The sequence below is a fragment of the Macaca mulatta genome, chromosome 9 (assembly GCF_049350105.2).
Source record: "Macaca mulatta isolate MMU2019108-1 chromosome 9, T2T-MMU8v2.0, whole genome shotgun sequence".
Lineage (NCBI taxonomy): Eukaryota > Metazoa > Chordata > Mammalia > Primates > Cercopithecidae > Macaca > Macaca mulatta.
The window spans coordinates 32,553,818-32,677,932 of NC_133414.1; the positions used below are offsets into that span (position 1 = coordinate 32,553,818).

General features: G+C 40.0%; 2 long non-coding RNA genes and 1 pseudogene across 3 annotated transcripts; 1 reads left to right on the forward strand and 2 right to left on the reverse strand.

The window, feature by feature from the left end:
• Positions 1-23,471: 23,471 nt before the first annotated feature.
• On the forward strand, positions 23,472-98,727 carry LOC114669911 (uncharacterized). Its single transcript, XR_003719212.2, has 3 exons — positions 23,472-23,931; positions 97,163-97,217; positions 98,169-98,727. It is a non-coding gene; the product is annotated as an uncharacterized LOC114669911 (long non-coding RNA).
• LOC144331097 (uncharacterized) lies at positions 40,908-46,696 on the reverse strand. The gene is made up of 2 exons (XR_013397983.1): positions 44,107-46,696; positions 40,908-41,045 (listed from the first exon to the last, which is right to left on the reverse strand). It is a non-coding gene; the product is annotated as an uncharacterized LOC144331097 (long non-coding RNA).
• A 5,211-nt stretch (positions 98,728-103,938) lies between the features above and the next one.
• On the reverse strand, positions 103,939-105,334 carry LOC107000092 (heterogeneous nuclear ribonucleoprotein A1-like; annotated as a pseudogene). Its single transcript, XR_001447040.3, has one exon. The product of XR_001447040.3 is annotated as a heterogeneous nuclear ribonucleoprotein A1-like (transcript).
• Between the last annotated feature and the right edge of the window lie 18,781 nt (positions 105,335-124,115).

Here is a 124,115-nt window from a genome sequence, read left to right on the forward strand (position 1 = left end):
AGCTTCTTTAAACCAATTATTTTGAATTCTTTGTCTGGCGATACATAGATCTCTCTTTCTTTGGGATTGGTTACTGGAAAGTTATTGTATTATTTTGGTGGTGTCATGTTTCCCTGTTTGTGTGTGTGTGTGTGTGTGTGTGTTTCTTATAGCTTTTATGTTGTTGTCTTTGCATTTAAAGAGGCAGTCACCCATTCCAAACTTGAGGGACTGGCCTAGGTAAAGAAAGAGCTCCTTCTATGGGAAGGCACAGGGGCACCAACTGGGTAAGATGTGCAGTGGTGGCCAGGCACGGTGGCTCACGCCTGTAATCCCAGCACTTTGGGAGGCTGAGACGGGCGGATCACAAGGTCAGGAGATCAAGACCATCCTGGCTAACATGGTGAAACTCCATCTCTACTAAAAATACAAAAAATAGCTGGGCGTGGTAGCGGGTGCCTGTAGTCCCAACTACTCAGGAGGCTGAGGCAGGAGAACAGTGTGAACCCAGGAGGCAGAGCTTGCAGTGAGCAGAGATCATGCCACTGAACTCCAGCCTGGGCAACAGAGCGAGACTCTGTCTCAAAAAAAAAAAAAAAAAAAGATGTGCAGTGGCTTCTGATCTGGGTCTGCTGGTTCCAGGAGTGCAGCCAGGGCTTGAGTCTGTTGGACATATGGGCATACACTCAGATACCTGGTCCATTAGATGTGGTGTGCATGCACTGTGGCAACAGTGAGCATGCAGGAGCCCAGGCTAATGGGCAGTGGGTACAGTTTCAGGGGCACCTGGTCCCATGGCTGTGAGTGTGCAGCTGAAGTAGTTACCTGTTCCCATGTACACATGGATGCATATTCAGTGGCACCGGCAGGCACTGGGATTGCTGTGCAGGCCTGTGCTATGCAGCTGCTGCCTGGTTCCCAGGTCTAGGCACACATGGACTTACCAGGGTTAGGGTTGGGGATGAGTGGCAGCTCTCCCTCTGTCAAGGGAGGGTCAGCACATGGTGGCTTCAGCTCTAGAAGATACAGTGGCTCTGGCTCCAGGCAGTGCCAGCAGCTGGAATCTGCATCAAAAACGATCACTGGAGTCATTTGTAGCTAGGGCTGTTGGGATCCTCAGTGGCAAAATTGTTGAGGTTCCCTACTCTCACTCTCTTCCCATAAGGGGAGTTCATGGACAAAAGGATTCTTTCTGGCCCTGTGCCAGCCTGGAGGATGGAGCGATGCAGGCAGAATATTTTCTACCCCTTTCAATGCATCCTTCCATGGTCTCTGAACTCCTCTGCGTCACTTTAGGATTCTAGGATTCATACCCTAAATATACTGTGGGATTCTCCCCAAGCTATCCTCATCCATGCAAAGTTGACTTTATTCTTGTTTTTGTGTGCAGGTGAGGTCTGGGATCTTCTATTCTGCCATCTTACAGACATTACTCCCCAAATTTATATGTTGAGTCCCTAGTGTCCAGTGTGATGGTATTAGAAAGTGGGGCCATTGGGAGGTAATTAGGTCATGAGGGTGGTGCCCTTAGGAGTGGGATTTGTGCCCTTTTAAGATGGCCCCTGAAAAAGCGTTCTGACTCTCTATCATGTGAAGATAAAATGAGATGTCAGCAGTTTGCAACCTGGAAGAGGACCTTCACTAGAACCTGGCCATGCTAGCACCCTGATGTCAGACTTCCAGCCTCTATAAATTTCTCTTGTTTAAAAGCCCCCGCTCCCCAGCTCCCTGCAGTATGTGATACTTTGTTATAGCAACCTGAACTGACTAAGACAGTAGTATTCACTAGTTCCAGGGATTGGGACCTAGATATCTTTGGGGGCCATTTAGCCTCCCGCAGGAGCTATACAAGAAAAACAAGCAGCAGTAACTCACATGGGAATGGAATGCTGCTGTGAGGGGAAGAGGCTATGGAAGCAGGAGACACTGTGGCTGGTTAAATGTGGAGCGAAGGGATGAGGGAGGAAGAAAATTATTGAAAGGTTCCATGGTACAGGGCAATGTTCTTAGAATAAGGACTCTGAATGCCAGAGAAGCACAGAAAAAAAATGTGGGTTTGCATGAATGTGACTCATTGGTGACAAAACATGATGTAGGCAGGCAGATCCAGACTTTGTAAGGACTGTAGCTTAGATTACCTTGAGAACGTCGTTAAGAACAATAGTCCAAAGTTAATATACAAAATTGAGTAGGAATGTGAATTTTTTAAAGAATGCGAACAGAAAAATCACAATAAATCAAAAATTGTGCAGCCTGGGCAACATGGGGAGATGTTGTCTCTACAAAAACACATATAAATACAAAAAAAATTGACTGGGCATGGTGGTACAGCCTGTAGTTGCAGCTACTCAGGAGGCTGAGGTAGGAGGATTGCTTGATCCAGGAAGGCAGAGGTTGCAGTGAGCCAATATTGTACCACTGCACTCCAGCCTGGGCGACAGAGTGAGATCCCATCTCAAAAAAAAAAAAAAAAAAAAAAGAAATCATAAATTGTGTAAAGCTGACAAATACCACAAACATATATGCTCTAAAAAATAACATTCTTTTATTAACTGATGCCACTTTATGATGCTGTCATTCTAATTTCATGTCTGTATACTTTTTGAACACCGTTTTGTAAAACAATTTTATAGTATTTTCTACAGCAGGAAGAGATGGCTAATTCAGTCATGTCCTCTAGCATGATGGATCAAAATGTGGTTTCGTAATTGATAGTTTAGAGAGGTTTCTTTCATCTGTGCAACTACTATTGGCAATACCATAATACCACATACATTTTTAGGATAGTTGTCAAATTTGAAAAAAATCCTCTTTCAAGTCTCTTTCATGTATGGACTATTAAAACTGTATTTTCTCCCTACTTACAGCACCATGATACTAAAACTAAAACTAGCCCTGAAACTACAGGAATTTTGGTCATTTCATTTTGTGCAATTCTCTTTTTTTTTTTTTTTTTTTTTTTTTTTTTTTTTTTTGAGACGGAGTCTCACGCTGTTGCCCAGGCTGGAGTGCAGTGGCGCGATCTCGGCTCACTGCAAGCTCCGCCTCCCGGGTTCCCGCCATTCTCCTGCCCTAGCCTCCTGAGTAGCTGGGACTACAGGCGCCCGCCACCGCGCCCGGCTAATTTTTTTGTATTTTTAGTAGAGACGGGGTTTCACTGTGGTCTCGATCTCCTGACCTTGTGATCCGCCCGCCTCGGCCTCCCAAAGTGCTGGGATTACAGGCTTGAGCCACCGCGCCCGGCCATATTTTGTGCAATTCTCATTTAAAAAGAACAAAATGCATAATGCACTTATCACTGTATATGCTTCATTATCAAGTATAAATCCTGACAGGAGAGACTTTCCGTTTGGGTTCAGCAATTAGGAAAAGAAAATTTTTTGCTGACAGTTTTATATATCTGATGTTTGAAATAATTTACCTGTCTATGGCTCTGTACATTTCAAACCTTGTTTATCCTGCTAGATAGTGTAGGACTCATTTATATCTCCTTCATGTCATGATGCTGGTGATGGTAGGAGTATTCCCTGCGGTATTCTCATACTGGGATGACTAGTAGTAACTTAGCTGTACTCAGAAGAAACCACCATCTACATATATAAGCCCCTAAACCAAAATGAAATATATCCCCAGTTGAACTTCCCCTTAACCAGATGCCCAAAATGTCCATGAGCTCTTTAAAGCCATCCAAAACAAGGGGAACTGTGATAGTAGAAAGAGGCAGTTGCCTTGACAGACTTTAGTTAAAATATCTTACTTTTGAAGAAAAAAAAAAAAAAATGACCACATTGTGCGGGTCCTTCTCAGGGCCTTGGAAGGAGCCAGGGTAAGTGAGGAGGAGCCAGGGTAAATGAAGAGGAGCCAGGGTAAGCTCAAGGTTCATTAGCTTCTTGGTCAATTGACCCGTGTATCTAGGAGTCACTCAGATGTGAACCCTTTAATGAGACTGCTCAGGAGAGACAGCTGAGGGAATAGAGAGACATGCTCTGGGCTAATGAGGTTTCCAGATCCAGAGGGTACTCTTATCACTCAGTCTTTGCTATTGCATAGCAAATGCCCTCTTCTACATTTTTAATTTCACCTGTTTTTTAAAAAAAATCTTGCAGGTTTGGCCAGGTGCCGTGGCTCACACCTGTAATCCCAGCACTTTGGGAGGCCAAGGTGGGCGGATCACCTGAGGTCGGGAGTTCGAGACCAGCCTGGCCAACATGGTGAAACCCCGTCTCTACTAAAAAAATACAAAAAATTAGCCGGGCATGGTGGCGGATGCCTCTAGTCCCAGCTACTAGGGAGGCTGAGGCAGGAGAATCGCTTGAACTCGGGAGGTGGAGGTTGAAGTGAGCCAAGATCATGCCACTGCACTCCAGCCTGGGCAACAAGAGCAAAACTCTGTCTCAAAAATAAATAAATAAAAATAAAAAAAATAAAGGAAGAAACAAAGAAAAAAAAATCCTGCAGGTTTGCAATCGGAAACAGTTTGGTAGTTTCTCGAAAAGCTAAACAGAGAATTACTGTATGGTCTGGCAATTTCACTCTTACGTATGTATACCCAAAGGAATTCAGAGCAGAGACTCAAACAGATACTTGTAAGTCAATATTCATAGCTGTGTTATTCAGCATAGCCATGTGTCCATCAACAGATGAGCAGATGAATAAACTCTGGTATATGCATGCCAAGGAATATTATTCAGTCATAAACAGAAAAGAGTTCTAAAACATGATACAATATGGGTGAACATTAAAAATATTACACTAAGTAAAATAAGCCACATAGAAGAGGACAAATAGTTTATTATTCTACTCACATGAAATATCCAGAATATGCAAATTTATAGAGATAAAAGGTAGATTAGAGGTTACCAGGAGCTAGGGAAAGGGAGGGGGGGTGAGGAACTATTATATCCAAGTTTCTATCTGAGATGATGAAAGAGCTTTGGACATAAATACTGGCAATGGTTGTAGAGCATTGTGAATATAATTCATGCCACTGAATTGTACACTTAAAAATTATTAAAATGGTAAGTTCATATTCTGTATATTTTACCACACTCAAATAAAAGAAAAAAAGAGCAAGGTAAGATTTGAGCATCAGAAATGAATTTGTCCAGATCAGGTTATTCATGCATAAAAAATATTTACCTAAAATGATCATAACAGCTGAGGGGTAGTTGCACGTGCCTGCAATCTCAGCTACTCAGGAGACTGAGATGGGAGGATTGCCTGAGTCCAGGATTTCAAGATCAGCCTGGGTAACACAGTGAGAACCCATCTGTAAATTTAAAAACAGATATAAAGTGATCACAATCTCTTGAATAAGAATTCTATAGATCTTACTTCACACCAACCACATGTATATCCAAAAAAATCTCGCAGATTACTGAGCCAATGAAAATGAGTATTAGGCCGGGCACAGTGGCTCATGCCTGTAATTCCAGCACTTTGGGAGGCCAAGGCGGGCTAATCACCTGAGGTCAGGAGTTCGAGACCAGTCTGATCAACATGGAGAAACCCCATCTCTACTTAAAAAAAATACAAAATTAGCTGGGCTTGGTGGTGCATGCCCTTCGGAGACTTGAACCTGGGAGGCAGAGGTTGCGGTGAGCCAAGATCGTGCCTTTGTACTCCAGCCTGGGCAACAAGAGCGAAAACACTGTCTCAAAAAAAAAAAAAAGAAAGAAAGAAAGAAAGAAAGAAAATGAGTATTCATCTGGCATACATTCGCCAAACCTCCCTACACTTGTCAGCAATCTATTATGGGTGGATTACACGGCAGTGAACATGTAGTTTGGAGAGATGGTGTGGGTTGTATTTACCACTGTTTGCCTTCTAAAAAAGAACAAACTTACTTGATGGTGATTCAGCTGGCCTAATTTCCTTCAGACCCTGAAGTGCCTAAGGTCTGCTTAATGTGCCTCAATGTCTATCTGTTTAGACACCGACAACCAGCTGGAAAAGCAGGGAGGCTCCAGCCCCTCATACCGAGGCCCAGGCAAGCTTGCAGTTTCACCCTGAGCACGAAAGCGTTGATAAGGAGAATCCTTAAGTGGATGGAAGATACGTGTGCTACCAGGACATTTTGAGTCATCTCTCTAAATGTATAATCATTTGTAATTCCTGCCTCCCATTCCTCCTTTCCCCCAGATTCTCCTTTCTCCCAGTTACCTCTCAGTTCCTTTATCTAAGACTCAGCAGTGTCCAAGGGGGAGAATAGAGTCATGGGTTCTGTATTAGTCTATTTTCACACTGCTATAAAGACATACCCAAGAGTGGGTAATTTATAAAGAAAAGAGATTTAATTGACTCACAGTTCCACATGGCTCGGGGTGGGGGGCCTCAGGAAACTTACAGTCATGGCAGAAGGGGGAACAAAGACCTTCTTCACATGGTGGCAGGAAAGAGAGAGCTAGCAGGAGCAGGGAAAATTGCCTTATAACACCAGCAGATCTCATGAGAATGCACTCACTGTCACAAGAACAGCATGGGGGAAACCATCCCCTTACTCCAATGCTTCCCACCAGGTCACTCCCTAAACACCTGCAGATTACAATTCAAGATGAGATTTGGGTGGGGACACAAAGCCTAACCATATCAGGTTCTTAATTTCTGTTTCTGGTTGGGTCAGTAAAGCCCCTTCCTCATCCCTCTTTTCCACTCATCACTAGAGACAGAAACAAAACCGTGGATTCAGGCTGCTAAAAGCCTAAAACAAAACAGAACAGAACAATAACAACAAAATAAGGTGAGTTGGACAAGCTTGGTAGAGACTATATTGGGTAAGGTGAATTAAATACTGTTTGATTCTGAAACAAATTCCAGAATGGCTTAGCACAATAAAAGTCTTATTTTCATTCAAGCAAAATCTGATATGCTTGTTCCTATTGGGCAGCTGGCTTTCCATGTAGTCATTCAGGCATCTGCACTCCTTCCATCTTGTGGCTCCACCATCTTATAGGGCTTCCAGGTTTTCTGCTAGATTCTGTGTATGTGACCAGTAAGCAGGAGAGACAGGTGGTGGAAAACAGCTGAGGTTGTTTCTGGGAGCCAGGCCTGGAAGGGATGCACAACACTTTTGCTTACATCTCATTGGCTGGGACCCAGTCCCATGACCCCCACTTAGCTGCAAAGGAGTCTTGGAAATAGGTTCTGGTGAGTGTATAACAGTGTCTCTGCACAGGGACTTTAAAAGTCATGTGACCAAATGCCTTTTCCCACCTTCTGTGCTATTTTATCCTCACTCCACCATCATAAAACAGGAATAGTCTTGCCTTACAAGAGGAGGAAATGGAATCACAGAAACCTCGAATGCAGGACTGAAGCCTGGATAAGGAAGCCTGGGATGTCTTGACTCTGTGTGCCCCTCCACCTTCCTGGCTGGGTGCCTGTGGTGTCTTCTTTCGTGACCTGCTCTGAGTTTCAGGGCAGGCTAGGACAACCTCCTCCCAGAGGGAGATCAGCTTGGAACATCTGGGATCCATATGCTGCTGGTTTCCTTAATAGCTCTGAGTGCAATGCAAGGTATTGGTCTTAAGCCCTGAAATCCTGCCTGGTCTGCTTTTCGTCTCTCTGAGAGATCTCCTCTCCGCTATTGCACTATTTGAAGGTGGATTTCAATGGACACCGCCTTCTATAACAGCTGACAGGGAATTCTCAGTGGAGGCCAGTTGATTTTGGAGCAATTCCTGCTGTCAGTCCTGCAAAGTCCAAGTTTCCTGACCTATGGGGCATGATGACAAACCCATCTGCTTTTGCAGTTAGTCATTTGAGGGGCTTAATTGTAAAACGTTTGTCTAACATGAAGCTGAGATGGTGCACAGAAAAGGATACATTTATTTGACCGGTCATCCCACTCCCTGCCCTCTTGCAAGTCTGCTCCAGGACCAAGCAATGCAGGTTGTCAGGATATCCAGGACACGTTCAGCAAGAAAAGCCTTTTGCCCTCTCTCTGTGTAGATCTCCATCCAGACATCTGTCTTGGCATTTTATTTTTCATGAAAGTGATCTTAGAGATGAAGTTGGCCTCCACCATGTGATCATAATTCATAAAGTGAAGAGCCATATTAAGAATTGGGGAGATTAATAAATCGTCAATTCATAATGGATTTCTATGGGAAACCAAAGTGTATGGTGTGCAACTTTAACTTTCTGAGGTTGCAACCAAGAACTGCATGACTATGAATGTTCTTCCCAAGGCATCCTTTAGTCGCACATAGTCCTGACCTAGATGGACTGTGTGCTGACTCCCAGAAAGATTCTTTATGTTTTCACATAGTTCTATTGCTAAAGTTGCCTTACAAATAACTGTGAGAAAGTAAATGTTACATCAACACAGCATACAAAAGCAACAAGGCTGAAAAATACAATTGCTTTAAAGTTAGGGAATGTAGCTTTCAAATGTTCAATGAAAGGGATAAGATCTGTATTCCTGTTTTCTCTTTCACTATTTCTGAACATATGTGCATTCAGATTTGCTTTCTCTGTACCACAATGAAGAAGGAAGGGAGGTGCTTTTAGGGGGATGCTTTCAAATGTGCACATCTGACCAAAAGTGGGGTTTATCTCCTTACATAGCCAGACATCCTGGAGGTAGGGTGGTGCCAAGGTTGGTTGATTCAGTGGTGCAAAGACATGATTTTTTTACTCTGCAGTCCTCAGGCATTCCCCCCTCATAGCCACAAGATAGCTGCTGCAGCTCCAGACATCACATCCTCACACAACTATTGCTAAAAGCTGCAATGTGTTTTCTCCTCTTATGAGAGAGAAAGATCTTTGTTAGAATCTCCTAGTAGACTTCCACTTGTATCTCACTGGCCTGAACAAGGTCAATTCTTATCCCTCATACAATCATTGACCAAGGGGAATGAAATTATCATAACTGGTTTAGACGAGTGGTTTTCAAACTTCAGCACAAATTGGAATCTACTTCTGGGGTAGATTGCTAAAATACAGATTGCAATGCTCCACCACCAGGGTTTCTGATTCAGTAGATTCTAGTAAGTTGTCCGGTATTCTGCTGTGGCTAGTCTGGGAATTATACTTTGGGAACCACTGGTTTAGATTGATTTGATTCATTTTCTAGTGCTGGGGAAAAGTCACCTTTATTGAAATCTGCTCTGAAAGCAGAGTCAAGGTTGGGGGAACTAGGAAAAAGCATTAGAATAAATGAGTTAGTGAGAGAAAGCTTATTAGGTAGGCACCCAGATTCATCTACAATATATATTTTTAAATTTTTTCCTCCAAATTTTTTGCCTTCTTTTCAAGACCACTGCAGATTTGATGGTTTTCATGAAATATTTTCATTAATTTGATTCCTACAGCAAGTCCTTTTCCTTCGGGACTAACATAAATCCTAAATCCATCACTGTGTACTGCACACACTAAATTATGTAGAGCTTAAATTATTTCTCTCTGTATCTATTACCTTTTGCCCTTCTCTGTAAAATGTTATCAGTCTTAGTGTTTGTTCAGTCAGCCAGCTTTATTAGATCCATTTTAGGTTTCTCACCATCCTCCTTAGCTCTTCCCAACCTAAACACTTCTGTGTCATCAGCAAATTTTTCCACATGGCCATTCACTGCATCCTCTAAGTCATTAGCAAGTATATTGCGCTAAATCACTGGAACTGCTAACTTGAACTTCGTGTATTAGCAGCATCTGAAACAAGTATACCAAGACTGGCAGTACACTTAGATCAGAGATTCAGTTTCTTGGTTGAAAAATAAAATATGTATAACTCATATTTGATTCCATTCTTTCCTGTGCAGAGTTTGCAGTAGATTCATTGTGCTTGTGTTATTGTGACTGTAGTGTTATATGTAAGAAATCTTTGCTTAACCCAAGGCCAGAACAATTTTCTCCTATGTATTCTCCTAGAAATTTTCTAGTTTTTGTTTTTATGTTTAGATCTCTGATCCATTTTGGTTTAATTTTTGTATACGGTGCAAGAATTGAACCAGAATTAATTCTTTTGCCTATGGATATCTTATTTTTCTATCTCCACTAGGTCAAAACATTATACTTTCTTCCTTGAATGGTCTTCATACTTGCATGGGTCTATTTCTGGATTCTCTCCTTTTTCCTCTGTTGATCTTGTTGTCAAGACTGTCTTGACACCAGTATTGTACTTATTTTAATTACTCTGTTCTTAATTACTCTACTCTGTTCCGCTAATCTATTTATCTCTCTTGATGCAATACTATAGTATCTTAATTACTGTAATTTTATAATAAATATTAAAGTAAGATAATGTAAAATATTTCTTCCCTTTTTTTTTCCAAGTTGTTTTGGTTTTCCTGGTTCGTTTACATTTTCAAATGAATTTTAGAATCAGCTTGTCAGCTTCAACAAAAAATTTCCACAAAATGGATTTTTTATTGTGAATTTATGTTTCTATAGATTAATTTGGGGGAAATTTGACATGTCAGCTAGACTGGGCATCTGACACATCAAACTGGTAAATCTATTTATTTAGATGTTTCAATTCTCTCAGCATTGTTTTGTATTTTTAAGTGTAAAGGTCTTCTACATATTTTATCAGATTTATCTCTATTTCATATTTTTATGCTATTGTAAATGAAATGTTTAAAAATTTAATTGGTAGTATACAGAAATAACTGATTTTTGTATAATAATTTTATATCCGGTGATATGTCTAAAGCTGTTCATTAGTTTGAGTAACTTTTTATAGCTTCCATAAGAGGTTTTACATAGTGTCATCAGGAAATAAAGACAGATTTACTTCTTTTTCTATCTGAATGCCCTTATTTCTTTTTCTTGCTTCATTTATCTAGTTAGAACCTCCAATAAAATACTGAAGAGAAGTAGTGAGAGTGAACATCCTTGTCTTGTTCCTGATCTTCAAGGGAAAGTATTTGTTCCTTCACTATAAATGTTAGCTATAGGCTTTTCATCGATAACCTTTTTCAGTTGAAGGCATTCTCTCTGATTCCCAGTTTGCTGGGACTAGGAACTCCAGTTATACATATATTAGGCCACTAAAGATGCACTACAACTCATGGATGCTGGTGGGGGGTGGTATTTTGGTTTTTGTTTGTTTGTTTTTTAGTGTTTTCCCTCTCTATTTGCTTTTGCTTTGTTCCTATTGCTGTGTCTTTGCTAATCTTTTCCTGCATAATGTCTCATCTGTTTTAATTCCATTCAGTGCATTAAAAAAAACTCAGATATTGTAATCCTCATAGAATTTCACTTTTTTGTGTTCTATGTTCCATGTCTGTACTTATCACACATGATCTTTCCTCCAATTTCTTGAACATAGCGAAACAGATGATGGTTTAAATGCCTTTGTCTACTAATTCTGTTACCAATGTCACTTGTGGATCAGTTTCACTTGGTTGATTTCTTCTTCTGACTGTGGGTTGTATTTTCCTCTTTCTCTGCATGCCTAGTGATATTGATTGCATGCCAGACATGGTAAATTCTACCTTTTCGGGTGCTATATATTTTTGTATGACTGGAACTACTCTGAAACTTTATTCTGGAGCACAGTGACATTACCTGGAAATAGTCTGAGCGTTTCAGGTTTGCTTCTAAGGTTTGTTAGGCAGAAACAGAGCAATGTAGTCTGGGTCTAATTCTGCCATACCACTGAGGCAAAATACTTCTGAGTGTTCTACCTAGCACTTCATGAATTATGACATGTTTTGTTCTGGCTGGTGGGAACAGAAACTGTTTCTGGCCCTGTGTGATCTCTGGAAAGTGTTCATTTTAATCCTTTCGGGTAGTTCTTTCACTGAACTTGGACATTTCCTCACATCCATGTGCTGATCAGTTGTCAGCTAAAGCCTCATGGGAGACCCTCCGCATGTTTCTGGAATTCTCTCTCCATATAGATCCCTTCTTTTCTGCCAAGTTAATCACCTTGGCCTCCCTAAACTCTCATCTCTGGCTCTTCAACTTGGAGAGAATATGAGGATCTGCCTGGGTACCTCGATTATAATGCTCAGTTGTTTGGTCAAACACTAGTCTAGATGTTGCTACAAAGGTATTTCATACTTTCATATTCATATTCATATTCAAGTATGAATAACATTTACAATCTGTTGACCTGAAAGAGATTACATTTGGCATTATAGGTGGGTCTCATCCAATCAGTTGAGGCCTTTACAGCAAAAACAGGTTTCTCAGAGAAGGAATTCTGCCTCAAGACTGTAACTTGGAAATTCTGTCTGAGTTTCCATCCTGACAGCTAGTCCTGTGAATTGTGGACTTGCCAACCCCCATAATCAGTTGAATCAATTCCTGAAATGTATCTCCATGTGGATAAATCTAGATCTATCTTATAGATAAAGAATTCTTACAAGTATGTTTGCAGTTCATCCTATTATAAACTTGTAAGTTCCCCAAGGAAAAAGACCATGCCCATTCTATTCACTCCTCTAACTCCAGCATCTAAGCAGAGCTGGATGCGTAGTAGGGGCTCAATAAATAATTTTACAATATTTATGGTGGGTGAATGAGGGCCCTCAGGCTCTAATTATCTCCTAATTAATGGAGATAATTAGGAGTGAATGACAGCCTGAGGTCCCTCATTCACTCACCATAAATATTTTCACAGAGGCCTTCTGGGGACAATATCTCAAACCAGGCGTGGACAAGTTAAATGTGTGACAGCAGATTCCCTGCACTAAGCAGGACAATTGCTATTAACAGTTCTTTTGTTCTCTCTCGGTTACTTTCCTGTACTTACTACCATGTATTTACTTTACAAATAAGTGTTGCAAACTATGTACGTGTGTATGATTTCATTTAATGGCTTCCAGAAGGTTATCATTCATAAGCTGCAATGTACAAGTCAATCTTTTAAAATGAAACACATCTTCTCCTAAAGTATGTCAGTGTTTATATTAAACAAATACGTGCATGCAGCTTCAACAGTGGAGGCCATATGGGTAAGTGACAGATATTATTTTCTCACCCACTTCAAGTCTGCATACTTCCTTTCTAAATAGGACTGCCCCTAAACCTTCTTCCCCTCCACCTTCTCCCTTCCCTGAAGCAGTCATTGGGCCTAGTGAAAAATTTGGGGGTCTGGGCCAGGAAAGTGAAGTTGAGAGACGAAAGCAGGGGCGGCGTGAGGTTGGACTGATAATGAAGGAAAAATAAAGCCCCAATTACTGTTGGGGGGTTTTTGCTGGGTCTTTTTAGAGATGAGGTCTCACTTTGTCACCCAGGCTAGAATGCAGTCATGTGATCATAGTTTACTGCAGCCTCAATCTCCTGGGCTCAAGCTAGCCTCCTGCCTCAGCCTCTCCTGAGTACCTGGGACCACAAGCGTGTGCCACCATTCCTGGCTAATCTTTTTTTTTGAATGTTTTGTAGAGATGGGTTCTCACTGTATTGTTCAGGCTGGTCTCAAACTCCTGGCCTCAAGCAGTTCTCCTGGCTCATCCTCAAAAAGAGCTGAGATTACAGCATGAGCCACTGCACTCAGTCCCGAATTTTTTAGACTGAAAATCCAGGGCAGTCTATACCCACCAGCCTGACTTACACTTTGCAAAGCAGGATTTAAAAGCTATGCCTTTTCACTCCAGGGCCTAGAAAATTAAGAGAGTAAGCAAGGAATCTTTTCAACAAGGAGAATATCCTTCTGCTAAAAAAGAATTTGAGTTTTTCTTTTTCTTACAGTACTGTTTACACTACCACCATTAAGAAACCCTGGTATTTGTGGCAATGTGTTTTCACTGTTAAGCATCTAAACAGAGATTATGAAGTGAGACTTTAAGCAGAAAATCTGTGTTCACCTTCATTCTATCAACCTATTTGCTTGGGTAGATGTATGTATTAATTCAGTTATAGAAATAGTAACTTAAATAATGGATGAGCTCTTATCACTTTCTGTAGACAAAGAGATTTAAGCAACAGGAGAAAAGGCAATTGTATTCATGCAAGTAAACATGTATAATTTATAGTAAAGAGAAAGAAATTGAGAATAACAATGGGAAAATATTAGATATTTTAATGTATCCACTCTTCTTTTTCTTTTCACAGTGGATTTAGGAAATTGAAATGTGTAAGCCACAGCAGCTGAAATTTTAAGTCCTCGGGTATTCTGACATGTGATTACTTCAGTCACATAGAAATTTAAATTTCTTGCTTCGGAAAGAGGCAAGATAATGGGAATAAGAAAAAAAGATACTCTGATAATCCAAGGATGAATTTTAATATGGTGCTTGATTTACTCACCTAACCATCATGATTTGATTCATGCTATGAAACTGGCACAAATAAACACTAAATGAGGCATTTTAGAATAAATTTAAGATGGAAAAGAGAGGGAACTATATTGTACATCATTTGGTAAATCTCATTTCCCTGAAACTTTTTACTTTCTTTACAGTTTTATTGGCTTTTTCTTGCCAGTTTTTATTCTTCATAGTTCAATCATTATGACTGTTAAAAAGAAAGCCAAAATTCATGAAAAACATATAAAAGAAGACTAGATTAATTTTGAAATTATGGACACTCCAGGAAGCAGTCAAGTTAGCACACCTGGTATACAACATACTTGGACTGTTTCCATATTTAATGAAAAATATATTCCACTGAGTATTAACACTAAACAACAGTACCTAGAAATCCATTAATAGTTTTCTAGCTTATTGGAAGATTGAGGTTTTACTATTCCCAGTATTCGGAGCATTATGTAAAAATGCCTTTAAATTTCAACAACTAACCCTGAAGTCATGCCAAATTACTTCCTGCCCCCAATTAGTGGAGTGTACCATTAAATGAAAATATGAGAATTGCAAGAATATCCACAGAGACACTACAAATTACATAGATATTCAATCATCTAATATGAGATGGATCTATGACCAGAACAGGAAGATTCTCTAAAGAAAGTGAAATATTTATTTAAAGGGCCAGTGGATCATGGGACACATGATGGGTTTGTAATGTTCAGTGAAATGTTATGTTCTCACTTCAGGGAGTGTGAACGGTCCAATTTCCTCTAAACAGAATTTTCGTTGTTCGACAAAACCAACTATTACGCTATACCAAGAAATAACAACCTAATAAATAGCGATACAGATGGATTTTCCCTCCTCCCTGTGAAACTTCGCTGGAATTTCCTGCTTCTCTTTTATGTAAGGGATTTCTTTTTTCCATCGTTCCTCTTCTTCTTCTGATTGGTTTGTATCATTTTCGAACATGCATTTTTTAAAGAAATATCAGATTAAAAAATTCTCAGCCTTACATTGTCTCATAAAGATTGCACTGTGATGAAAACCAGACCCAGATTGTAGGTCTGCTTTCATTTTTTTTTTCCTGAAACACAAACAAGAACAATTTCAATAAAAACATTCCACTTCCCACCAGAGACACTGACGATGGTAATTCAGGTATTACCCTATCTGCAAATATGCATCTAACACAAGGGGACTGCATGGAAGTATTTTAAAAGCTTAACCTAAGATTTTCATATTAAGAATGGAATGCTGTATCTTTTGATTCCGTAAAACCCTAATTTTGAAGAAAGGCACGTTTTAAAATGGTCTGGGTAATGACCTGGGACTGCTAACAGGTATCCTGTTGAATAATAAGCTCGCTTGTTCCCTGTTTAGCAGTAGGGAGATGGCACTCAAAGATAAATGGAAAAGGCTGCTTGCGGCAGCATTGTTTATAATAGCCACTAACTGCATGCAGCTTGACTGTCCATTGGGGGAAGCGGATGAAATAAGTTGCAGGATGAAGGGGATGCTGGTGGAGGGTTTAAGAGCAGAGAGGGTAGAAACCAGCTGCCTCATCATGGATCCTGGTCCCACCACTTATGAGTCACACCTTAGGCAAGTTACTTGAACATCAGTTTTCTCATCTGTAAAATAGGGACAACAATAGTGGCAAACTTGGCCAGGTGCAGTGGCTCACGCCTGTAATCCCAGCACTTTGGGAGGCCGAGGTGGGTGGATCATGAGGTCAGGAGTTCAAGACTAGCCTGACCAATATGGTGACACACTGTCTCTACTAAAAATACAAAAATTAGCTGGGCGTGGTGGCATGCACCTGTAGTTGCAGCTACTCGGGAGGCTGAGGTAGGAGAATCACTTGAACCCAGGAGGCAGAGGTTGTAGTGAGCCAAGATCACGCCACTGCACTCCAGCCTGGGTAACAGAGTGAGACTCTGTCTCAAAAACAACAACAACAACAACAACAACAACAACAAAAACAAAAACAAACAAACAAAAAAAGAATAGTGGCAAAGTCTTAACGTTGAAGTGAAGTGTGAGATACAGTTTCTAGTGTTGTTGGTGTTCAGAACAGTGCCTGGCACATAATAGATACACAATATGTGGAACAAGTGCAGTGGCTCACGCCTGTAATCCCAGCACTTTGGGAGGCCGAGGTGGGCAGATCAGAAGGTCAAGAGATCGAGACCATCCTGGCCAACATGGTGAAACCCCGTCTCTACTAAAAATATAAAAATTAGCTGGCCATGGTGGCATGCACCTGCAGTTCCAACTACTCAGGAGACAGGCAGGAGAATCATTTGAACCCAGGACCCGGAGGTTGCAGTGAGCAGAGATCGCACCACTGCACTCCAGCCTGGGCGACAGAATGAGACTGTCTCAAAAAAAAGAAAAAAAAAAAAGATATGTGTTGAATAAATATAAAGAGCTGGCCAGAGTGTCCAGACAATAGGTGTCATGCAGATGGTAGCTATTATTATGGTACATCCATGCAAAATGGAATATTAGACAGTAATTGTAAAACTTTATGTATCACTATGTCAAAATAGGTTAAAATGAAAAATAAGATAGAAAAAAGCATGTATAAGGTGCTACAAACTTTATAAGAAAATGGCCAAAATGGGTATAAAATGTACAAGTATTCTAATATACATGTATACACACACGCACGCACACACACGCACACACGCAGCCTGGAAGCATCCATCGGTGCTGGTATGCCTATTTTCCTTTGCACACTCTTTTTACTGTTTGAATTTTGACCACTTGCGTATGTGGGAGGATCCTCTTCTAGGAAGCAGACTCCGAATTGAGACTAGTGTGTCAGAAAATTATTAGCTCTTGGAATCAAAACTTGTAGAGGGGAAGAAAAGGAAGCAGGACTGGGCAGATGGAGAAGTTGATCTACCGTGGATTCCCAACCAAGGCCTCAGTCAACCACTCAGGGAGCTCTGAAGCCGGGATAGCCCCTCGGAGTTGCCCCAAGATGGGACAAGGGGCCAAGCCCTCCTACCTCTGACGACCAACTGATCAGTCACTGGCTGCAAGCTGTCCCTGGAAGGGGGCAAATCCTGAGAGAGATTTTCTTCAGCTAAGGCAATGCCCAAAGAGGGTTGACCATTCAGAGCCTGTTCCAGCAAAACCCCCAGCAACTGACAGGTAAACTCTTCCTTCCTAAAGGGAGACCATGTGGTACATTACAGAACCTGCTACATCATTCATTCTTTCAATAAATGAACAACGTAGATGTCCATTTTTATTTTATTTTATTTTCTGACCGGAGTCTCGCTGTGTCGCCAGGCTGGAATGCAGTGGTGTGATCTCGGCTCACTGCAACAACCTCTGGTTCAAGTGATTCTCGTGCCTCAGCCTGCTGTGTAGCTGGGATTACAGGCATTTGCCACAACACCCAGCTAATTTTTGTATTTTTAGCAGAGACAGGATTTCACCATGTTGGCCAGGCTGGGTCTCGAACTCCTGACCTCAGGTGATCCACCTGCCTCAACTTCCCAAAGTGCTAGGATTACAGTATGAGACTCCACTCCTGGCATTATCAAATATTTAATTTTCAGTGTCAATGGTGAAAACACAGAGCTAGCCCAATTATGGGGAGCAGGTAGCCTCTGTGATGTGATTTAAGGGGTGCCATAGGGCTATCTGCCCTTCTCCCAAGTTTTTTCCGCGCTACCCTGCCAAAAGTACATGAAGTTTTAACAGTTTGTTAAGGGATGGCTTAAGGCAGCGCTTCCTGGAGAAATTTATTTGTGTTCATTAACTGCCTTAATAAGTTACTCAATAATTGTTTCTTATCTATCAATAATTCAGAAAAACATGGACTTGGCCAGTCGAGAACAAAACATTGACATTGTCCAGTTTTTCTAGCTTAGACTTTCTACTATTAGTAGGAGTTTAGGGTCGATTCTCTGAACAACCAAAGGAGCATGAATAGAATACAGAGAAATGTTCTACAAAATGGGTTGTGTGCACTTGACAGGGTGCAAAAGACATCGGCTGGCCCTTTCTTGGAAGCATAGACGTTTGCTATGGAAAAGAAATGTGAGACCCTCTACACATCATATTTTTGCCTTTAAAAAAAGAAAAGCAAGGAAGAAGTGGATTTTCTAGTATCATATTTAATAAACATTTGGAGGCCCCCTTATTTGGTCTGTAAGCCAGATAGTCTCATTTCAAGGACAGTACCGGAGAGCTGCAGTGAAAAGCCCTAATACCACAACAGAGATGGAGGGGACAAAGACGGCTTCACTTTTAGCTTCTTGTAGTATTTTGCCCATCACTCATTCTTGGAGAACCACATTGCCAAAATTATTTAGTTTTTTAGATTTTTTTTTTTTTTTGAGACAGAGTCTTGCTCTGTTGCCCAGGCTGGAGTACAGTGGTGCCATCTCAGTTCACTGCAACCTCCACCTCCCGGGTTCAAGTGATCCTCATGACTCAGTCACTGTAGTAGCTAAGATTACAGGTGCATGCCACCACGCCCAGCCAGGTTTTGTATTTTTAGTAGAGACGGGGTTTCACCATGTTGGCCAGGCTGCTCTCAAACTCCTGACTTCAGGTGATCTGCCTGTCTTAGCCTCCCAAAGTGCTGGGATTACAGGTGTGAGCTGCTGTGCCTACCCAAAAATTATTATTATTATTATTATTTTTTTTTTTTTTTGAGATGAAGTCTCACTCTGCCACCAGGCTGGAGTGCAGTGGCACAATTTCAGCTCACTGCAGCCTCCGCCTCCTAGGTTCATGTGATTCTCCTGCCTCGGCCTCCCAGGTAGCTGGGACTACAAGTTTAGTCCCACCACGCCCGGCTAGTTTTTTGTATTTTTAGTAGAGACGGGATTTCTCCATGTTAGCCAGGATGGTCTCAAACTCCTGACCTCAGGTCATCTGCCCGCCTTAGCCTTCCAAAGTGCTAGGATTACCGGCGTGAGCCACTGCGCCTGGCCTATTTAGTTTTAGCTAAACAAAATTATTATGTGGCATTGATCATTTGGTGACATGGTACCTTGGATTGGATCCTGGAACAGAAAAAATATATTGATGGAAGAACTGGAGAGATACAAATTAAATCTGTGGTTTAGTTAATAGTGCTGTACTGGTGTCAATTTCTTAGGTTTGATAAGTATATTATGGTTATGTAAGATGTTAGTATTCGAGGAAGCTGGGTGAAGGGTGTATGGGAATTCTCTGTTCTATCTTTGCAATCCTCTGGTAAACCTAAAATTCTTTTGAATTAAAATTTCTTTTAAAAATATATTTGAAATATAGCTTTTTAACATGCATTATTGTTACCAACAAACATTGAGCCATGGATAGTGTTGCTTTGCAACGTTAGAAACTAATTTGAAATTAAGAACCCACAATATTAAAATGAGCCTCTGGTTTTGTTTCAACTGTAAAGTTGTGTGAGTCTCAAACCAGTATTTTAAAACTTCTTATTAAATATTTATACATACTTAGCAACCTCTTATGAGATTTCTTATCTAATAGCAAAGCTACTGTTGAAGAAACTGCTGCAGTATAAACCAGTGAAATCATTTACATAAAAGCATAGTAAAAATTCAAAGTGCCCTCTTTAGTTAGAAAAATCTTTTGGAAGACACAAAGCACAAAATGTTAGTGAAAATGATAAACCACAGGGTGATTGCTGAATGGGCTGTTGCTGAATGAATAAAAGTTGAGATGCTTCCAACATGATTCCATAATTGAGCTGCTAGATTCTGTTTGAATAATGAAATACATGAAGAAATGCTTTTATGTGGCTTGCCAAAGAAAAGATGTACCAGAAAAAGATATATTCTCAATAGTAAATGACTTCTTTAATTTAAAAAATGGGGAAAGGGGGAATGGGGGTTTACCCATATGAGTCTAACCACTCAGGGAGTAGCTGCTTTGATGGAATTATAAAAGTAGAGACATCAGCCGGGTGCAGTGGCTCAAACCTGTAATCCCAGCACTTTGGGAGGCCGAGGCAGGCAGATCACGAGGTCAGGAGATCGAGACCATCCTGGCTAACACGGTGAAACTCCATCTCTACTAAAAATACAAAAAATTAGCCGGGCGTGGTGGTGGGCACCTGTAGTCCCAGCTACTGGGGAGGCTGAGGCAGGAGAATGGAATGAACCCGGGAGGTGTAACTGGCAGTGAGCCAAGATCTCGTCACTGCACTCCAGTCTGGGTGGCAGAGCAAGATTCTGTCTCAAAGAAAAAAAAAAAAAAGAAGAGACATCAAGGGGAAATCCACAGGCATGGCCCCTCCTGAAACATCCGTTCGCTGCATCATCAGCCATATGAATATTATTGCTACAAAAAGTTGAACCAGAAATCCACAAAATGTTACAGGTGTCATCGGTGTGGTTACTTGATTGAAAAATAGAAGCAGAATCTTAATGAGATGGGGAATAATGGTGAAAATCTTTTGTGCCCTTGGAGGGTTAAAAGTTATTTCATGACAAAGCACTTAAAAGTATTGTTAAACTTGAGATAGATAATGTGTTATTCTTTTATAAATACAAAGGTTCAAATCTGGCTTTTTCTGAGGCCAATACACTATTCATCAGATATTTCCAAAACTATGTTTGATCTGTCCATTTGAGATAAAGGCGAGGAGAAAATAGTGTTACAATGAGGGAGAAAGTAATAATTCTTGAAAGAAATTCATGCTATGGAAAGAGCTCTTTGGAAATGCATGCTTGGAAATATTCTCAAATACACGTGGGTTTTGTTGCCAAAAACAATACAAAAACTCATATCTGTACACATTAAAAACCCTGGAAATATAATTTTCTAACCTGCCCCAGTTTTTTTCTAAGTGAAGAATTTTATCATGTTTTGAAAATATTTGTTGGAAATACTAAAAATGTCAAATCTTCCAATTAGTTTGCAACAACCACTATTTGATAACCAGAAAAGCAGAGATTTATCAGCTCATAAGACACTTTGGCATAATTAGTGGATGGAATTTAAAAATCAGTATTATAGGTTATTAAGGATAGTTTTCTAAAAAGATACTTCTTGTATGTGAATCTACATACAGTATTTTTGTGAAGCATATTTGAATCTATTATAACAATTAAAATATACCAAACTTGGCCAGGTGCCTCATGCCTGAAATCCCAGGACTTTGGGAGGCCGAGGTGGGCAGATCACTTGAGCCCAGGAATTTGAGATCAGCCTGGGCAACATGGTGAGATTCAGTCTCTACAAAAAATACAAAAGTTAGCCAGGCGCCAGGGCGTGCGCTTGTGGTCCCAGCTACTCGGCAAGTGGAGACAGGAGGAGGCAGAGGTTGCAGTGAGCCAAGATCCTGCCACTGTACTCCAGCTTGGGCGACAGAGTGAGACACTGTCTCGAAAAAAAAAGAAAAAGAAAAAGAAAAAAAAAACCATATATATAGAGAGAACTCGAAATCAGTATCACAAATTGTGTTTGATATTGCTATGCCACAAAATGTTAAACCAAGACTTTCACTAATCAAAAATTTTTAATCTTATTTCAACTTTTTTCTTTAAAAATTATTTAATTTTTATATTTTATAATGTTCATAATGTTAATATTTAATATTTAACATAAAATAGTAGCTATTAAAGCCTGGTGACATATAAATAAATATAGATGTTAGATATGAAATATTTTAAAAGTAAATATATTAGAAACACATGCTCAAAAGTTTTTTCTGACGGGGCACGTGATATGTGGTCTTTTACAGAGAATAGCCAGTGAGACACAGCAAATAAAATGGGTTCGTTTAGTTCTTTATAAAATCTATCAGAGAAAATGTTCCCTACAATATACATGACATACCAATCCTAAAGTATGCATTGATCCTCTATTGCCAGGCAAGCCAAATTGGGAAACTAATTACATAAACGTTTTTAGAACTGTTCAAAAAAGTCGTCCATTTACCTCTGGTTAAAAGTCAAGTTCTTGGAGCACAGCCCTAGAGATGCTGATTCAGCAAGATGAGTATAGACCCAAGAATGTAGATTTTTCAAAGCACTGAAGCAACTCCTAATTTTGAAGATGAGGAGAGGCAGATCTAGAGAGTTAACATGACTTGGTCAATGGTATATGGGGAGTTCACCAATCAGAGCCAGGGCTAGAGCCTCCCCAGCCCCGTTATTTCCCTGTGCAGCGCCCCCCTTTGGCACATCCTGCTCCTCAAATGAAACTCTGGTGCCTGCCTACTTAGATATTAGCAGATTGGAGGAAAGCAATCAAGGGGCTCCAATTTCAATGCTTCAGCTAGAAACCACTCGTCACTTGCAAAATATCCTTTGAATTTTCTGGTGAGACTAATGGCCACAGCACTTTATAGAGCTAAAAACAAAAGGCTATTGTTGAGTTTGTTATTGTTGCCATGTTGCTAGGAGAGCCTCTGCGATGGAATGTGCCATTCAATACAAGCTTTGCTTCTCTGGTACAACCCTACCATGTGCAAGGGACATGGCCCAGGTGCAAGGGGAGTGAGACCATACATTGCAAGGCCAAGGCCAGAACAGCAAGAGAAACGGGAGATTTCCTCTTGGGCTTTGTGGGAGAAGAATCAAAGACTAGCACACAAGTCCTGAAATCACAACAGAGTTCTTCAAATTTAAGAAATAAGCATACATGAAAATTCCAAATGTTAAGCTGTTTTTGCTTTTGTGGTCCCTAAACTTGCCCATTGCTCATTTGGTTATAGCAAACAGCAGTAAAATGGTCCTGAAATGTACATGACCGTACTTTGTTGGAAATAGGCCATGCCCTGGCCCCAAGTTTGATTTGCTGCTCTTGGAAATACTCCAAGCATGGTGGTGGTATGAGAGTAGGATATTTGCCCAAACACCTAGTTGATCAGATCAGCAAATACAGGCAAAGAAGGTGGTAGATGAACAGAACTGGATACACGTGTGTAAGACAAGTGACAATGTCCTCAATTATATGCTGGAATGAAAAGCACGTGTCCACCACTTTAAGCACCTGAATTCCAAATGACATCACTTTCCTTTGTTATTTGCATCCTGGAAAATACACCTCCAAGGATAATGTGTGCATATATATACATATATTTCCAGGGTGAGGGAAAGTATGAAGAATAAAGGGAGAATTGACGTACCATTTAACATTTTTGAGATGTTTGAAAACTGCCATTGGGAAAATCGTATACTTTTTGCTTAAAAAAATGACACTTTTTATTTAAAAATATTCCTGCATTTTTTATTTCAGGAGAAGGGGAGGTAAGGGCTGTTGTTTAATAAAACCTCCCAAGGCTGAGCACGGCTGTCATTTCTGGAGTCTTTCTGCTGAGTCCATTTCTCCTGTGACCGTGGGCTAAAGGGCACAGCCGCGTGCCCCCACATCTGCTTCTGAATTCTGAACACAGGCCAGAGGAGGGGAAGGGCAGGGTGTTTGCAGAAGCAGAGCCGACCCTTGGGTAAAAATGGGAAAACAAAGAGTGGTCAGGATAGATTCCAGAGTGGTTGGAGTTACAGGGAAATCTTCACTTCCAGTGCCCTCTAGATCCTCAGCGCTACGCCCTGGCCAGCCCTGAGGTCGTGGAGCCCCCTCTCCTGCCCTGGACTGGCCACCCCTCTCACTGGATGAGTGATGTGCTCTGGCTCAAAGGCCGAGGAGGCAGGTGGAGGATGCCTGCTGTGGAACGTGGGTGCTCCCTCCATCAGCATCTACTCACTGGGGAGAGGATCTGCAGCCATCACCTCCAGCCCTGGTCCTGGTAGAGCTGTTGAAGAAAATGGTAATGTCTGCATGGTCACTGGGACCACAACTCAAGGGTGGAGGGGACTGTAATGGGAAGTGGTGAGGAGGAGGCTCCAGGTTCCACTCAGCTGCCCAAAGGCTGGAGGGATAATCTACGACCCTATCCCTAAGGGAGGGATGAAAGCCTTTGCCCTCCATGAAAGGATTCGAGGGGCCTGAGGACCTTCTTAGTGGCCCTGAGGTCATGACGCTAGTTTGTGCTGTGTTGTGTAGGCCACCACTGTATTTTGCTATTGTGGGAAAACAGAGGCAGCGCAATGACTGAGGAAGAAGAAGAATGCAATTCTGTTGGGGGCTTGGAAATCTCCAGCAGGGGCCATCCACGGAAGAGGATACCCCTGGGCCAGGGGAGAGGAAAACAGAGTGCCCAAGGCCTCAGCTTCTCCACTAAGCACCTGTCTCCTCTGCAAGGGGAGAGGGCCACCAGCCGAACCAGTGTCACCTTGCCCAGGTCCCAGAACTTGGGCTCCACAAGCAGCAGTCAGAAGCTTCTGGAGCAGCTCATAGATCCGACCCAGGCCCCCTGTACTCTCTGGTGGTCCTGTAGCAGCCTCCCGCTGGAACTGTCCTCTCACTGCTTCTGTAGAATTATGCCACAAGGGAGAAGCAGCTGGCAATACATGTGACTGGATTTTTCTTTTGTTTTGTTATAATGAGAAAGTGAAGGAATACTCGTGGGCCAATTTGTAGAGAGACAGAGAGAGAGAACATATTAAATATGCTATAAGGAAGGTGGTCTCTCATTTCCCTGCACATTGTTTGGCAAAGATGATGTCATTTCATTCACATGTCAAAAGTAATTGGTCCCTTACCAACCACCTATGAAATTAAGAGCATTTCACATAGATAGATGGAAGATTCAGGGAGCACGGCTTTCATTCATGATTATTTTAGTAATTTCAAAGTGAAACATTTGCCAGACTAAACAACAAAGTTCTTTGCTTGTTTCAAGAGTCCTCTGAGTGTGAATCATGCCTTGATAGACTATTTTTTTTTTTTCATTTGTAGTCTTCACTGAATCTCCAAATGATGGTACACCTAATTCGTCATCACCAGCAGGTTATTGCTGGAGGTAGACAACGCATATCCAAAGACTTCTTGCAAGGTTTTACTGATGGAGTTCCTCAGACACTCTTTATTTTTCCAGTTCAGCTCACAGTCTTGGGCATCAAATGCTTTTTCTCACTCTCTAACTTTGTCCCCATCATTTCTAAGAAAAACACAATTACATTTTGCTTTCAATTCAAGATTTCAGGACTAGTAAGATGATACCAGGGTTGGGTATCCACTGAACAGGAATGGCCAGAAAGATCCAGGAACTGAAATTGGGTTAGCAGATTACAGCTTCGGTGACCCTGAGAAGTTGAGCCCCCAAACCATGGCTCTACCCTAGGAGAGGCAGAGCCAAAGGGTTTGGCATCAGGCAGATATTGCAAACCCGAGAAGGCAATACCCACAATCCAGAAACTCAAAAATCAGAGATGCAGCTAGGTAGCAAACACAGGGTGTGGGAGCCAGGAATAAGCCGGGAAGAGACTGGGGAAAGGCGCCATGGCTGTCACATGCCTCCCACCAGGGCCAACTAGAATCCCAACTGCAGAGGCTGGGCCCATTGGCGACCCCAAGCAGCACCCACAGTCTGGAGTGTAAAAGTGGGTGGAAGCGCAGCCACCTGACAGCGATTGCAAGGGAGCAACTATTCCATGTTTCTTGATACATGCAGCAGTTCCGAGGTGATGCCCGTAAGCATTCTCAGTCTCAATGGGTTCTTCTGTACATCGACTGTAGTGACGCCTGCATTTCACAAAACATGTGAAACTCAAGGTGGCCGCGTACAAACATGAAGAAGAAGGGATGCAATATTCAGCTTATGTAGATGAAGATGAAGTATCATTTCATGTGGTGACAGGGTAGCTGGCAGTGGTAAAGAGTGGTGAACTTTCAGGGAGGCATGAAAAAAATTATTGTACATGGAGCAGAAAGTCAGAAAGCAAAAATGTGAAGGTCCCAGGAGCTATTTTAGAGCAATGCTTCCCAGCCTTTTTCTAACCCATGGCATTCAGAGAAATTATCATTTTTCTTTTCTTCTTTGACATTTATTTTAAATTCTGGGGTACATGGGCAGGATGTGCAGGTTTGTTATACAGGTAAATGTGTGCCAAGGTGGTTTGCTGCACAGATCATCCCATCACCTAGGTATTAAGCCCAGCAGCCATTAGCTGTTCTTCCTGATGCTCTCCCTCCTCTCGCCCCCCACTCGCAGGCCCCATTGTGTGTTGTTCCCCACCATGTGTCAGTGTGTTCTCATCGTTCAGCTCCTCCTTATAAGTGAGAACATGCCATGTTTGGTCTTCTGTTCCTGGGTTAGTTTGCTGAGGACAAAATGTGGCATGAGAATAACATGTAATAGGAGCACAACATGAGGCTTCTCGCTCCATCCATGTCTCTGCAAAGGACATGATCTTATTCCTTTTTACGGCTGCATAGTATTCCATGGTGTATGTGTACCACATTTTGTTTATCCAGTCTATCATTGATAAACTTGGCATTTGGGTTGATTCCATGGAGAAATGATCATTTTTCTAAGGCACTCTTGGATAAAGGTTTGCTTGCCACTGAAGGCAAGAGGTTCTGGGTTTCAGCCCTTGGGCACTTGCCTGGATGCCCTAAGTGTTAAACTGGGGGCTAAGGGTAGTCACTCTCTCCTCACACTTGGAACTCATTCAAGGTTCTAAGTTGAGGAGCTCAATTTTAGAAGACTGGGAAGGAATAAACAGAAATGAAGCATGTCACAATGGACTTTGGATCAGTGTACAAAAACCCATACCTGCTGTGGGCCAAACTCCACTTACACTAGGTGTAAATTCCTGCTCTCAGGGAGCTCCCAGAAGACGGAAAGAATGGAGAAAGAAAAGCACTTGTTATGACGAACTAACTGTGACCCACGGGGTGCGATGAGAAGGTGAGTTTATTCTATCGCCACCTCCTTTTAGAGGATTTGCTAAGGCCCACCCTTTCACAGCCTGGGGAAAACTCAGGGGCCCATAGCTTTCCTCATCACCTTTAGACATTAAAAGTGTCCCAGTTGCTTAAATCTCAAAACATCAGCTCTTTCCAGTAATTAATATGTTGAATCAAGTGTAATAATCAAAAGTATCATGCTTCATTTAAGCATAAAACTTCTCCTGGCTCCCCACCCCCATTGCATTGAGGATGGAGTGCAGTGGTAGTCATGGCTCACTGAAACCTCAAAGTCCCAGGCTCAAGAGATTCTCCTGCCTCAGCCTCCTCAGTGCTAATGGCTGCTGCAGCCAGGTGTTCACTCCAGCTGGTTTCCGAGTTCCCCAGGATCAGATCAGGGAGGAGAGAAGGAAGCTGAGCAAAGGCCTGGAGGCCAGGGTCGCAGCAGTTGGAGGCCAGGGTTGCAGCAGCTCTTCTCTTGTGCGGTGCCTTCACAGGTTCTTCTGAGACCCTCCAACTCTCCATTCCCTGCTGGGCCACAATCCTGGGGCTGTGTCCCCTGGAGCCCCTTGGGGCCCTGAATGCATCTCTTCTGGCTGCTTGCTTATGGCTCTTCCTCAGCCCCAGGGAATCTGAAGTCACTTCCTATTGGGGCTGCCTCACTCTCTATTTGGCTCCTCTTACTCCCTCCTTTCCCCGAACGGCCCTCACCATTCACGGGAAACACGACGAGTCCTTTGTACCCAACTCTGAGTGTAAGCTGACCCCAACACCACAGAGCAATCAACCAGCCAGGGTCCCCACTTCTCAGCCAGACACCAGCCCACTGCATCCCCCAAGCATCAGGAGGCACCCCTACACCTTGGCTTGAGGTAGGGCAAGTGACCTCATTCTTTCTTCCAGGTGAAGCCCACAGCAGAGCTTTCCTCCAAAAATTCCCTACTGTAAATTTCAATGCTTTTCTTGGCTTCTCTCTCATCTTTTATATAGTCTGGAGGTGGGTGGTTGGCTGAGAGTACAAAACTGGTTTCCATAAGCACTTTTTGCAAATCTTGCATCTCACTTTGGAACGTTCTATCTATTGCTTTGGGGCCTCACTTGAAACTGAGACTAAAATAATTCCAATTTAACACCTAGTATAGCAAAGAGCATCCCCCCTTTTTGTTTCAGGGCATAGCACATACAGAAAATGATGATATTTGTGTGGTGCTCTTGGGTAAATGGATGTGCTTTCCATGGTGAGAGCTAACTGGCCAAGAGCTCCAGCTGCTCCAGTTGCCCAATGTGGTCAACTCAAGGCCTAGGGGTGCAAGCACAACCTATTTGCAACATGCCAAGTGCAGGGTCTTCACAGATTCTTTCGAGACCTTTCTATTCCCCCTTCACAGCTGGGCTATAATCCGGACCCACGCCTGTGTTATTTGATGTTGTTTGGGAAGCTGTGTGCTAGGCTGTGGACGACGCTGGGAGTGATGCAGAAGAATAAACTATTCATTCGAGCTGTAAGATCAGGCTGCCTGGAGGTGGTGATGCCTGAGCTGGGTCTGGATTTTGAAGGATGAATAGGAGTTCTCTAGACAACTGCCTTAGTCTGTTTTCTGTTACTTAAAACAGAATACCTGAAGCTGGGTAATTTATAAAGAGAAATTCCTTCCTTCCTTCCTTCCTTCCTTCCTTCCTTCCTTCCTTCCTTCCTTCCTTCCTTCCTTCCTTCCTTCCTTCCTTCCTTCCTTCCCTTTCTCTCTCTCCCTTTCTTTCTTTCCTTTCTTTCCTTTTCTTCCTTTCCTTCCTTCCTTCTCAGGGTCTCACCGCGTTGCTCAGGCTGGAGTGCAGTGGTGCAATCTTAGCTCACTGCAACCTCAAACTTGCAGGCTCAGGCAAACCTCCTGCCTCAGCCTCACAAGTAGCTAGGACTACAGGTGGGTGCCACCATGCCAAGCTAATTTTTAATTTTTTGGCAGAGATGGGGTCTCCCTCTATTACCCAGGCTAGCCTTGAACTCCAAGCCTCAAGCGATCCTCCTGTCATGGCTTCCCAAAGTGCTGGGATTACAAGTGTGAGCCACCATACCCGGGCAGAAATGTATTCCTTATAGTTTTGGAAGCTGAGAAGTCCAAGGTCAAGGGGCTGCCCCTGGTGAGAGCCTTTTTGATGCTAGGGTCTCCACAGAGTCCTGAGGTGGCATGGGACATCACAGCATGCTAGCTCAGGTCTCTCTTCCTTAGGGATCAAGATCCCATATGAGTTTCGGAGGGCACAAACATTCAAACCATAGCAGTAGCCACCAGAGCAAGGACATTCTGGGGAACACAGTGTTTGGTGCAAGGGGTGCACTCAAGCATGTGACGGGCAGGAGGGAAGTGGCTGGGTGGGAGGCTGGAGGCTCCATCCTGGGCAGCCCTTGCTTTCAAGACCTCCTCACGGCTGTGCCCTGCAGCAATTTCACCTCAGCCTCATTCACAATTCCTTCTTCTCCTTCTCACATCTAATTAATTATCAAGTTCTTGTTTTCATCTTTTAATTATTTTCCCATCATCCCATTCCTTCCAGTCCCACACTCACTGCTATGGTCTTCATTGTCTTACTACTGTGAAGGCAAACATCACACGCATGATCATCCTTGCCCCTGTTCCCCTCTGCCAATCCAATTTCTATGCTGCAGCAGCTGTGATGTTAAAATATCAGGCCAGGATTAACTTCCCCCTCCAATCATTTTATTTCTCACTCCGTGAACTCTCAATCCTTCCCGTAACCTGTCCAGGCCCAGGTGCTTTCCCCAATGACTTCATCGGATCTCCACTCAAATAGCACTCTATCAGAGACCCTCCTATAAACGGCAGCACCCTACCTCCAAGACTCCATTTCCTTACCTGGCAGCATTGATTGTCACTTGACATGTTGCATGTTTATCTCATCGTTTTCTGCCCCAGCAGAAGGTGAGCTCCAGCAGGCAGGGATTTGATCTTGTCTCTTGATGCCCTTCCCATGCCTGGCTGGTAGGAGGCCCTCAGTGATAGTTGTTAAATAAATGGGTGAGTAATCCCAGCGGTGAGGCTGAGGCAGGAGGATTGCTTGAGGCCAGAAGTTCAAAACCTCCCTGGGCAACATAGCAAGACTCCCGGCTCAACAAATAATTTTTAAGTTAGCCAGGCATGATGGCTCACACCTGTAGTTTCAAGTACTCGGGAGGCTGAGGCAGGAGAATCACTCGAGCCCAGGATATTGAGGCTGCAGTGAACCATGATCACGCCACTGCACTCTAGCCTGGGTGACAGAGTGAGACCCTGAGTCTATAAACATATAAATAAGTGAATAGAGTGAGGTGTGAGGAGACAAGCAAACTCTGACTCACTTTATACTTACAGTTTCTTTGTGGCATGTAAAGCCATCCTTTTTAACAGCAACCATTCGATATTTATTGAAGATTTACTCTATGAGCAGTGCAATGCTAGCTATTTTATGTGTATTATCTCAGTCTCCACAATAACCTATGAAATAGGTACTATTTCTAGCTCCCCTTTTCATGTAAAGGCCCCTCGACTTTGGACTTCTCAGCTTCCAAAACTGTAAGGAATACATTTCTGGCCGGGTATGGTGGCTCACACTTGTAATCCCAGCACTTTGGGAGCCCATGACAGGAGGATCGCTTGAGGCTTGGAGTTCAAGGCTAGCCTAGGTAACAGAGGGAGACCCCATCTTTGCCAAAAAATTGTTGTTTTTCATTGACTTATAGTAAATAAAAATATGTAATAATACATTAAAACATCAGTAATGTACACTTCACATTGCACAAACTCTGGCAACTTATTTTTTCAGATCTTTTGCCATGTACACATACACACACATATAGTTGACCTGGAGTTTGTGTATGTGTTTATTTGCTTCTTTCTTGTTTTTGCTATTTTACAAAAATGAGATCTCATGATATATATTGTTCCACAAGGTGATGTGTTTCAGATTTTTTTTTTTTTCATGAAAGTTACTAAGATGGACCTCATTGTTTTTTTTCGACTTGCATATGTAGGATATACCGTGATGCATTCAATCTCTTCCTACTGATTGACATTCACATTGGTTTTTTGGTTTTGTTTTGGCTGTACTGTGTTACAAACAATTTTGCAATCAATCTATCTTTCTATATTGTTGATCGGGGCCCAGGTATGTAAGGACATCAGGAGGGAGATTCCTAAATGTGAAATTGCTAGGTCAGCAAACACGCACGTTCTATTTATTTACTATAATATGACACTAGGGTTGTGGTTTCTGTAGCACACATGCCTTGTGGCCGACCCACATCCCCTCCCAGCTCCCATCTCCTGCGTCTGTCCCAGCTCTTTGCTTGAGGCTTTCTCTGGCCGCAGAACTTGTTCTGTCTGTGTCTGAGCCATGGAGTTAAGCCCCCTCACCCCGCCCCGCCCCAGCAGCCTTCAGTCAATGACCCACAGGAATTGATGGTTAAATACCTCCTTGGCTGGGTGGGTTAATTCAGGTACATGTTTTATGCTGGATCACAGTTTCCAGTTGCCCACAGTGGTAACTTGATTGACAGCACGCTCTTCATTCACTCCCTCGCCTGCCCAGCCTCCCTTCCTTAATCCCCCGCTGATATTTCTTAGGGTGACCCCCCAAACAAATGCTTGCACTCAAATCTTGTCTCAAGGTCTGTTTCTGGGGAACCAAAACTAAGAAACTCTCATTTATTTATGAAAAAAAGTGAAGTTTGTTCTTTAAATAAAAGTGATGCATATACTTTGTTTTTTTAAGTATAAAAAGATAGAAAATTAAAAGTAAACATCATCTTCTAACCCAAAGGTAGTAACAGTTAATAGTGTCCTTCATTTCTTCCAAGAAAGAGACATGATTAAACAAATATATATACACACATCCTTTTATATTTACATAAATGGAATAACACTAAACACAATGCAGCCAGGCGTGGTGGCTCACACCTGTAATCCCAGCACTTTGGGAGGCTGAGGGGGGCAGATTATGAGGTCAAAAGATTGAGACCATCCTAGCCAACATGGTGAAACCCCTGTCTCTACTAAAAATACAAAAATTAGCTGGGCGTGGTGGCACTTCCTGTAATCTCAGCTACTTGGGAGGCTGAGGCAGAAGAATCACTTGAACCCGGGAGGCGGAGGTTGCAGTGAGCTGAGATCCAGCTACTGCACTGCAGCCTGGCAACAGAGCGAGACTCCGTCTCAACAACAACAACAAACAAGACGTTTGGCACTTTTACCCACTTAATGATACATCTTGGAGAGCATCGACACTTACCATATACAGAGCTTTTAGTGGCCTTGCATTTTAGGGCCACACCACACGGTTTTTAATCAGTCCCCTATTAGAGAACATTCAGTTGTTTCTAACATGTAGTTACCATCATGCTGTGACAAATATTTTTGTACATATATTTTAGGTCATTTAAAAAATTTTAAATCATAACAGAATCGCTGGGTCAAGGTGTAGCTGCATTTTGTTTTTGTCTTTTAGACATTACTGTTTCTTCCTCTTCAAATAGGCTGCACTGATTTCTACTTCTACCAACAGTGTCTGAATGCCTGTTTCCCCACACCTCCTCAACACTGGATTTATCAAACATCTTAATATTTACTAATCTGTTAGGTGAAATAAGTATTTAATTATTTTATTGTGTGTTTCTTTGAGCATCTATTCATATATTTATTGTCATTTATGGTTCATCCATGAATTATCTGTTTCTATCCCGGACGTATTTTTCTATGGGATTTTTTGGTCTTCTTCCTTTTGGTTTCCAAGAGCCTTTATATAGGGTATGGCTATTAACCTGTTAGATATGGTACTTATATGTCCTCCCATTCTGTGACTTTTCTTTAACTTTGTTTAATAATGATGAAATATTCTCTTATACAAGAGTTTTACATTATTAAATCAAGTCTATTCATTTATTTTCTTGGTTTCTGGATTTTATGTGATGCTTGAGAAGTCTATTCTCCAATTTTAGAAAAATATCCATCTGTATTTCTCTTAGTTCTTTCATTTTTACATTTGCATCATTCATTCATTTGGAGTTTATTTGGTGTTTGTTGTGTTTGAAGAAACTACAAAGAAACGAGAGTGAAGCAAAGAATACAAGCCTGGCTTAAAAGTGCTGAACACCAGTCAGTGGCTTATGCCTGTAATCCCAGTGTTTTGGGAGGCCAAGGCAGGAGGATCATTTGAGGCCAGGAATTCAAGACCAGCCTGGCCAATAAAACATTACAAAATTAGCTGGGTGTGGCCGAGGCGAGAGGATCCCTTAAGCCCAGGAGATTGAGGCTGCAGTGAGCTGGGATTGTGCTACTGGACTCCAGCCTGGATAATACAGAGAGACCCTGCCTCTTAAAACAAACAAACAAAAAAATGTGCTGAACGCTTGGGTGGTGATATTGGGGAGCTGCCATTGATCAGGACCTGCTAAGGGGTTTTCTTTCATGGGGAAGGTGGTCCAGGGTCATTTTCCAGGGTTATTATCAGCATATGCCAGAGCTAGCAGGTACTGGCTCATGAGTGCCAATTTATTATGTGTTATATGTTATACAGCCATTCTTATAAGTTAAGTCCTATTACATTATAATTAAACAAATACTTTTTTCAGAAAGGTAAAAACATTTAAAATCTACCACTTCCAAATCATTTTACCATGTTGTCTTCTTACATATGCCTCTGAGGTTATTTACTGTCATCGTATCTATGTGGTGGAAATAGTACATAGTGTTGATATCACATTGGTTGCTTGAATTGGCCATGGTGGGAGTGAGTATTCACACCTCGGATCTTGGCAAATGCTACCAGTCAGGTTCCTTTTTTTTTTTCCTTTGGAGATTAGCTGATAAGCATTTACCAGCACAACCCTGACTTTGCCTGTCTCCAGATATGCTTATTCAGGGAAGAGGCAGGTGTGCTGGAGAGGAAATCCCAGCATCCATTAGGGAATCAGACTTGAGAACAGTTAGGTTCTGCCCAGTCCTACCACTCTATGATTCCGGGATACTCGTGATTATTCTGCATGGCTACATTGCCAAGGGGAATTTAGTAGCTCAGAAAAACCTGCTTTAGGGGATTTCTCCAGAGTCTTCACATTCCTAACCTGGATCTCATTTTGGTGTAATTCGGCCCTCTGATGAGGCGTGCACAGGATTTCCCTGCAATGTCTCAGATTTAGATTCCAACATGGCAATTCAGACCTATAGACAGAATTATTTATCATCATTCATCTGTTTTCCATTTAATATTAAGTGTTCTTAAAACATTTGACTCTCTGTAAATGCTGTCCAAGTAGCCACAGTGTATTGACATTTTTACTTACTCTCTTCCACATGGCAGCTCATATTTTGTAGAGAGCAAAAGAAGGTTGGGGAAAACAGGGTTTGGGATCTCACACCCACTCTTGAAATAAGGGAAGCATTATTTATCCCAGTTATAAAGAAGAGCCTTTGTTTTATCTTTGTAAGTCAGTTTTTTTAAAGAGCTAAAAACATGTAAAATACATAAAAATCACAGGAAAAAATATATGGTTCAAGTAGTTGTTACATAATTGTATGAGAACCTTCTCACTGAGAATATGAGAAAGTGACTTTGTCTGCTTCAGTATTGTATTTTAAAGATAGAGAGACTTGCAAGTGTTAGCACAAATTTAGAAATTCCTACTAAATCAATTATAACAATAATTTTATGCCTTCACGTCCTGAAACAGACCCATGTACCATATTAATAATGTTTTGAGGGATACATTTCACCAGGAGCTTTAATTATTTTTTACAAATATACCTTGGAAGTCATTTTTGCCCACATTTCACAGATGGTTAGATTGGTCTATTCACTGGCTCTGAAACATTCCAACCTAATTTCCAGTTTCTCTCCATCGTCCTACCTTAAATGCCATCCCTCCTCTTTTCCATGGAATCATCTCAAGTCTTCAAGATTCTACAGTTTTTCCATAATTATTCCCAAGATGAGTGATGCATTGCTTTTCTGGACTTATAACAATTTTCCATATCACCCATTTGGTACCTGATTATACTTTCTCTTGTAACTTACATTGTCAGGCAATTTCTACTCTCTTTACAGTTGACCCTTGAACAACATGGGTTTGAACTGCATGGGTCCTATTATATGGAGATTTTCTTACATCTCTGGCACCCCTGAGACAGCAAGACCAACCCTTCCTCTTCCTCCTCCTTCTCAACCTGTTCAATGTGAAGACCAAGAAGATACAGACCTTTATGATGATCCACTTCCACTTCATGAATAGTAAACGTATTATCTTCTCCTTATGATTTTCTTAATAACAATTTATTTTTTCTGGCTTCTATTATTGTAAGAATATAGTATAGAATACATAGAACCTATAAAATATGTGTTAATTGACGGTTTATGTTATCAGTAAGCCTTCCGGTCAATAGTAGGCTATTAGTAATTAAGTTTTTGAAGAGTCAAAAGTTATGCATGGATTTTTTATTGCAGCGGGACTCAGTGCCCCTAACCCCTGTGTTATTCAAGGGTCAACTGTAGTTTTACCTCAACATTCAGACAAGAGGTTCTGATTCTGAGATGTGTAGACTCCCTGGGAACTTTAGGGAAACTGGTGATATAAAATTATACGTAAAATTTTGTGTACGTGCCAATGTGCCTTTTTAGGGGCAAAATTCCTTATTGTTACCAGATTCTCAAAGGGATTTTTGACCCAAGAGTCTAGTCTCCTGGAGGAATGTAATTATATGATATGCTTTATTATATTCTTCACAATGTCTTCAGCAACTCAGCTGAGTGATTAAATGGGCACAGGACAGATCTAATGTTTTCACTTATTTGCCATCGATTAACATCTTATTTTCTAAACCATGGAAGAGGGACAATAACTTCTATTTCCATCTCACAGATGTAATGAACATATATGAAGATAATAGATGTGTCAAAGTTTTGAAAAGTTAAAAACAATACCTTATGGTTCTGATAGCCCATGTTGAGAGATACGATAAGGAAATTCTGCACTTCCAGAATTCTCCATCATTTTTATTACCTTTTCTGAATCTTCTTGTAGAGCAGCAGAGCTTGGAAAATGTCTTGTCCCTTGACTCCGACTTCAGCAGCATTGATTTCCAATACCACCTCTCACCCAATAGCTTGTTAATAAAAATTGCTTTATCCCCTGTTCATTACTCTCCATTCTTTGACAATCTTAAGTCCTGATTAATTACCTTGTCCCCAGTACTCTTCCTTTTATAATTCTTGGCGGCTGCAATATTCTTGCAGATGCTGCTTCTAATATCCTGACTCCTTATTCCTGGACCTTCACTTTTCCAGTGATCTTGTCCTCCACTCCACTTTAGTCACCACCTCCCATGGTCAAACCTAGACCTTGTCTTTATCAATAACTACAATCCTTCTCTTGTAGGCAGAATAACAGACCCTCACAAAGATGTCTACTTTCTAATCCCCAGAATCTATGAAAATGTTAGATTACATGGCAAAGGGAAATTGAGGTTGCAGATGGAATTAAGGTTGCTATGCTGGATTATTCAGGTGGCCCTCGTGTAATCACAAAGGTCCTTAAATATGAAAGGCAGAAACGGAAGAGGTCAGAAGGGTGTTCTGGATAACTCTACCCACTATCACTGGATTTGCAGATGAAGGAAGATGGCCACGAGCCAAAGAATGTGGTTGGCTTCTGTGTCCTGGAAAGGACCAGGAAATGGATTCTCCCTAGAATATCCAGAAAGGAACAAAGCCATGTCAACACCATCATTACAGCCCAGTGAAATCTATTCAGAATTCTGATCTCTAGAACTACTAATCACACATTTGTGTTGCTTTAAGCCAATAAATTATGATAATCCATTACAGCAGCAGGAGGAAACACATACACCTTCCTTTCATTAGCAGATGAGGCCAAGGTTGCCTTCATGCATCCCACTCTATTTTTGCAATGTACTTCCTCTAGTACCCAACTCTGATAATATTTTGATCTCACTAAATTCTGTAATCCATTGATCCTATAACCTTTTTACTGCTTCTCATTCCACTCCCCTCTGTTTTTCCTACTTGAGCAGCTCAGATTCGATGACCAAGTGCTGGAATCACTCACCTGCAACTCTCAACTGCAGAGTAATTCAGTTAAATCCAACCCTCTCCCTATCTTGTACTTGAATCTGCTAGTTGAATATGGTTGGAAAAAAACACAGAGCCAATCTGACTGGTCTCACTTTAAGTTCATGACTCTAAAATATCACATGGGACCTTAGTGTGCCAGGAAGTCCCTGCTGGGATTTCACGATCCTTCCCTCTCTAACTTTCCTAGGAGACTATTTCACAAATTGTCTTCTCTCTGGAAATATCCAAATTCTTTTTCTCTATCTTCACTCTCTGCTGACTTTGTGTGTAGGTAACCTTATTTCTTATTCCATTGAGAAAATAGATGATCAGAAGACTTCCTTAAATCCCCACCACCCTACATACCCACTCACCCACCTACACGTCTTCCCTCCCATAGCTGTGAACCATTGCTGAGGGCAGGGAAGATTCACCAGTCACATCTCCTGCTTCTGTCTCCTTTGGTTCCATGAAATCACTTTTCCCACTTTCCACTGGATCACTCTCATCAGCATACAGACATTCTGCTATTTCTCCTGTCTTAGAAGAATCCTGTCTGGGCCCCAAATCCCCCTCTGTCTCTGCCCTACTCCTCTGCCCGCCGAGAGGTGTCTGCACCCCTCTCCTCCTCCCATCTCTTGAACTAACTCCAGTAGGGTTTTTGTCCTCTCCTCTACCCTGAAACTGCTGTTGTCCAAGTCACCAAGGCTTCCCCAAGGCTAAATCCAGTCATCAGTTTCCGGCCCTCATCTTACCTGACTTGTCGGTAGCACCAGATACCATCTCTGGTCTAGATTCTTGCAAACGTCTCTAACTGGGTTCCCATCTCCTGCCTTTGGGACGGTGCAGTCTATTTTCTACTGGGCAGTGGAGGATTTCTGTTTCATTTTGGTTTTAGTGAGTCACATTATGCTGCTCCTCAGCTAATCACACTTCAATCACTTCTCAGCTCACTCAGGTAAAAGCCAGACTTCTCTCGGGGACCTTCAAGTGCTGCACAAAATGGCCTGAGGTCACTGCCTTCATCTGCAGACATGCTCTGGGCTCACTCTGCTCTAGCTTCGGACCTCCTGGCAGCTCCTCAGACTCACCAAGCACCTTTCTCCCTCAGAGCCTCTCTCTGCTGACCGTGCCCTCTGCCTAGAACAGTCTTCCCCAGAGGCTGATGTGGCTTGTTCCCTTCTCCTTCCAGATTTCTCATCAAGGTGGTGTTCCTGACACCCTCCAACATGAAGGAAAAGCACCTCCTGCTCTGTCCCACCCCTGCTTCTTCGTTTTACCTTATATTTTTTTCCTTGGCAGGTATCATTATCTGAGATTGTATATATATAATATTATTCAGTTACATATAATAAATTATATACTAGTACAGTCCTATGCCCTGTAATGTGGGCATTCACTGACAACATCACTGTTGTCACATATAATAAATTATATACTAGTACAGTCCTATGCCCCCTATATGTGACATTCTGGTCGCATATAGGACATTAGTTCCATAAGATTCTAATACCATTATTTTCCTTGTACCTTGTCTATGTTTAGATATACCTAGATATACAAATATTTACCATTGTGTTCCAGTTGCCTAATGGCATTTAGGACAGCCACATGCTGTACAGGTGCATAGCCTGGAAGCTATGGGCTATACCACACAGCCTAGATGTGTAGTGAGCTAGACCATCTAGGTTTGTGTGCACTCTGTGATGTTCGCACAGTGACAAAATGGCCTAACGATGTATTTCTCAGAACATATCTTCATCATTAAGTGAGCCGTGGCTGTTTATGTTTATGTAATATATTATATCTGCATATCAAATGTATTTATAGACACATACAGTGTATATATATATGTGTGTATTTCTATGTGTGTCTGTCTACATATGCATGCATAATTATTTCCCTCACCAACTAAACTATAAATGCCACTGAGGCAGGGAGTTTGTTTTGCTCCTGGCTATACCTCCAGCAGCTAGGAAAGTGCCTGTGTACTGCTGAATAAGTTTGTTGAATCAATAAAAGAAAGAATAAATGAATGAATGAATTTAAGTAAAGCTGAACAGGCACTCAAATGGATCACAGCTTGACTGCAGATCTTTGTTGTCATTGTTTTGCAGCCAGGCAGGCAAGATGAGCTTCTCCGAGCTGTGTGTGTGTCAGCTTCAGTACTTATCAAATATTGATAAGTTTGATCTTGGGAGTTAGTCTACCTAATGTGTTTCAAACCTCAAGAGGCATCTTCTCTAGGGAAGTCCTAGAGTCCTGTGATGTCACCACTACCTAGATTTCTTTGTTGTCTTTTGACAATCTTCCCTTAAATGCATGCTTCTCAGGGGATAAGAATAAGGAATAGAAGTTAATTATTGATGTTGCCAGTGAATGTTTTGTTCGATATATGTGAAAATCATTGCCTTTTTTCAGGAGAAGCTTACCAGAGTAAAGAAGCACTGTGTTCTCCATGGTGAAAGTGAGAAGCTCAATTCTAAAATACCATTTGAAAATCATGTCCGTCCAATAAACAGTGTATAATGATTGGGATACCCTAATACCATTCTTATATTTACTAAGGGATGTGCGGAAATACACACTCCTAGAAAAATTAATCCAGTTAAATTTTTCTCTTTCATTTTTAAATTCTTTAAGCCTCAACAACCCAAGAGTGTAGGATACATTTATACCTGGGCTATCAGAGCTATTTTCAGTTTTAACTATTCCAAGTTTCCATCCTCTCACAAGGAAATGTTAGCAACTCATGGTTAATCTGGGCCATGAGAAGAAAGAAGTTTTCCCTTTCTCTTATTTTGATGTAAAGGAAAAATTTCTGTAGAAACACATGTTTTTGGAAACACTAGACTTAGAGAACACTTTGTGGTGGAGAACTATGGAATTTTGATCAGACCAAACACTGTACTACTTATATCCATCCCTCTGAATGAAAGAGTAGATACAGCACATGTAATAGTGGGAAACTGAGGTTTGCCAGGGCTTAGACAATGTGTTTATGACGAATTCAAGGGATCTTAAATGATGGATAAGTTATTTTCAATGTTTCTGTAATTCTAAAGTGCAGGAATGATGCTGCATGATAGCTGACCAACAATGGTGGGTGTTAAGAATTCCATTCATTGGGTATTAATAGCATCAGGATTATAACTGTCTTACACCCTTGCTTATTTCATAATCTATTTCTGGAACTGGAGATTTGGAGGTTCACCAGGTCTGCAATCCTGTCAGCTTTGACTTGATCAGTGGGAGCCAAGCGCATTAACCCAAAAGATTCAACTGAGAGAGGGAGGAGGAAAAGGAAAACTTTAAGTCTAAGTTTGTTGGAACCCTGCACAAAAGAAATTGTACAGTCCAGATAACTATCTGGGAGAGCTGCTAACAACTGGGGAATAGCTGAATAGCCTGATATGGGAAGTTTATGGCAAAGTGAGTGTTAACTAAAAAATATATCATTCATTCATTTATTAATTCACTAACAAAGCTATAATTAAGCACCTACCTTGTGTTTGGCAAGTGGCAGAGAGCAGGTGTGTATGCCAAAATTATTTTGGGGGATAGAGATTTAAGAAGGCCACAAGTGTGGTGAAAATGTTATCCAAAAGGGCTTGGTTCCACTTTTTATCTGCTTGACCTTGGACACATTACTTAACTTTTCTGAGTCTGTAGAATGGGAATAATAACTCCCAGGTTAAAAGATTTCTGAGGATTCAGTGAGACAATTCTATGAACAATAAGACAATGACTTGGAAAGCATCTCACATGGTTCATGGTCCATGAAAGGCATTCAACAATGGAGGTTTCTGTCCCCTTCTCCCAGGAAAGGTGTGTTAGTCTGTTCTGCATTGCTATAAAGGAATACTTGAGACTGGGTAATTTATTTTAAAAAAGAGGTTTATTTGGCTCACAGTTCTGCAGACTGTACAAGAAGCATGGTGCCGGCATCTGCTTCTAGTGAGGGCCTCAGGAAGCTTCCAATTATGGCAGAAGGTGAAGGGGGAGCAGGTACATCACCTGGTAAGAGAAGGAGCAAGAGAGACGCCATGCACTTTTAAACAACTAGCTCTTGTGTGAATTAACTCATTACCATGGGGAGGGCCGCCCTCTTCCCACTAGGCCCCATCTCCAACACTGGAGGTCACATTTCAACATGGGATTTGGGGGCAGGACAAAACATTCAAACTATGTGAAAAGGGAATGGCTCTGAGCGATTCCCAAGGAAGGCAGGAAGGAGTCCTGGGAAGCAGGTCTGGCTCTAAGAAATGGCACTTCTGAATTCTGTGTAGTGTATGTAGAGAAACACCCCATGTTTCCCATGAAATGCACGACTCAAGTGTTTGGGTTGACGTCCTTGGACCTTATAGGTTGGCAATGGTGCCTGACTGCTTCCCTTTGCTCACAGCTGAAAAGGAAAAATTTGAATTGTGACTGAAGAAAATGTCAAGTGTATATATATATATGTGTGTGTGTGTGTATATATATATGTATGTATATATGATGGAATACTACTCAGCCATTAAAAAGGAATGGAATAACAGCATTTGCAATGACCTAGATGAGATTAGAGACTATTATTCTAAGTGAAGTAACTCAGGAATGGAAAACCAAGCATCGTATGCTCTCACTTGTATGTGGGAGCTAAGCTATGAGGACACAAAAGCATAAGAATGATACAATGGACTTTGGGGACTTGGGGGAAGAGTGGGAGGGGGAGCAAGAGATAAAAGACAACAAATATGGTGCAGTGTACTGCTCAGGTGATGAGTGCACCAGGTTCTCACAAATCTCCACTAAATAACTTACTCATGTAACTAAATACCACCTGTACCCCCAATAACTTATGGAAAAATAAAATTTAAAAAAATTATGTCATATGTAAAGTGAAATGCTGGAGAAGGATGTGCTTTGGCCATTTCTGAAAGTCTCCACCAACTACAGGTTCAGGCAACATTTTTTATTGGCATCGGGCAACTCCCGGTCTCAATAGGACGTCATTACCAAAGCTGGGGTCTGTTTGTGTGGTCTTGCAGCATAGCACAAGAGGTGCTAGGAACAGCAGCCCTGTCAGCAAAGCGGGTGTCTATACTGCCCTCTTGCCCAGTTCCATAAGCAGCTTCCCAGTGGTTTCTGGGGCTGGGTCAAGTAGATTCTCTTTCAAGTCCCTGCCAGAAGGAACCAGGGCCTCAAAAAATAACCAAAATCAATCAATCAATCAATAAAATCCAAATAGTGTCTTGTTTGTAAACTACTATGTATTTTTTTTTCTTTTTTTGGAGACAAGGTCTTTCTCTGTTGCCCAGGCTGGAGTGCAGTGGCACAATCATAGCTCACTGCAGCCTCAAAACTCCTGGGCTTAAACCATCCTCTTACCTCAGCCTCTCAAGTAGCTAGGCCTACAGGTGCACACCATCACATTTGGCTAATTTAAAATGTTTTCTTTTAGATGCAGAGTCTTGCTATGTTGCCCAGACTGATCTTGAACCCCTGACCTCAAGCGATCCTCCCACCTTGGCCTTCCAAAGTGCTGGTATTACAGGCATGAGCCACTACACGTGGACCCAAACAGGTACCTGTTAAACTGGCTTTACTTTCATTCACCCTTTGAGCCTGAGAGTGACAGGAGAAGTGTTACCTGCCAAGTCTGTAGCAGAAGGAGTGAATGTGGTAGCTGGATCACCAGCTCTGGGCTCCAGCCCACCCTTGTGGCTGGTACACTGGGGCAGATTACTCAGACTCTGCAGGTAACGAGGCTGAACCTGAGGCTGAGGCTGAGCCCGAGGCTGTCTGCCTGTATGAGGGGGAGAAATGATAATCGCTCATGGTTCATTGAGCTGTTGAGGGATAAATGAGCTAATATGTGAAAGGGATCGGGACGGTCCTCAGCGCCTCATTGGACTTCCTAAGTTAATTCTCACTGCTCCATTGGCTGAGGAGTTCGCTTGTCACAGCCTGAGAAGAGGTGGCTGCCTGCGTGGAGCAACTTAGACGCCCGAGGCCCTCTATGCCATGAATGAGGCACAGCAAAGGGTGGGGTGAGAAGTGCCCTGGTGAGGTTGGCCACCTTTCGGCTTTGGCACCTTGGGCTTGGTAATTAACCAAGCCTTAGCTTTTGCATCCGTGAATGGGGATGATGATATTACTTAAATCACAGGATTGTTGAAAGCCTTTGAAAAAGTGCTTACAAGTTGCTTATCTTTGTAACTTGGCGCATGTTCAGTGAGTATGCACTCTTCATCATCATCACCATCTTTCCCATCTGGAAATCACTACGCACATTAGAACCACCTTGGGTAAGACAATCTACATAAGGACAAGCGAGGGGGAACACCCCTCCTTTTCCTATTAATATGTGATGATAGGTTTGTACTTTTAGTTGTTCCTCAGACGACCCCATGAAAAACTGTGCAAAGGATATAAACAGACACTTCCCAAAAGGAAAAGTACAAGTGGCCAATAAGTGGCCAATAAACACATGAAAAAAATGCTCAACATCACTAATCATCAGAGAAATGCAAATTAAAGCCACAACAACATATCCTCTTACACCAGTCAGAATGGCTACTATTAAAAAGCCAAAAAGCAACAGAGGCTGGCATGGATGTAGAGAAAAGGGAATGTTTACACGTTGTTGATAGGAATGCGAAGTAGTTCAATCTCTTTGGAAAACAATATGGAGATTTCTCCTGGAATTTAAAAAATAGAGCTACCATCTGAGCCAGCATCCCACTACTGGGTATCTACCCAAAGGAAAATAAATCATTATATAAAAATGATGCCTGCACTCAAGTGTTCATTACAGCACTATTCATAATAGAAAGTCATGGTGCCAACCTAAGTGTCCATCAATGGATGGCTGGATGAAGAAAATGTGGTCTATATACACCACGGGATACTATATGGCAGTAAAAAAATGAAATATGGGCCAGGCATGGTAGCTCATGCCTGTAATCCCAGCACTTTGGGAGGCCAAGGGGAGTGGATCATGAGGTCGAGCGATTGAGACCATCCCGGTCGACATGGTGAAACCCTGTCTCTACTAAAAATACAAAAATTAGCCGGGCATGGTGGCATGCACCTGTGGCACTCAGGAGGCTGAGGCAGGAGAATGGCTTGGACCCGAGAGGCAGAGGTTGCAGTGAGCCGAGACTGCATGACTGCACTCCAGCCTGGTGACAGAGTGAGACTCCGTTTCAAACAAACAAACAAACAAAAAAACAAAAAAAAGAAAGAAAAAAAAAGAGAAATCATGTCCTTTGGAACAACATGGATGGAGCTGGAGGCCATTGTCCTAAGACAGCTAACTCTGAAACAGAAAATTAAATACCACATGTTCTTACTCATAAGTGGGAGCTAAACGATGGGTAAACATGGACATAAAGATAAAATAATAGACACTGGGAACTCCAAAGACAGGGAGAGTAGGAGGAAGGCAATGGTTGAAAAATTAACTATCATGTACAGTGTTCACCGTTTGGGTGATGGATGCACCAGAAGCCCAATCCCAACCACTATGCAATATACCCATGTAACAAACATGCACATGTACTCCCTGAATCTAAAATTAAATTAATTTTAGAAACAGAAATTTAAACAGACACAAAAATAAATACAGAAATACAGTGGTTTCTGTGGAAGACCTGGAGCAGGGCGCTAGAGTGAAATGGGAAGAGCCCTAGGTTTGGAGACAAAAGCCCTGACCTTGAATCTTGGCCTTGCCCCTGCCTGCTTCCCCTGAACAGCTTACAACCTCTCCGTCACCAGCGAGATGCCTGAATGCACGGGAAAGGAGAAGGAGCAGGCAAGCTTCCACGATGGGGCAATACCAAGGCCCAAGACATCAGCAGAGGTGGGAAAGCCCAGCCCAGGTCAAAGAGGCGCCCTGGATGTGGCTGCCTGAAGGGAAAGTGCCTCCTGAAAGCCCTGAACCCCGGCCGGCCTGGGAAGTGGTGCTGAGGCGACTGTCCTCAGCAGTGGCATCCCTTTGTCATTCTTTTTTGGGAAACCCCATTTTGTTCCAGCATCAGCTGTGGAAGGAGTGGAGTGGCTTCTGGGTAGCTCCAGATACAGGACTCGCAGACAGGAGGGCAATCACTGGGCAGAGCCTCACAGACGGTCCAAGAGAAAGACAAAAACTGTTGCTCTTCCTTTCTCCCTCTCTGCTGCTAGATTAAGTAAATGGTCCTAATTATCAACTCATTCACTGAATTCCTAAACAAGAACCATAAAGAATCCCTTTACACACCACTCTCTTGAAAGGTTAGAGGGGGAAAACTAAACTCTATGGTAACAGCCCCAAGACAATTAAAATGTGCTGCCCGCCCCGCCCCCGCCCCCGCCCCAGCAGCTGTTGAAATGCCTCAGCCTCCCACTTCCCCAGCCTGGCTGGCTTCCCCTGCCCCGCATTCCTGGCAGGTCTAGGAGTTGAGAGAAAAATCCACCAGAACAAGAAGTGCCTGGGTGTTCTCCAGTTCCTAGCAGGTGGAAGGTGGGGCTGTTCGGATGAAAATGGTTTTGACAGACGCGCAGAATTCAAGGGTGTTTCCCACTCAGCAGGCGGGGCTCTGCCAGGCAGTTCCCCAGAAACCCTGTGTTATGTTCTCGTGGGGACGTGTTTCCCTTTTTTTATGAAGTCCTCACTCTTTTCACCTGTGTTGGCCTCTGCCCACACCCTTGGCCTCCATGACAGTAGAAAGCCTTGTGTGTAGCCCTCTCCTTTAATTTGCTCTGGAATGAGTTCATGGAGAAGCCCTGAGTCAAGGGCATTTCTCTCCCCATGTAATGCTGTTCGAGGCCTTGGGAGCTTACTTACGTCTTCTCCAAAATGTATTGTGAGGCACGAGGCACATGGCTTTTGCTTTACATTTTTACCCAGAAATTATGGTATCGAATTTTGATACTAAATGACAAGTGCCATTTACCCTTGTAAATGAATTGGGCCATGGCTTATGTTTTACTTTTTCGCCCCACATGCAGTCTCCATGAAAGAGAATGTTTTTTAAAGGCTTGACGGTACTGATACTGAGTTGCAGAGTCATTCGCAGGAACGATTGGTAAGTGCCTCAACTGCAATGGCGGCGATCAGCAGCTTCCATGAGTCCACTTTACTAGATGCGACAGCTCTCTTCATGTCTTTCCAAAGTATTACAAGAACTAGGAAGTAGGTTTTGTAGGAATTCTAAATTGGACAAGGCACTGTGGTGGTGCAAAAAGAATTCTTACTCCGCTCTATTAAAAAAAAATCATGCCTATGGTTTCCACAGCTTACCTTTCTACTTGCTATAAAATGCATGAACTGCAGGTATGCTGATACTTTTGTGCTGGCCTTCAGCCTCTAGATGCTTGCTGTTCCTAATCACACTCGAGGTCCCTCCTTGTCACCTGCAGCTGTCGGTGCCATGGCTGCACGGGGCGGGCTAGAGATACGAGGAAGCTGATGCCCCACAGCTCAGCAGCTCTTGGCAAATGATCATGGAGGTCAGGGAGACAACTCTGAGGTTGTTCCACGCCATTTCCCGCAGGGCCCTGCCGAACTAGCCCGGTACCTGCAGTGTTTTCCCTCTCATTCATGCACCAATGTCAGCTTTCTCCCCTTCTCTGTCTCATTTCCCACCCGCTGCTGCTCCCTGGGATGACACCCCAATGTGTCATCAGCCTCAAATCCTTGGTCTCAGGTGTGCTCTCAGGGGATGCAAACTAAGACATGAAGCTCCGCCTAGGACAGGTAGGGGAGGCCCTTGAGAGCCAGCAAACCCTCCACTGCTTCACCCACCCATGCTTTGAGACCCTGCTCCAGAGCTCCCCAGGGCCTCCCTCACCTGCCTCTGGAGGAAGCACTTTCGGCACTGGCTCCTCCTGTTTCCCCACTGCCCAACCAAACCAGCCCCCTCTTCTCCAGAATGCCCTCCCAGACTACTACTGGGAACACTTCCTTTCTGGAACTTACATTGCATTTACAGAAGGTACCAAGAATTTAGCACCCGATGCTACGGTAATCCCCTCTGTGTTGGTTCTACTTCCCTAACTAAACTGTCAGGTTCTGAAGGGCTGGGGATCCTGGCAAATGCTTTTTAATTCCGTTTAGTTTTGGGATCTGTATTATCCCGTTCCATGCCTAGCATAGTTCTCATGACAGAGTAGGTACTTAATTAGTATGTAGATTCACTCAACATTCAGCAAATAGGTATTGAGTACCTGCTATGTGCTAGAGGCTGGGGATATATTTCTCCCAGATTAACTGCTAGTTGGGATACAGACGATTAGCAAAAATAAATGACTAATCACATGGTATGTTGGGAAGTATTAGCAAATACCAAGAAAATACAGTGGGAAGACTAAAGAGATCCTCGGCTTGGGGGCATAGGGACGTTGTGATTTTATTTCTATATATGTATCTATTAACAAAAATTGTTTATATTTCAGGTGTACAATGTGATTTTTGGTATGTCTATACATAGTGAAATGATTACTACAATCATGCAAATTAACATATTCATGTCCTCACATAGTTTCCTTTTTGTGTGTAGGCAAGAACACCTAAAATCTCTCTTTGCAAATTTCCAGTATATAATATAGTATTATTAACTATCATCATCACAATGAACATTAGGTCTTTAGACTTATTCATCCTACATAACTGCAACTTTGTACCCTTTCAACAACTTCTCCCCATTTCCCCCACTCCCCCACATTTGATAGCCACCATTCTACTCTTTGTTTCTCTTTGTTTCTATGTATTAGACTTTTAAAGATTCCACATATAACTGAGATCACACAGTATTTTTTTTTCCTGTGTCTGGTGTATTTCACTTAGCATAATATCCTTTCTGTTCATCCATGTTGTCAAAAATGGCCAAATCTCCTTTTCAAAGGTGTAAAAACATTCCATTATGTGTGTTTATATATATAATCCAATTCTGTTATAAGATAAAGGATAACAAGTGTTGGCGAGAACGTGGAGAAAGGAAAGCCTTATGTGCTGTTGGTGGGAATGTAAATTGGTACAGCTATTATGGAAAACATTATGGATGTTCCTCAAAAAATTAAAAATAGAATGACCATATGATCCAGCAATCCCACTTCTCGGTATATATCCAAAGGAAATGAAATCAGTATGTGGGAGAGATATCTGCATTCCCATGTTTATTGCAGCATTCACAATAGCCAAGACATGGAAACGACTGAAGTTGCAATTTTAAACAGTTTCTGCAGAAAGCTGCATTGAAGAGATTACCTGTGATCAAAGACTCAAAGGAGAAGAGAGAACCAGCTCTACACATATCTGGAGGGGGACTGTTCCAGGCAGCATGAACAGCAAGTACCAAGACCCTGAGATGTGAGCATGTCAGATACATTAAGGGGACAGCAAGGAGGGCAATGTAGAGTCCACAAGGGCCACAGTAATGGGAGGCTGGAGATGCGGGAGCCAGACCCTGAGGGCCTGAGACTGTTGCAAGGACTTGGGCTTTGCCTCTCAGTGCAATGGGGCAGGAGCAGGTTTTGCTGAGAAGTGACACCACCTGACTCACATATTAACAAGATCTCTCTGGCTGCTGTGCTGACAATAGATTCTAGATCCAAAAGGGGAAGCAGGGACACCCTTGACTGGGGTGAACTGCGACCTTGTCTTGAGAGGTGAGGGCAGTTTGGCTGGATATGTTTTGAAGATAGAGCCTACAGGATTTTCTATTGAATTGACGTGGAGTGTGTTAACTTAAATGCCTTGGTTTAGGTGGTATCTGTCAGGTTTTTCCATGGTAAATGATTGCTTTTCCTCTTTTCCTTCTGTAATTAATAAGTAATTTGTGGGGAGGCATGTTTAGATGATATAAATATCCTTTTCCTTATCAAACTTTTACCTGCTATCCTAAGTATACATTGATACTTTTTCTTGAATCAATTATTACTATGATAATTGTTACACAGGGATTTTACAAACCCTCACTCATTCCACATTCATTAATTGGTACTCCATTGTAATGAAGCTTTGTCCTCTCCCTTGATTATTTATTTAGATAAATGTGGACTCACGTGTTCCTGTTTTGCTCACTGGGTTACCATCTGTTAATGTCATTGTATATTTTGATGCTCAAAAATGTCCCAGATTTTTGGTCAGTGGGACCCATTTCAAGCTGGCTCCTGTGTCCTTTATGACAGACCTCCATCATTCTTTAAACACAAACTATGTTCTAGGCTCATGATGGGCTCTTTTTGTCCTATACCTGGAATCAACTGTTTCTCCAAGGAGCCCTAGTTCCTTTTAGTGGAGAATGGTATTTAGAAACCAAGATCTGGGCATATTATGTATTTTTAAATTATGGGGTATTTTTAGTCCTCTTTGCTACTGCTAAAGTAAAAATTCTTATATCTTCATTTTAACAGTTAAACTTTACCTGAGCCCAAAAGAAGAAACATGAAATGTTAGAAGCTGTCAACTTTAAGATGTTCTTCATATTGAGACACAAAGTGATGACCATTGTAAAATGTGAAGTGAAGTGTCTTGCCACACCCGAACACATTTTGTGATATTTAACTATGGCAGGACACCGTGGTGTTAACACTCTGTACTTATCCTAGGGTCATTCACTATCTAGAATCAATCGAATATGTTTAAAATCTTCTCCATAAAGGGGATCTAACTGTTCTTGGTTTTATTTTCTCCATGCATACATTACCTTTTATATTTCCACTGGTGTGCAAAAATGGAAGAAAGAGGCCTGAACAAGGCCACTTTTGCTCCATGATACCCCTTTTCATCACAATGATTACTTAACTTCCTTTGTGCTTTTCTCTCTCTGTTTCTAGGTACTAAGAAATACATAATCATTATAATAATAGCAGGACGCCATCCATGAATGACTTTCACTTATTTCTCAGCTGACCTCATGACAAAACCTTTTAAAATGGGCAAGGTCATTGTTCTTATTCAATTTACCAATGGAGAAAGTAACAGAAAGCCTCATTGACTTTCCTAAAGTTTCATACATGGCAAATATGATCTGGACCACTTTTTCTAACATCCAGCTTGCTTTCCTCTGTGTCTCCAACCCTGCCGGCGTATTTGAATTAAAAGACTGGGGCCCAAGCCCCACCTTGAGAGGTTCTGCATCAATGTGTGGGGTGGCAGGCCAGCCTTGGCAGTTTTCACAAGCTTGCCGCCGTGCCCATGGGCAGCCAGAGGTAAGCAGAGGTGAACTGTGTGGTGCACCGGTCCCCCACTGGGTTACAGAACAGGTAAGTCCAAAACCTCTCATGTGTGACAGGTCAAACAAAGGGAGTGACTGTGACGGGGCCAACGCTGGGCAGGTCTGAGAAAGAAAAGGCTCCAAGCCTGGAGAGGCATAAAAAGGGTTCTGGGGACCTGGCTGTGGCCCGGGCCCATGTGCCAGGGACTTCTCACCTACTTCACTCATCCTCAGACACCATCCAGGTGCCTGGTTAGAGCAGAGTGTGGGGGTGGGCGCCACACGGCAACTCTTGTGCTCTGGGAAAAAGGAGCCACTGCTGAGTGGGGGCTTGCTATGTCCTTTCCTATTTTAGGCCTTATCCTGCTTGACGATGTAGGATTCTATTTCTCCACACTAGATGTGGAAAATATTCTCCTAAGTGTAAAGAGGGAAGTAAAACAGGAATGGTCACTTCCATCTCTATCTGCTTTCTGTATCTTCTGGTACTCTTACTCCTAGCCACAAGCAAAGAATTCGTCCGTTTGTTATTTTTCTTGCTGTTATGGCTTTAAATGCCTTCTCATACCTTTCAGATCTTTGCAGGTCTGAATTCAGACTGAACCTTTGCCCTTCTTTGACTTTTGTAGGTTTAGGCCACTCTGTCATCTTCATTCTATACCTGTCAGGTTCCCTTGATTCCGTCCTTTTCGCCTGCCCACTGAAACTATGAACTTGTAGATGAGCTGCGAATCTAATCACATGGTTTCTTTAGATCTCTTCCCTCTTTTGTCCTTTACAGGTTCATTTGTGGTTATACTGTTGGCTAAGTCCTTCCACTTCTCCTTTTAGAACTTCTAGTCTTGGCATGGAGCATCTTTGTATTCAATCTATGAACTTTCTTTTCCTAAATCTTGGGCCCAGTGGAAACTAGGCATTGTGAACTGTGGCCCACAGCCCCAGTCTGGGCCCAGCTTACACACATTTGATTTGGCGGCTGTGTTATTTACAAAAGTTTGATTCTGAGCTCCCTGTTTTCTCCCACCTCTTCCTATCATCGCATACATCTGCCTGCTTCACACATTTTCTGTACCTGCCTGGCTGTTGTAGACATTCGAGTTTCTGATCTGTGCCTGGTGTTCTTCCCTCTGTAATGATGCGCCTGATGTTCTGACCCTACTGAAGGCCCGTTTCAGCAGCGAAGGCTGCAGAGGTCCCCCTGAGCCTTTGCAACTCAGGCAACAGCACAAAGTGGCACAAGCCTCTACCCCAAGGCAGGCCTGACTCTTCACTGTCCTGGAAACCAACTGTATTCATGATCACTTGTTCGTCTGCTCCCACTGGGCACCTTCCTAGGAATGTACTCACTCCCTGGCACTTCATATCAAGTCAGTTGACCCCAGCAGTGCCCCTTCCACCAACCATACTCCTTTCCCAGTGTTGCCTCATGCCTGCATCTGTGTCCTAAAACCTGGCCAAGTGTCTCTGCTCCTGTCCTCCCCTCTCCTGTCCAGGAGGCTGCAGCCTCCAAGGTCTGGAGCCTGGCTCTTGGATGGGCCCCACTAAACATCCAAATTTCCACGTTTCTCCTTGTAGGAGGCTCCTGGGGCCCTGACTGCTCTACGTCTTCCACAGCCTTTCCCTGGGAGCCCCTTGGCATTCCTGCTCCTCTCCTGTTGTGCAGCTCCCAGGCTCTGACTTCCGATCCCACTCTCTGGAATGGCTTGTTCCTTTGCAAACTGCATCCTGTTCTCGCTATTATGAAATCTAAGATGACTAGATGACTGATTGCTTTTCTCCAAGCTTCCCAAAATGTCTCCCTCATCAAATAATCGCTTCTTGATGACCTCACTAAGTTCTGAAGAGTCATGTACCTTCTTGCATTGGCCAACTCCCCACCTATTCTCATGTGCAATGAGAGCAGCTTTTCACAGTAAGCTCCTGAAACACTTCCTGATTTTATCCACAAATGGTTGCATGATTTTTGACACAATTTTGCTATGTCTGGAACCCCGATTCTTTGAAAATTGGTTCAAACGATGTTGCCGAACTTATTTTCTGGAATGCTCAGTTAACTAAACCATTTGTATCAGCCCTTCCCAAACCATTGCTCATTGCCAAATCCTTGTGTTATTATCTTCGACAAATAATTTACAAATTAGGGTATCCCAAAAGAAAAACTCTGGCACCTTTTCCTAAATGGAAGGTAAAGCTATCATTGAAGGACAGCATCGTGTGCAGACAGAACTTAATTAATAAACCTGGGATAATGATACTGGTAAATGGAAAGAGAACGTTCTATGGAACCCCTAGCCTTAGCACATCTCAGCAGCAGAGCTTTGCTCAGTGGTGAGAGAAGCTTTCTACAGCTACAAATTCCAGTTTACATTTCAGAGAGAACTCATGCGCTATGCCAAAAGCAGTAAACTTGACATATTCAAAATGTTACATCCTTTAAGGTAAACCAGTTCTAAGTGGAGACCTTGGCCTCCTGGCTGCTGGTTGCTACAGGAAATCTTATTCACAGTGGAAAATGATGATACCTAAAGGACTAATAAAAAGAGGAATGAAAGTGGAGAGTTTCTTCATGCCTTTAATCAAGGTTATTTTCATTTTCCTCTTCATGATTATTGCCTTTCAGTAAATCTGCCCAGTGCCCAAGCCCTCAGATATGACACAGCATATCTGAGAGCTCCTGGGTGACAGTGCCTGGGAAACATCGAACACAGAGAGGACTGCAGCTCCCCACGGGGTGCTCATGGAGGGCTATGCAGCTTCTGTGCAGGGTCCACTGCATTTCAGGGCTGCTTCACTCACCACAGGCCCCAACCAGGTGGGCAGGGTGAACAATGAGGCGGCCAGGGCCAGCCCCTCTTGGCCAGGTGGTTATTCATTCTTGGCCAGGTGATCAGGCTGAGAGGAAGCAGGGAAAGGGCTCAGGCAATTAGTGCTTCAGAAAATGTTGCGGCGAATCAGTGCCAATTCCAGACTGATTACTGTTACCCAAAACTTTTCCTTCCTGCCCAATCATTACGTCCTCCCCGGGGGTGAGTTCACAAGGCCCAGAGTTCTTTCAGTGCCTGGTTGAATGGAGCTTAAAACAAATAAGCAACAACACTTTGTCCATGCACCCTTTTCATCTTTGGAGGGGTGGACGAGGGTGGGTGGGATGCAGGGAGTCAGGAATTGGGGCTTCATCCTGTCCTCAGGGTCCCCTGAGCCTGCCCGCTGGTGTATTAGACACCCACCGCCCACAGCAGCACCCAGCTGGGATGCCATCACTTGCCCCCATGAGATTCCTACACCCGACAAAGCTCCTCGTCTCTAAAGGTTTTCAGGCTGAGTCCAAAGGCTTGTCAGGGAGATTGTAAAATGACTTCCTTCAATGGGAATAGGGGGTCCCTTCCACATTTTTCTTTTTCTGGAGACAGGGTCTCTCTCTGTTGCCCAGGCTGCAGTGTGGTGGTGTAATCACAGTTCACTGCAGCCTCAAACTCCTGGGCTCAAGAAATCCTCCCACCTCAGCCTCCTGAGTAGCTGGGACTACAGACACATGCCACCAAGGCCGACTAATTCTTGGTATGTTTTGTAGAGACAGGGTTTTGCTATGTTGTCCAGGCTGGTCTCGAATTCCTGTCCTTGAGTGATCCGCTCTGCCCGCCTCGGCCTCCCAAAGTGCTGGGATTTCAGGCATGAGCCACCACGCCCAGCCCCCACCCTCCAACCTTAAGATTACAAACTGAACAACCTGAACCTCTCTGGCCTCAGCTCCTCCTTTGTAAGATGAGGATAATAGCAGCTGCCTTTTCTGGTTGTTGCGAATGGAAAGAGGGAACACTTAGGAAGAGAGGTAAATGCTCAGCAAGTGTCGATCATTACTATGATTCTCACTCAGCAGAAAGCCAGGCATTGCCATTTACCTCTAAACTGTTAGGAAATCAAGCCAAATGTGGAAAATTCACCAATACCCAGGATCCCTAAGGGGCATTGTCTTTTAGTTGCAAGAGTGGATATTCAAATGGCAAACGCTAAGAGGACATTTCTCCTACAGAATAAGGAAAGAGAAAATCTAAGATTCCTCGTCTGCCAGGCCCAGAATATAGGTCATAAGTTTATCTAATTCAAGTGCAGGAAGGCATATCTTCAACAGGGAGGAAGAAGTCCGATCCCAGAGACTTCACGAAGCTTGTCTGTGGGGTGCAACAATAAAGGTGCTTATGTGAGACTTTTCATCATCAATTGGAGAACTTTCAGCAGCCAAACATTGAAGCCATACTCAGAGTATTAGGCTGAATTTATTGAAGAGTATTTGTTTTCTTTTTTGATGTTGCCCATGCAGCACTGCAAATAATAGAATTTCATTGTTACACAGCTCATTATTTTCTTCAATGAGCTGGAATACAAGTTATGAGTAATGGGTTAGTAGTGAGTTCACAGGCATGCAGAAGAATAAAAAGGAAAAAAGGATCTAAAATAATACTATTAGCATTAATTATGTATGTGCATTTCCCATTTACAGAGACTTACTATAAAATATTTTTTTCATTTTTCCTAATCGGATTGCCTACTAGATTTATAATCATAGAAGAGCTGTTTTAGAAACCAATTCCTTATACAAGAGAAAATTCTAATTCTGAAAAATAATTATCTGGGATGTGTTATTTTATCTTTCTTGACTTGTGAATGTGGTTATTGATCTCTAAATGGAATTTCCAAACCAGTGACTTTTATAAAAATATGATATACTGTGGAAAGAGGTAGGAAATAAGAAGCAGGAGGGAGGGAAAAGAAAGACAATTTGCAGAACAAACTCGAACAATAACTTTAATGGTCTTCATCCATCCCTATAAATCAACGAATCATTTTCCCATAGGTCAGACTGTTACAGTAGAATTTGGACTCATTCTGCTCATTTTGGAGATGGTTACAAGCGCTCGGACTGGTGCCATGTTATGCATTTGGAAGAATGATTGCATTATAAAACCCATTCCAAGCTTCCCACTGTTTCAGCAATGGAAATAGTGAAGAATGTTTGGACTGATTTAAAATGTGAAGATGTAATTCCAGTATCATAGAAGTTTTCTGCCACCCAAACATTCCCCCAAATGAGTCTCAGTTGTGTGCCTAATTAAATTCTGATGTTAGGTAAAACAAAAACAAAAAAAAAAAAGAAGGGATCCTTTTTTCTAATAGTAAGTAGTAACTTGCATATAGCTCATAGAACTATTCAATATTTAAATTGCACCTAGCAGAAACTAGTCCACTTCTATGGAATAGATTTGGGGACTCCATTTCCAGAGGTGTGGCTGATAAGATACCCTAAGTGACCCTCATGACTAAAAATAAAAATACCAGATTAAATGTTGAAAGAACATTAATTTAAATGCATTACTGAGCTGGCACTAAATTAAGAAATGTGCAGAGCCCCAAAGGGAATGAACACATGAATCTTGGAAGGTAGGCTAGTGTAAGACTTCACTTATGTCCGCAAAGTGTGGCTGAACCCTGGAGATGCTAAGTATCTGCTTTGAGAACTACATAGAGTCCAGAAGACAAAAGATTAATCTTAGGGTCTGCCCAAAGGGGAATCTCATAGGAGACCCCATAATTATCTGGACTGCTAAAGGCGATAGCCCTAAAGTAAGGATGAACGAGCAGTAAACCCTGATATTCAGAAGGGGGCAGAAAGAAAACTTGCTTGTCTCTACGCTGAACTGGAGGTGGGGAAAAATAAATTCCTTTACTCTTCTGAGAATTCGAAAGCACAAGCCAGCAGTCCAAATTCATGCTTCCTGAGTGGCACAGAAAAACTCAACCTGAAAGGCTCACACCTGTAATCCAGCACTTCAGGAGGTGGAGGTAGGAGGATCGCTTGAGACCAGGAGTTTGAGACTAGCCTGGACAACACAGCAAAACTCGTCTCTACAAAAATAAAAAGTAAAATAAAATAAAATGTTTCCAGGTTGGTGACTGAGAAGCAGGGGCAAATTCTCTCTAGAAGAACTCCACTTCAACTTAGGCCTCAACGAATTCCCACATAGAAAATCTTCCAGAACAATCAGGCAAAATTCACTAACATTCAAGGAAAACAGACATCACTGGTGAAATTCATCAGAAAAAAACAAAAAAAAAAAAAACAAAAAAACAGAAAACAAACTCACAAATACCTTATATATTGGACATATCAGGCACAGAATAACTTGTTTAATATGTTTAAAGTGAATATAATAATTGAAATTGAAAATTCAGTGGACTTTATAACAGATTAGACATGGCTGATAAGAAAAAAGGTAATGGGAGATAAATCCAAAGGAATAAATAAAATCTGGAGAATAAAGGATGAGAAACATGAAAGAGAGGCTAAGATGCAAGAGGGATAAAGTTACAAGGTTTAGGCCAGGCGTGATGGCTCATGCCTGTAATCCCAGCACTTTGGGAGGCCGAGGTTGGTGGATCACCTGAGATCAGGAGTTTGAGACCAGCCTGGCCAACACGGTGAAACCCTGTCTCTACTAAAATTACAAAACATTAGCCGGGCGTGGTGGTGGGCGTCTGTAATCCCAGCTACTCCGGAGGCTGAGGCAGGAGAATTGTTTGAACCTAGGAGGTAGAGGTTGTAGTGAGCAGTGATCGTGCCATTGCATTCCAGCCTGGGCAACAAGAGCAAAACTCCGTCTCAAAAAGAAAAAAAAAAGGTCAGGTTTACTATAAACCTAACTTCAGTTTCAGAGTGAGAGAATACAGAGAATGTGAACTCTTCAAGGATAGACTTTTTTGGGTTGTTGAAAGACAATCCTTGGATGCAGTAAGCCCAATGAATTCCAACTAGGATACATTTTTGTAAAATCACACTAAAACCAAAGAAAAACAGAAGATCCTAATGGCAGCCAGAGAAAAAGACAGATCACTTACAAAGAAGTGCAATTACATTAGCTGATGATTTCTAAACAGTGATAGCTGGAGAAAAGGTGGACGTCCATGACTTTCATCAGTATAAATTGGTTTTGCCTGTGATCGAACTCCATGTAAATGAGATCACACACTAGGTAATTTTTTTCTGTTTATTTCTCTCAACATTGTGTCTGTGAAATTCATCCCTGTGGTTACATCTAATAGTAGTTGGTATTTTCTTTTCTTTTTATGGAGTATCCCATTTCATGAATATATTATAATTTATGTATTTTTATCACACTGCTAATGGGCATTTGAGTTATTTCCAGAATTTTGCTATTATGAATACTATCCTTCTATGACTCCAGTTTTTTTCTTTTTTTTTTAAAGAAAGTGTGTCTTACACGTCCTGCAATGTCGTGAACTTTTTCTCCATAGAAAACTAATAAAGAGGGTGGCCGAGGTGGGCGGATCACCTGAGGTCGGGAGTTCGAGACCAGCCTGACCAACATGGAGAAACCCCGTCTCTACTAAAAATACAAAATTAGCCCAGCATGGTGGTACATGCTTGTAATCCCAGCTACTCAGGAGGCTGAGGCAGGAGAATGGCTTGAACCGGGAGGCAGAGGTTGCGGTGAGCCGAGATTGTGCCACTGTACTCCAGCCTGGGCAACGAGAGTGAAACTCCGTCTCAAAACAACACAACAACAAAAAAAAGCGAAAGAAAAGAAAAGAAAGGAAAAGAGAAAGAAAGAAAGAAAGAAAGAGAGAGAAAAGAAAGCGAATAAACATTTACATGTTAACAAAACACCATTCTTATAACATTGACTTGATTTCACATCCAGGAAGTTTAAACCCTTAATAACATACCTCACTACATTCTTGCTGTGGTTTAATGATTACTTTTTTCAACTCTTATTCCCTTGAAATTTTTTTAGCAAAAGCTAATGTAGGGTTTTGTGTGTGATTCCCACTCCAGTTAGCTAGAGTGTGTGAAAAACCACACCTTGTCCACATTAAGAAAGTAAAAGGCAGTCAACTTTAGATCCTAATCAAAGCAAACTTAAAAGCATACACAGTGCATGGAAAGCCAAGTAGTGAGTACCTGCTGATTAAGAGAAGACAAAGAAGAAAAAACATGTGCACAATACTTCTAAGTTTAGGTCTTTTCTAAATAGCTACAGTTTTGTACAACCCCTATGTATGTTTTGCTATATTTGCAAATCCCTTCTGGCTGCATGATGCGTTTTCCCATCATGATCTCAAAACCAGCGTTATCATTCTTGCCTGTCCTTTCCATAGCCTTCAGTGCTGGGCTGTGCTTGACCTGCTTGCAGCTAGAGTGTTTCATACTGTCCTATCACCTTTCTTCAGTTGTTGTCTGCATGTGTACTAACTCCCTAACAAGAGTGTAAATGTAATGATTACCCTACAGACTCTTGAGTCCCTCCCAAAGGACCTGTAATTTCTCACAATACCAGATATCCTGCATGTGATAAGGTAAAAGGTAAAGGAAAGTTGATCAGAGTCAAGAATTTCCAGGCTGCGACATAATGCACATCATTAAGTTCTCATGATAAGCAAAAGTCTCAAGGAACTAGTTGAGGTCGAGAAGAGAGTGATTCTACTTCATATATGTTATATATACAAGCAATCTCAAAGCAATAGTCTAATCATTGAAATTTAGGAAAGGCCCCCACCCACGGCATGTTTAATGGCAAGTTTCTGCCAACCATGTGATTTTATGGTTGCTAAATAGAGCCTTAAAAATTGAGGTTTATGTCTGACACAGTATTGTCTACACTATAGAAAGAATAGCACTATAAGTAAAAGTAGCCTGGAAAATGGCAATGATATACTCATGCCATTAAAGATCAGTACACCTCCTGGCTTTTATTTCGGAGGCTAAAGCTGGAGATTTTTAGCATTAATAAAGACAGTGTAGTAACCATAGAAACATAGCATTTATTAATTTCCATGGTAAAGAAAGCAGTTCCTTCCATGGAATGATTTGAGGTGCTCTAGCAAGTACTTCTGCCTAAAGAGCTCTCCTATAGGTCTGAACTATTTAAAGCAATGGGAAGTCTCTAAAATAATACACAATCCATTTAATAAGAGGCATGGCAATTTTGATTGAAAGTTAAAATATACCTACTATAAATAAATGTAGAAGTGTAATGGCAATGGGCCAAACAATCCATAGTAAAAGCGAAAACAGCAAAGGACAAAATCAATCTTCAGATTGCAAGGAAAAGGAAAACTGACATTTACTGAAAGTCTACTCTTTGTCAGACACTTGTTATACTTCATTTCATTTAATCCTCATGACCATCCTTTGAATATATATATATTTATTTCCATCCTTTTCTAATTGCTAAAGTAATACATGCACGTGGTAGAAAAGTTGGAAAATACTAAAGAAGTACCAAGCAATAAACACCACATACCTTACCATGTACAGTGACCACTGGTAACAGTTTGATGTATTTCTCTTCTCTTTGCATACTCTTTTACATAATTAAGATTGTAACAGAGTCCTGTTTAGCTTATCGTTAAATAGTCTTAGCATATAAGCTAAATAAAGGCATAATTTTTTGTTTTTGCTCATTGTTTAATCATCATTGCTTCACACATAGTAAAACTCAATAAATACTTGTTGAATGTGTAAATGTGATGGTTATGTCATACTAACCATCCCTCTCTTACTCTAAATATTTTGATTTTTTAAAAAAATGTATAAATCTTTATCAGAATTTCTGATTTTTTCCTTAAGACTGACTTTCAGACATGAAATTCATAGGTTAAAAATTATAGGTCTTCTTGAGTTCAAAACACATATTGACAATTTGCTTTCTTAAAAGTTTCTAGCTGAGCTTGCCAGCACTATATGAAAGTCTCTATTTTATTCAATCCTCATAGGCATTGCATAGTTTCTATTTTAAATATTCTCTTACATTTTACAGACAAATAATTTATTAATATATATTTTTATTATTAATACATATTAGTATACTATCAAGGTAGTAGACTTTTTCCTTATTATTGCAACTGTTTCCGCACAATTAGTTATTTCCTTTAATCCAATTTAGGCTTATTTTTCCAATAGCAAGGCTTTCAAACTTTATGTTATCAATTATTTCCCTTGAATTATTTTTCATTGCTTCTATGCTTGGAAATTCCTTTTCCAAGAAGGAGAAAACAATCACTTTGTTTTCATCTAGCTTTTCATGGTTTCATTGTCACCTTTATTTCATTAATCACCTGAAATTATTTGGGATCATGGCGTGAACTGAACATATTCCAGTTGATAAAAATTGTTTATTTAAAATTTATTTAAAAATTCCTTCTCTTCTTCTTTGATTTGTGATTTTTCTTCATATACTAGATTTTAACATAAATTAGGGTTATTTTAGTTTATTTATCCATTTATTCTCATGCAAGTGTGGCTGTGATTTTTAATTAAAAACATTTTATTATAATATAGGTGCACATTTAAAAAAATCAAATAGTAGAGACTATGTTCATAATAAAAATTAACACCCCTCCCCCTCCAATATTTCCTTTCCTACCCATAGTCCTGTTTACCGGAAACAATTTTAACCATTTCTGCTTTTTTTTTTTTTCTGATATTAACTCTATGTAGTTAAATAATAAAATATGGCCTTAGTCATTATCTATTGAATTCCTGCCAATGAATTCAATAGACAAATTCAATTTATGACTAGTAAAGACTTAGCACATTTATATTACTTTAACTCCTTTTCTTCATCCCTCAATATTTGATAGTTTTATTGCTGTTTTTGATCATCTTTTGGTTATCTTTGTGAATTAAAACACTATACAGTGTCTAAACTTCTTTTTCCTGTTCCATCAGTTTTTAACAGTGTATCTTGATTCCCTATTCCACAATATGAGAATATTACTGCCACTACCCTTTCCTATGAATTTTAACCTTCTACCTTTCATAGATCTTATTTTATGTTGTCAAAACATGTTATGTACATTTTGCCTCTATGCACAGTTAAGTATTTCAAGGCTTGCCTATTGATTGATTCTAATATAGGAAGTCAATGAACAGTGTTAGAATTATCATGGCTATATAATTCTTCTTCATTCTAGGGCCAAATTTCTTCTCTCTTGTTGCAAAAATTTAATACCATTTTCCTTCAAAGAGAATGTGCTAGGGCAGAGCAAGATGCCAAATAGGAACAGCTTCAGTCTCCAGCTCCCAGCGCGAGCGACACAGAAGACAGGTGATTTCTGAATTTTCAACTGAGGTACTGGGTTCATCTCACTAGGGAGTGCCAGACAATCGGTGCTGGTCAGCCGCTGCCGCCCGACCAGCAAGAGCTGAAGCAGGGCGAGGCATCGCCTCACCTGGGAAGCGCAAGGGGGAAGGGAATCCCTTTTCCTAGCCAAGGGAACTGAGACACACAACACCTGGAAAATCGGGTAACTCCCACACCAATACTGCACTTTACCAAGGGTCTTAGCAAACGGGCACACCAGGAGAGTATATCCCACACCTGGCCAGGAGGGTCCCATGCCCATGGAGCCTCCCTCATTGCTAGCACAGCAGTCTGTGATCTAAGGCAAGGCAGCAGTGAGGCTCGGGGAGGGGCACCCGCCATTGTTGAGGCTTAAGTAGGTAAACAAAGCCACTGGGAAGCTCGAACTGGGTGGAGCTTACAGCAGCTCAAGGAGTCCTGCCTGTCTCTGTAGACTCCACCTCTGGGGACAGGGCACAGCTAAACAACAACAACAACAAAAAAGCAGCAGAAACCTCTGCAGATGCAAACGACTCTGTCTGACAGCTTTGAAGAGAGCAGTGGATCTCCCAACAGGGAGGCTGAGATCTGAGAACAGACAGACTGCCTGCTCAAGTGGGTCCCTGACCCCTGAGTAGCCTAACTGGGAGACATCCTCCACTAGGGGCAGACTGACACCCCACACCTCACACGGTGGAGTACACCCCTGAGAGGAAGCTTCCAAAGCAAGAATCAGACAGGTACACTTGCTGTTCAGCAATATTCTATCTTCTGCAGTCTCTGCTGCTGATACCCAGGCAAGCAGGGTCTGGAGTGGACCTCAAGCAATCTCCAACAGACCTACAGCTGAGAGTCCTGACTGTTAGAAGGAAAACTAACAAACAGGAAGGACACCCATACCAAAACCCCATTAGTAGGTCACCATCATCAAAGACCAGAGGCAGATAAAACCACAAAGACGGGGAAAAAGCAGGGCAGAAAAGCTGGAAATTCAAAAAATAAGAGCACATCTCCCCCTCCAAAGGAACGCAGCTCATCACCAGCAATGGATCAAAGCTGGACGGAGAATGACTTTGATGAGATGAGAAAAGGAGGCTTCAGTCCATCAAACTTCTCAGAGCTACAGGAGGAATTACGTACCCAGCGCAAAGAAACTAAAAATCTTTTCTTCAAGATTATCTTGAGCATTTCTGGAATTTTATATCCCATAAAAATTTTAGAATCAGCTTATTGATTTTCACATCCTCCCCAGAAAACGTTTGTTGAGATCTTGAGATGCATTTACTCTATAGATCAACTTGTGGAGATGTCACATCTTAATAATATTCGTCTTTCAATCTAGACTGTGGCAAACTTTATTTAGGTCTCTTTAATTTGCTTCCATAGTATTTTTAAATTTTCTCCATAGAAGTCTTGCATATTTTTTGTTAGATGTATTCCTTGATATTTGATTTTTTGATGCCATTATAAGCAGTATACTTAAATTTTTATTTTAAAATTATTTGTCACTAGTATATAGAAATACAAAAAATTTTCATATTGATTTTTTAATCTAATGTCCTTACTATGTTCACAACAAATAACAGTGTGTAGATTGTTTTGAATATTCTAAGTCTAACGGCAGTTTTATTTCTTCCTTTCTAATCATTCTATCTTTTTGCTTTATTGTGCTGGCTAAGACCCCTATTACAATGTTAAATAAAAGTAGAGATATTAAGTAACTTTGTCTCATTTTTGATCTGAAAAGGAAAACTTTTCATATGCCAAACTTAGGTATAAGGCTTGCTCTAATTTTTTTGTACATCCAACTAAGGAACTTCCCTTCTGTATCTACTTTGCTAAATTATTTCCCTTTTTAACCATTATTGAGGTTTAAATTTTATCCAATGCTTTTACAGCATCTATTGAGATGATAGTAATTTTTCTCTTTTATTCAGTTACAGTGTTGAATTGCATTTTACTGATTTTTATAATGTTAAATTAACCTTGCCTTCCTGGAATAAATCCAACTTTTACTATAATGTAATATGCAGGGGTGGAATGAGGTGGGGGGATGGGTGGGTAAATGTTTATCCTACTTAAAGCTTTTAGTTTTTTTTTTTTTTTTTTTTTTTTTTTGAGATGGAGTCTTGCTCTGTCGCCCAGGCTGGAGTGCAGTGGCCAGATCTCAGCTTACTGCAAGCTCCGCCTCCCGGGTTCACGCTATTCTCCTGCCTCAGCCTCCCGAGTAGCTGGGACTACAGGCGCCGCCACCTCGCCTGGCTAGTTTTTTGTGTTTTTTAGTAGAGACGGGGTTTCACTGTGTTAGCCAGGATGGTCTCGATCCCCTGACCTTGTGATCCGCCCATCTCGGCCTCCCAAAGTGCTGGGATTACAGGCTTGAGTCACCGTGCCTGGCCGCTTTTAGTATTTCTTAAATTTGTGGCTTGTTTTGTTGGCTTTGGAAACATGTTTATTATTATTTCAATATTGCATTTTTCTCATTTTCCCGCCCCCTCTCATTCTGGAAGGACCTTCTGAACATGCCCCATATGTTTTCTACACTGCATTTCTACTCTTCTTGTTCTCTGTGCTCAAATCTGGTTATTTTCTACTAATATGACTTCCAATTTACTAATTCCTTCTTCAATTGTGTTTAATTTATGACAAAGTGCATCTAGTTACAGCTTAATTTATCATATTTTTTAGTTTTTGAATTTTTGATTTTCCTTTAGATTTAACAGTCTGATAAATTTTTCCATAATGATTTTAATTTTTTTTTTTTTTTTTTGAGAAGGAGTCTCATTCTTGTCATCCAGGCTGGAGTGCAGTGCTGCAATCTCAGCTCACTGCAACCTCCACCTCTCTTGTTCAAGCAATTCTCCTGCCTCAGCCTCCCAAGTAGCTGGGATCACAGGCGTTCGCCACCACGCCTGGCTAATTTTTGTATTTTTAGTAGAGACAGGGTTTCACCATGTTGCCCAGGCTAGTCTGGAGCTCCTGACCTCAGGTGATCTGCCTGCCTTGGTCTCCCAAAGTGTTGGGATTACAGGTGTGAGCCACCGTGCCTGGCCGATTTTGTAATACATTATTTTAAAGTACATGTCTGATAACCCTGATACCTAAGTCATGAATGTGTCCTATTTTTTTGGTATGCCTGATATTATTATTTTTTTTATTTTTAGCTATTCCTTTTTTATTTATTTTTATTTGATTTTACTTTAAATTCTGGGATACATGTGCAGAATGTGCAGCTTTTTTACATAGGTATACATGTACCCTGGTGGTTTGCTGCATCTATTGACCCATCTGCTAAGTTACCTACCCTCGCCCCCCTATCCCACAATGGGCCCTGGTGTGTGATGTTCCCTTTCCTGTGTCCCTGTGTTCTCATTGTTCGACTACCACCTATGAGTAAGAACATGCAATGTTTAGTTTTCTGTTTCAGTGTTAGTTTGCTGAGGATGACGGCCTCTAGCTTCACCCATGTCCCTTCAAAGGACATCATCTCATTCCTTTTCATAGCTGCATAGTATTCCATGGTATATATTTACCACATTTTCTTTATCCAATCTCTCATTGATGGGCATTTAAGTTGGTTCCATGTCTTTGCTATTGTAAATAGTGCCACAATAAATATACATGTTCATGTGTCTTTGTAGTAGAATGATTTATATTCCTTTGGGTATATACCCAGTAGTGGGATTGTTGGGAGAAATGGTGTTTCTGTTTCTAGATCCTTAAGGAATCACCATACTGTTTTTCACAATGGTTGAACTAATTTGCATTCCCACCAACAGTGTAAAAGTGTTCCTGTTTCTCCACAGACTTGCCAGCATCTATTGTTTCTTGAGTTTTTAGTAATTGCCATTCTAACTGGCGTGGTATTCTCATGGTATCTCATGGTATCTCATTTTGATGGTATCTCATTTTGATGGTATCTCATTGTGGTTTTGATTTGCATTTCTCTAATGATCAGTGATGTTAAGCATTTTTTCATATGTTTCTTGGCCATGTGAATGTCTTCTTTTGAGAAGTGTCTGTTCATATTCTTTGCCCACTTATTGATGAGGTTGTTTGTTTTTTTTCTTGTAAATTTGTTTAAGTTCCTTGTAGATTCTGGATATTAGACCTTTGTCAGATGGATAGATTGCAAAAATTTTCTCCCATTCTGTAGGTTACCTGATCACTCTGATGATAGTTTCTTTTGCTGTGCAGAAGCTCTTTAGTTTAATTAGATCTCATTTGTCAATTTTGACTTGTGTTGCAATTGCTTTTGGTGTTTTCGTCATGAGGTCTTTGCCCATGCCTATGTCCTGAATAGTATTGCCTAGGTTTTCTTCTGGAGTTTTTATGGCTTTGGGTTTTACATTTAAGTCTTTAATCCATCTTGAGTTAATTTTTGTATAAGGTATAAGGAAGGGGTCCAGTTTCAGTTTTTTGCATATGGCTAACCAGTTTTCCCAGCACCACTTATTGAATAGGAGATCCTTTCCCCATTGCTTGTTTTTGTCAGGTTTGTCAAAGATCAAATGGTTGTAGATGTGTGGTGCTATTTCTGTGGTCTCTGTTTGGTTCCATTGGTCTATATATCTGTTTTGGTATCAGTACTATGCTGTTTTGGTTACTGTAGCCTTGTTAGTTTGAAGTCAGGTAGCATGATGCCTCCAGCTTTGTTCTTTTTGCTTAGGATTGTCTTGGCTATATGGGATCGTCTTTGATTCCACATGAAATTTCAAGTATTTTTTTCTAATTCTGTAAAGAATGTCAATGGTAGCTTGATGAGAATAGCATTGAATCTATAAATTACTTTGGGCAGTATGGCCATTTTCATGATATTGAGTCCTCCTATCCATGAGGATATAATGTTTTTTCATTTGTTTGTGTCCTCTTTTATTTCCTTTAGCAGTGGTTTGTAGTTCTCCATGAAGAGGTCCTTAACATCCCTTGTTAGCTGTATTCGTAGGTATTTTATTCTCTTTGTAGCAGTTGAGAATGGGAGTTCATGCAAAATTTGGCTCTCTGCTTTTTTATTGTTTGTGTAAAGGAATACTTGTGATTTTTGCACATTGATTTTATATCCTGAGACTTTGCTGAAGTTGCTTCCCAGCTTAAGGAGTTCCTGGGCTGAAAGGATGGGGTTTTCTAAATATAGAATCATGTCATCTGCAAACAGAGACAATTTCACTTCCTCTCTTCCCATTTGAATACACTTTATGTCTTTCTCTTGCCTGATTGCCCTGGCCAGAACTTCCAGTACTATGTTGAACAGGAGTGGTGAGAGAGGGCATCCTTGTCTTATACCGGTTTTCAAAGGGAATGCTTCCAGAAATCAAGAAGTTCTGTGAAAGCAATGAGAGCAAAGAGACAATGTACCAGAATCACTGGGACACAGCTAAAGCAGTGTTCAGAGGGAAATTTATTGCACTAAATGCCCACATAAGAAAGCTAGAAAGATCTCAAGCTGATGCCCTAACATCACAAATAAACGAGCCAGAGAAGTAAGAGCAAACTAATCCAAAAGCTAACAGAAGGCAAGAAATAACTAAGATCAGAGCAGAATTGAAGGAGATAGTGACATGAAAAACCCTCAAAAAAATGAATGAATCCAGGAGCTGGTTTTTTGAAAAAATTAACAAAATAGATAGACTTCTAGCTAGGACTAACAAAGAAGAAAAGAGAGAAGAATCAAATAGACACAATAAAAAATGATAAAGGGGATATTATCCCTGACCCCACAGAAATATAAACTACCATCAGAGAACACTGTAAACACGTCTATGCAAATAAACTAGAACATCTTTAAGAAATAGATAAATTCCTAGACACATACACCCTCCCAAGACTAAACCAGGAAGAAGTCAAATCCCTCAATAGACCAATAACAAGTTCTGAAATTGAGGCAGTAATTAATAGCCTACTAACCAAAAAACGCCCAGGACCAGATGGATTCACAGCCAAATTCCACCGGAGGTACAAAGAAGAGCTGGAACCATTCCTTCTGAAACTATTCCAAACAATTGAAAAGGAGGGACTCCTTCCTAACTCATTTTATGAAGCCAGCATCATCCTAATACCAAAGCCTGACAGAGATACAACAAAAAAAGAAAACTTCAGGCCAATATCCCTGATGAACATAGATATGAAAATCCTCAATAAATTACTGGCAAACTGAATCCAGCGGCACATCAAAAATCTTATCCACCACGATCAAGTCAGATTCATCCCTGAGGTGCAGGGCTGGTTCAACATATGCAAATCAATAAACGTAATCCATCACATAAACAAAACCACACGATTATCTTAACAGACGCTGAAAAGGCCTTTGACAAAATTCAACATCCCTTCATGTTAAAAACACTCAATAAACTAGGTATTGATTGAACATATCTCAAAATAATAAGAGTTATTTATGACAAACCCACAGCCAATATCATATTGAATGGACAGAAGCTGGAAGCATTCCTGTTGAAAAATGGCATTATTTTTAAATGAGGACATCTTGATGTTAAAAACTGATGGCTTTGGATGCTGTCATTATTCTCTAGTGGGAATTTATCTATTTTCTGTGAGGCATCTAGAATGGTTGGAGCCAATTGGTTGGAGCCAATGATGAATTCAGTTGACTTAAGGTAGAGTTGTAATCTTTTTGTAAATTGACATATAGTAACTACATATTTATGGGGTACAGTGTGATGTTTTGGTACATGTATACACTGGTAATAATCAAGTCATGGTAATTAGCATATTCATAAAAAGGACAAAATCCTGTTATTTGTCACAACATGGTGAGCCTGGAGGACATTATGTTAAGTGAAATAAGCCAGGCAGAGAAAGACAAATATCACATGATTTCACTCATACATGGAATCTTAAAAAACTGATCTCATAGAAGTAGAGAGTAGAACAGTAGTTACTAGGGTCATAATGTTTATAAGGCTTAGTTTTTCTCCATGGTGAGGTAGCCTCCAGGGTGTGATAGCCTCCAGGGATCTCAAGTGACAGCTTGGGTATTCACTACCTCCCTGACTCCTTTGAGAGTTTCTGAAACCCAACTTTTGTCTCCCAAGCACGAAGAGACTGTCGGAAATTCCATTCTGCATTTCAGTTGCATCTGCTTAGTTTCCTAAATTTGTTCTGTATTCCTTAAGATTCATTAAATGACTTACAGGAAGTAGATAACCACACATTGAACAGAACATATAAGGACAAACACTGGAATTCAGAAGAGAAATGAGAGAGACCCTCTGAGGCACAGAAACTCAAGATGGCAGCACAGAGAGGGAAGTGAAGCAGCTGGCCAGGATCAGCTTGGAGCATCAGAGCATGGACAGACTCCCCATTGTGGGGAAACAATAAGCCAGAGATCCCCAACAGTCCATATTCCCACCAGAGATACCTGCAATCCTAGCTACAGGAGAGCCCCAAGGCCCTCACAGGCCCTAAGCCTAGTATGGTGAGCTTCCTGGAGTTCACACAACTACACTGTCCCAGTGAGGGAATTGATGCTGGGTCCCACCCACCCACTAGGATTCAAGCTGCTGCTGCACAGCATCATTTTGATAATGGAGCCAATATCATACTGCATCTCATCCTGGGGGCCCCAAAATCCCTACATTTCCACATCCCTGGGATCCCACTGACATCACCCTACAATCACTCAGAGGGTTGCAGTGTCATAAGTAGCTAGACTTACCGCACCAGTGGTGCAGCCATACCCCCAGTACCCAAGCACATGCAGTACTCCATACATGGAGGAACAGGTAGTTCAGCAGATAAGGGAGACTGTCCCCAGGACACAGAGAACTGAAGCATGCACTCTCTGGAGCCTGAGAGTCACTGTCCCTGGACTGCCACCAGTGACAGTGATCCCTCCCTCTCCAGTAACAGGGCCACTATATTCCTGCATGTGATATCCAGGAACCCAAAACTTAATTTGCTCAGGCTATGACCACTAACACAGGTTCCTCCAACCACTTGGGGCCCCAAGTATTAGCCCTACTAGCTCAGCGAGCCTGCTGCCAATGCCAACACATGCCACCCAGGGGCTTATGGATTGGTCACCCAGCCTGTTGAGGCTGCTGCCACCAGCAGTGCTGGTGTGTACCACACAAAGTCCCAAGGATCATCCTTCACAGACAGCCATCACCATAGATGAAGCCCATGTACCCTACGCAGGGAAAAGAGGACTGGCCCATCCAGGGCACACTGCTGCCACCACTGAGGTCCATGTAAGCCACTTAGGGCCCTGAGGACTGGCCCACCTAGTATCCCAGTCCCCAGTAAAGCTACACCACAGCCTGTACAAAATACTGCAGCCGAAGCCACTGAGGAACTTGCAGACACTGCTGATGTTGATTATAGCTGAAGAAATCACACGCATGGAGATTACGCTACAGTGCCACTCAAAACCAGAGACAGGGCACCCTACCCAGCCAACACTATAGATATGTCTATGGAAAATCCTTTATGAAAGCTACTCCATAAAATTCAGTGAATCAATTGTTATACCAGATGCACAGATATCAACATAAGGACACAAGAAACATGAAAAAGGAAAGAAACACAACACCTCCAAATAAACATAATAATTCTCCAGTAACAGATCCCAAAGTAAAGGAAATCCATGTGGCATGTGAAAAAGAATTCAAAACAATGATTTTAAAGAAATTCAGTGAGACACAAAGAATGTAGGCAGACAATACAAAGAAATAAAGAAGCCAATTCCTGATCCAAATGAGAAATTCAACAAAGCAATAGATATCATAAAAAAAGAACCAAACAGAAATATGGCAACTAAAGGATTTAATGAATGAAGTAAAAACTACAAATTGAGAGCTTTAACAATAGACTTGATCAAGCACAAGAGAGAATTTCTGGAGCTGAAGACATGTCTTTTGAAATAACCCAATCAGAAAGACACAAAAAGAAAAAAGAATAAAAAAGAATGGAAAAAGTCTATGTGACATATGGGACACCATAAGTGAATACATATTCAAATTTGGGGAGTTCCAGAAGAAAAAGAGATGGAAAACGTCACAGAAACCCTATTTAACAAAATAATAGCTGAAAACTTGCCAAGTCTTAGAAAAAATATGGATATCCAAATGCAGGAAGCCCAAAGATCCCCAAATAGATTCAACTCCCAAAAAAGTCATGTCTGAGGAACATTGCATTCCAATTATCAAGAGTCAAAAACAAAGACAGAATTTTTAAAACAGCTGGAGAAAAGTATCATGTCACACATAAGGGAATCTCCATTAGACTAACAGCAGACTTATCAGCAGAAACCTTACAGGTCAGGAGAGATTAGAATGATACACTCAGAGTATTGAAAGAAAAAAAACCCTGCCAGCCAAGAATGTTACACCCAACAAAACTATTCTTCAGAAATAAAGGAAATATAAAGTCTTTACCAGATAAACAAAAACTGAGGAATTACATCATCACTAGACCAGCCCTACAAGAAATGCTCAAGGGATTTCTATATCTAGAAGCAAAAGAATAATATCTACCATTGTAAAAATACTCAAAAGTATAAAACTCACTGATAGAGCAGATACACAAATGGGAAAGAGAAAAGAATCAAATTTCATCACTACAGAAAACCACCAAATTGCAAAGATAAACAATAAGAGAGGAAGAAAAGAAACACCAAACAATCAAAAACCAATTGATGAAATGACAGGAGTAAGTTCTCATCTATCAATAAAAATCTTGAATGTAAATAATTTAAATTCTTCAATTAAAATATATAGACTGGTTGAATGGCTGAAAAACAAGGCCTAACTATATTCTGCCTAAAGAAACCATTTAACCAGTAAGAACACAAATAGACTGAAAGTAAAGACATAGAAAAGGAAAATCCACACAAATAAAAACTATGAAGGAGCAGCCATACTTATATCAGCCAAAATAAACTTTAAGTCAGTAAGCATAAAAAGAGGTAAAGAGGGGTCATTATATGATTATAAAAGGATCAATTAAGCAAGAGGATATAACAATTTTAAATATATATGCACCCAACACCAGAGCACTTAGATATATAAAGCAGATATTTTAGAGCTAAAGAAAGAGATTGATCCTAACACAATAATAGTTGGGGACTTTAGTACCACACTTTCAGTATTAAACAGATTCGTCTAGACAGAAAATCAGCAAAGAAACATCAAACTTAAACTGCATTATAGACCTAACAGACATTTACAGAACATTTTATTCAACAGCTGCAGAATGCACATTGAAACTATAGTCTTCTTTTTTCTTGTCAGCACATGGAACATTCTCCAGGACAGACCATATATTGGGCCACAAAAGAAATATCAGCAAATATTTAAAAATTGAAATTATATCCAGTATCTTCTCAGACCATAATGGAATGAAACTAGATTTCAATAACAAAAGAAATGTTCAGAAACTTTACAAATACAAAAAAAATTGAATAACATTCTCCTGAATGATCACTGAGTTAGTGGATAAATTAAAAAGGAAATATAAAAAGTCTTAAAACAAGTGAAAATGGAAACACAACAAACAAAAACCTATGGAATACAGCAAAAACAGTACCAAGAGGGAAATTTATAGCCATAAATGTCTACACCAAAAAAAGAAAACATTATTTTTAAAAACAACCTAATGATACAACTCAAGGAACTACAAAAGCCAGAACAAACCAAATCCAAAATTAGTAGAAGAAAATAAATGATAAAGATCAGAACAGAACTAAATGAAATGGAGACTAAAAAATATAAAACATCAATGAAAATTTGGTTTTTTGAAAAGATGAACAAAATTGACAAACCATTAGCTAGACTAAGAAAAAGAGAGAAGATTTAAATAAATAAAATCAGCAATGAAAAAAAGGAGATATTACAACGGATATCACAGAAATACAAAGAATCATCAGAGACTATTATGACTACCTATGCACCAACAAATTAGAAAACCTAGAGGAAATGGATTAATTCCTGAACACATGTAACCTACCAAGATTGAACCACAAAGAAATAGAAAACCTGAACAGACCAATAGTAAGGAATGAGATTAAATCAGCAATACAAATTTCCCAACCGAAAAAAAAAAAAAAAAGCCCAAGAGCAGATGGCTTTACTGTCAAATTCTACCAAGCATTTACAGAATAAACTCCAATTATTTTTAAACTATTTCCAAAAATTGAAGAGAAAAGAATTTTTTCTAACTCATTTTATGAGGCCAGCCTTATACCAAAACAAGACAAGGACAAAACAAAAAAAAAGTAAGAAATAAGTTCATGTATTTATAGCCAACTGATTGTTGACAAAGGTGCCAAGAATATACATTGGGGAAAGAACACCCACATCAATAAATGGTGTTGAGAAAACTGGATATTCACATGAAGTAGAATGAAACTTGACCTTTATCTCTCACCAAATACAAAAATCAACTCAAGATGGATTGAAGACTTAAATGTAAGACCTGAAACTATAAAACTATTACAAGAAAACATAGCCAAAACACTTCAGAATGTAGGTCTAGGCAAAGATTTTATGGGTAAGACTTAAAGGCACAGACAAGAAAAACAAAAATAGAATATACCAAACTGAAAAGGTGCAGAGCAAAGTAAGCAATCAACAGAATAAACAACCAACCTGTGGAATTGGAGAAAATACTTGCACAGTATTCATCCAATAAGGGAGTAATATCCAGAATGTAAAACAAACTATAAACACTCAACAGCAAAAACAACAACAACAAATATTTCAATTAATAAATAAGCAAAGGATCTGAATAGACATTTTTCAAAAGAATGTATACAAATGGCCAATAAATGTATGAGAAAATGGTCAGCATCACTAATAATACGGGGAATGCAAATCAAAACCACAATAAGATAACACCCCATCCTAGTCAGAATGGCTATCATTAAAAAGACACACACCCCCCCCCCCCCCCCAAATACTGATGAAGATGTAGAGAAAAGGGAACTCTTACACACTCTTGGTTGGAATGCAAATTAGTGCAGCCATTATGGAAACAGCATGGCGATTTCTCAAGAAACTAAAAACAGAACTACCATACAATACCGCAATCTCACTATGGGTATTTATCCAAAGAAAAGAAAATCAGTATATCAAAGTGATACCTACACCTCATGTTTATTGCAGCTCTATCAACAATAGTCAAGATATGGAATCAAACTAAATGTCCATCAACATATGAATACATAAAGAAAATGTGGTCTATACACAATAGAATACTATTCAGACATAAAAATGAAATCCTGTCATTCACAGCAACACAGATGAGCCTGGAGAACATTCTATCAAGTGAAATAAGTCAGACACAGAAAGATAAATACTGAATATTCCCACTCATGTGTTTGAATTTTTAAAAATCCTGAGCTCATAGAAATAAGGAATAGAATTGTAGTTATTAGAGGCTGGGAAGGGTAGAGGTAGGAGAGGATAGGGAGAGGTTGGTTAATAGAGACAAAATTATAGCTAGATTGGAAAAATGAGTTCTAGTGTTCTGTAACACTGAAGGGTAAATTTGGTTGATAATAGTTTACTGTACATTTTTCAAAAGGCTGGAACAGAAGACTGAATATTCACAATACAAAGAAATGATAAATGTTTGAGGTAGAGGATGTGCTGATTACCCTGATTTGATTGCTACACATTGTATGCATGTATTGAAATATCACTCTGAATCTCATAAATACATACCATTATTGCACATCAACTAAATGAAAATAAGTATTGAAGTCAATCAGAGGTCGTGACTCTCCACCTAAAGAGTTGATGATATTTGTTAAAAATTGGTGTATATATATCAGATTCATGTTTTTTTAAAAATCAACACATTCTGAAACATAGACCAGCAGGAAGAAAATACACATAAAAATCCGAGCTGGGATTTTTTTAAATCTTCAAGATATGAATTTTAAAGTTTATACAAAGCCCCTTTTAAAAAGCTAAGATTTCATTAACACTCTTTTTTAGTAAATTTCAATGTATTATTTATCAATTGATAAGTCATGGGCTATTTTGTGCTTCTGTGTCCTATCACATAAGACTGTTTCAGAAGGAAATTTGATAAAAATCAAATGTGGCTGGGCAACAAATGAATTCATTATATTGAAGGTGAATACATGTCTATATTTTAGAATAGATGATTTAAACCAAACATGACAGTATGGAAATTAACATTTGTTTTTATTCTCACTACAGAGAATACTGCACAGTGGTATTCTCAAGTCTCACTTCCCAGTTACAATAACATGAATAGATATTGATATACCCTATTATCTCAGCAATAATGCATATTACAACAAGCGATTACTTATTAGCAAGAAAATGTTTCTCCAGGGCTTAATTTCGAATGCCTGAAATGAAATAACAAAATCTCAGTCTTGGAAGTATCTTCTGTATAGTTATTGTTTAGGGAAATTTTTATTGCTTCACAACAGTTTAAGATCCTTAATTGGCTAGGTCTTCAAAATGAAAGCATGTGGTGAAGTACCAAGGTCTTGGACAGCTAATGTGAATGAACATATGCAATACTGTAAACCAGGCTTCTTGGAATTATTGGCAGGTTTTGATTCAGATGTAGAAGATGTAGCTATCTCTTTCATGCTCAGTGATTGCCCTAAGACTTCTGGATAGCCTGCTGCCTTAGCAACTTTCACCCATGCCCCAGGATTCTATGGGCAGGTAGAAATTTGGATATGGATGGGTTAATTCACTAAACTCTACTCTTGCATGCTCAGGATGTAGTCAAACATCAATTTAGGCAGACTGAGTTGAGGCTGGGTTGAGATGCAAAGCCTGGCTGATTCAATGCCTGAGAGCAAGTTGTCCTAGAAAATTTTAGTACTGCGGGAGCTAAATCTACTTTACATTTGACAAGTACCAGAGGAGTGTGATTCTGCAAGTTCTTGTGATACAAAGGTAATCTTCCAATTTTGAAAATACAGAGGCAAGGAGGAGTTCAGGTGTTCAGGAGAAAGATAAGGATGCAGGTTCGGAATTTCTGAGTCCCAAGGGAAAATCTGATCAAAAAGCATAAGGTAAGAATACATTTACCAGATACGGGGGTGCTAGGTCAGAGTAGGTGCTAGCACAGGGATGACTTGATGCTAAGTCCCCAAACTGATACCTAAAGATTTCCTATATTTTCCCTGACCAGAAATGCAATTGATCATGGAGTCTGGGACACAGCTGAGTCTCCAGGTAGTCACTACATGGTCCCAGCTGTGGGACAGGAGAGCTTTAGGGGCAGGGAATTTCCAGGTCATTATACCTTTCTATACTTTAGGGCCTTTTTTTGTGGACTTCTTTATCCTTTTCAAAGCAGCTTAATTTTTATAAATTGATCATAATCTAGAGGCAGTTTTTGCCTGGATTGCCAGGTATCTTTTTTGTGATCACTAATGGATGCCCAGAGCTGGAGCAGAGACCTAGGTATCCTCTTCCTGGAATGGCTGCAGTTGTGCTTAGGTCTTATAGATGGCCCAGGGCCCTGGGTTTTTCCTTCTGAGCTTCCTTTAAATCTGCTGACTGAGGACTGAGTAATGGCTGGATATGTCCACGACTGAACTAAAATCTCCACCCTTCCAAAACACGAAAATAAATTTCCTTAATGGAACTGCTGGCTAGAGGAAAAGCATATATAGACTTTTGACTTGTACTTCTCTCCAAAGCTTTTTTCTATGATTCCAAACTCCAGGCTCTCAGTAAATTGCTTAATTATTTGGAAAGGTGCTGAGCAAGCAGCAGGTAGCCTTACTCAGCCCAGATCTAACCACACTGCAGTGGTATGTTGCCCCCATTTCCTAAGCAAGTCTACTGAAATGTAGACCACTCACTCAGCTAAACACATCTCTCGTGTTCAGCCTCCTTAGTGCAGAGTATCAGGACTGTGCTTAGAAAGTAAAGGTATAGGCAAGCGAGGAGACCCTGGAACTCAATGACTAGACACATGCAACACAAAAAGCATGATCTTGTGGGCAGGTGAGGATGAGCATCTTCCACTGCAGGTGAAGAGAAATCCAGCAAAAGAGTGGATCTGATGTTCAGTTGATAGACACAAATAGCAGGAAGTCAAGAGTGGCACAGTGTAGGGGGAAAAGAGTGATCTTTAGGTTTTTGCAAACTCCAAATAAAATTTTAATACTTCCATTGATTATCCATTCATTCGTCCATCATATATTTACATCATACATTAGCCCAGCTAATTTCATCCATCCAATATTTACTACAACCTACTATGTGTTCCAGTGCTGTCCTAGACATATACCAAGTTCAGCTTCTGTCAGAGGAGCCTGGTTCTCTAGGCAGAGGTCAGAATAGGATGAAATAAAGAAACTGCCATTTGTTAAGTATCTATTATGTGCTAGGCACTTTCATATTGATGATTTAATTTAGCCATCAAAACAATCCTGTGGCTATTATTATCTCCAGCTCTGAAGAATGGCAAGGAAAACATGTTTCATGAATGCAGAATAAAGAGAAATCAAACCAGAGAAAGGACAGGCATTCATGTGACCTACACAAGGAACAACTTCGGAGTCTCTGTTTACTTATCTGTGAAACCTGTCTTGGAGGATTAGTTGTAAAGAGGAGATTGCATTAAGTAGCAAATATGCCAGTCTTTCCATGGTCTTTCACACCTGGGGAGGGTTGGTGTGTGTGTGTCTTCTAAATGCCCATAAGAAGTCTTACAGGAGGATGACTAGGGAGGTTGGCAGAGTGCAGGAATGACAGCCTTGGCAGGATGATATACAGCAATCCTGGCTGGGAAGAGCTGACAGGGGACACCCTAGCCATAGGTAACATGGCTTCAGAAATCCAGAGCTCAGCCCCCAATCCGGAGGGACCTGGAAAACCAAGGCTGGAGTGAATGGAAACCGGGAGATTAGTCAAAAGCACAAAGCAGAAGCCGGTCACCCTATCTGAGGTTAGGGAAGAACTGGTCAGATGACAAGAGCACTGCTGCATTTCAACAGGGCCTGTAGCATCAGCCCCCTGCACGGAGCAAGTCATTGTCAGAAGTCATTGCTCCCCCATTCCCATCTCCAGGAGTTATGACTCTCAGTCCTTCCTTCCATGACTCAGCAACTACTCAGCTCTTTCCACCTGTCTCAGACTTGCTTCTCAGATCCCAAGGGCTGACTTTCTGTGTCCCTGATGCTGTCTTCTCCCAGCTGATGTCAGCTTGGTTCATAGTAAGCTCACTGGGTGCTGAGTCATCCAATGTCAAGGGCCCTTTGATCTGCCCACCAGACCTGGGGAAGGCTGAGTCACCAGACCTGAGGAAGGCTGAGTCTGCCAGTGGAATAAGTGGTCCCAGATGGGGAAGGAAGTGGCTGCAGACACAGAGCACCAGGGACTTCCTTCGGGGACCTCCACCCTTCACAGAACATGGTCAGTTCCTGTTGCTGTCCTCTCTCTCCCTCTCTCTCTCTCTCTCAACAAGTTATGGATATGGTGTAAAGGTACCTTGACAATATTGCTCCATAGAAGAAACCCTGCTTGGCTTCTGAATATTATGACTGTTTCCTTCTCACAAGTGAATGAAGGTGAGTGCAGCATAGAACTTAAAAATAGGACTTTCTCTGAATCGTGCTCACTAATTATACGATAATTGAAGAGCAGAGAAGAAAGTTTGTTTTGTTGCCACGTAATTCATGTAATAGGGTCTGGATACATGACAGAATTGCCACATTCCTCCTGGTTTGAACCCCTACCCAGAATCAATCCTGAGAAATTCTCTTCCTTGAACACCCAGCAGGTTTGCACTAATTTGTTGCTTGAACCCATGGCCACAAAACTTCAGCAGAAAAGGGTTTTAGCTATGAGAACAGAAAGAAATATGCATGTAGAGACGAGAATGTGTCAATAATAGAATATTTGAGTGAGTAGATTCGGGGAGAGAAATTATTAAAATGTTATGAAGAATTCCATTTTTCATTGAGAGCATCATTTGCCATATCTCATCTCTGAATTCAAGTTCTTCCACTCAATCATAACTTAGATAAACCTTTCCCTGATCATCTCTGTAACTAATAATTTCTTCCTTCTCAGAACTCCCAAAGGCCATCTTACATTTCTCTTGTATCACAGTCCTTACTTTGGACTGGGGTAAATCCAAGTTATGTGGGGCTTGAAGCTTAAACAATTTGGGGGGACCTCTTTAGGGAAAATAATTGAAAGTGATTAATACAAAATTAGGCATGAAAATGAATATTTACTTATAATTTGAAAAGCATCTGTAGTTCTAGCTTGTAGGGAGGCTGTGGCGGGAGGAGGATCACTTCAGCCCAGAAGTTCAAGGCTGAAGTGAGTTGTGATCGCACCACTGCAGTTTAGCCTGGGTGACAGAGCGAGACTCTGTTTCTAAACAACAACAGCAACAACAAAAGAGAAATTACAACAAACTCGTTTTGAAAAAGTTAACAGATACCACAGACATTCCACAATCTAAACAAATAACATTTGTGTTAGTCAACTACCTACCACAGTTACTTAATTGTAATATTTTCTGTAGAGAACATGGAAAGATAGTTCAGTCTTCCATAATGGTCATAATTTTTTACTGTCGATAATTGGAATGAATAAAACATACAACTTCACATACAGATGCACTTATTCTTTGAAATACTGCTATGGGTTTGTGCCCTAGAAATCCATATATTATATTATTTTGTGTAATTACCAACAAAAAGAAAACAAACGGATAGTGCATGTACAATTGGAACTGCTTACGCTGTGTTGTTGAAAGTATTCCTGAAGTCAGAGAATTCTGGGGTTTTTCAGAGAATTGTTTTGACCAGGCACTGATGGGAACGAAATCCACTGTTCAGTTTTTTATGTCTGATTAGAAGCATGTTCTACAGACTAGCTCCTTGCTCCATACACGTCAAACCTTGTGTCTCCTCCAGCACTCACCTACTTCCTGTGCTGGGTGCAATAACTTTTTGTTTGGCAGCAAAATATCTGTAAGCCCCAGACATGTATTTCAATAAACTCAACTGAATGTGTCTTAAATACTTTGCCTTTTTTGGCCCTCAAAAATATCCTTTGCCATTCTAACAGTGGGGAAAGTCAGAGGAAAAAGAGACAGCAGTTTAACTAATTGAAGATTTTTTAAAATTTCACTTTTGCAAATTTTACCAGAATACATGACCACATCAATATACGTATAGGGTCTCTCCCAGAGTGTTGGAAGGGGCCCATGTAAGTGAGGGGCACCGATGCTTGAGTTTCATTTGCTTCATGGAAAATCTGCCTCTGCTTTTACTTGCTATTATAATAATTTATGTACTCATATAATTATGCCTACTATATTTGAGAGCATTTTTACACCTCCAGTTCCAGAGAGAGTTCTTTTTACGTGGAAGCTGCTCAGTAGATTTTGTTGCATTAACTAAGAAATTCATATACACTAAGGGGTAAGTGCAGTTACACGATTTCTCTCCCCACATGACTGAGTGTGCAGAGGAATTCCAGGCTGTCCGCCTCAAGGAAAATGACAGTTCTGTTTCTCCTTGGAGAGGGCCCCAGTCAGTAGCTTTGGGCTTGAGTTTTTCTGGAATCCCAGGGGTTTTTCCCCACCAGTCTCAAGAAGGTCGGAGACTTCTTGGTGAGGATTTCTGTAAGAATCATACATGTATTAGTTTAAATAAGACTAATAGTATTTTGTCACTATGACTTAAAATAATAATGATAGGAATAGATTGGTGAAATTATGTTACAGCTATAAAATGGAATACCTTACTAAAATGCATGCAGTGGAATATTTATTTTGAAATGGAAAAACATTCATAGTATCCCATCAAGTGGATAATAATGCTCCACTTCAAAACCCTCACCCGATCAAGCCTCTACAACCAGTTTTGTTGTTGTTGTTCCAGCTTGCCTGCTCAAGAACCCCATGGCACTCTCTCTTCTGCAATCTCAGTGGTGCTTCCACCCACTCATCTCCCCACTTTCTACTTTCCTTCTATCCAGGTTGGATTCCACGGTCCATTACTTCAACTACTCTCTTGCAAATACTCTCAACTCCCTTGGCCCCTCCCTGTACCTTTGCTCTTTTGAAAATATTTACTTTAGGCCAGGCGCGGTGGCTCACGCCTGTAATCCCAGCACTTTGGGAGGCCGAGGCGAGAGGATCACAAGGTCAGGAGATGAAGACCATCCTGGTAAACACGGTGAAACCCCGTCTCTACTAAAAAATACAAAAAACTAGCCGGGCAAGGTGGCGGGCGCCTGTAGTCCCAGCTACTCGGGAGGCTGAGGCAGGAGAATGGCGTAAACCCGGGAGGCGGAGCTTGCAGTGAGCCGAGATCGCGCCACTGCACTCCAGCCTGGGTGACAGAGCCAGACTCCGTCTCAAAAAAAAAAAAAAAAAAAAAAAAAAAAAAAATTAGCCGGGCGTAGTGGCAGGTGCCTGTAGTCCCGGCTACTCAGGAGGCTGAGGCAGGAGAATGGCGTGAACCCAGGAGGCGGAGCTTGCAGTGAGCCGAGATCCTGCCATTGCACTCCAGCCTGGGCAGCAGAGTGAGGAGACTCTGTCTCAAAATAAAAGAAAGAAAATATTTACTTTGTTGCGGTAAAATAAAAAATTTGCCATCATAACCGTTTTCTAGTGCACGGTTTAGTGGTATGAAGTACATCCATGTTATACTTGGTGGCAATCATCACTACCATCTACCTCCTGAACTCTTTGCATCTTGCAAAACTGAAACTCTACACCTATTATTTATTTAAAATTTCCATTTGTCCTTTAGATTCAGGGAGTACATGTGCAGGATTGTTACAAGGGTATATTTCATAATGATGAAGTTTGGGGTAGGAATGAACCCATCACCCAGGTAATGAGCATAGTACCCAATAAGTAGTTTGGCCTCCCTTGCCTCCCTCCTTCCTTCTCTCTCCTGTAGTGACCAATATCTATTGTTCCCACCTTTATGTCCATGTGCACCCAATGTTCAGCTCCCATTTATCAGTGAGAACATGTGGTATTTGGTTTTCTGTTTCTGTTTTCATTTGCTTAGGGTGATGACCTCTGGTTAAATTCACGTTGCTGGAAAGGACATGATTTCATTCTTTTTTATGGCAGTGTAGTATCCCATGGTGTATATGTAACTGTATGTAAATATGTCAATTTATGCAAATTTGTAAATTTTCTTTACTGAATTCACCATTGATGGGCACCTAGGTTGATTTCATGCCTTTGCTATTATGAATAGTGCCTCGATAAACATAGGAGTGTATTTGCCTTTTTGGTAGAACAATTTATTTTCCTTTGGGTATATACCCAGTAATGGGATTGCTGGTGTGAAACGGTATCTTACTGTAGTTTTGATTTGCATATTTCTGATGATTAGTGATGTTGAGCATTTTTTGTGTTTGTTGGCTGCTTGTGTGTCTTTTGAGAAGTGTCTGTTCATGTGCTTTGCCCACTTTTTAATGGGGTTTTATTTTTTGCTTGTTTAATTGTTTAAGTGCCTTATCATTTCTGAATATTAGACCTTTGTCAGATGCATAGTTTGCAAATATTTTCTCCCCTTCTGTAGGTTCCGTTTACTTTGTTGATAGTTTATTTTGCTGTTCAGAAGCTCTTTAGTTTAATTTGGTCCCATTCATCAAATTTTGCTTTTGTTGCAACTGCTTTTGAGGACTTAATCATTAATTCTTGCAAAGGCTGATGCCCAGAATGATATTTCCTAGGTTTTCTTCTAGTATTTTTATAGTTTTAGGTCTTACATTTAAGTCTTTAATCCATCTTGAGTTAATTTTTGCATGTAGTGATAGGTAGGAGTCCTGTGAAACTCTGTACCTGTTACACAGTAACTCCTCATTCCTTCCTCCTGCTAGCCCCTGACAACCACTATTCTTCTTTCTGTGTTTATAATTTTGACTATTGTAGGTGCCTCATATAAGTAGAATCATGCAGTATTTTTCTTTTTTGTGACTGCCTTATTTCACATAGTATAATAATCTCAAAATTTACCTGTGTTGTAGCATGTGTCAGAGCTTTCTAACTTGTTAAGCTTCTGTGGTATTTCACCGTATGTACATACGTATATACCACATTTTGCTTATGCATTCATTTGTTGTTGGACATGTGGTTTGTTTCCATGTTTTAGCTATTGCAAATAATGCTGCATGAAAACGGATATACCCATATATCTTTGAGACCCTCGTTTCTTTTTTAAAAAATCTTTTAAGTTTAGGGGTACATATGCAGGTTTGTTCTGTAGGTAAACTTGTGTCATGAGGGTTTGTTGTACAGATTATTTCATCACCCGGGTATTAAGCCTAGCACCCATTAGTTATTTATCCAGATCCTCTCCCTCCTCTCCTGCTCCTCTCTCCATTCTCAGATAGGCCCCAGTGCTGTTGTTTCTCTCTATGTGTCCATGTGTTCTCATCATTTAACTCCCACTTATAAGTGAAAACATACAGTATTTGGTTTTATGTTACTGCTTTAGTTTGCTAAGGATAATAGCCTCCAGCTACATCCATGCTCCTGCAAAGGACATGATCTCATTCCTTTTTATGACTGCATAGTATTCCATGGTGTATATATACATTTTATTTTATTTATCCATTCTACAATTTATGGGCATTTAGGTTTATTCTATGTCTTTGCTATTGTGAATAGTGCTGCAATGAACATACACATGCATGTGTCTTTATGATAGAATGACTTACATTCCTTTGTGTATATACCCAGTAATTGGATTGCTGGGTCAAATGGTATTTCTGTTTTCAGGTCTTTGAGGAATCACCACACTGTTTTCAATAATGGCTGAACTAATTCACACTCCCACTAACAATGTGTAAGCATTTTTTCTCCACAACCTCCCCAGCATCTGTTATTTTTTTGCCTTTTCAGTAATAGCCATTCTGACAGGTGTGAGATGGTATATCATTGTGGTTTTGATGTGCATTTCTCTAAGGATCAATCATGTTGAGCTTTTTTTCTTATGTGTGTTGACCACATGTATGTCATCTTTCGAAAAGTGTCTGTTCATGCCCTTTGCCCACTTTTTAATGGAGACCTTGCTTTCAGTTCTTTGGGGTATATATTAACAGGTGGAATTTCTGAATCATATGGTAATTCTGTTTTCATTTTTTTTTTAGAAACAATCTTTTTTTTTATGGTGACTATAGTATTTTGCATTCTCATCAACAGTACACAGGGTTCCAATTTCTCCAAATCCTTACCAACTCTTGATATCTTTGGGGTTTTTATACTTTTAAGTTCAGGGATATGAATGCAGGTTTATTACACAGGTAAACTTGTGTCATGGGGGTTTGTTGTGCAGATTATTTAATCATCCAAGCATTAAGCCTATTTTTAATAGATGACATCCAAATGAGTGTGAGGTGGTATCTCATTGTGGTTTTGATTTGCATTTCCTGAATGATAAGTATGTTGAGCATCTTTTCATGTGCTTATTGACCACTTGTACATCTTCATGTGAGTAATGTCTATTTAAGTCTTTTGCCCTTTGGAATCAGGTTATTTTTTAGATTGAGTTTCAGAAGTTCTTTGTATGTTCTGAATATTAATCCCTTATCAGATATATGATTTGAAAATATTTTCTCCAATTAACCTGTGTTGCCTTGTCACTCTGTTGATAAGTGTCCTTTGATGAACGAAAGTTTTTAGTTTTTATGAAGTCCAATTGGTTTTCATTTTGTAGGCTTGCCTTTGATGTCATATAAAAGAAATTCTTGCCAAATCCAAGACTGTGGGGCTTTAGTTTCACAGATTTATCTCTTAGCTTTAAGTCTTTGATCCATTTTGATTTAATTTTTGTATAAGGTAGATAAGGGTCTAACTTCATTCCTTTGCATATGAATATCCAGTTTTCAACAATTTGTTGAAAAAATTCTGCTTTCTCTGTTGCATGGTTTTCACAGCCTTATTGAAATCATTTGACCATATAAGCAAGAGATTATTTCTGGGCTCTCTGTTATGCTTAATTGGCCTGTGTGTCTGTTTTCAGGACAGAATCATGCTGCTTTGATTGCTATAGCTTTGTACTAAGTTTTGAAATCAGGAAGTGTGAATCTTTCAGGGTTGTTTTCTTTTCTTTTCTTTTTTTTTTAATCTTATTATTTATCTTTTTTTTGTCTTTTTTTTTATTATACTTTAAGTTCTAGGATACATGTGCACAACGTGCAGGTTTGTTACATATGTATACATGTGCCATGTTGGTGTGCTGCACCCATTAACTCGTCATTTACATTAGGTATATCTCCTAATGCTATCCCTCCCCTCCCTCCCCACAATAGGACCTGGTGTGTGATGTTCCCCTTCCTGTGTCCAAGTGATCGCATTGTTCAATTTCCACCTATGAGTGAGAACATGCGGTATTTGGTTTTCTGTTCTTGTGATAGTTTGCTGAGAATGATGGCTTCCAGCTGCATCCATGTCCCTACAAAGGACATGAACTCATCCTTTTTTATGGCTGCATAGTATTCCATGGTGTATATGTGCCACATTTTCTTAATCCAGTCTGTCACTGATGGGGTATTTGGGTTGATTCCAAGTTTTTGCTATTGTGAATAGTGCTGCAATAAACATATGTTTGCATGTGTCTTTATAGCAGCATGACTTATAATCCTTTGGGTATATCCCCAGTAATGGGATGGCTGGGTCAAATGGTATTTCTAGTTCTAGATTCTTGAGGAATCGCCACACAGTTTTCCACAATGGTTGAACTAGTTTATAGTTCCACCAACAGTGTAAAAGTGTTCCTATTTCTCCACATCCTCTCCAGCACCTGTTGTTTCCTGATTTTTTAATGATTGCCATTCTAACTGGTGTGAGATGGTATCTCATTGTGGTTCTGATTTGCATTTCTCTGATGGCGAGTGATGATGAGCATTTTTTCATGTGTCTGTTGGGTGTCTGTTGGCTGTATGAATGTCTTCTTTTGAGAACTGTCTGTTCATATCCTTTGCCCACTTTTTGATGGGGTTGTTTTTTCTTGTAAATTTGATTGAGTTCTTTATAGGTTCTGGATATTAGCCCTTTGTCAGATGAGTAGATTGCAAAAATTTTCTCCCATTCTGTAGGTTACCTGTTCACTCTGAGGGGGGTATATTTTGCTGTGCAGAAGCTCCTTAGTTTAATTAGATCCCATTAGTCAATTTTGGCTTTTGTTGCCATTGCTTTTGGTATTTTAGACATGAAGTCCTCGCCCATGCCTATGTCCTGAATGGTATTACCTAGGTTTTCTTCTAGGGTTTTTATGGTTTTAGGTCTAACATTTAAGTCTCTAATCCACCTTGAATTAATTTTTGTATAAGGAGTAAGGAAAGGATCCAGTTTCAGCTTTCTACTTATGGCTAGCCAATTTTCCCAGCACCATTTATTAAATAGGGAATCCTTTCCCTATTTCTTGTTTTTGTCAGGTTTGTCAAAGATCAGATGGCTGTAGATGTGTGGTATTATTTCTGAGGACTCTGTTCTGTTCCACTGGTCTATATCTCTGTTTTGGTACCAGTACCATGCTGTTTTGGTTACCGTAGCCTTGTAGTATAGTTCAAAGTCAGGTAGCGTGATGCCTCCAGCTTTGTTCTTTTGGCTTAGAATTGTCTTGGCAATGCGGCCTCTTTTTTGGTTCCATATGAACTTTAAAGCAGTTTTTTTCCAATTCTGTGAAGAAACTCATTGGTAGCTTAATGGGGATGACATTGAATCTGTAAATTACCTCGGGCAGTATGGCCATTTTCATATTGATTCTTCCTATCCATGAGCATGGTATGTTCTTCCACTTGTTTATGTCCTCTTTTATTTCAGTGAGCAGTGGCTTGTAGTTCTCCTTGAAGAGGTCCTTTACATCCCTTGTAAGTTGGATTCCTAGGTATTTAATTCTCTTTGAAGCTATTGTGAATGGGAGTTCATTCATGATTTGGCTCTCTGTTTGTCTGTTACTGGTGTATAAGAATTCTTGTGATTTTTGCACATTGATTTTGTGTCCTGAGACTTTGCTGAAGTTGCTTATCAGCTTAAGGAGATTTTGGGCTGAGACAATGGGGTTTTCTAAATATACAATCATGTCATCTGCAAAGAGGGACAATTTAACTTCTTCTTTTCCTAACTGAATACCCTTGATTTCTTTCTCTTGCTTGATTGCCCTAGCCAGAACTTCCAACACTATGTTGAATAGGAGTGGTGAGGGAGGGCATCCCTGACTTGTGCCAGTTTTCAAAGGGAATGCTTCCAGTTTTTGCCCATTCAGTATGATACTGGATGTGGGTTTATCATAAATAGCTCTTATTATTTTGAGATATGTTCCATCAATACCGAATTTATTGAGAGTTCTTAGCATGAAGTGCTGTTGAATTTTGTCAAAGGCCTTTTCTGCATCTATTGAGATAATCATGTGGTTTTTGTCTTTGGTTCTATTTATATGCTGGATTACGTTTATTGATTTGCGTATGTTGAACCAGCCTTGCATCCCAGGGATGAAGCCCACTTGATCATCGTGGATAAGCTTTTTGATGTGCTGCTGGATTGGGTTTGCCAGTATTTTATTGAGGATTTTTGCATCGATGTTCATCAGGGATATTGGTCTAAAATTCTCTTTTTTTGTTGTATCTCTGTCAGGCTTTGGTATCAGGATGATATTGGCCTGGTAAAATGAGTTAGGGAGGATTCCTTCTTTTTCTATTGATTGGAATAGTTTCAGAAGGAATGGTATCAACTCCTCCTTGTACCTCTGGTAGAATTCGGCTGTGAATCTGTCTGGTCCTGGACTTTTTTTGGTTGGTAGGCTATTAATTATTGCCTCAATTTCAGAGTCTGCTATTGGTCCATTCAGGGATTCAACTTCTTCCTGGTTTAGTCTTGGGAGAGTGTAAGTGTCCAGAAAATTATCCATTTCTTCTAGGTTTTCTAGTTTATTTGCGTACAGGTGTTTATAGTATTCTCTGATGGTAGTTTGTATTTCTGTGGGGTCGGTGGTCCCTTTATCATTTTTTATTGTGTCTATTTGATTCTTCTCTCTTTTTTTCTTTATTAGTCTTGCTAGTGGTCTATCAATTTTGTTGATCTTTTCAAGAAACCAACTCCTGGATTCATTGATTTTTTGGAGGGTTTTTTGTGTCTCTATCTCCTTCAGTTCTGCTCTGATCTTAGTTATTTCTTGCCTTCTGCTAGCTTTTGAACGTGTTTGCTCTTGCTTCTCTAGTTCTTTTAATTGTGATGTTAGGGTGTCCATTTTAGATCTTTCCTGCTTTCTCTTGTGGGCATTTAGTGCTATAAATTTCCCTCTACACACTGCTTTAAATGTGTCCCAGAGATTCTGGTATGCTGTATCTTTGTTCTCATTGGTTTCAAAGAACATCTTTATTTCTGCCTTCATTTCGTTATGTACCCAGTAGTCATTCAGGAGCAGGTTGTTCAGTTTCCATGTAGTTGAGCAGTTTTGATTGACTTTCTTAGTCCTGAGTTCTAGTTTGATTGCACTGTGGTTGAGAGACAGTTTGTTATAATTTCTGTTGTTTTACATTTGCTGAGGAGTGCTCTACTTCCAACTATGTGGTCAGTTTTGGAATAAGTGCAATGTGGTGCTGAGAAGAATGTATATTCTGTTGATTTGGGGTGGAGAGTTCTGTAGATGTCTATTAGGTCCACTCGGTGCAGAGTTGAGTTCAATCCCTGGATATCCTTGTTAACTTTCTGTCTCGCTGATCTGTCTAATGTTGACAGTGGGGTGTTAAAAGTCTCCCATTATTACTGTATGGGAGTCTAAGTCTCTTCGTTAAGTATCTAAGGACTTGCTTTATGAATCTGGGTGCTCCTGAAGGAAGCACTAAACATGGAAAGGAACAACCAGTACCAGTCATTGCAAAAACATGTCAAAATGTAAAGACCATCAAGGTTAGGAAGAAACTGCATCAAATAGTGAGCAAAATAACCAGTTAATATCATAATGACAGGGTCAAGTTCACACATAACAATATTAACCTTAAATGTAAATGGACTAAATGGTCCAATTAAAAGACACAGACGGGCGAATTGGATTAGGAGTCAAGACCCATCAGTTTCCTGTATTCAGGAGACCCATCACACATGCAGAGACACACATAGGCTCAAAATAAAGGGATGGAGGAAGATCTACTAAGCAAATGGAAAACAAAAAAAGCAGGGGTGCAATCCTAGTCTCTGATAAAATAGACTTGAAACCATCAAAGATCAAAAGAGACAAAGAAGGCCATTACATAATGGTAAAGGGGTCAACTCATCAGGAAGAGCTAACTATCCTAAATATATATGCACCCAATACAGGTTTTTTTTCTTTTTAAAGATTGTTTTGGCTATGGGTTCCCTTGAGATTCCATATGAATTTTAGGATGGATTTTCTATTGCAGACAAAATATCATTGGAATTTTTATAAGGACTGCATGAATCTCTAGATGGCTTATTTTAATAAAATTTTCTTCTTATCCATGAATGTGGGATGTGTTCCATTTATTTATGTCTTTTTAAACTTCTCGGCAATATTTTGCAGTCTTCATCATACAAGTCTTTCACTTCCTTTGTTAAGTTAATCTCTAAGTATTTTATTGTTTTTCATTCTATTATAAATGGAATTGTTTTCAAAATTTCCCTTTCAGATTGTTCATTTTTAGTGTATAAAGATGACATTTATTTTTGTATGTTGACTTGGTATCCTACTTTGTATTCTGCTACTTTGCAAAATTCCTTTATTAGTTCTAACAGGTTTTTTTTTTTTTTTTTTTTTTTTTTTTTTGGTGTGGAATCTTTAGTGTTTTCTACATATAAGAGCATATTACCTGCAAAGAGAGGTAATTTTACTTCTTCCTTCCCAATTTAGACGCTTTTGATATTTTTTCTTGCCTAATTGTTTTGGCTGTGGCTTCCAGTACTATCTTGAATTACTGAATAAAAGTGGTGAAAGTGGGCATCCTCGTCTTGTCTTCAATCTTAGAGAAACAGCTTTCAGTCTTTCACCACTGAGTATGATGTTTTCAGTGGGGTTTTCATATATGGTCTTTGTTATGTTGAGGTAGTTTTCTTCTATTTTTTGTTACTTGAGTGTTTTCATCAGATAATTTTGTATAATCTTGTCAAATGCTTATTCTGTTTTAATTAAAATATCCATGCTTCACCCCTTCTTTTTGTTAATATGGTATATTACAATGATTGATTTTTATATGTAGAGCCATCCTAGCATTCCAGGAATAAATCCCACATAGTTATGATACATAATCCTTTTAATATGCTGCCGAATTCAATTTGCTAATATCTTGTTGGGGATTTTTGCATTAATGTTCATAAAGGGTACTGTTCTGTAGTTTTCTTTTCTTGTAGTGCCTTTTTCTGTCATTGGTGTCAGGGTAATGCTGGTGCCAGAATGAGTTATGAAGTGTTTTCTCCTCTTCAATTTTCTGGAAGAGTTTGAGAAGGATTGGTATTAGTTCTTTAAATGTTTGGTAGAATTCACCAGTGAAGCCATCAAGTCAAGGACATTTCTTTGTTGAGAGATTTGGATTACTGGTTCAATTTCCTTACTAACCATAAGTGTTTTTTGATTGTATAACTCTCTGTGATACAGTCTTGGTAAGTTTTGTGTTTCTAGGAATTTTATCTAGGTTATCTAATTTGTTGGCATATATTGCTCATAGAATTCTCTTATAATCTTTTTTATTTTCATGGAATCAGTAATAATGTTCCTATTTTCTTTCTGATTTGAGAAAATTGAGTCTTCTATTTTTTCTTAGTCTAGCTAAAGGTTTGTCAATTTTGTTAATCTTCTTAACCATTTTTTGGTTTTATCTATTTTCTCTATTATTTTTCTATTTACTTATTATTACTATTTTCTATCTCATTTATCTCTGCTCTAATCTTTATTATTTTATTCCTTCTGATAGCTCTGGGTTTAATTTGCTCTTTTTTTTCTAGTTACTTAAGTTGCAAAGTTAGGTTGTTTATTTGGGATCATTCTTGCTTTTTAATGTAAGCATTTATAGTTATAAATGTCTCCCATAGCACTGCCTTCCCTATATCCCATATGTTTTGGAATGTTGTGTTTTGTTTTCATTTGTCTCTAAGTATTTTCTTTTTCTTTTTCTTGTGATTTCTTCTTTGATCCATTGGTTGTTTATTAGTGTATTAATTTTCACAAATTGATGAATTTTCCAGTTTTCTTTCTCTAATTGATTTCTATCTTCATCCTGTTTTGGTCAGAAAAAAATACTTTGTATGATATCATCTTTTAAACGTCTGTTAAGACTTAATTTGTGACCTAAATAACCTATGGTCTGTCCTGGAGAATGTCCCGTGTGCACCTGAGAAGAATGTGTATTCTGTGATTATTGAGTAGAGTGTTCTGTATATGTCTGTCATAACCCTTTGCTTTATTGCGTTGTTCAAATCCTCTATTTCTTTACTTTATCTTCTGTCTGATTCTATCCATTATTGACAATGCTAACGTCTCTTTATTGTGGAACTGAATTATTCCCTTGTGTCCACTTATTTGTCTTTCTTTTATTCTTTTTTCCCTTTTCAAAAAAGTGAAGTTTTAAAAATATCCACTAGAATATAAGCTCTATGTGGCTGAAGATTTTTGTCTATTGTTCAGTGCTCTATTTGTAGTTCAGTGCTCTATCTTTGGTTCTAGCAGTTTGGGATATACTAGATACTCATTTTGAATGAATGGACATGGGAAAGTATAAAATTAATATAGAAAACACATTGTACCCCCATGCTTTATCAAAATTTGAGATATTACCATATTTGCCCCAGATTTCTCTTTTAAGAAATTAAATATTACAGATAAAGTTGAAACCCCCTAGACACCTTTCCTGGATCTTATTCACCTCTCTCCATCCCCAGTGATAGTTGCTGTCAGTAATTTGGTATTTATCTTTATTACGTAAATTTTTTTACTTTGCGACATATTTAGAAATCTCCATAATAATGTATAGCATTGTTCTGAAGGATTATAAACTTTAAATAAATGACATCATATTTTACATACGATTTTCTATACATTTTATGAAATTTTTCCTTCTATGTTATATTTATGAAATTAATCCATGTTGATACATGTGGATCCAGTTCATTCATTTAAATGGTATTTTGTTTTGTGGGTTTTTTGCTTGCTTGTATCAAAATTTGTTTATCTATTCACCTACTGATGGACATTTAAGTGGTTTCCTGATTTTTGCCATTTCTAGCACTGCTACAATAAACATTCATATAAAAGTGTCCTTGCACAGCAATCTTCAAATGTTCCTCTGTGAAGAATCTTTGTTTAGGGCTGGAAAGCTGGTGCACAGGGTATACAGAGTTTCATCTCTAGTAGATGTTGTCAAATTGTTCTCCAAATATTTTGTGCAAATTAACATTCCCAACAGAAATATTTGAGAGCTCACCTTGCTTCACATCCAAGCCACCATTTGGTATCATCAGGCTTTAAGTAATTTTTTTCATCTTATGATGTGAAGTGGCGACTTACTTTTATTTTGCATGTCTCTGTTTACTAGAAAAAGTTTAACAATGTTTTATATGTTCATTGGTTATTAGGCAATCCTCTTCTATAAACTGCTATCTAATATAACCGTCTATTTTTTAATGAGCGATTTCTCTCTCTCTTTAGTTTGCAGGCAATCATTATATATGCTGGCAACTAATCCTTTGTCAGCCATAGGCATTGTAAATACCTCCTTTTGGTCCATATTTTATCTTAACATTATTTATAGTATCTTTTTTATAAAGAAGTTTTATATTTTAATGGAGCTAAGTTTATCAGTTTTTTTCTTAATTGCTTAGTATATTGTTCAAGAACTCTCTCTCCACCCTCAGGTCTTAAAGATATTCTCGTATGCTATTATCTAAATTTTTAAAATGCTGCTCTACACAGTTAGTTTTTAATTTAGTCTGGGGAATGAGGTAAGAATTAAATTTTATCTTTTTCCATATGGACAACTAATTGCTCCACTACCATTTTATTACCCTACTGATCTGTAGTGCAGCTCTTGACATATTATGTTTCCCTGTATGAATGGGACTGAGTTCTGTATTCCATTCCACTTGTCATCTTGTCTCTGTGCCAAAATCACATTGTAGCAATCACGATAATTTTATAAAAATTATTCATCTCTTCCTCACCTTGTTCATCTTCAAATTTTTTTGGGCTATTGTTGTCCTTTTCTTTACCATTTAAATATTAGGGACATTTGTCAAGTTAAATATAAAACTCTGATGGAATTGCATTGGATTCATAAATAAATTTGGGGAGAACTGCCATCTTTATTATAGTGAATCTTCCCATCCAAAACCATGGTTTTTACTTGGGACTTCTCCATTTGTTTAGGACTTCCTTTACTTCAATAATGTTATATACTTTTTCATTATCTTGTACATCTTTATCAGATTTCTTGTTAGGTAAATTATAGTCTTTGTTGTCGCATTGTGAAAAGTATGTTTTTTGTATTGCTTTTCTGGTTATGAGTGTTATTGATTATGCTGTGCTTTGTATCCAAAAATCTAGATCAATTTTCAACTTTGTTTTAGAATTATCTATTGGTTAATCATTAGAAATAATAACTCTTAGATTTTATGTGTATGTAAATATGCTTCACATTTCTTTCCAATTCTATATCCTTATGTTTTTATTTGTCTTATTGGATCGACTATAACCTTCAGTACATTATTGAATAGAAGTGGTGACATTAAATATCTTTATCTTGTCCCTGACTTTAATGGTAATGCTTCTAAAGTCTCATCAGTAGGCAGGATTACTGTAGATTTTGAATATAAGGTAAATAAAATTCACTTCTATTCCTAGTTTGTTAATACATTTTTTAAAATTATGATGAATATTAATTTTTCATCAAATGCTTTTTCTGGAGTTACTGAGATAATCATAAGGCTTTTCTTAACGTCTAAATATGGCATACCATATCAAAATATTTTGGAATCTCTTCTTGAAACCATCCTTCCATTCCTGATATGAACCCAACTGGAACATAAACACTGCTGATTTTGATTTGCTAACATTTGAATTAGAATGTTTTATCTCTCTGCTGATAAATGAAATGGATCTATAGCTTTATTTTCTTATATTTTTTCTGATCTCAAGATTACACTAGGTTTGAAAATGAGCTCTGTGGCTTTTCCTCTTTTCCAGCTCCCTGAAATAATGTGCATAAGTTAGAGACTATCTATACCTTGAAGATATAACACCCAGCTGTAAAATCATCAGTACCCGGTGGCTTTTTGGTGGGGAAGAGTTTTGGTTACTGACTTCACTTCTTTAACAGTGATTAGACTATTCATATTGTCAAATTTTTCATTCAACCAATTTTTGTAATTTATTTTTAAAGAAATTGTTTCATCTAAAATTTTAAATTTGTTACTAGTAGTATTTTGTGGTTTTAAAAACATCTCCATCTGGAAAACAGTGGTTCCCATGGGTGGGGTGGGGAGAGGAAGTGAGGAGATGTAGGTCAAAGGATATAAAATAGTAAATATGTAGGATGGACAGGTCTACAGATTTAATGTGCAACATGAGGACTACAGTTAATAAAATTGTACTGTATTAGGAATTTTTGTTAAGTAAGTAGATTTTAGTAGCTATGTGAGACGACAAGTATGTTAATCTGCTTCACTATAGTAACTGCTTGACTATATGTATCCTATAATATCCTGTCACAAATCTCAAACATACACAATACATTTTTTAAAAACATATATATCTATAGGAAAGTCCCTTATTTAGATGCTAATATTATACATTTGTGCCTTTTGTATTTTTTCTTGATTGTTCTCTTTTTTCAAATAAAAAGCTTTTGGTTTTATTTATCCAATCTATTGCTCCTTTGTTTAATTAATTTATATTCTTTATTATTTCTTTTCTTCTACATTTCTTGTTTTTATTTTGCTTTTCTTTTTCTAACTTTTTAATCCAATCGCTAATTTATTTTAAAATATCTTCTTTCTTTCCCTCCCACCAAGACGGAGTCTTGCTCTGTTGCCCAGGCTGGAGTGCAGTGGTGTGACCTCAGCTCACTGCAACCTCCGCACTCCTGGGTTCAAGTGAGTCTCCTGCCTCAGCCTCCGGAGTAGCTGGGATTACAAGCGTGTGCCACCGCGCCTGGCTAATTGTTTGTATTTTTAGTAGAGACGGGGTTTCACCATGTTGGCCAGGATGGTCTCAAACTCCTTGACCTTGTGATCTGCCTGCCTCGGCCTCCCCAAGTGCTGGGATTACAGGTGTGAGCCGCTGTGCCCAGCCAATATATCTTATTTCTTAAAGATGTCATTTTGTGCTGTAAATTGACCTCTGACTACCATAACTTTAGCCATTTGCTATGTAGTACATTCATTACTGTTTAATGCTAAATGTAATTTCTATTGTGATTTCCCTCTTTAACCTGTGTTATTTAAGTTTCCAAGCATATTTTTTCCTGCTGGATCAAATGGTAGTTCTACTTTTAGTTCTTAGGGAATCTCCACATTGTTTTCCATAATGTTTGTACTAGTTACATTCCCACCAGCAGTGCAGAAGTGTTCCCTTTTCACCACATCCTCACCAACATCTTTTATTATTATTATTATTATTATTAAAGCCATTCTTGCTGGAGTAAGGTGTTACTGCATTGTGGTTTTGATTTGCATTTCCCTGATCATCAGTGATGTTGAACATTTCTTCATATGCTCGTTGGCCATTTGCACATCTTCTTTTGAGAATTGTCTATTAATGTCCTTAGCCCACTTTTGGATGGGATTGTTATTTTCTTGCTAATTTGTTTGAGTTCCTTGTAGATTCTGGGTGTTAGTCCTTTGTTGGATGTATAGATTGTGAAGATTTTCTTCCACTCTGTGGGTTGTATGTTTACTCTGCTGACTGTTCCTTTTGCCATGCAAAAGCTCTTTACATTCATTCTTTAAAAGAATATCCTGTAATGACAGTTTATGACTGGTTACTTGTCTAAGCCTTTGTGATTATAAAAATGTCCTAATTTTATGTATTTTAATAGTTTTGCTTGGTATAAAATCCTCGATTGAAAGCTAATTTCTCTCAGCCCAGGAAGATATCACTGTCTTCTTACATCTCAAGTCCACTGTCCATCTACTGAGTGTTCCTTTGCATGGAATCTCTTCTTTTGGATACCTTTTAATATTTGTCTCTTTTTTGTTGATGTTCTTCAATTTACTATGTTGTACATTTATTTTTATTTATCCTGCTTGCTACTAGTGTGCTTTTAATCAGAGTACTCCTGCCATCTTACAATTCTGGAAAGTCCCAGCTCTTATTTTATCATATATTGCTCTTCCATCCCCCTTTGCTGTCACTCCTATTAGGCACATATTATAGGACTTATGTCACTCTATCAAAATCCCTACTCTTGCCCACAAGGTTGTACCAATAATGTTTTGCCATCATTCTAAATGGAAAATTAAAATAAAATATAATGAAATGTTTATATTTTCTTAATGAAAAATGCTAATTCATAAATACAATGAGTCACATTTGTATTTCAAACAAAGGGAAGACTGTAAGATTATTGCAAAATTCTGTGTACTATATTACATTACAAGGCTAAAAATATAATTACACATTGAATTTGATAAACAAAAAAATCAGAAAGATTCTTGAGACCTGAAATTTATAAGTGACAATAACATCACTTATCTCTAACTTCAAACTAGTTATATGACATTTTTAATTGTTGAAACCTGAAGTCATTAAAAATTTGTTGGTACATATTTATAGAAGCATGTATTAATTCTATTTGTGGTTGTCTATGTGTATATGTATGCATATTTGTGTGTGTACATATATATATATATAAATCTTACATAAAATGACACACTTCAGCAGCCCTTAAGTTTTCTTTGTAACAATCATTATTTCATACCAATTTTTAAATAACAATGATTGTTTAAAAACAATATATTGCAATCTGATATATTGTTTGTCTATTTTCTTCCTCTAAAATGTCATCTCCATGAGGGTAGGGACTTAATCTTTTTTTGTCATTATTGTATTGCCTGGAACACTTCCTAACATGTAGTACTAGTTCCTTAAATATTTGTTGAGTGAATGGTAACATTTTTATATGTTCCAGACCCGAATTTGAATTAAAATTGAGCAAGAGAGAGACTTCCATGAAATATGTGAACTAGAAGGGTTATAGGTAAGCTGTGGGTCCAGATGGATCGTAAAGTTGAGGAGTGTGGAGTGTGTGACTGAAAGAGGTAGAATGAATTAGGCGATGCCACAAGTCAGAGGACTCAAAGAGTGTGTAGTTCTGGCCTGACCAATGGCAATTGAGGAAAGCTAGGAGAGGAAAGCTGCCAAATGTTTGGGGGTGTACAAACTTGTTCAAGATTAAGCCTGCAAGCTTAGATGCAAGCATATAAAGAATCTGATGGATGGCTGCTCCAATAGAAACACCCTACATGGGGTCTGCAGCCATACCACCCTGTATGCACCCAGTCTCATCTGATCTGGGAGGCTTAGCAGGGTCAGGCCTCAGTAGTACCTGGAAGGAAAATGCAGCACATAGGATGTGTCCTTCAATAGATCCCACTGACATTCAAACTCCTTAGTATGGCACACAAGGTCCTTCACATCCTGGTCTCCCTGTCCAGCCTCCTCTATCATCACTCTACTATTGATCTAAAGTTGGCTCCATCGATTTTTGACTAATCACACATCCCTAAACTGCACATTCATGTTTCTCACAGGCTTTGGCCTCTTCCTTTCCTCCTGCACAGAATATTACATCTGGTCTCTTTACCTTCGTTTTCCCCTTAAGTCCCCTGCCTATCCTCTCTTGTGTTTCAGGTCTTCGCCGAAACATGGGCACCCGTGGGAAGTGCTTTCTGCTCCCCAGGCTCAGGTATGGTGCCTTTCTGATGTGCCTCCACAACACCACTCACTCCTATGTAACATTCGTCATGCAGTTCTGAAATTGCCACTCTTGAGGTCTGTCTTTCCAATCAGTCAATATGCTCATCAAAGACAGGGATTGGGTTATGTTCCGGCACCCGGCACAACAATTTTTTTTTTTTTTTTTTTTGAGATGGAGTTTCACTCTTGTTGCCTAGGCTGGAGTGCAATGGCACGCTCTCAGCTCACTGCAACCTCCGCCTCCTGGGTTCAAGCGATTCTCCTGCCTCTGTTTCCCGAGTAGCTGGGATTAAAGGAACCCGCCAATATACCCAGCTAATTTTTTTTTTCGGTATTTTTAGTAGAGATGGGGTTTCGCCATGTTGGCCAGGCTGGTCTTGAACTCTTGGCCTCAGGTGATCTGCCTTGGCCTCCCAAAGTGCTGGGATTACAGGCATGAACCGCCATGCCTGGCCTGTCACAACAATTGACACATAGAGGGCACTCGGTCAATAGTACTGAATAAATGATGAGTGAAACAATATGAATGAATGAACGTGGACAGGTGCAGTAAGGCCGTTGAATCATAGGCAGTGTAAAGAGGCATGGTTATTTAGTTGGTTAAGTCTCAAACCCACCGAAGAAGAGTATGTTTGGTGCAGGAGTCAAGGGAGCTTTAGGGAAGACCGGGAGGCCTTGGTATCCCAACGGAGTTGCTTTGAGCAAGGTTAAGTCCAAGGCAGGTTAAGGATATGGCAGGGCAAAAATATCAGGTAGCCAGAGTTTGTCTTTGGAAATTCCAGCCTTTCTTTTCTGGTGATTTTCCCAACCCCTGCTGCAGCAGTCTCTCATTTACTCTGACTCAAACACCAAATTCCCTCCTACTGCTCTTTCTACTTTCTACGACTCCAGCTCTCTAGGTATCTTTGTTCCTAATTTTTTTTTTTTTTTTTTTTGGTAGAGACTGAGGTCTCCCTATGGTGTTGCCCAGGCTGGTGCTGAACTCCTGGCCTCAAGTGATCCTCCTGCCTCAACCTCCCAAAGTGCTGGATTATAGGTGTAAGCCACCTCTGGACATCTTATCTGTGAAATTTTAGGCACTGATCAGTGTGGAAACAGCCATGAACTGCAGGATGCTCTCAGAGGCTCTGGCATTATGGCCCATAAGAAGCTGCCCACTCGGTTTCTAGTCAGTTAGGCGCGGACTTCATCAGTCACAAAATGAAGACTCAGAGAGCCTCCCAGGAGGACACAAAGATGCCTCAGAGAGGCATGGAGGTGTTAAAGAGGGAAGTGCCTGCTAGAATTTCAGTGGGTTGGAAATGCTCTTTAACGATGCACAAATCATAGGTATACATTTTCTGACAATTGGAATCTATTATTACTCTTGAACCAGCTGTTCTCCAGGCTGTTTCCTGTAATGGAAGGGATACTTTGAGTTTATATTTTTTCAATCCTACATCCTCAGAAATATACACTGATACTAATAAAGGGACTCATTTCTCCTACAAGAACCCCTATGCGAGAAAAGTATGTTTGGGTATTGCCTAATGCACTCATAATAAATATACACAGCCATAAAACAGAGCAAAAGTCCTGGTAAGCCTGTTATTTGCAGTAATTGTAGATTGTGAGTGGACATTTTAAAGAGAAGCTTACAAGTTAGTTGTACTTTCTGGTAGTAATTACCTCCCACAAACATGACTCACTTCAGCAGTTTAAATGCAAGAGTTGGGTGTCCCAAAATCAACAGTTTTATAAATAAATCTCTGAATCATGAACTGAACGCATAAATGTTTAAATATTTCTCCTCCTTGATCTCAAAGATAGCTTTAGATTTAAGATATTGCACATATCTTACATACCTTAGGGAAAAAATAAAAACAAAAAAAGCAAAAAAGGTGATGGATGTCTCTGTACACTGCAGAAAGGCTTTAACTTTGGAAGTTGATACCCTCTTTGCAGGAATGAACCTCCAGCAACCAGAGTGTTAAGTGGATGTTTTCTTCAATCCAAGAGGGGAGGCTACTATCAGTCTGTTCTAATGCGGCCCATTTGTTTGTTTTTTGAGTAATACTCACAGGGCAGACTTTTATGGTAATGTAGCAACATTAATGCTTTTAGGTGGGAGTCTCCTGCAGTCTCATGGGTAACAGAACATATAATGGAAGAAATGTGGCTGTGTCGGCGTGGAATGCTGCAGAAAGAACAATTCATGCCAGAAGGAGACATTCGGATTTTTGGAAGGCTCACTCAAAGACACTGTGTATCTCAATGAACTTGAGCCTTCCAATCAGTGAAGCTTTAAAAAAAAAAAACCTGAAAAAAAGCACACTCCAAAATTATTAACAGAAACATCATCCACCCCACTAGACTCATTTTTTGGTGAAGTTCTAAAGTTTTATTTATGTCTGGTTAAAAAGGGAACTGTATTAGAATTCTGTTCTATTCTTGTATCCATGTTTTTCAGAATTTACGATTAATCACCCACATGGATCTAAGAGTAAAATCTGGAGTCAGAATTCTATGTCTGTGTTTAAAATGTAAAATCACAAGTCGATCTACCTATGTTTTCCCCTCTGTTTAAAATAGCAATGTGATAGCCAACTTAGCATTGAATCCTATAGAATGTTCAGTGTCGAAAAAGAACTGCTTCTGCTGTTTTTTTTTCAGTCCTTTTCTGAATTTGATGTCTATTTTGTTCCCAGTTATTTTCATATCCTCAGCTGCTGCTATTACATTCCCATCTCTTGGAAGGAGCCAGAGCCAGAGAAATACAGGGTTCCTCTGTGGCCAAGGGAAAAACGCCTGCCAAGAATGCTGAACTTCTGGTGAAGGTCACTAAATACTACAAAACGGACTAAGTACAGTAAATAATAATGTTGGTGCACACAAATGAATAGCCAATTGCAATGGCATTTTGTGGGGAAATCTGATATTGTATAATAACACTAGTACATCTAGACATGGAGAAGCTAGTAAAATACCTCCAAAGGGCATGCAGCAATTCTGTGATTAGACAAGGACCAACCCAGAGCTCAGCGTGTCCCAGAATAATCATCCTGACAATAACTGGTATCTTTGGTTGCATATATTAGACCCCTCAGTATCGTAGGCCAGAAACTTTTCACCTGGGTCTTATTAGAAGTTTTTTGTATGGGAGGGAAAACCCAGACTCATAGAGACCATTCTCTTGAGTGCAAAATGATCACCTATAACTGACTTTCAGACTCCTAGCATGTCAAAAGATGGGGCAAGTTCCTTCCATATAGCTCACTGGAGGTACTTACAGTGCCCAGGATCTTATTTATGGTCTAGGAAGAGTTTGAGTTTTTGGTGGCAGGCAGGGGAGTATACTCTGTTTGAGGGAGATCCATCACATGTCTTTTTCAACACTGAACATTCCATAGGATTCAGTGCTAAGTTGGCTATCACGTGGTTCTCAAGTCACGTTTTGAACAAGAGTAATTTACTGCTAAGTACGAAGCTGTAGGGTACATTAATAAGCATCTAGGGAGAATATAAGTTGCCTTGATGATGATCAGAAGTGGCTTGGGAGAGGCAGGAGAATGCTAACTGATCCTCTAATCCCCAGGCTCCTATGCCAGGGAATGAGTGAAGTCTTTCCCCGAAAGGCAATAGCAAATCCCTTTGACTTTCAAAACAGTATCATCCTGTCTGCATTTTCTCTTTAAGTTAGGTTACTTCACAGGGACTGGTGGTTACATCAGGAGATGGCATTTCTTCATTAAGTTGAGGGGTCCCACCCTCTCCCTTTTATAATATAGCTTTTTGTTAATTTGATCCTAATGGAAGCAAATCCAAGAGAACATAAGGAACATGCTTTTAGGAGTAAATGGGAGAACTTCCTTTTCAAATGGTCTTGCTATGTTCTAGAATGGGAAAACTGGATAACAGAAAGAAGGGAACTTATTCCATATTTACGTTCTCTCGGCATCCCTTCCATTGCTCTGCCAACTGTCCTGCGCTGGCTCTGCCTGGGATCTGTCCAGGACCCCGTCTGACACCTGGGCATGACACACTATGGAACACTAGGCTCTGAGTCATGTTCAACCCTGAGGTGTGTGGAGTGAATTCCCTGTGGGATGAAACTTAAATATAAAGAGATATAAGGGCCAGTGAGTGAAACTTAAAACCAATGAGTTATGAGGGCCCCTTCTTCCTCATGGACTGACTGGCTTGAGACGCTGCTCAAATTCTCAGGGACAGCCCTGTAGAAAGAAACAAGCAGGTGCACAGAGAAGCAGCCAGTGAGCTAGCACCTTCTTGTATAGGCTCTACTTTCCCTGCTTCATTCTCTGGGATGCTCTTGGGTTTCTCCTGGGGTTGCACTTCCTAATAACATCAAGCCTTTTGTCTTGGCCTGTACTTTCTAGAGAAGTCAGGCTAAGACACACTTTCAGAGGGGGAAAAAGTTACACAGTAGTTCTCCTGGAAGAAAAAGCCATCTCAAAAAGTGTTTATTTTATTAAAAGAGGACTGGATAATGTTGTGTCAATGTAGGTTCATAGAGGTAACAGATGCATTATTCTGGTGGGAGATGTTGTGGGAGATGTTGACAGTAGGGGAGGCTGGGTACATATGGGGATGGGGGATATGGGAAATCTCTGTGTCTACCACTCAAATTTTCTTTCAACCTAAAACTGCTCTGTAAAATAAGGTACATTAAAACAAACAAATGAACAAACAAAAAAGAAAACTGGTAAAAGACTAGCCCAATTAAATATTAAAGTATATTATAAAACCACAGTGATTAAATCAGTCTGCTCCTCATGCAAGGAGAACCAGACAGGAAATTCGATGTGCCTGCTCTGTGTTAGGCCCTCTATTATGCACTCTACATGAATAATCTCATTTCATTCACATAACAGCCCTGCTTGGTAGGTATCATTTATGCCATCATTTTAGAAATAAAAACAAACAAACTAACCTGAGGCCTAGACACTTTCCCAAATTCAATCAACTATTATGTTGCAAAGACAGGAACTGAACTTTTAATGATAGACATAGCCACAAGGTTATATTCACTAACCATTTCCTTCTCACCCTGGGCACATAAGAAGACTACATTTCCAGGTGCACCTCTAGGTGTGGTCATGCGACCCATTTGGGCCATTCAAATGTTGTAGAGGTATGTGTGCCGCTTCTAGGCCTGACCCCTAAATCTCATGAGACCCACTGTTCCCCTACCCTCCTCATTGGTGCAGAAGATCTAGCAGATGATTCCAGGATCCCAGACGACTGTCAGGCCCCAGAAGGCAGTGGATTCACTAGACGGAAGAAGCTAGAACCCTAATTGCTGTGGCAGGACAGAAGCCCAACCCACCACCCAGAGAGGCTGTGACAGATGTGAGAAATACATCTTTTATTCTGTTTATTTCTCAGTTAATCTACTGAGCTTCGGAGTTGTTTGTATAACAGTCATTGCAAATTATCTTAATTCAAACACATACTCGCCAAGGTTTAAAAAACAAAAAGGACTCTAAATAAAATAAAGCTATGTTAGATTTTTTTGGGGGGGGCTCAAGAATTCCAAATTTAACCAGTGATTTTTTTAACCCCCTTGAAATTCTGTGAACTCAAGGCAATAATAACAGCAGCAGCCACAATGATAACTCACTGTAAGTGTTAAGTTCAATGAGTTTTGATAATTGTATAGTCATGTAACCACAATCAAGATCTCGAACATTTCCATCACCCCAAAAAGAGTTTCCTTGTGCTCCTCAAGACCTAGGTCTCAGGCAATGATATTCCTGCTACACTGGAGTTTTGCCTTGCCTTGAGTTTCATACATATGGAATCACACAGGATTAAGGTTAAGTTTTTAAAAAACTTTAAAAAGCGTAACTTATTGTATAGGTACCATTTTTACAAATCATTCCATTTTCTGCACTTTTTATATTACCAACTTTAATTTTAGGCATATCATGGTATGTCAACACCAAACCAAGTAGGACCTATTTTGTTCGATGTTATTTAAAAAATAAAAGTTCTATGGGATTCTAAGTTTTAAAGTATTTCTCTCAGGGCTAACATTACACATACATGGAATCTGTTCATTAATTTATTTGATACTCATCCCAATAAACAGCCACTGAAAATGGCTGACTTTCAACCTTTTGTGACTTCTGCTTAGCATAATGTTTTTGAGATTCTTCCATGTTGCTACATCTGTTAACGATTCGATCTCTTTAATTGCTGTGTTCTTCTTCTTTTCGGTAATGAAATCCCTAAATTCTAGTTGGGTACCTGGCTACCCAGTTAGAGATTATATTTCCAGTATAGCTGTGGTACAAAATTCATTCCAATGAGATGTGGGCAGAAATGATATACCCAATTTCCAGGTCACTTTCTTATTGCCAGGTTGCTGGTCCTAGGGATTGCTATAATGAGAAGAGACATGTATCTATTAGGTCGGTGCAAAAGTAATTGCCATTTAAAAGTAAGGGCAAAAACCGCAATTACTTTTGCACCAACCTAATCTTATTTAAACCATTGTATTTTGAATCCCTGCAAAGTAGTTAGCTCAATGAGTGCACTCTCCATGGAGCAGGGCTATATTTTATTCATCTTTGTAACCTCACCACGACTTAGCTCAGTGGTTTATAGTCAGTGGCTGTTTATTGGGATGAATATCAAATAAATTAATGAACAAATCCTATATATGTGTAATGTTAGCCCTGAGAGAAATATTTTAAAACTTAGAATCCCATAGAACTTTTATTTTATTTATTTATTTATTTATTTTAAAAAGACATTTATTCAGCGTCACGATCAGACTATTACATTTAGCAATCAACAGCATGGGTGCAAAAAAAAAAAAAAATCTACATTAAAACCCTTTGTTGGAATGCTTTACACTTTCCACAGAACAGAAACTAAAATAACCTGTTATACAATTAGTCACAAATACAGTCCTCGAGTTTTTTGCCCATACACATGAGTATTTGTCTAAAACATGTCTTCTTTGTAGCAGCTAGTCCCTGCCACCACTGTGCTTGGCTGAGTGCACAAATCTGTTGTAACCTGTAGCTTACCTGTCACTTCTCTGGCTCTCCTCTCCTGCTAAGCTTTGTTTCCTAATTAAAATCTTCTGTCACTGCCATAGCTATTGCTGCTGCTGGAACCGCCATAGCCACCTTGGTTTCATGGTTTTGCAAAGTATTGGCCTCCACCGCCATAGGGGCCAGAGCTTCTGCCTCCAAAATTTCCTCCCTACACGGGTCCAAAATTTGAAGACTGATTGTTGTAATTGCCAAAATCATTGTAGCTTCCACCACCTCCAAAACTGCTTCCATCATTACCAAATCCATTATAGCCATCCCCACTGCCACCATATCCACCACCACCACGGCTGCCACCAAAGCCACCATGACCACTCAAGTTTCCTCCATAACCAAAGTTGTCATTCCCACCGAAACCACCTCCATGACCACCACCAAAGTCTCCAGAACCACTTCGACCTCTTTGGCTGGAGGAAGCACTAGCCATCTCTTGCTTTGACAGGGCTTTCCTAACTTCACAGTTGTGGCCATTCACAGTATGGTATTTCTGAATGACAATCTTATCCACGGAGTCATGGTCGTCAAAGGTTACAAAGGCAAAGCCCCTTTTCTTGCCACTGCCTCGGTCAGTCATGATTTCAATCACTTCCATTTTTCCATACTGTTCAAAATTATCTCTTAGGTGATGTTCTTCAGTGTCTTCTTTAATGCCACCAACAAATATCTTTTTCACAGCTAAGTGGGCACCTGGTCTTTGAGAATTTCCTCTTGAGATAGTTCTCTTTGTTTCCACAGCTCTTCCATCCACCTTGTGTGGCCTTGCATTCATAGCTGCATCTACCTCCTCCACAGTGGCATATGTGACAAACCCAAAACCCCTGGAACGCTTGGTGTTTGGATCTCTCATTACCACACAGTCCGTGAGCGTTCCCCATTACTCAAAATGGCTCCTCAGGCTCTCATCAGTTGTTTCAAAGCTCAACCCTCCAATGAAGAGCTTCCTCAACTGTTCGGGCTCTTTAGGAGACTCTGACTTAGACATGACGGCAGGGAGAAGAGAGACTTTAACGATGCTTCTTCGGCGGCATCCACGGGCAGAAAGCAGAACTTTTATTTTTTAAATAGCATAGAAGGAAAGAAGTCCTACTTGGTTTGATGTTGACATACCACAATATGCCTAAAATTAAAGTTGGTAATGTAAAAAGTGCAGAAAATTGAATGATTTGTAAAAATGGTACCTACATAATAAATAATGCTTTTTTAAGTTTTTAAGCATTATAGAATCATAAAACAATCCAGGATGAATTATAGATTAACTATTTAAACTAATTTGACATTCAAATTTATACTTTCATTCTTTCAAAAAGAACACTTATCAACTTCCAAATTAGCTAAAACATACCTATAACAATTAACTGGAAATATGTGTTTCATAAAAAGTAAGCAACACTAAACAGAGTACAGCTTGATCCTCCTTCGAAAGAAGCCCGATTTCTCGCTGACAAACCTGGTCAAAACAATTTGTAAATCTATCCTGCATCCCTTGGAAAAATTAGCTGTGTGAAAAAATATAATTACTTTTAAAATGTTATTTAACTCATCATCTGGTTGCTGCAATTAACTTAAAGACCTAGGTCAATCTTTTTACAGCAGAAAAATCAACAGAACTTCATGTCATCTCACAAACATGATTTTTAAGAAGTTGTGTGGCTGCGCACGGCTAGCCTACTTCTACTTTGATGTCATTCTTTCTGCTATCAAAGCTTCAGTGAAAAGTTTTCTGTTTTGAAAGTCCAAAGAAATATAGTATAGAGTCTAGATGTCAGTATATAAACTTTGAGTTTTAGGGCTTACACTGTAATACAGCATCATTGTCTTTGCTTGTTGGTTTGTTTAACAGAGGCAGGGACTTGCTTTGTCATGCAGGCTAGAGTGCAATTGTGCAATCACAGGTTACTGGAGCCTCAATCTCCTGGGCTCAAGCAATCCTCCTGCCTCAGCCTCCCAAGTAGCTGGGACTGCAGGCCGATGCAACTACACTGGAATAATTTTTTTAAAATTTATTTTGTAGAGACAGGGGTCTTGTTATGTTGTCCAGGCTGGTTTTGAACTCCTGGCCTCAAGCAATCCTCCTTCCTTGGCCTCCCAAAGTGCTGAAACTACAGGTGTGAGCCACCATGCCTGGCCCATTGTCTTGTGTATACCACTGGAGTTAAAACAATTGCCAGCCCATCTATAGGGAACTCCTACAAAGAGTTCTCAGCAGGTCCCGCTCCACTCAGCAATAAGGGTACAGTTATTTCCTGAAGTCAAATTCGATCAACTATAATTGTGTATTCTTACCACTAATTTACTTACATTCTAACTCTAAAAAATAATTTTTTATCTCAGCAAATAAGTTTCCTTCGCCAATGGGTATTGTTTTCAATATAATAACTAATTAGCATCCTTTTAGTTTAATAAACTATGAATGGGATGCCCGCATTGCACTTACATTGATATTTTAAACTGCTTACCACTTAGGATAATGAAAAATCACTCCAGCCATTTACATAGCTGGCATGTAAATTTAAAGTAGCTATCCATCACAAAAATATTATACGAAATTACGAAAATGGCATTTCACTGTACTTAAAATAGTCGGTCTAGTGTAAATTTTAGGTACAGTGAGTTAAATACATTCCCCAAACAATTTCTCCTAAAAAGCCTTTACATACTGTTATTTGCCGAATTTCAACAAATAACAATTATTTGCCCTACAATAAAAACTAGAATGGTCATTTGACATTTAGAATTGAAAATGGAAAGTTCTTTTTATCCCCCCTTGCCTACCTTTGGGATTGCATTTTTCTTAGTATTTTATTTTCCTGTGAGGGACTCAGCCAGTTTTCCTGACTTTGGGTCACAGGGACTTGGAAAACAATTGTGTAATTTAATAAATCATAGTAGGAAAGGATTTGATAGAGAATCTGTCTTGATTTGCCTTTGATTCTACTGCCCCTTGGATGGGGAAGAGGAAGAGGAGTAAAGGTTGGAAAGAACGGGAATAAAGAAGATATGCCGGGAAGGGAGGCGTGAGGTCAAGGTGAAAACATCCGTCTTCCCTGTCCTCCAAGCTAGGGCTACTCTGGAGCTGGCTGAGAGGGACAGATCATCCCGGGGGCAGGACACACCACCTGGAACTGACAAAAGGGATTCAGAGCAATGATAGGTGGCTCTTGGCTCTCATACTCTTGCCTGTATATCTTTGTAGAACCAGATGCTTTCTTGGATTGACCAGATTAATTCCAGGCCCAAAAAGCAAAGAATCCTAGAACAGAGACAGAGGCTGTGAGAAGCAAAAGGCACTGTGGAGGTTGCTGCCCTAGCTTTTGGAAGCCCGAACATTCACATGACTTGCTTGGATCTCATAGAGCCAGCGGCTGAGCTGTGGGTCCAAGTGTCAGGACGCCTCGCCCATATCTCTGTGTGCAACAGGATGTGCATGATGTGGTCCCAATCCTCAGGCCCAGTGCTACTTCTCTATTCATGCCGAGAGCAGCCAGCCGGGGAGGTGAGAAGGACACATAATCACGGCATTTTTTTGCTCCCTGGCTCTGGGCTTCTTAGGAAGGTTGTTGTGGACTTTGTTTTGTTTTGCTTTTATTGAGACGGACTCTCACTCTGTCGCCCAGGCTGGAGTACAACGGCGCGATCTCAGTTCACTGCAACCTCCTGGGTTCAAGCGATTCTCCTGCCTCAGCCTCCCAAGTAGGTGGGATTACAGGCGGGCACCACCTTACCTGGCTAATTTTTGTATTTTTGGTAGAGATGGGGTTTCACCATGTTGCCCAGGCTGGTCTCAAACTCCTGACCTCAAGTGATCCACCGGCCTCTGCCTCTGAAAGTGCTGGGTTGATAAGAGTAAGCCACCATGCTGGGACCGTTCTGGACCTTTGAGCATTCATCTCCCCCTCCCCAAGTCTCCTACCTCCTTCCCTCTTTATAGTTCCTCCCCTAGGCCAGCAAGTGGGTGGGACAGAGAAATCTTCAGGCCCATGAAAAGATGATGTGTAGGGATTACAGCCACCAAATGGCTTCAGAATTATTCACTGAGGTGTGTTATAATCAATGTTATAATGAAATAAATCAACCAATCCAGGGGGATTTTGTTCAGAATGTTCTTGCAGTTGGAAGGGTAAAATCTCACAGCACCACTACAGCAGGTCCTCATAAATTGGGCACTCCAAGGGCCCTTTATTTATTTATTTCTTGTTTTCACAGCTCCTACTGTAGTAGTGCTGCCTTGCTGAGGCCTGCCCACATTTATCAGCTTGCAAATTCTTTGAAATGGGTATCTTTTCTTATGAATAAACATACGTAGTAACCAGTCATATTAAAAATGAGATTATTGGCCAGGTACAGTGGCTCCCACCTGTAATCTCAGTGTTTTGGGAGGCCTAGATGAGAGTATCACTGGAGACCGGGAGTTCAAGATCAGGCTGGGCAACAAAGCATGACCTCCCGTCTCTACAAAAAGTTAGAAAAAATTAGCCAGGCATGGTGGCACACACCTGTAATACCAGTTACTTGGGAGGCTGAGCCAAGGAGGATTGTTTGAGCCCAGGAGTTTGAAGCTGCAGTGAGCTATGATTACACCATTGCACTCCAGCCTGGGCTACAGAATGAGACCCCGTCTCAATATCTATCTATCTAATCTATATTTATACTTCCATATATATATGGAAGTGTGTGTATATATATATATAAAAATATATGTGGAAGTATATTTAAATATATGTGGAAGTATATATATTTATATATATTATATATGGAAGTAATATGTATATAGAAATATAAATATAGATATATATGGAAGCATAAATATAGATATATATAACACACACATGCATGCACACACACACACACACATATATATATGGAACCTAGTTCCTTATGACTGCTTATGTATCCTTATCCTAAGTTTTCAATGAGAAAGGGATGATGTAGAATAAGGAAACAAATTGACCAGTATGTAAAATTTTGTTGTATATTTTCGTTTCGTCTATTTCCATAGCCTCAAAAATCTTACAATGTTTGTTCTGGGTGGTTTCCTTTCTATGACATATGCTCGAGGTCACAAGAATAACACAGCCCACCACCTCCTCCAGTGCTTGTTCTTATTTTCAATTTATCAAAAATTGTAGTTGATGTTGGATGATGAGAAAGGCAATGGTCTTTTTCTACTCAAGCTAATTTCTGTCATTATTCCTAGTTCAATGTTTGTCTAGTGCAATAGACCTGTCCAAAAGGGTGTCCACATTTGTCAAAAAGGAACACTTTCCAGTTCCAAAATTAGAGGTGAAACCTGTTGTACCCAGCTCTGCCGAACATTCCACACTCCTCAGTGGAGGAAGGAGTTGGCTCCGTCCAGGCAAGGTCTGAGGATCTGGAAGGTGTTCAGCCCCCACAGCTATTGGCACGGTGTGAGGATATTTCAGGAGTGCCGCAAAGGACTGAACTTTGTGTGACTGACTGGGAAAATGTTCTGCCTGCACAATCACACATTAAAACTTTTGGGAAAGTGTCATAAATAATACAGACAGCAAATCTGTTAACCTCTTCTGGACAGGACAACATGTCTTGCTTATTTTAACACATGCTGCATGTATCAGTTAGCAAAGCTCTTATTCCACTGCCAACCGAACATCACTGCAGCCTTAATTTGAAAACCAACCCTAGACTTTCCATGATGTCATGGAATATCACATGTGGAAAATGCATTGTTCCAGTTCCCGCCTTCACACGGTGAGTATTTAACTTACTCAGGGCACAGTACTTTTTTATGCATGACTTGAGTATCTTCAAGGAAGTCCACGATCTCCAGTGTTTGTGATCCGACATTGACCTTGCACACTATTGTGATTTATATTGTGCTAGAGTGAGTTGTATCCATGAGTAGAACAAAAAAGACATGGAAAGAAAGACAGCAATGCCTTTTGCATTAGTCCGTTTTCATGCTGCTGATAAAGACATACCACAGACAGGGTAATTTATAAAGAAAAAGAGGTTTAGTGGACTCACAGTTCCACCTAGCTGGGGAGGCCTCACCATCATGGTGGAAGGCAAAAGGCACATCTTACATGGTGGCAGGCAAGAGGCAATGAAAGCCAAGTGAAAGGGAAACCTCTTATAAAACCATCAAATCTCGTTAGACTTATTCACTACCATGAGAACAGTGTCGGGGAAACCCATGATTCAATTAATTTCCCCGGGGTCCCTCCCACAACACATGGGAATTATGGGAGCTACTATTCAAGATGAGACTTGGGTGGGGACACAGCCAAACCATATCACCTTCTCTGGCAGTGTGGCAGAACAGAAAGAGCACAGACTGAAAGCCAGGCAAAGCAGGTTCCAGCCCTGCTCCTTACTTGCTGGCTGTGTCACCTTGTCCAAGTAATGTAACCTCTTTGACCTCAGTTTCCTCATCTGTAAAGTGAGGATAATACTAGTCTTATGTAATTGGATCATGAATAGTGATAGAACTAGCTATTATTTATTGAGCACTTACTATGTAGAGTATTTGGCCCCAGCGCTATATGTGTTATAACTCACTTAATATTCTCAACCACACTGATAGGTTCTATTGTGATCCTGAAGAACCTGCGGCACAGTAAGAGCCATAAAGGGAGCCACTGTGATCAATAATCATGATGGTGCTAATATTGTTGTGACAACATTGACAGCTAACAATGAAAGGAAGTAAAACTAACAGGAATTTCTTCACTTAAAAATATTATAAAAGCAAGATTTATATGAAAAAATAGTCAGTAGGGGAAAGACACATCATTCTTTATATTTACACTTGAATTTTTACCCCATGCGTCTTTCTCCAGATTGAAAGGGACTAGCACACCGAACAAGAAAAGACCCATCCCAAGTCACAGCATCAAGGACTTTAGGAACACCAAAAAGCAGACAAAATCCCAGAATCTTCCCAAAATGGATAAACAAGCCAAGAAAAGCTGCTTACATACAAAGAGATGTCAAATAGCATTAAACTCTCCAACAGGAAATTAAAAGAAAATGGAGAAATGTCTTTGAATTTTTGAGGCAAAATTATTTCCAACTTAGAATATTAAAAATGGATAAATTATCAGTTAATCTTGACTGTTATAGGATATTCAAAGGCTCAAAATTTTACCTCCTATACTCTCTTAGAAAAATATTGGAGAATGTGTTCCAGAAAAAAAGAGGAAGTAAATGAAGAAACAGGAATACTTGAGATACAGGAAATAGAACATGTAGCAAACTAAGAAAATTCCCAGAAGATAGTGAAGGAATGTTCCAGAATGACAGCTGTGCAGCAGCCCTAGATAGCACATTCATATTTGACCAACTGGGGCAAAAGCTGTAGGAGAGAAATCTCCAGAGAGGAGGAAAACGGAACTGACTGATCTGCTGTCTTCAGGTTTGGGGAAAGTTATTTTTAGTTGTTTGACAGATATGTTACAGCATTAGAAAAAAATATATACTGATAGATACAAAGAAACTAAGCAAATAAAAATATAAAGAAAGCAATTATTAGTTCTAGGAAGAATAAAAATTGTACAAAAAGGAAACAATCAAAATATACTAACTGAAGGAGAATAAAAAATATTTACCTAGCCTTACTAACATAAACAATGATTGCTGTTTTTGCCAAAAACTAAAATCTAACTCTATTGGGCAGATGGGATATGGAAGGTAGGGCATAAGACAATGGCAGCCTCACCTACCATAATATGAAGCTTACATTGTCTAAAATTCATAAACCAAGAGACTATACTTAAAATGTGGAGAAACAGCTGAAATAACTGAACATGGCTGCTGCTGGGTAGTCTATTCGTGAAGTAAAGAGGAATGGGAGGGGGACTGTTGGTTTTCAACAATAAGGCTTTTAGATTTTTAATTTTAAAATATGTACAGGCCAGATGCAGCGGCTCACGCCTGTAATCCCAGTGCTTTGGGAGGCCAAGGTTGGAGGATCACTTGAGGTCAGGAGTTCAAGACTAGCCTGGCCAATATGGTGAAACCCCATTTCTACTAAAAATACAAAAATTAGCCTGGCGTGGTGGCATGCACTTATAATCCCAGCTACTGGGGAGGCTGCGGACTACAGAGTAAGAATCGCTTGAACCCGGAGGCAGAGGTTGCAGTGAGCTGAGATCGCGCCATTGTACTCTATCCTGGGTGACAGAGTGAGACTCCATCAAATAAATAAATAAATAAATAAATAAATAAATAAAGCAATGGGAAGGGAAATATTTAAGGCAGGCAAATAACAAATCATTTTTTTTAAATTACTGGTTACCGATTTGAAATGAGTTCCTAATAAGATTTATTCTTTCTCTTTGTGCCTTAGAAAGGAAATCCAGGAATACACGTGCCTATAAGAGAGGAAAGAACTAATATATTGAGGAAACAGAACATTTCCAAACAGGCTGAAAGCTCTTCCTGGTGTGCATAACAGGGACTCACAGGTTGGAGGTCTGCTGTCTTCTTTGGGACAGGGGAGGGTTTAGGGCAAATGAAGAACGTGGAGAAAGAAAAATGTAGGGATGTAGGGTTCCTTCTTTCCTAATTGGAGATAAGTTTGTCTCTGAATTAATACTCCTCTCCTTCTTCTATGCTTTAATAACTATTTGTGCTACATATGTTTCCAAGTGTTCTGAATTTCTGGGTGAAATGATATTTAAAGCCTTATTTCCATTTGTCCAATGCATTATGAAATTTGAAGGCTTGTGCACCACTATGGAAACTATGGGTCACAGGTAGATTATTCTGAAGCAATGGTTGCCATTTTGATATCACCATTATTTATGGTACCAGAAGTTTTGAAGTCCCTTCAGCTATGAAAAAAGAAGAACAATACACTAGCTTTTCTGTAAGACAAATATAGACACTGTTTATTCCACAATTTATACAGCCATTTATTTTTTAATCATTTCTAATTATATTAATAAGAATTCTAGGAATAAAGGAGCCCTGCTCTAGAGTATTATTTTATCTTAAGTTCTAAGTCTGGGTTTCAGCTTCTGTCCTCTGAAGTGGAAGAGCAAGGAATGAGTCTTTCCTAAAGTTCTGATAGCTCTCCTCACCCAGCTTGTCTTACCATTGCTTTTTACCAGCCAGCTGGCTCTGTTGGCTCATCTCTTCCAATGTCCTGCTGGGGCTAATCACCGCAAAGAGTACCACATAAATTAACTATTTTTTGTAAGAGACAGGGTCTTGTTCTGTGACCCAAGCTGGAGTGCAGTGGTGTGATCATAGCTTACTGCAGCCTCAACCTCCTGGGCTCGAGGCATCCTCTTGTCTTAGCCTCCTGAGTAGCTGGGACTACAGATGTTCACCACTATGCCTGGTTTAAAAAAATTTTTTTTAAGATATAGGGTCTTCCTATGCTGTCCAGACTGCTCTTGAACTTCCAGCCTCAAGTAATCCTCTCCTCCTTGGCCTCCCAATGTGCTGGGATTACAGGGATGAGCCACCACACCTGACCACTAATTTTAGTTTAATGGGATTGAAAATAAACATGAACACAGAAAGTGTATAAAATGTATTTCCTTTATATACACACCCATACATGCACATACTCTGTGGTATACACTTCTGCATTAGAAAACCTCTGGTTCCAAGTAAAGAAGCCTGGATGAAATTTTGTAAATTCAGTTTAGCACGTAATCTACATGATTGCATCATGAATAAGACCCAGGCCATGTTCTTACAGAGAACTGGTTTTTATGAGAACAGCTAGTGGTCCTCACTTGTCATAGAGGATGCTCAGGCAATTTGGTCCATTTTATCTTCCCACACAGGAAGACTTCACTAATAAAATGACAGAAAAAGCATTTTCATTCAACAAATATTTGTGAGCACCATCTTCGAGGTGCTGAGGATTCAGTAAGAAGCCAAAATGTACAGAAAGCCCTACCCTCCTGAAACCTACCTTGGGGTGGAAGATGACATGAGGAGAGTCGATGGAAAAGCAGATTTCCTTTTATAGAAATGTCCCGGTGAGTCAGTTTGTAAGATGCTTCTCATAAAATGTCAAAAATGTATATAGAAATTTGCTAAGTAAAATATTTCTTGATTTAGAAAACTTCTGGTTAGAGATTGGTTAACTTTTACGGTTAAAATTTTATTAAAGCGTAATAAAATCCTATTATTCAGCAACTCAACTATACTATTGATTGGATTCTGGTGCAAACACATGCAGTGTTTACATTTAACTTATGCCATGGAGAACCTAAAAATAAAATGCTGTACCCCAATTCTCATATCGTAACATGATTCTACTTAGATGTAGCAAGATCTCTGTTTCTGTAACATGGGTTTTATATAATTTCAGTGCTAATGTCTGAGATTAATCAACTACTATCAGCTGAAGGAGGTGTTACACTTATCACATGAGAATCCTCTACTTTCCCTGCACAGCAGCAGTGATAATATCAAGAAATAGAACAATAAATCCGGAGTCAGAATAATCATTCCGATTTTTTAAGTGGGACAAAGATGTGGGAAAAGATGGGTGAAAAAGTACCCAATTAATTCAGTTGACATGTTATACACAGTAGTACTACTGTGCCTCTTCTTGTAAGGCAAATGGCAACCAGGATAAGAAGGTGGAACCTGGGGCTGCCAGGGAGTCACGGTCAATATGGGAGAGCCCCTAGCATGACAAGTTTCGGAATGTATGTTCCTCCTAAGTTGCTTATCAACGTAAGGATTAAGACAGCTAGTGGAATATGGTTAGGCTGGTTTTTTTTATTGTGTTTTGTTTTAATCAAGGCAGAGAACAGAGGAAGTTATTTATAGTATGGTACTAAAATAAAAGACCCATGGGTGAGGCAGTGGCTGTTAAATTTTGGTGCGCATCAGAATCACCCAGAGGGCTTGTTAAAACACAGATGGTGGGGCCCCCAGAGTTTCTGATGCAGATCTGGTGTGGTGCCTGAGAATTTGTTTTTCTAACAATTTCCAGGTGATGCTGGTACTGATAGTCCAGGGATCATATTTTGACAACCATTTGGGTGAGTAGATATACAAAAAAGATGCAAAAAAAAAAAAAAAAAAAAGGGAGGAGGAGATGACAGGCAGAATTCTATGATGATCCCTGTTATCTGTGTGTCCTTCCCCTTGAGTACAGGGGAACCTGTAAACATGATGGCATATCACTACCACAATTAGGTTAATAAGAAGTTGACTTTGTATAATCAAAAGAGAGATTATCCTGGTTGGGTCTTACCCAATTACGTGAGCCTTTAAAGAAAGGTGACAAGTCAGAGGCCAATCCAGCTGGCTTGGAAGAAAATAAATATCCATGTTTGTGAACTGCCTAGGGGAGCCACATGTCACCTATATTTAATTGACCAAGTATTTATTAACTGACTAGTGTTTGCAAGATTCTGTTGGGCCCAACTGTGGAGTTAAAAAATATTCACAGTTCTTTTCCTCAAAAAGCTAACTATCTACTAAGAAGGATAACATAAGAACACAAGCAATTTTTCTTCAAGGCAAATTACACTAAGAGTCCTAGGAGAGACATAAGCAAAGTGTTATAACATTTTAAGGAAGAACAGGTCACATCTGGCTGGGAATGGAAACATTTAATAAAGAGGCATGGGAGAAAGTATTAAAAAATAAGATTACCACAGGCAGAGAGATAGGAGAGAGAAGAGCAGAGGGGTTGGATAAAATGGGATCATATATGCCAGAGAGAGAGAGAAAGAGATCAAATAGACTAAGGTTTGCAGGTGTGAAAAATACAGAGCATATTTGTGGAATTGCAAGTAGTCTAGTACAGCTACAGTACCAAAACCAGTGGTGGAGCAGGAGGAGGACAGGATCAGAACAGTCACTAGTAAGGGTTTCTAAATGTTAAGGGAGGATCAGTGTTTGCGAGAAGCAAGCAGGAGTGGATGATGGGGGCCTGTCCATAGAAGTCAGTGGGACTAGAATTCACTGACTGGACATTAAGTTGATGGTTTACCAAACTCAAATCCTTCTTTTCTGCTAACAGGTCCAGGATTGCTCCGAGAGCCTTATAGTGCCTCGAATTAATTAATTAATTAATTAATTAATTAATTTTTTTATTTTTATTTTTATTTTTTGAAACAGAGTCTTGCTCTGTGGCCCAGGTTGGACTGCAGCAGCACAGTCTCGGCTCACTGCAACCTCTGCCCTCCCGGGTTCAAGTGATTCTCCTGCCTCAGCCTCCCAAGTAGCTGGAATTACAGTCGTGTGTTACCACACCCAGATAATTTTTGTATTTTTAGTAGAGACGATGGTTCACCATGTTGGCCAGGCTGGTCTCGAACTCCCGACCTCAGGTGATCCACATGCCTTGGACTCACAAAGTGCTGGGATTACAGGCGTGAGCCACAGTGCCTGGCCAGTACCTTGACTTTATACATGTGTGTTTGGGAATATTAAGAATAGCAGTGATGGACTGGGTGCAGTGGCTCACGCCTGTAATCCCAGCATTTTGGGAGGCTGAGGTCGGTGGATCACCTGAGGTCACGAGTTTGAGACCAGCATGACCAACATGGAGAAACCCCGTCTCTACTAAAAATACAAATTTTGTATTTAGTTAGGCACGGTGGTGCATGTCTGTAATCCCAGCTACTTGGGAGGCTGTGGCAGGAGAATCATTTGAACCTGGGAGGTGGAGGTTGCAGTGAGCCGAGATCGAGCCATTGCACTCCAGCCTGGGCCATAATAGCGAAACTCCATCTCAAAAAAAAAAAAAGAATAGCAGTGATGATATGAGGCACAGGACTCCATCGTACTTAGAAAGATAACCTTCACAACAAATTGGAAATCTCCTCTATATTTCTCTTGCTGTTTACGTGTACTAAAAACAGCTTATCATAACCTTTATCACTTACACATAAATGTAACGTGGTATCTATATCCCAGTAACTTATCTTCATTGCCAATTTGGTGTTCACTGAGAGGGGATTTTTATTTCCTTGGCTTTCCTTTTGTAAGGACAGCAAATTTTCATATTGCTTTTCCTATGCTGGTCATTAGAAATATGGCTATCTCTATGAGTCAGCAGAATTCCTTATCTTTCTGGAACTGGTCAGATGTTTCCCTGTCCCTAATCCTAGGAAGTATCACATGGAGGAAAAGAGATAATGTGTTTTCTGTACGTTGAGTAGCACCTCCTTCCTGTAACATAGATTTTCTTACCTTGTTTTTAATTTCACAGACTTTTCTCGAAAGGCCTTGTTACAATTGCAAACATTTAAAATATTATAATCTCTCTTTAAGCATCACTTCTAGAATTCTTCTAAATTACAGATAACGTATCTGACAGAAAGTGCTCAGTATTTAACAGTATTACTGACCTTCCTCAGCAATACACGGAAAACTGGGCTGTCATAAAACATGGCTTAATTGCAAAGTTTAATGTGAAAAATCAACTTCCATTTTAGGATATCATGGAGGAGCTTAGCATACACCAATGCACCCACAGAGAACACACAGAAAAAGTTAATGAGATACACAAAATATCTGTTCCAGCACATCAGTGGTTTGCTTCCTGAAGCAATCAAGAAGAAGGGAGTCCAAGATTGTGAAGATTCTGGAGAAGTCAAGACAATAGTGGAGAGACTAGCTTGAAATCTGTAGCTGCTTTTACCATGGGTAAATTTGCCAATTTTGGATTCTAAAATCTGACAATTGCCTGGACAGAGGGCTACTGGGAAAGAAGGAGACCAGCAGAGTTTTTGGTGGTCTTGCAGTACTGGGGCTAGAAAACGAGAGATTTGAAGGGCTAGTTTGATTGAAAGGAATGAGTGAAGCACTAGCGTTGGCACAAGAAAGTTTCCCCCACGATAAGTACTGAATTCTGAAGCTGCATGAGATGGAAAAATAAGAAATTAAGAACACAGCACCAGAAAAGGTCTGCGTTTCTGATTCAGGACAATAATAATAATAAAGTTAAGAACTAGCCAGGAGAAGCTCCAGTGTACATAGATTTCCATGCGGAAGCCTTAGAGAGCCACACTCTAGGGAGGTAAATAGAGTCTTTACCTGTGTGAATAAAGCTTAGTTCCTGGTTGTATTCGTTACCAATCTTCATTCTATCTACCCAGAAAGGAAAGATGAAACTTCTCTGGAGAAGATTATGTGATCTGGAACCTCTATGATTTTTAATGTATAATGTCCAGAATTCACTTTTTAAAATTACTTAACATGCCAAGCAAAAGATCATAAAATCAAGAACAGGTAGATAAAAAAAGATCCCTATATGATTTGGTGATGGGATTTAGCAGACAGGGACTTTGAAATAATTATGATTAATATGGTCAATGAAATAGAAGAAAAGGACAAAAATATACTAAGATACTAAAAAAGGGCAAGAATTGAAATTAGAAACTCAGCATATGGATTTAACAACAGATTATATATGTGAGATTAAAAGCATAAGGAAACCCAAAGTGAGGCCAATTCAATACTGAAGAACAGAGCTAAAAAAAAAAAGTGTAAGATACAAAAGAGTATGAAATAATACATGTGGAACACAGTGAAAATGTCCAAGAAACATGTAATTAAAGTCTCAGAAGGAATAGGAAGAGAGAATGAAACTAAAACAGTATTTGAAGAGATAAACATGACTATTCCAGAAGATGAAAGACATCAAACACAAATCTAATGATTTAAGGCTCTGAAAGCCTTAAAAGGAAAAATACAAAAAAGGATAAACATTCCTGGCACACTAGAATAAAACCGCTTAAAAAACACATAGACAAAAAAAAAAATTTTAAAAGCAGCTGGAGAGAAACTTTACTTTCAAAGCATCAGAACTGATTAGTTGATGACTTCTCAACAGTGATAATGGAAAACAAAAATCAATAGTATGACAGAGCTAAGAGTGCTGAAAGATCGTAACTGCTGATCAAAAACTGTAATGCCCAAAGTCCTTCAAAAATTTAAAGTGATGTAAAGACATTTCAGGAATACAAAAACTGACACTGAGATAATTTGTTGCCAATAGACAAGCAGTTAAAGAAATACATGAGTTCTTCAGACAGAAAGAAAATGATCATAGACAAAAATATCAATAAGTTATGAAAAGCAAGAGAAAAAGTAAAATTTTTGATAAATATGTTAATAATTGAATATTATCTGTATAAGATGATGATAATGATAATGCTGAGTATTTACAGAGTTTAAACTATATAAAGAATTAAAAGGCAAATAAGAATAAATTTAAAGGGGGCAGGGATAAATTGAATCTAAAAGTTATTAGGTCTTAGCATTTTCTGAGAAGTATTAAAAGTAATAATCTATATTAGCTTATAATACGTCAAAAATGTGAATTGCAATCTCTAGGGTAGTTACTAAAGAAGAGTTAAAGAATGAATAACAAGATAACAGTTGAAACAAAATAATCAAATGATTAATAAAAAAGTGGACAAGAAAGGAGAAGAAAAAAACAAAACAAGTGGGTTAAATGGGAAAAAAAAAGAAAGAGGAAAGATTTAAACCCAACAATGTCAATAATTACAATAAATGTAAATGAATAAAATATTCCAAGTAAAAGACTAAGATTTTCAGACTAGAGGAAAACAAAGAAAAACAAAACAAACAAATAAACAAATCTATATTCCTTTTATAAGAGACATATTTAAACATAAGGCACAGGTTAAATGTATAAGTATGAAAAAATAGTTGTTTCAGTTATACTGAGGCATTATAAGAGATAATGAAGAACTTTTCATAATGATAAAGGATTCAATCCACCAGGAAATATAAATATTCTAAATTTGTATGCACTCAAAGACAAAGATTCAAAATGTATACATCAGAAATTAATAGTACTAAAAGAAAAAATTAACCAAATTATAATTACAGCAGTTTTTTTTTTGTTTTTTGTTTTTTTTTTTTTTTGAGACAGTTTTACTGTGTCGCCCAGGCTGGAGTGCAGTGGTATGATCTTGGCTCACTGCAAGCTCCGCCTCCCGCATTCACGCCATTCTCCTGCCTCAGCCTCCCAAGTAGCTGGGACTACAGGTACCTGTCACCACACCTGGCTAATTTTTTGTATTTTTGGTAGAGACAGGGTTTCACCGTGTCAGCCAGGATGGCCTCATCTCGATCTCCTGACCTTGTGATCCACCCGCCGTGGCCTCCCAAAGTGCTGGGATTACAGGTGTGAGCCACCGCACCCGGCCAGTTACAGAGGAATTTTAACACACTTGTCTAAACAGTTGACAGAGCAAGCAAATCAAACTTAGGTAAGATTATAAAAATCTAAACAACACAATTAACAACTTGGTTTAAAGAAAATACCTAAAAAGGAGAATTTGTATTATTTTCAAATGTGCATGAAGTATTTACCAAATTCAACAATATTATGGGTCATTAAAAATGTCTCAACAGATTGGACATTGAAAGAAAAGAAGAAGAAAGAGATACTAAGATTGTTACAGCATTTCAAGCAAGTAACCTGGGTTCTACTCTAATCTGTCTGATTTGGATCACATGTTCACCTCTTAATTAGTTCACTTCTTAACAAGGCCAGGAGGGTAGATTGAACTGATTAATTTAGTTTGATCCTATGCTCCATCTCCTGAATCTGGGGGCAAAAATGGTCCCATATCTATATGGAACCCCTAAAGAGACATGAGTTGTTTGGAAGAGGGTGATGCGGAGGTTCCCAAACTTACTTTCTTTCCCAATGCCCTTAGTGCCTCAATGATTTTTTCATAGTGCCCATGAATCAAAAGAAACCTCAAACAGGTCCGTTTTTTCTTCCTTTTATTAAGGAGTAACAGTCAATCAACTCAATAATAGTAGTTAATGCAGTGTCCAATGAAAGTCACAATGTTTCTCTTAAAAATTAAAAATATTCCACAGTCCTTCTCTGAATTCTCTGTGGTGCCCCAGAACACTTCAGTGCACAATTTGGGAAGTGTAAGGGTAATGGCTGATGGGGAGGCAGCCACACATATCCAGACTTCCCAAGTCAACAATCATAAAAAAAATCACACCAATTATTCAGGAAGAAAGGATATAAACTTTCATAAAGGAGAAGCTAAGAAAGTATAGTTGCAGACACCATTTATCAATATTTCATTTTGAACATCCATAATCTCTAACAAAAAGACCATAGAATGTGGAAGAAGAATGGGGCTCGGGGAAGGGGCAGAAAAGAGATGATAAGCACTCAAACTTGCTTGCTACCCTCTGAGCCAAGAGCTTTGAAAGATGCTGAAAGTTCCTGTGCTTGCATTTGAAACTCCAAGTCCCTGGTTCTCTTCTATACTGGCTCATATGTGGATCAGAGCTCTGAATCAAGATAACTAAACCACTTTGTAGATTTGTGTTCTAGAACTAGATTAATGGCAAATAAGGATATTAAAATGGCAAAACTAGAGAGACAAAAATAAGTATACTTAATAGCTCCTATTTTAAAGGCTATGGTTTTTAATACTAAAATTTAAAACATACGTATAGCTAACTAGGGTAATCCTGATTTCAATGGGTCTTTCTGTCACTTGCTAATACTGTTTCCTAGTTTTCTACAAACCTGCCCCAAGTGTTTCTAGGAGTTCCCAAAGGCTGTCTTACAAGAGATCACTAGCAAATCAGGTTATTTTTCACCAAGAAAGTCAGAGTAGAAGAAGAGAATTCACCATCATAAATGGTTTTAATCCCTTTTTGTTTTGTGTGTCCCTCCACCGGTTATCACCGCATCCAGGAGGCACTGCTGTGTCCCCTGGGCATATCCAGGCCAGGCCTGCCAGGCACATAAGGCAGCACCACATTATATGAGCACAGCTGGACACTGCTGTCTCTTCACTCAGGTACCATTTCATCTACAGAACACAGTTGCATGGTTTTCCATGAGATGAGATACAGAATGCCTTTTTCCTATTGTGTACTACAGTATCATTGAAGGGAACCAAGTAAGTACTTTTTGTGTCCCAATATTTTATAGTGATGTTAGTGAAATGGTTTGAGTCAGTTAGGGTTCGATCAGGAGACAAAATCTGTTCCAGTTATTTGAACAAAGATAATTTAACATAATGGATTGCTGCTATGGTTGGAATGTCTGTTTCCCCTCAAGAGTTATATATTAAAGCTAATCACCAATGTGATGGTATTAGGAGTGAGCCATTGGGAGATTATTCGGTTATTAGGGCAGAGCCCTTATGTATGGGATTAATGCTCTTTTATAAAAGAAGCCCCAGAGAGCTGCTGTGTCCCTTCTGCCATGTGAAACACAGTGAGAAGTTGCCATCTGTGAACCAGAAGGCAGGCAGGCCCTCCCCAGACAATGAATCTGCTGGTCCCTTGATCATGGACTTTTCAGCCTCCAGAACTGTGAAAAATAAATGTCTGTTCTTTCTAAGTTATCTAGTTTATGGTATTTTATTATAGCAGCCTTCCATCCTTCCAGGTTCCCTACAGCGGCTCCCCTCCCCATACTGGCAGAGCCTAGCAGGATGCCAGCTGGCAAAGCAGAACTGAGGTCTGCAGGGTCCCAGCCACAGCATCACAAAGCAGAGGCTAGAAGAGGGTTTGGTGCTTAACAACTGGCATATGGTTCATTTAGTTTATTTACTTGCAGGTCTAACACCTACAGAGGACTTAAGTTCACAGAGGCGTGAGGTGGAGAGTAACAAATCATCTGCTATATTTAATAGTTTCCTTTTCTCAATAACTGAGTTTTGGTTGCTGAGGCAACTTCCCTATATGACTCTCTCTTTCAGATTCTCTTCTCTTCCAATGAATTCTTTCCCAGGAGCTTCCTTGGCCATTCATGCAAATAGACTTCGGTTGGACCTACTCCAGCCTTTCCCCAAAGAGCCAGCATTCCAGTGCGATACACACTAGCTCAAATTAGGAACTTCTCTCATACTAGCATGCTGGAGAGTGCTGTTTCACGGGTGGTACAAGACGTATCCATAATAAATTAGTTTGTATTCCTTCTCACCAATGATACAGTTCCAGCTTGAGATTTTATAAAATGAGATAATCTCATTGGAGCATTCAGTCAGAGGTTTAGGTTGGTGCAAAAGTAATTGGGGTTTTTGCCATTGAAAGTAGTGGCATAAATGGAGTGAAATGGACTTGAGATTAAGGAGATAGTATTTGTAGGCTTTGGGGACCATTTTGAGAGAGGCATAAGGAAGATAAATCAAAGTCGACATGCAGGTTTCTGGCTTGAAAAAATAGGATACATTTTGGTGTCATTCACAAAGAAAGGGGATCCTGAGGCTGAAATATATCTCAGATGTAGACGCACTGACTGTAGCTTTTTGGGGAACATCTTAATGGGTATGTCAAGTAACCAACTGAATATACAGATGTGAAGCTCAGGAGAGAAATCCAACTGAATAATCAGCATTTAGATGAAATAAACTATGTAAATCTATAAGATTACCCAGAAGGAAAGTTGGGTGGCATGTAAAGAGAAGCTGGCCATAGACAGAACCCTGAAAAACAGAAAAATTTAATATACCAAAAGTAAAAACAAAAAAAGACCTCAAACTGAGCATTTTGACCTAATCAACCAGAGAATTCACAGGAAAAATATGAAGTTATGGTGTCTCATTTTGCAAGAGGAATAAGCAGATCATGGATGTCAAAGGTTGTGATTTCTTTTTAGGATCTGCTGTGGTAACGGTGTGCTAAATGTGGTCCAGTGCCAGCGACACCAGCATCATCTGTAACTTGTTAGACATGCAAATTATTGGGCTCCACACCACACCCACTGAGTCAGAAATTCTGGGGGGTGGAGCCCTGCAATCTGAATTTCAAATCTTCGAGGTGATTCTGAGATGCACACTTAAGTTTGAGAACCATTGCTCTATGGCATGGTTTTCACATGTAAGAGGCTG